Source organism: Sorex fumeus, unplaced genomic scaffold (assembly GCF_029834395.1).
Source record: "Sorex fumeus unplaced genomic scaffold, SorFum_2.1 ptg000022l, whole genome shotgun sequence".
Lineage (NCBI taxonomy): Eukaryota > Metazoa > Chordata > Mammalia > Eulipotyphla > Soricidae > Sorex > Sorex fumeus.
Window position 1 is genome coordinate 3598589 of NW_026606079.1, and position 144179 is coordinate 3742767.

The 144179-nt window shown below is 46.4% G+C and overlaps 1 gene segment (V, D, J or C); it reads right to left on the reverse strand.

Moving 5' to 3' along the window:
* Positions 1 to 49473: 49473 nt before the first annotated feature.
* On the reverse strand, positions 49474 to 95750 carry LOC130023261 (immunoglobulin heavy variable 1-3-like; the record flags this gene model as incomplete). The annotated part of the segment is given in 2 exon segments: positions 49474 to 49769; positions 95691 to 95750. Coding segments are annotated over 2 exon segments (342 nt in total), but the record flags the coding sequence as incomplete, so codon positions are not given.
* Between the last annotated feature and the right edge of the window lie 48429 nt (positions 95751 to 144179).

The following is a 144179-nucleotide window of genomic DNA, read 5'->3' on the forward strand; positions in this document are numbered from 1 at the left end:
GTGAATTGAATTGAATTGAATTGATTCCAGAGGCCGCACGGGAGAGTGTCAGGCTCCCTCCGGGCTGCACGAAGTCTCCCCCAGACTCCACCAGCTGCACCTCACACTGGACCCCTGCAAACACAAAGACATCCTGGTCAGGAAACTCTCCTCACACAGAGGATCTGTCTCTCCCATCCCTCCCATGCTCCGTGTCCCTGTCGCCCATGAGTTACCTCCTAACACAGCCACCAGGAGAAGCCAGCTCAGCCCACACGCCATGTTGGTTCTGTGTGAGTCAGAATGGAGCTCCTGGGAACCCCTGAACTGACTCCTCCCTGGAGCTGAGGCTGGCCTGGCCTGTTTTCATCATAGCACGGAGAGGCTCATTTGCATATCCTCCTCCTACATAAAACGTTCTGTTTGAACCTAAAGAGTAAGTGAAGGACTCCAGAGCAAGTGTCTGGTTCTGGGGGTGACTTGTGACCCGGAAAAGATTCTGTCATGTGATTATTATATGACAACAAATTTAATTTGTGATATTTTGTCGTTAAGGTAAAGGTAAATGTAAAGGCCCTCCCGTTGTTCGTCGATTTGCTCGAGCGGGTTCAGTAACGTCTCCATTGGAGACTTTGTTGTTACTGTGTCTGGCATATCGAATACGTCACGGGGAGCTTGCCAGGCTCTGCCGTGTGGGCAAGATATTCTCGGTAGCTTGCCGGGATTTTGTCCTTATTTTTGATAAATATCATGTAATATCTATAGTCATACTTCTGTTTTGTGCATCATTTGTCACAGAAAAGCTTAAATACTTTATATAATATTCTCATAACACATTGTGTTAGTCCAATTATTGAGACAAAAGTAATCCATTGGATGACACCGAGTTATGAATGAGTTGGAAACCAAGAATTAAAACAGAATCAGGAGTAAGTCAGAATGGCCAGACAGCATAGCCCTGATATCTGGGAAACCTGAGGCAGGATCCTGTATCTGCTCTGTCTCTGATGTTTCTCCCAGAGGAAACATCTCTGAGATTAAAGATGTTTGTCCTGATATCAAAGGCCCTCGGATGTGTAAAAGCTTAGCTCAGATAGACTAAGTCAGACAGCTGACCCAAGAATGTTGTTCTTCTTATGATTCCTGGCTCTTAAGTGATAATTCTCACTGTGTTGGGCATGAGGAGCTCTCGGTCCACGAGTCTGTTCATCCCTTGACCCTCCACCCCTTCTCTCTTAGGCCATGCCCTACACATTAAAATACAGCATCCCATGGTTTGTCCCTGTCCACCAGGATTAGTCCCCAGTAACAACAGATGTAGAGGCAGCAGAGGTGGAAGCGTCTTACGTTGCACTGGGTGGTCAAGGTACATTCCTTGTACTTCGTATGGTTTCCCATCCCCCCACCGGGAGTGATTCCCTAGTACAGCGCCAGTGGTAAACCCAGAGTGGCACAACAACAAATCCAAACCGAGAGGCTGAAGGATAGTACAGTGGCAGGTCGCTTGCCTTGCACACGGCTGACCCAGATTTGAACCCTAGTATCCCATATGCTTCCCCCAGCAATTTCAAGAGTAATTGCTGAGTGCAGAGTCAGGAGTAATCCCTGAGAAATGCCAGGTATAGCCCCCAAACCAGACAAAAATTCACAAATAACCCCAAACAAAATATGGGCTAGCAGCTGTCAAGAACTTCTTCCCTGTAATGAGAACCAATTGTATTTATTTGGAATTTTGCCTTTACTTGCAGGATTTTGGAGACTAGTGTGCATGGAGGTGCATGGGGTGTGACTCTTCGCATCAGTCTAACCCCATGTATCCTTCTTACCTTGTCAATATTTGATTAGCAGTAAAAACCACAGGAGGTCATGCCCTAAACAGAATACTGACTTATAGATCATTAATGTTTCATGAGCACTGGCATGTATGGACACCTGTGCAGTGATCATGACACCCAAAACAGTGGATGAACCCCTCACCCGAGTTTTTCCCTTTGGCCCATGTTATTCCTCCTCCCACGCCTCACCCCTCCCTAATGCTCTTTGCAGTGCTTCCTGATTGTATAAGTGTATGTAGGGTGTGATGACGGAGACTCACTCTCATCGCCTTCAACTCTAGGGATATATTATGGGTTTTACTCATGACTAAAGGCGTCTTGGATTACTTTCAGTCCTGGACCTTTAAAATAGATCACAGGAGCTTTCTAGAAGGAGGGAGAAAAATGAGGAAAAGCTGTTCTACATCTTACATGAGTATCGAAGAGAAAGCTATAAAAATAATAACAAACCAGGAAAGCACCGATTAATACTCACCCTGCCAGGCGTTGGAGTCCTGGGGTGACTGTGGGGGACAGGGAGGACATCACCGGGAGGGGGTTGGGAGTGTGAGGGTGTCACTGAGAGTGGAGCTGCTCTTGGAGCGACGGGGAAGGGTCCTAGGAAAGACGCTGGAACTGGGCATGGATAGGAAAGGGTGGGGGTGATGGGGGCTGAGTGTCTCTGTTGTGACAGAATATTGGCCAGTGTGGGCTTCTAGCACATGGTGACCCCTTTACCAGGTGGCTCCCGAGTGCCCTCTGGTGGTCGGCAGTGCCCCTGCAGCCGCTCCAGTATCCCCGCAGGAGTCTGGGCTCCCCTGACTGACCCAGAGTCCCCTGCACAGTCACAGCCCTGGGGTCACCTGCTCTCAGGCTACTCCCCTGCGGGCAGGTCACAGGGTTCCTGGATCTCTGGAGATGGTGAATCAGCCCCTCCCAGAGAGTCGGGGTGATTGTCCTGCCACAGCCCTGCCCTTTCCTGGGGCCTGGTGACCAGGTCATCCAGGAGCTGCTGACCAGAGTCTGCAGGAGAGTATCTCTCTCTCTCCCTCTCCCTCTCTCTCTGCCTCTCTCTGTCTCTTTGTCTCTCTCTCCACATTAAGCCTTCAGTCATTATATCGTGTTAGTTGGGACCGGACGGCTTCTACATGGCATCCCATCCAATCTCCAACCTGTGAGCTACTCCTGTTTTATGAGTTGAACTGTTTGAGATGTCAGACCAGGAAATCCAGAATTTTTTTTCCATTCCTATGGAGTTCACATTCTTTTTTTTTTTTTTACAGTTGTAGATTTACAATTTTTTGTGCTTGGGTTTCAATTATACAATGATCAGATACCCATCCCTCCACCAGTGCCCATTTTCCACCACCATGGATAATATCCCCCCACCCCCATCCCCCATCCCCCCCTGTCTCGAAATCCAGAATTTTTAAAGGGGTAATATAGCTGAAGTTAAATTTTTAGCTGGTGGCGGCTTTGGGGCCGGTGCATGATTGAATGGACTTTCAGAACTACAGGAAGACAACGGGAATGTAAGGGAAATATAAATCTGAAGGAGAATGAGAGATATCAATGAAAAAGACATATCAAAAAAAGACTCAAAACAACAAGACTTGGAAATTCTGCCTTTCCCTCTTCACCGCTCACGCTGCGCTGATCTCCTCCCAAACCCAGGTTCTCGTGGGGGCGTGGTCTCTTTAGAAGTGGGCGTGGCTTATATAGGAGTGGTCGTGGCCAATTCTTCAGCGGGCCAATGCTCACGCAGCCGCAGGTAGTTTAACCATACTAAGGAACCTAGTCCCCAAGGAACCTAACCCCCAACCTACACAGCAACACGAAGAAACCACACAAATCCCCATCATATGGGGAGGACAACGAAAGAATGCAGAAGACTCTGTCGATACTACTCACCTAAGGGATCTCTCAGACAAAGAATTCAGATACGAAGTCATGAAGATGTTCAATCAACTCAATGAAACAATCAGACAGATATCCAGTAACATGACAGAAAAAATCAACAAATTACGCGAGGAAATGAGAGCAGAAATGTTACGAATAAAAGATTCCCTAGATGAAATGAAAAACTCAGTCTCATCTCTCAACAATAGAATGACCGCAGCTGAAGAGAGAATCAGTGAGCTGGAAGATCAGCTGCATCAAGCCAACAGGCAACAACACACAGTGGCAAGGGACCTCAAAATAGCTCTACAGAGAATCAGAGTCCTAGGAGATGATTCCAAGAGGACCAGCATTAGAATCATTGGACTACCAGAAGCTTCGGGAAACAATCCCAACGAAGAAAACACGGTTAAACAAATCATTTCTGAAGTATTCCCAGAGCTCCACAATGCAACCATTCAGGTTCAAGGAGCCCAAAGTGTACCAGCTAAAAGAGACTCTAATAAAAAAACTCCAAGACATATCATAGTTAGAATGATTGATGCTGCTGATAGAGATACAATACTGCAAGCAGCAAAGTCAAAGAAGGAAATCACATACAAAGGAGCACCCCTTAGATTTACAGCAGATCTATCAGAGGAAACCCTCCAAACCTGAAGGCAGTGGCGAGATATAGTGAAAAAACTCACTGAAATGAATGCTCTATATGGCTAAACTCTCACTCAAAATCGAAGGAACGGTACACTATTTTCTAGACAAACAGCAACTCAGGAACTTCATAGACTCAAAACCAAACCTAAAACAAGGGCTAAAGGGGCTACTATAAGACAAGACAAACCCTACAACCCCAACAGACCCTTAGAGAAAGATGACACAAAAACCCATAACAATAATCTCTCTCAATGTCAATGGTCTAAATTCACCAATTAAGAGACACAGAGTGGAAAAATGGATTCAGAGACAGAACCCAACATTCTGCTGCCTACAAGAAACTCATCTCAACAGCCAGAGCAAACACAGACTCAAAGTCAAAGGATGGAAAACAATCGTGCAAGCAAATAGCTCCCTCAAAAAAGATGGGGTGGCCGTACTAGTATCCGGCAGCATTAATTTCGCACTGAAAAAGATTAGAAGGGATAGCGAAGGCTATTTTCTCTTCATCAAGGGACATGTACAACAGGAAGAGATCACACTCTTAAATGTATACGCACCTAATGAGGGAACAGCTAAATCTTTAAAACAACTGCTAACAGATTTTAAGGAGGACATTGCTAGAAACACAATAGTAGCTGGAGATTTCAACATTTGCTTATCACCTCTGGATAGATCAACAAGAACAAAACTCAGCAAGGAAACATTGGATTTGAAAGAAGAAATAGGAGAGAAAGGGCTTATAGACCTATACAGGGCTTTACTCCCCCCAAAGAAAGAATACACGTTCTTCTCCAGTGTGCAAGGAACATTTTCCAAAATAGATCATGTGCTAGGCCACAAAACATACCTCAATAGAATCAGGGAGATAGAAATAGTATCAACAATCTTTTCAGACCACTATGCACTGAGAATAGAAGCTCAAGATCTTAGAAAAGGATCAACAGAAGGAGCCCAAATCGGGCAAAAGAAAAGAGATCATAAAACTTAGAGCAGAAATCAACGACATGGAAACCAAAGAAACAATCCGAAAGATCAATGAAACCAAGAGCTGGTTCTTCGAAAAAATAAATAAGATAGATAAACCACTAGCAACACTCACATAGAAACAGAGAGAGAGAGAGAGAGAGAGAGAGAGAGAGAGAGAGAGAACCCTAATAAATCGAATCAGAAATAAGAATAGGGGTATCACAACAGAAACCAAAGAAATTCAAAAGATCATCAGAGACTACTTTGAAAGTCTGTATGCCACGAAACAAGAGAACCTAGAAGAAGTGGATAAATTCCTGGATTCCTATCATATCCCAAAGCTGAATGAAGAAGATATAAAGTACCTGAATAGACCTATTCACATCAAGAAAATTGAAACTGTAATCAAAAGTATTCCCAAAAATAAAAGCCCAGTTCCAGACGGATTCACTAGCAAATTTTTCCAAACATTTAAAGAGGACCTATTGCCTGTTCTTCTCAAGCTTTTCCAGGAAATTGAAAAAACAGAAACTCTCCCAAACAGTTTCTATGAATCCCATATGTCTCTAATACCAAAAGGAAACAAAGACACCGCAAGAAAAGAAAACTACAGGACGATATCCCTGATGAACACAGATGCGAAGATTCTCAACAAACTAAGAAGCTTCTGCACCTCAAAAGAAATAGTGACCAAAATACAAAGACAGTTTACAGAATGGGAAAGGATTTTCACCCAATACACATTTGACAAAGGGTTGATATCAAGGATATACTAAGTACTGGTTGAACTCCACAAAAAAGAAAACTTCTAACCCCATCAAAAAATGGGGAGATGAAATGAATAGAAAATTTTACAAAGAAGAAATTCAAATGGCTAAAAGGCACATGAGAAAATGCTCCACATCATTAATCATCAGGGAGATGCAGATCAAAACCACAATGAGATATCATTTCACACCACAGAGACTGGCCCATATCCACAAGAACAAAAGCAGCCGATGCTGGCACGGATGTGACGAGAAAGGGACCCTCCTTCACTGTTGGTGGGAATGCTGACTGGTTCAGCTCTTTTGGAAAATAGTATGGACAATTCTCAAAAAATTAGAAATTGAACTCCCATTTGACTCAGCAATACCACTCCTGGGAATTTATCCCAGAGAGGCAAAAAAGTATAGTCGAAGTGACATCTGCAATTGTTTGTTCATTGCAGCACTCTTTACAATAGCCAGAATCTGGAAAAAACCTGAGTGCCTGAGAACAGATGACTGGTTAAAGAAACTTTGGTACATCTACACAATGGACTATTATGTAGCTGTTAGAAAAGATGAAGTCATGAAATTTACATACAAGTGGTACTACATGGAAAGTATCATTTTAAGCAAAACGACTCAGAAAGAAAGGCATAGACATAGAAATATTGCATTCATCTGGGGAACATAAAGTAACAAAATAGGAGACTAACACCCAAGAATGGCCGAGATTAGTACCAGGAATTTTACTCCATGGCTTGGAGGCCAACCACACATGCTAGGGGAAAAGGGAGCTCAGATAGAGAAGGGAACACCAAATGAAGGTATTGGGAGGATCCTCCCAGGATGGGAGAAGCATGCTGAAAGTAGACTATAGACCAAACATGATTGTCACCCATTGCCTCTTTTGCAAACCACAACACCCAATAAGAGAGAGAGAGAACAAAAGGGAATGCTCTGCCACAGAGGCAGGGTGGGATGGGGGGGATGGGGGGTGGGAGGGATACTGGGATCCGTGGTGGTGGGAAATGGGCACTGGTAGAGGGATTGGCATTTGATCATTGTATAATTGAAACCCAAGCACAAAAATTTGTAAGTCTACAACTGTACCTCATGATGTCTCACTAATAAAAAAGAGAGTAAAAAAAATACTAGCAAATAAAATCCAACAACTCATCAAAAAGATCATACACCATAATCAAGTGGGATTCATCCCGGGGATGCAAGGATGGATCAACATTTGGAAATCAATCAACATAATCCATCATATCAATAAAAGAAAAGATAAAAATCATATGATCATATAAATAGATGCAGAGAAAGCATTTGACAAGATCCAGCACCCATTTATGATGAAAACTCTCGCCAAAATGGGGATAGAGGGGACTTTCCTCAATATAGTTAAAGCCATCTACCAGAAACGTACAGCAAACATCATCCTCAATGGAGAAAAACTGAGAGCCTTCCCCCTAAGATCAGGGACGAACCAAGGATGCCCACTCTCTCCACTACTGTTCAATATAGTACTGGAAGTACTTGCAATAGCGATTAGGCAAGAAAAAGATATTAAGGGCATCCAGGTAGGGAAGGAAGAAATCAAGCTCTCACTATTCACAGATGATATGATACTATACTTAGAGAACCCTAAAACCTCTACCAAGAATCTCCTAGAAACAATAGACTTATAGTAAAGTGGCAGGCTATAAAATCAATACCCAAAAATCCATGGCTTTCCTATACACAAATAGTGAAAGAGAAGAAAGTGACATGAAGAAAACTATCCCATTCACAACTGTGCCCAAGAAAATCAAGTACCTGGGAATCAGCTTAACTAAGGAAGTAAAGGACCTGTACAAAGAAAACTACAAAATGCTACTTCAGGAAATAAAAATGGACACGAGGAAATGGAAAAATATCCCCTGCTCATGGATGGGGAGAATTAACATTGTCAAAATGACAATACTTTGCAAAGCGCTGTACAAATTCAATGTGATCCCTATCATGATACCCATGACATTCTTCAAAGAAATGGAGCAAACACTCCTGAAATTTATATGGAACAATAAGCCCTCATGAATAGCTAAAGCAATTCTTGGGAAAAAGAAAATGGGAGGAATCAACCTCCCTAACTTCAAACTATACTACAAAGCAGTAATAATTAAAACAGCGTGCTACTGGAACAAAGGCAGAACTGCAGACCAATGGAACAGGGTTGAATACACTGACATCTCCCCTCAATCATATGATCATCTAATCTTCGATAAGGGGGCAAGAAAAGTGAAGTGGAGCAGGGAAAGCCTCTTTAACAAATTGTGCTGGCAAAATTGGATGGCTACATGCAAAAATGTGGGCCCAGATCTCTGTCTAACGCCATGTACAAAAGTAAGATCAAAGGATTAATGACCTCATCATCAGACCGGAATCCATAAAGTTAACTGAAGACAAAGTTGGCAAAACACTCCATGATATTGAAGCGAATGGTATCTTCAAAGATGTCACGCCACTGCCCAAGCACGTGAAAACAGAGATAGACAAATGGGACTATCTTAAACTAAGAAGCTTCTGCACCTCCAAAGAAACAGTGACCAAAATACAAAGACAGTCTACAGAATGGGAAAGGATATTCACCGAATACACATCCGACAAGGGGTTGATATCAAGGATATACAAGGTACTGGTTGAACTCCATAAGAAGAAAACGCCCAACCCCATCAAAAAATGGGGCGAGGAAATGAACAGAAACTTTCACAAAGAAGAAATCCGAATGGCTAAAAAGGCACATGAGAAAATGCTCTACATAATTAATCATCAGGGAGATTCAGATCAAAACAACAATGAGATATCATTTCACACCACAGAGACTGGCCCACATCCACAAGAACAAAAGCAACCGGTACTGGCGTGGATGTGGCTAGAAAGGGACCCTCCTTCACTGCTGGTGGGAATGCCAACTGGTCCAACCCTTTTGGAAAACAGTATGGACAATTCTCAAAAAATTAGAATCTGAGCTCCCATTTGACCCAGCAATACCACTCCTGAGAATATATCTCAGAGAGGCAAAAAAGTATAGTCGAAGAGACATCTGCACTTGTTTGTTCATTGCAGCACTCTTTACAATAGCCAGACTCTGGAAAAAACCTGAGTGCCTGAGAACAGATGACTGGTTAAAGAAACATTGGTCCATTTAGACAATGGAGTACTATGTAGCTGTTAGAAAAGAAAGTTATCATATTAAGCGAAATGAGTCAGAAAGAGTGGAATAGACACAGAAAGATTGCATTCATCTGGGGAACATAAAGTAACATAATCGGAGACTAACACCCAGGAGGGGCCAAGACTAGTACCAGGAATTTTGCTCCATGACTTGGAGGCCAGCCACACGTGCTAGGGGAAAAGGAAGCTCAGATAGAGAAGGGAGCACCAAATAAAGGACGTTGGGAGGATCCTCCCAGGATGGGAGAAGCATGCTGAAAGTAGACTATAGACCAAACATGATTGCCACTCAATGCCTCTCTTGCAAACCACAGAACCCAAAAGGTGAGAGAGAACAGAAGGGAATACCCTGCCACAGAGGCAGGGTGGGATGGGAGGATGGGGGGTGGGAGGGATGCTGGGACCTGTGGTGGTGGAGGAGAGACGCTGGTGGAGGGATGGGTACTTGATCATTTTATAACTGAAACCCAAGCACAAAAATGTGTAAGTCTATAACTGTACCTCGTGGTGTTTCACTAATAAAAATAAGTACAAAAATAAAATAAAATATACTTCAATAAAAAAAACAAGACTTGAATGTTATCAAAAGAAAACCTGTTTCATCATTAATATGTTAAGTTGTCTGATTTAATGTCTGAAATATCTAGGAGATTTCTCTAAAAGGTGAAAATAGAGTTATAATATAACCCATGGATTAAAAAATCTAGATACCTTCACACAAAAGTAAAAATATCAAATTAAGAATTCATTAAAAAACATACTGGCCAGTACAAACAAAACAAAACAAAACAAAACAAAACAAAACAAAAACGACCCTAATGCTTGATGACAGTTCCATGAATAAGACGTGGGGTATATACACAACGGGATATTGGGCAGTTATAAGAAAAGACAAAATATCAGCGTTTTCTGCACAATGGATGGAACTAGGAAATAACAGATTAAGTGAAGTTTGTAGAGGGAGAAGGACAAATTCAGACAATCTCATTCATCCGTGGTATACAGAGAACAGAGTGTCAGGATGGACAGGTTCAATAATAACAGCCTCTGCATCCTAACACACTCTGGGGGTCCCGAGAGGAGTCGGGTGGGGGCTCAGATCATTGGGAAGCAGAGGCGGAGCACAGGTAACACAACAGAGTGTGGGGGTCTGTGGAGAGTTGGTGCTGGAAGAAGCACAGGGAGTTTGTGACCCACCAGCATCAACACACAGACTATTGTCATCGTATTTCCTCAGTGACAATAAAGAAGGTAACGGGAGAAATCTCTCCTTTATGTGAAAAGGAATGATCTTGACTGAAGAAAAATCGACTACACCTGACTAGCAGGACATCACAATCTCTAGTGGACTCTGAGACAGGAAGAGGAATGAGCACGTATGTAATAGGAGAGAAAGTAGGACTGTAGCATTGTCCTCCCATTGTTCATCGATTTTGCTCGAGCGGGCTCAGTAACGTCTCCATTGTGAGACTTGTTGTTATTGTGTTTGGCATAACAAATATGTCACGGGTAGAAACCGTGAAAGAAATAAATTAGAAAGGAAAGAAGCCAGGGACATTCATTTTGTATTTTCTTATTGTTAGACACTCCTGGCATGACAGAAACTTTAAAATTTTGTTTTTCACAGCAACTTGGGCAGGAGAAAATGAATTGGAGCCTTTTTGCACAAGTTAGTTTTTCTGCACCACTAGCTTGATACCGGAGCACTACAGGGAAGACCAGGACATAGACAGGAAGTAAACACAGAGAAATCCTAGGTATGACCCCCCAAATTAAAGAAAAAACAGATTACCCATATTTGAATAGTACAGTTTTTGAGCGATAGCACAGCGGTAGGGCATTCGCCTTACAAGCAGCCAACATGGCCGACCCGAGTTCGATTCCTCCGCCCCTCTCGGAGAGCCCGGCAAGCTACCGAGAGGATCTCGCCCGCACGGCAGAGCCTGGCAAGCTACCGAGAGTATTCGATATGCCAAACACAGTAACATCAAAGTCTCCAATGGAGACGTTACTGGGCCCGCTCGAGCAAATCGACGATCAACGGGAGGGCCTTTACCTTTACCTTTACCTTTATATATCCACTAGTTTTATTCTAAACTAGCCATTTGCAATCATGACTGATAGTGTTGTTTCTAATCAGAAATACACCTTCAATGTTACTCTTTATTATTGATATTGAACCTTTAAAACTCAGTTCCCTAAGTGAAGAATTAATGGTGCACTTGTGATTTTAAAGAAGTGACTTTGTAAGTTTCCCAGAACAAGAATGTTGCTTCAGGGGGTTCAGCATGCGAGGGGAGAGAGGAAAGTAGAATCTAATCCCCAAGTTTCTGTCTCGGGAGGACAGACCGCAAACTGAGGTTGATGCACAATGAGAAAGTCAGTAAGAGTCACATCTGTAATGGTCTCCATATGGGGCCTTAGCGTAAGGACGGTCCCTGGGCTCTGGGGTGTGTATATCTGGGGGTGCTGGGAGAGTGGGGGCTCAGGGAGAGCATCAATGTTCTGGGTCCTGCTTCTTGTCTCCCTTGTGAAGGGTCAGCACTGCCCGTGTCACAGGACCTGGTCTCTCCTCTACAAGGGGTGAGGGCTGGAGAGGGAATGGGGAAATCTGAATGTCCATTTAGTGAGTGGATGAGTGATGGGAGGTCAGCTCATCCCAGAGAGCAGGACTCCCAGGTGTGGGGTGACCAGGTAGAGGCTCTCTGGGTGCAGGTCAGAGGGTAGGGGTCAGTGGGCACAGAGTGTGTGTCTGAGAGCAGAAGGAAGGAGCCAGCGCACAGCTGAGTGGACGCCGGATTTCTCTTTCCGAATAAGTGACTCCTACCAGGAGACCATGATAATCACTACAGGTTGATTTTAATTTCTACAAGAGAATAATATATCCCACAGGACCTAAGGAAGTCATGGTTCCACTAGAGAAAACTTATAACATGATGCGAGAGTGAGACAAATTCCTTCCTGCCCACAGTCAGGATGGAGCACTCAAGAGCCACAACCTACAGGACAAGTTGCCCATGGGGCCATCTGAGAGCTGAGGGGCAGGTCAGTCCTGATCTCCACAGAAAGATGATTCATCTGGTCATGAGCAACGTTTCCTCAGGGAAGGATCCTCAGAGCCTCCTGGGGGCCTGTCCCACTCAAGCTCACCCTGCTTCCTCCTGCAGGTGGTTTGTGTCTGGGCCCATAAGGCCTTCCCCTCACTGTATCTCTGGAACAGTAGTACAGGGCCATGTCCTCCTCCCTCAGGTGGCTCATTTGCAGAGAGAGCGCGTGTTCTTGCTGTTGTCTCTGGAGATACTCAATCGACCCTTCTCAGAGTCAGCATAGTATGTACCACTAGCACTGATGAGTGAGACCCACTCTAGGTCCTTCCCTGGAGCCTGGCGGATCCAGCTCATCCAGAAATCACTAAAGGTGAATCCAGAGGCTGCACAGGAGAGTGTCAGGGACCACCTGGGCTGCATCAAGTCTCCCCCAGACTCCACCAGCTGTTCCTCACACTTGGACCCTGAAAACACAAAGACATCCTGGTCAGGAAACTCTCCTGACACAGAGGTTCTGCCTCTCCCATCTCTTCCATGCTCCGTGTCTCTGTCGTCCATGAGTTACCTCCTAACACAGCCACCAGGAGAAGCCAGCTCAGCCCATATTGGGTCTGTCTGAGTCAGGATGCAGCCCCTGTGGACCCCTGAACTGACTCCTCTCCAGGAGCGGAAGATGGGCCGGGCTGTTTTTATCATCACAGGGAGAGGCCCATTTGCATATCCTCCTTGTACATAAAACGTTCTGTTTGAACCTGAAGAACAAATGTAGGACTCCAGAGCAAGTGTGAGGTTCTGGGGGGTGCCTTTAACTCAGAAAAGATTCTGTCATGCAATTATTATATAACCACCAATTTAATTTGTGTTATTTTGTGCTTATTTTTGACAATAATCATGTAATATCTACATACTTCTATTTCATGCATCATTTGACACAGAATAGCTTAAATACTTTACACAATATTCTAATAACACATTGTAAAAGTTGATACCACTATCTAGACAAAAGTAACCCCTGGAGTCACTCCCAGGTATGAATGAGTTGGGAACCCAGAATTAAAACAGAATCGGGAGTAAGGCAGAATGACCAGACAGCACAATCCTGATACCTGGGAAACCTGAAGCAGGATCCTGTGTCTGCTCTGTCTCTGCTGTTTCTCCCAGAGGAAGATGAGGTTAAAGATGTTTGTCCTGATATCAAAGGCCCTCGGATGTGTAAAAGCTTAGCTCAGATAAACCAAGTGAGGCAGCTGACCTAAGAATGTTGTTCTTCTGGTGATTCCTGGTTATAAGTGAAAACTCTTACTGTGTTGGGCATTAGGAACTCTCAGTTCACAAGCATGTTAGTCCCCTGACCCTCCACGCCTTCTCTCTTAACCCTGTCTTTAAAATACTCACAGCATCCCATGGTTTGTCCCTGTTCACCAGGATTGGTCCCCAGTAACAAGAGATGTAGAGGCAGCAGAAGGGTAAGCTTTTTCCCCTGCATTGGGTGATCAAGGTTCATTCCTTGCACTTCATATGGTTTCCCATGCCACCGCCAGGAGGAACCCGTGAGTACAGAGCCAGCAGTATGCCCAGAGTGGCACAACAACAAAACCAAACCAACAGAGACTGAAGGACAGCACAATGGTGGGGTGATTGCCTTCCAATGCTTGATTTCCAATATCCCTTATGCTTCCCCCAGCAATTTCAAGAGTAATTCCTGAGTGCAGAGTCAGGAGTAATCCCTAAACAACGCCAGGTATAGCCCCCAAACCGACAAAAGTTCACAAATATCTAACAATAAAACCAAACAAAATATGGGCTAACAGCTGTAAATAACTTCTTCCCTGTAATGAGAACAAGTTGTTTTTATTCTGAATTTTGCGTTAATCTGGAGGTTGTTGGAGACTAGTGTGCATGGAGGTGCACGGGGTGTTGTAGGATAACACTGTTTTGTTCTTCCTGCATAGCCTCAGGTAGTTTAGGCTTATTGGGTTGCTCTCATAACAGTGCTCTCATGCCTCTGTGTTTATTTTAAACTTCTTTCTTTGTGCTCTGTTGACTTGTAAATATTGTTTTTCTCTTCTCCCTAAGTCTTCTGCATAGTTTATTCAGAGCAATGTCCTTTTTGTATGGACACAAGAAGACATGCTTTTGTAATGTGACTCTCAGTGATATTTCCCTTCTGGGCATCTGTTCTCTCACCTAAGCCTCAGCTGCCTTTACTTCCTTAGCGCCCACAAAAGCAGGTCCCTATGAGGGACTGGATGGAACCAGGGCAAGCGGCAAGCTATGTGCTACCCTGGCATCGAGATGGGCCTGGCCAAAGTGCCATAATGCTTAGCTATAAGTTTAGAGCGGCTTGGTCATGGACAAGTACTGTCATGACCCAAAAACTAATAACTAGATTTGGTCCCTGCTAGGGTTAGGAAAGATTAATAAGAGATATTTTGCCTGAGGCAGTCAGGAAGGGCTTTGGAATACCTTTTAGGTGGTGTTCCTTTTGAATTTGGTGGGCCCTCAGGAAGGGCTTTCTTATGTTGATTTTGCTACCTGACTGGGGGCAGGGTCATCCCAGAGTTCTGAGGAGAGAGCTGGAGAGAGGAGAGAGAGTGGCAAAATGGACTGTGGAGAGAATAGCAAGGGGAACAGAGAGAGAAGAATGTAGAAGAACACAGGAGCAGGCATGTGGAGAGAGAGAGAGAGAAAGAGAGAGAGAGGCTGGGAGATGGAGTGTGGAGAGATGAGCGGGAGAGATAGGAGGAAACGGGAATGAGAAGCAATGTGAAACTAGGATGGGACTCTCAGAGAGACTGGGGCTGATGCGTGGGGAGAATGGAATAAATGGCAACTGATCAATCAACTGGCTTGGCCTGCTTTTCGTCCACCGTCTGCCCCAGGGCCTGGGCCGCCCTGACTGGGGGTGTCGCCCGGGTTCCCCAGAACCTGGGCAGCCAGGGGAAGAGCCATCGGGGCCACTCTCTGACTGCCCTCAGAGTTTTATACAATGTGTGACTCTTTTTTTAAAAAAATTATTTATTGACTTTTTTGGTCACACTCGGCAATGCACAGTGGTTATTTCTGGCTTTGCACTCAGGAATTACTCCTGGCGGTGCTCAGGGGACCATATGGGATACTGGGAATTGAACCGGGATCGCCCGCATACCCTACCCGCTGTAGTATCACTCCAGCCCTGATGTGTGAGTCTTCACATCAGCCCTGGTCCCATCTCTTCTTTATACCCTGTAAATATGTAGTTAATAGTAAAAATCAAAGGAGGTCATGCCCTACACAGAATGCTGACTTATAGGTCATTAATGTTTTACAGTACTGACATTTATGGACACCTGTGCAGTGATCATCACACCCAAAACAGTGGATGAATCCCTCACCGCAGTGTTTCCCCTTGGCCCATGCTATTCCTCCCTCCATGCCCTGCCCCTCCCTCATGCTCTCTGCAGTGCCTCCTGTTTGTGTAAATGTGTGTAGGGTGTGATGACGGAGACTCACTCTCAATAGTCTTCCACTCTAGGGACATATTATGGGTTTTTAATCATGACTAAAAGCGTTGGATTACTCTAGGTCCTGAACCTTTAAGATAGGTTACACTAGTTTTCTAGAAGGAAGAAGTATAATGAGGAAAAGCTGTTCTACATCTTACATGAGTATCAAAGAGCTATACAAATAACAAACCAGGAAAGCACTGATTAATACTCAGCCTGCCAGGCGTTGGAGTCCTGGGGGCGTGGTGGGGTGAGTGTGGAGGGCAGGGAGGACAGATCACAGGGAGGGGGTTGGGAGTGTGAGGGTGTCACTGAGAGTGGAGCTGCTCTGGAAGCGACGGGGAAGGGTCCTAGGAAAGATTCTGGGACTGGGCGTGGATGGGAGTGGGTGGGGGCGATGGGGTCTGAGTGTCTCTGTGTTGTGACAGAATACTGGCCCGTGTGGGCTTCTAGCACATGGTGACCCTCTTTGCCCGCTGGTGGGGCTGAGACCCTTTTTGAGGTGGATCCCGAGTGCCCTCTAGTGGTCTGCAGCGCCCCTGCAGCCGCTCCTGTGTCCCTGCAGGAGTTGGTGTCTGGGCTCCCCTGACTGACCCACAGTCCCCTGCATAGTCACACACCTGGGGTCACCTGCTCTCAGGCTGCTCACCTGCAGGCAGGTCACAGGGTTCCTGGGTCTCTGGAGACGTTGAATCAACCCCTCCCAGAGAGTCAGGGGTTGATTGTCCTGCCACAGCCCTGCCCTTCCAGGGGCCTGGTGACCAGGTCACCCAGGAGCTGCTGACCAGTCTGCAGAAGAGTCTCTCCTCTCTCTCTCTCTCTCTCTCTCTCTCTCTCTCTCTCTCTCTCTCTCTCCTCTCTCTTTCTCTAGGTTAATCCTTCAGTGATTATATCTTGTTAATTGAGATTGAAGCCTTCCATGTTACATCCCATCCAATCTCCAATCTGGTGTGTTACTACTGTTTGATCAGAGTTGGAGCGTTCGAGATGTCACTTCAGGAAATCCAGAATTTATATACTGAAGTTAAATTTTTACCTGGCTGGTGGCTTTGGCTTTTTTTTATCTGGCCTGTGCGTGACTGCTTTGGCTTCCAGAAGTACAGAAAGTTAACAGGAATGTAAGGGAAATATAAATCAGAACAATGAGAGATATCACTGAGAAAGACCAGTTATCCCTCCCCCCCGCAAAAAAAAGTCTCAAAACAACAAGAGTTGGGATGTGGTCAAAAGCAAATCTGTTTTATCATTAATGTGGTTTGTTGTCTGATATAATGTCTATGAAAAACACTAGCAGAGTTCCTTAAAAAGTGTTAAAAAGTGAAAATAGAGTTTCCATATAACCCAGTAATTTCATCCAGACGCCTTCGCCCAATGGTGAACACATCAAATTTAGAAGTTATGAGGAAACATACACTGCAGCATTTGATACATTGACCAGGACATGAAAATGATCCTAACCTTTAATGAGAGTTTCATGGAGAAGAAGTTGGGCTGTTATACAGTTTGTACTATGCAACTAGAAGAAAAGACAGTATCACTGTTCGTTGCAACTTGTTTGGAACTGAAAATATCAGATTAAATGAAGTAAGTCCCAGGGAGAAGGATAAATTCAGAGGATCTCATTCATGTGTGGTACACAGAGAACAAAGCACCAGGATGGACAGGATCCAATGATATCAGCCTCTGCATTCTAACCACACTCTGGGGTTCCCGAGAGGAGTTGGGTGGGGGGCTCAGATCACTTGGAAGAAGAGGCCGAACACAGGGGCCACAGCAGAGTGTGGGGATCTGTGGGGATTTTGTGCTGGGAGAAGTGCAGGGAGTTTGTGACCACCAGCATCAACACTCAGACTACTGCCATCGTATTTTCTTTCTTTTTTTTATGGAGGAGTACTGTTATTTATTCAGTCACTGATTAGCTGATTGAATTGGGCATGAACTTCACCTCACTCTTTTCCCCTTTATTTTTAATAATTTTATTTATTGTATCACCGTGAGAGCAGTTACAAAGCTTTCGGGTTTAAGTCGGTCATATAATGAAACACTCGTACCTTCACCAGTGCCCATTTTTCACCCCCAAAACCCCCAGTATGCTCCCATCCCACACCCTCCCCCTACCTGTGGGGCAGATTATTTTCACATTACTCTCTCTCTAGTTTGATTACTTTCAATATTTTGTCACCAGACGCAACATTATTATTTGGGATTTTACCCCAACACTCAGATCTGCTGAAAAGGCAACAGTAGACAATTTGTTTTCTATTGCTGGTTAAGAATAACATATGATGTTGCATGGATGCAGTAGTGGACACACGATTTTGAAATTCTGAAATTTTAATAATTAAATCTGGATGAATTTCTGCCCAAACCTGCTGGGTTCCAAGATTTGTTATTGAGTTCCTGGGATCATGGCCGTTAAGGAGCTTGATCAGGATCCAGAAAGGCTGTTCATGGGCGGTGACTCAGGGTCTCATTGGGATGGGAAGGAAAGGGCTGGCTCCACCCCCATCCCATGAAGCCTCATGTGTCTCATCACTGAGGGCCCAAACCTGACTGTTCAATGGCCTCTGGAGGATGGCAGCCACTGAGCCGCCTAGGGGGAGCAGGAGGAGGGACAGCACCCTTCCCCCCTGGCGTGGCCCGGCAACAGTAACCTGCTGCGAGTCCGGATGCATTTCTGCCAAAAGCCGCTGGGTTCTGAGATTTGTTTCTGAGTCTCTGGGATCATGGCCATTAATCAGCTTGATCAGGACCCATAGAGGCTGTTCATGGGTGGCGACTTGGCATCTTGTTGGGAGGAAAGGGCCGGCTCCACCACCATCCTGTGTGGCCCCGTGTGTCTCGTCACTACGAGCCCAGACTGTCCAGTGGCCTCTGGAGGATCATGGCCACCGAGCTGCCAGGGGGAACAGGCCAAGGCATGAAACCTACTCTCACCAGGGTTGGCCCAGCACTGGTAACCTACTGCAGGGACCAGACGCATTTGCCAAAAGCCGTTGGGTTTTGAGATTTCTGAGTTTCTGAGATCATAGCCATTAAATGGCTTGATCAGGACCCAGAGAGGCTGTTCATGGTTGGCAGCTCGGGATCTCGTTGGGATGGGGAGGAAAGGGCCGACTCCACCCCCATCCCATGACACCCCCCATGTCTTGTCACTTTGAACCAAAACCTGACCAATGGCCTCTGGCAGATGGAGGTCACTGAGATGCCAAGGGGGAGCAGGCGGAGGGACAGCACCCTTTCCCCCCTGGGGTGGCCCAGTGACAGTAACCTACTGCAGGGTCCAGACACATTTCTGCCAAAAGCCACTGGGTTCGAGATTTGTTTCTGAGTCTCTGGGATCATGGCCATTAAGCAGCTTGATCAGGAGCCTGAGAGGCCATTCGTGGGCGATGACTTGGAGTCTCGTTGGGGTGAGGAGGAAAGGACCAGCTCCACCCCCATTTCGTGAGGCCCCATGAGTTTCATCACTGAGGGCCCAAACCTGACTGTCCAGTGGCCTCTAGAGTATGGCAGCGGCGGGCCGCCAGGAGGAACAGGCCAAGGCACGAAACCCATTACCCCCTGGGGTGGCCCAGCACCGGTAATCTACTGCAAGGACCGGACGCATTTCTGACAAAAGCCGTTGGGTTTTGAGATTTGTTTCTGAGTCTCTGGGATCATGGCCATTAAGCAGTCCAATCAGGAACCAGAGAGGCCATTTCTCCAATTATATAGCTGAGCCCGAGGTGGTTTGTTGGTGTGTCTCCCACATACCTAACTTTTGGCCGTTTCCTTTCTTGGTAAACTTTGCCCTAAGTTTTTGGGATCTGGTCAAAGGCACAGCAGCAATTTTGGGGTATCTGGAAGTCTGAAGGCGCCATCAGGCTTCTGATGCACTTGCCTCACAGGTACAGATTGACATGATGGCAGCACCATACCCCCTTGCCATTGTATTTTCTCACTGACAATACAAAATAGAACAGTGGTAAAGGCCTTAATATCTGTGGGGAAAAATATCTTGGTAGAAAGGAAAATCAGACATACCACATGAAAAGGGACACAACAGAACCTTTCTAGTAAATTATTGGAAAGAGGAATCAATTCAGAGTGGTAGAAGGAGTAATATCTTTATTATTTAATTTTTAAATCACATCACAGTGAGATAGACCCTTACAAAGCTGTTTATGATTAGATGTCAGTCATACAGTGTTCCAACACCCATCCTTCCATCAGTGTACATTTCCCAGAACCAGGGTCCCCACTTTCTCTCCAATCACCCCCCACTTCCCAGCTCCAGCGTTCCTCTATAGCAGATGCTTTACTTCTCTCTCTCTCTCTCAGTCTCTCGCATTCTCTCTTTTTCTCTCTTCCTTTGGGGCATTGTTGTTTGCATATAGGTACTGGAAAGCTATAAGGAATATCCCTTTACCTACCGTTAGTACTCCGTACTTGTCCAACATTTTCATTTTCATTTATTATTGTCATACTGTTTCCTTCTCTGTCTTAGCTACATCCACCCCACACACACTTTTGGTTGATTCCAACATTTGACCAGTATTCCTAGACCCTGTTTCCCCTGACCATGGATATAATTTTTCTATTATACATTTACATGCTCTATGATATGTAATATCATATAGTATCATATAGAGTCTCCTACCGCCATGCCTGGCTGTCTTCACCGGGGCCCCTCAGAGAGGGGCAGGTTGAGTTTCCCTCCCTGCCCCCAGCAGAGCCCTGGCAGCCAAAGACCTCCGGAACTCAAGGCCACTCTCCACAAGTTCGGATGAGCCTCATGCATGAAGGAACCCACAGAAGGACCCAGGTGTGTGGGACTCAGGGCTGAGATCTCCAAGCCTGCTCGGATCGGACTGGGCCTCCTCCACCCAGATCCCCCATTATCCAGTAGCGTCACAGCTACACCCACAAACTGCCCCCCGTGCCATGTAATCCCATCCATGGCCAAGATCCAGAGACTATAAAACCAAGCTCCCGGAAGTGACCTCTTATTACCTAGTTCTTCCTCTCGGAGAACCTAGCAAGGTACCAAGAGCATCCTGCCCACACTGCAGAGCCTGGCAAGCTCTCCGTGGCATATACGATATGCCAAATACAGTAACAATGATGGGTCTCATTCCCCTTATCCTGAAAGAGCCTCCAATACGACACCACTAAGGAGAGGCTGCTAAAATCTCAGGGTTTGGATGAATGGAGACGTTACTGGCAACCACTTGAGCAAATCGATGATCAACGGGATGACAGTGATACAGTGATATTATATTTACAGCATATATAATATAGTCCATAATATAACATGTTGCACTGTCGTCCCGTTGTTCATTGATTTGCTGGAGCAGGCACCAGTAACGTCTTCATTGTGAGACTTGTTTTTTCTGTTTTTGGCATATCGAATACACCACGGGGAGCTTGCCAGGCTCTGCCCTGCAGGCGGGACACTCTCAGTAGCTTGTTGGGCTCTCCGAGAGGGGTGGAGGAATCGAACCCAGGTCAGTTGCATGCAAGGCAAACACCCTACCTGCTGTGCTATGGCTCCAGCCCAGTATGTAATATACTATGTATTATATAATTCACTGTATATCACATCATATAACTTATTATATATAGCATATTTTATAGTTATAAATATAGCATATTTAAGAGAGGCTGATAAAGTCTCAGGGCTAGGATGAATGGAGACGTTACTGGGCCTGCTCAAGCAAATGGATGGTCAAAGGGATGACATTGATACAGTGATACAGTGATATATGTTTTATATAAAATATAAATATATAAAACATATATATTATATATTATTATATATTTATATATTATATATTATATTTATATATTATATAATATATAAAACATATATAAAACATAAAAGGGCTGGAACAATAGCACAGCGGTAGGACATTTGCCTTGCACGTGGCCAGCCCAGCCGAACTGGGTGGGTTCGATTCCTCCGCCCCTCTTAGAGAGCCCGGCAAGCTACCAAGAGTATTGTGCCCGCATGGCAAAGTCTGGCAAGCTACCTGTGATGTATTCGATATGCCAAACACAGTAACAAGTCTCACAATGGAGACGTTACTGGGCCAGCTTGAGCAAATCAATGAACAACGGGAGGACAGTGCTTATATGATATGCGTTATATAGTCTATATTATGTTAGATAGCACATATTATATACTATATTTATTATATATTATACACAGTAGATGGCGCCGTGTTATCCCATCAATGGCCAAGACCCAGAAACTATAAAACATAGCTCCCAGAAGAGAACAGCACAGAGTCGTCTGCCCTTGCATCTGGCTGTCCTCACCGGACCCCCTTGGAGGAGGGTGGGTTGAATTTCCCTCCCCGCCCCAAGCAGAGCCCCGGCAGCTGAAGACCTCTGGAACCAGCCACAGCCATGCTTAAGACCACTCTCCACACATTCGGACAAGCCTCACGCATGAAGGAACCGGCAGAGAAACACAGGCATGCCAGACCTGGGGCCGAGATCTCCAAGCCTGCTCAGTTCAGGACTGGGCCTCCTCCACCCAGATCTCCTGTCTTCCAGTAGGTAGGTGTTACACCCACCAACTGCCCCCAGTGCCATGTTATCTCATCAACAGCCAAGACCCAGTGACTATAAAACCCAGCTAAACTATAGAATAGTATCTAGTTCTTACTCCTGGAGAAGCCGGCAGGATACTGAGAGTATCCTGCCCGCACAGCAAAGTCTGGCAAACTCCCCGTGGCATATTCGATATGCCAAAAACCCAGTAACAATTGCAACCCCCATCCCACGAGGCCCCACGTGCTTCATCAATGCAGTCTCATACCTGGCTGTTCATTAGGCTCTAAAAGATGGAGGCCACCATGCCACTGCTGCAAGGGGGGTACAAGTGGAGGGGCAGACACCCTTCCCCTCCCACAACGGCATAGCACTGTAGTTAAATGCACAGTCCAGATGCATTTTGGTTGGGCATTATATTTTGCTCAGATTTTACCACCACCAGGGCTGGAGCGATAGCACAGCGGGTAGGGCGTTTGCCTTGCACGCAGCCAACATGGCCGACCCGAGTTCGATTCCTCCGTCCCTCTCGGAGAGCCTGGCAAGCTACCGAGAGTATTCGATATGCCAGACACAGTAACAACAAAGTCTCCAATGGAGACGTTACTGGGCCCGCTTGAGCAAATCGATGATCAACGGGAGGGCCTTTTACCACCACCATTCAAGCCTGTCTTTCAGGGACAAATGTTGGATTATATACTATCCATTGATCACATTGCATATAAGGAAATATCGCGCAGCCACATAGGCAGTTGAGCAGTTTGGAAAATAGTCCTGGTACCCGCATACCGAAGCCATGCTTGTAGAAGGTCATGGTCACCAGGATTCCATCTGGAGAAGGTTGGGAGACAGCACCTACCCCATCTGGGAATTCCCAGTAATACTGGCTCAATATGGGACCTGGAGAATTCTCCGGGAGTTGTGGAGCCTGCCGGTCAGTTTTCTTCACTGCTGTGTGCTGTAAGATGGCACTGGGAGTGGGTTGTGGGCGTGACTTCCGGGTTCAGAGGCTGCCTAGGATTTGGGACGGGATTGCCCGGCCCGGTGTCCCCATGTAGTTTGGAAAAGAGTCCTGGTACCCGTATACTGGAGCCATGCTTGTAGAAGCTCTTGGTTGCTGGGATTCCATCTGGAGAAGGCGGGGAGACAGCACCTACACCATCTGGGACCTCCTGGTGATACCGGTTCAGTATGGGTCTCGGAGAATTCTCCAGGAGTTGTGGAGCTCGAGAGCCAGTTTTCTTCACTGCTGTGTGCTGTAAGATGGCGCTGGGAGTGGATTGTGGGTGTGGCTTCCAGATTCAGAGGCTCCTGGGAACCAGGACAAAATTTCCCAGCCCGATGTCCCCATGCAGTTTGGAAAATAGTCCTGGTACCCGCAAACTGGAGCCATGCATATAGACGCTCATGTTCTCCGAGATTCTATCTGGAGAAGGCTGGGAGACGGCACCTACCCTATCTGGGACCTCCTGGTGATATCGGCTCTGTATGGGGCCCGGAGAATTCTCCTGGAGTTGTGAAGCCCGCTGGCCAGTTTTCTTCACTGCTGTGTGCTGTAAGATGACGCTGGGGGTGGGTTATAGGTGTGTCTTCCGGGTTCAGAGGCTGCCTGGGAACTGGGACAAAATTTCCCGGCCCTTTTTCTCCATGCGGTTTGGAAAACAGTCCTGGGACCCGCATGCTAGCGCCATGCTTGTAGATGCTCATGGTCGCCGGGATTCCATCTGGAGAAGGCGGGGAGACAGCACCTACCCCATCTGGGACCTCCCAGTGATGTTGGCTCAGTATCGGACCCAGAGAATTCTCCGGGAGTTGTGGAGCCCGCCAGCCAGTTTTCTTTGATGCTGTGTGCTGCAAGATGGCGCTGCAGGCAGGTTGTGGGTGTGACTTCCGGGTTTAGAGGCTGCCGGGGAACCTGGGTGGAATTGCCTGGCCTGGTGTCCCCATGTGGTTTGGAAAATGGTCCTGGTACCCGCATGCCCGAGTCATACTTGTATGACATGGTTGCCAGGATTACATCTAGAGAAAGCGTCATGCCATCTCTCTTTAGAGGATTTTGTTTGTCTTATCTTACAGTCACGCTTTGAGTTTTTCTTTCAAAATTACTTTTGAGTCCTTGAGGTTTCTGAGCTATTGTTTATCCATTAATTATGATATCTTTGTTTTGAAAATGAATGAGACTCTACTGGGTAAAAAAATCTTGGTGAAGGTCCATTTTGTAAGTTTTCAAACTATCCTAGCACAGATCTAGGAGCCAGAGTATTTATTTGATATGTCTGCTGTGAATCTGAGGACATTCCGTTGTATGTAATTTTCTTCTTTGATCTTGCTGTTCTCAGTATTGTTCTATATTTATAGTGCTGGTATTTATTTTTAGAATATCTCTCAGAGTCTTTTTATTAGGGTCTCTTTTAACTGGTACACTCTGGTTTTTTTGGACCTGGATGCTTGTGGTCTAGAGATCAAGGAAATTTTCAGCAATGATGTCCTTAAGTGTTAGTAACTCACTGCGGTTTGCTGTCTTATCCCTCTGTTTCTCTGAAGATTCTTATGTTGCTCCTCCTGAAATAATCCTTTCTCTATTTTGATCTTGAGTTATTTTGATGTCTTTTACCAACTATTGTTGTTTCCTGGAGGTTTTCTCCACATCATCCTTAATGTTCACTTGATCACTTGACATCCCGTTACTCATCGATTTGCTTGAGTGGGCACCAGTAAAGTCTCCATTCATCCCTGTCACGTGCTAGGTGTCTGCTCGTTCGAGGAACATGAAGAGCCTCAAACTGATCTTTCAAGGTCTTGACAAAGAAGTCTGACCATCTCGTAGGTGGGCGGCTACACGATCTTTTGACATCCTGTGGAATCCAGTCAAAAATGGCTCTAGTCCAGCGGTCATTTCCAAATCTCATTACGTGTCCAGCCCATCTGATTTTCAACACCTTGGCAAACAAGACAGCGTCCCTGATTCTTGATTGTGAGAAACAGTCTCATTCCTGATGTTCCATTCTCTCTCAATGGGACGAACATCTCCAAATGCAACATTTATGTGTACCTAGGTCAAGAAGTCAACATGACTAATGACCTGGCTCCTGAGTTGCGCAGGAGGAAGAGAGCAGCTTGGAATGCCTTCAAGAGCATTGCAGAAATAGCTAAGAGAATGAAGAACCTCTGGCTCCGGGCACATCTCTTTGATTCCACTGTTCTTCCTGCATTAATATATGCCTCAGAGACCTGGGCCCTATGAAAGCAGAATGAGAACACTATTCGCATTTCCCAAAGAGGAAACTAAAGAGTTATGCTTGGAGTATTACACATCACTCAAATGAGAGAAAGAATTCAAAGTTCTGACATCCAACAACGGTCAAGAATCAGGGACGCTGTCTCATTTGCCAAGGAGTTGAAGATCAAATGGGCTGGACACATAATGAGATTTGGAGAAGACCGCTGAACTAGAGCCATTACTGACTGGATTCCGTGGGACATTAAAAGATCACGTGGCCGCCCACCTATGAGATGGTCAGACTTCGTCAAGACTCTGAATGATCAGTTTGAGGCTGCTCATGTTCCTAGAACGAGCAGATGCCATTGGGCTACACTAGCACGCGGCAGGGATGAATGGAGACTTTACGGGCGCCCACTCGAGCAAATCGATAAGTAGCGGGATGTCATGTGATCAAGTGAACTGTCAGGGAAATGTCAATCAGTAGGACAATGGTGAGTCCTCTTAGCTCATTGAGAATGGCTGATATCAAGACTGAAAACACCCATGTGGGCTGGGATGTCCCCAGAGAGGAACACACTTTCAAGCTTGATTTGGAATGTCAATGTTTGGTTGTAATTTTATAAAAAATGCTAAGGAGATTTCTCAAAAGAAATGAAAATAAAATTTCAACAACCATGAATAGCTTTATAATTTTGTGATTATGATTAAATAATTTTTTATAAAACTATTTCAATAAAGCTATCAAAAACAGTTTCCATGTGACCAAATGGTTTCCATGGTTTCTATGTTTCCATTCCACCCAGATAATACAGCCAAGCTGGAAAAAATTAATTTGAGATGACTGTAAACATATGCTTTTTGTAGTGTTTAGTATAGTGACAAGGACATGGAAACTACCCTAATTCTTTTTTTAATTATTTTTAAAAATTTTTATTAGTGAAACACAATGAGGTACAGTTGTAGACTTACAAATTTTTGTGCTTGGGTTTCCATTGTACAATGATCGAGTGCCCATCCCTCCACCAGTGCCCATTCTCCACCTCTACTAATCCTAGTATCCCTCCCACCCCCCTCATCCCCCCATCTCACCCTGCCTCTGTTGCATGGCATTCCCTTTTGTTCTCTCTCTCCTTTTGGGTATTGTGGCCTGCAAAAGAGGCATCAACTGGCAATCATGTTCAGTCTAGAGTCTACTTTCAGCATGCTTCTCCCATCCTGGGGGGATCCTCCCAATACCCCCCATTTGGTGCTCCCTTCTACATCTGGGCTGCCTTTACCCCTAGAGTGCGAAGCTGGCCTCCAAGCCATAGAGTAAACCTCCTGGTATTTATCTCGGCTATTCTTGGGTGTTAGTCTCCCATTTTGTTACTTTGTGTTCCCCAGATGAATGCAATCTTGCTATGTCTATCCCTCTCTTTCTGACTCATTTCGCTTAGCATGATACTTTCCATGTAGTACCACTTGTATGTAAATTTCATGACTTCATCCTTTCTGAAAGCTACATAGTACTCCATTGTGTAGATGTACCAAAGTTTCTTTAACCAGTCATCTCTTCTCGGGCACTCGGGTTTTTTCCAGATTCTGGCTATTGTAAACAGTGCTGCAATGAACAAACAACTGCAAATGTCGCTTCGACTATACTTTTTTGCCTCTCCGGAGTATATTACCAGGAGTGGTAATGTTGGATGAAATGGTAGCTCAATTTCTAGTTTTTTGAGAATCGTTCATACTGTTTTTCCGAAGGGCTGAACCAGTCGGCATTCCTACCAGCAGTGAAAGAGGGTCCCTTTCTCGCCACATCCGCGCCAACACCTGTTCCTTTTGTTCTTTTGGATGTGGGCCAGTCTCTATGGTGTGAAATGATATCTCATTGTTGTTTTTATCTGCATCTCCCAGATGATTAATGATGTAGAGCATTTTCTCATGTGCCTTTTAGCCATTCGGATTTAATCTTTGAGGAAGTTTCTGTTCATTTCGTCGCCCCATTTTCTTGTGGGGTTGGATGTTTTCTTGTGGAGTTCAGCCAGTACTTTGTATATCCTTGATATCAACCTCTTGTCGGATATGTATTCGGCGAATATCCTTTCCCATTCTGTAGACTGTCTTTGTATTTTGGTCACTGTTTCTTTTGAGGCGCAGAAGCTTCTTAGTTTAAGATAGTCCCATTTGTCTATCTCTGTTTTCACTTTCTTAGCCAGTGGCATGACATCTTTGAAGACATCATTAGCTTCAATGTCATGGAGGGTTTAGTTGACTTGTCTTCAATGTACCTTATGGATTCAGGTTTGATGTTGAGGTCTTTAATCCATTTTGATCTTACTTTTGTACATGGTGTTAGGCACAGACCTGAGCCCATTTTTTTGCATGTAGACGTCCAATTTTGCCAGCACCATTTGTTTTTTTGTTTTTGTTTTAAATTTATTTATTGAATCACTGTGAGAAAAGTTACAAAGCTTTCAGGCTTAAGTCTCGATCATGCAAATATCAAACAAATTTCCCTTTACCAATACTTATTTTTCACCTGGAAGAACCACAATAAACCACCCCCCCTCCCAATCCTCCCAATGCCTGTGAGGCAGATGAATTCTAGTTAACCCTCTATCTACTTTGACTAGATTTATTGTTTCGACAAAAGATGCACCATATTATTCAGAGTTTAAACCCCCAAATCAGACATGCTGAAAAAGCATTGTTTAATAATTTGTTTTCTACAGCTGGTCACAAGAATTAAACGATGTTGTGCAGCCACTATCGGCCACGCGATTTTGGATTTCTGATATTTTACTTATTAACCTTGGAAGTATTTCTACTGAGACTCAGATAATTAAGAGATTGGTTTCTGTGCTCTGAAGCCATGGCTGTGCCAGGGAGCCACTCATGGGGGGCAACTGGTGACCTCAGTAGGGCGTGAAAGACGAGTCGGGAACAACCCCCTTTCCATGAGGTTTTAGTCGCCCCATCACGACCAGCTCATACCTGGCTTTCCACAAAGCTCCCAAGCAGCGGCCATCTTTCTTTCCAGAGGGAAAAAGGCAGAAGGGACCAACACTCTTTCCCCTCTGGGCAGGCATGGTGGCGTGGATTAAGGCATAGTCCATTCACTTTTCTGCGGCAAGCTGCTGGGCTCTGCATTAAGTCCTTGTGCTTCTGGAGCCATGGCCGTGCCAGAGAGCAGCTCATGGGGACCGCCAGCACCATTTGTTAAAAAGGCTTTCTTTACTCCACTTCACATATTTTTCTCCTTTATCAAAGATTAGAGGATCATATGTTTGGAGGGAGATGTCAGTGTATTCAACTCTGTTTCATTGGTCTGCTGTTCTGCTTTTGTTCCAGTACCATGCTGTTTTAATTATTACTGCTTTGTAATAGAGTTTGAAGTTAGGGAGGTTCATTCGTCCCATTTTCTTTTTCCCAAGAATTGCTTTTGCTATTCGTGGGGACTTATTGTTCCATATAAATTTCAGGAGTGCTTGCTCCATTTCTTTGAAGAATGTCATGGGTATTGTGATAGGGATCACATTGAATTTGTACAGTGCTTTGGGAACTATTGTCATTTAGACAATGTTAATTCTCCCGATCCATGAAAAGGAAATATTTTTCCTTTTCCTTGTGTCCTATTTACTTCCTGAAGCAGTGTCTTGTAGTTTTCTTTGTACAGGTCCTTTACTTCTTTAGTTAAGCTAATTCCTAGGTAGTTGAATTTCTGGGGCGCAGTTGTGAATGGAATTGTTTTCTTCGTGTCGTTTTCTTCTCTCTCACTATTTGCACATAGGAAAGCCATGGACTTTTGGGTATTGATTTTATAGCCTCCAACTTTACTGTACAGATTTATTGTTCTAGGAGTTTCTTGGTAGAGGTTTTAGGGTTCTCTAAATATAGTATTATATCATCTGCGAATAGCGAGAGCTTGATTTCTTCCTTTCCTACTTGGATGTCCTTGATATCTTTTTCTTGTCTAATTACTATTGCAAGTACTTCCAGTACTATATTGAACAGTAGTGGAGAGAGTGGGTATCCTTGTTTCGTTCCTGATCTTAAGGGGAAGGCTCTTAGTTTTTCCCCCACTGAGGATGATGCTTGCTGTAGGCTTATGATAGATGGCTTTAACTATATTGAGGAATGGTCCCTCTATCCCCAATTTGGCGAGGGTTTTCATCATAAAGGGGTGCTGGATCTTGTCAAATGCTTTCTCTGCATGTATTGATATGATCATATGATTTTAACTTTTCTTTTGTTGATATGACGGATTATGTTGATTGATTTCCGAATGTTAAACCATTCTTGCATCCCCAGAATGAATCCCACTTGGTCATGGTGTATAATCTTTTTGATGAGTTGTTAAATTCTATTTGCTAGTATTTTGTTGAGAATCTTTGCATCCGTGTTCATCAGGGATATAAGTCTCTAGTTTTCTTTTTTTGTGGTGTCTTTGTTTCCTTTTGGTGTTAGGGAGATATGGGCTTCATAGAAACTGTTTGGAGAATTTCTGTTTTTTCAATTTCCTGGAAAAGCTTGAGAAGAACTGGCAATAGGTCCTCTTTAAATGCTTGGTAAAATTCACTAGTGAATCCATCTGGACCTGGGCTTTTGTTTTTTGGAAGACTTTTGATTACAGTTTCAATTTTCTTGATGTGAATAGGTCTATTCAGGTACTCTATATCTTCTTGATTCAGCTTCAGGAGATTATAGAAATCCAGGAATTTATTCATTTCTTCTAGGTTCTCTTGTTTCGTGGCATACAGACTTTCAAAGTAGCCTCTGATGATCTTTTGAATTTCTTTGGTTTCTGTTGTGATATCCCCATTCTCATTTCTTATTCGGTTTATTAGGGTTCTTTCTCTCTGTTTCTTTGTGAGTGTTGCTAGTGGTTTATTTATTTTATTTATTTTCTTGAAGAACCAACTCTTTGTTTCATTGATCTTTCAGATTGTTTCTTTGGTTTCCATGCCGTTGATTTCTGCTCTAAGTTTTATGATCTCTTTCCTTCTGCCTACTTTGGGCTCCTTCTGTTTATCCTTTTCTAAGATCTTGAGCTGCGAAGTCAAGTTGTTTATGTTCATCCTTTCTTCTGTCCTGAGATATGCTTGCTGAGCTATAAATTTTCCCCTCAATACAGCTTTCGCTGCATCCTATAAGTTCTGGTAGCTTGTGTCTTCATTCTCATTTGTTTCCAGTTATCTTTTGATTTTGTCCTTGACTTCTTTCCTGACCCATTCATTACTCAGCATTGAGTTGTTTAATTTTCAGGTATTTGATTTGGTTCTCCGTGTTTGTGTGTGATTCACTTCTATTCTCAGTGCATAGTGGTCTGAAAAGATTGTTGATAGTATTTCTATCTTCCTGATTCTACTGAGGTATGTTTTGTGGCCTAGCACATGGTCTATTTTGGAAAATGTTCCATGCGCACTGGATAAGAATGTGTATTCTTTCTTTTTGGGGTGCAAAGCCCTGTATAGGTCGATAAGTCCTTTCTCTTCCATCTCTTCTTTCAAAGCCAATATTTCCTTGCTGAGTTTTGTTCTTGTTGGATCTATCCAGAGGTGATAGGGCGATGTTGAAGACTCCAGCTAGCAATGTCCTCCATAAAATCTGTTAGCAGTAGTTTTAAGTATATAGCTGTTCCCTCGTTAGGTGCGTACATTTAAGAGTGTAATTTCTTCCTGTTTTACGTATCCCTTGATGAAGAGAAAGTGGCCTTTGCTGTACCTTCTAATCTTTTTCAACGTGAAATTAATGTTGTCGGATACTAGTATGGCCACCCCAGCTTTTTTGAGGGAGCTGTTTGCTTGCACGATTGTTTTCCATCTTTTTATTTTAATTCTGTCTTTGCTCTGATTGTTCAGATGAGTTTCTTGTAGACAGCGGAATGTTGCTTTCTGTTTCTGGATCCATTTTGCCACTCTGTGTCTCTTGATTGGTGCATTTAGACCATTGACATTAAGAGAGATTTTTGTCATGGGATTTTGTGCCATGTTTCTGTAGGGGTTGATTGTGTTTCTAAGTGTTTTCCTTCTTATCCTACAGGAGCCCCCTTAACCCTTTTTTAGTTTTGGTTTTGAGTCTATGAAGTTTCTGAACTGTTGTTTATCTACAAATGGTCTAGATAGTTCCATCGAGTTTGAGTGAGAGTTTAGCTGGATAAAGTATTCTTGGTGAGGTGTTCATTTCATTGAGTTTTTTTTTTTTTCACTATATCCCACCCACGGGCTGGAGTGATAGCACAGCGATAGGGCGTTTGCCTTACAAGTGGCCAACATGGCCGACCTGAGTTCGATTCCTCCGCCCCTCTCGGAGAGCTGGGCAAGCTACCAAGAGTATCTCGCCCGCATGGCAGAGCCTGGCAAGCTCCCTGTGACGTATTCGATATGCCAAACACAGTAACAACAAAGTCTCCAATGGAGACGTTACTGGGCCCGCTCAAGCAAACCGATGAACAATGGGAGGACCGTGACCAGACCGTATATCCCACCACTGTCTTCGGGTTTGGAGGGTTTCCTCTGATAGGTCTGCTATAAATCTAAGGGGTGCTCCTTTAAATGTGATTTCCTTCTTTGACCTTGCTGCTTGTAGTATTGTGTGTCTGTCCACAGCATCCATCGTTATGACTATGATATGCCTTGGAGTGTTTTTATTAGGGTCTCTTTTTGCTGGCACCCTTCTGGCTCCTTGGATCTGTATATCTGCGTTCTTTAACTCTGGGAGCTTTTCAGTGATGATTTCTTTGACTGTGGCTTTTTCATTGGGGTTGCCTCCCTGCCCTTCTGGTACTCCAATGATTCTAATGTTGTTCCTCTTGTCGTCATTCCCTAGGTCTCTGATTCTCCTAAGAGCCATTTTGAGATCTTTTGCCCTTGCTTGTTTTATCCTATGGGATTTCTGTTGCTCATCTTCAAGCTCACTGATCCTCTCTTCAGCTGCACTTATCCTACTGCTAAGGGCACTTACTGAGTTTTTAATTCCATCTACGAGTCCTTTATCTGTGACACTTCTTTTTATAGCTTTTTTGTTTCTGCTCTCATTCTTCCTGTATTCTCTTGACTAACCTTTCTATTGTTTCTTTCATTTCTTCTTTTAGTTTTCTGGATATCTCTTCCATTGATTCTTTGAGTAGGCCCTTGAACATCCTCTGCATTTCATCTTGGAGTTCTTTGTTGGAGAGAGCATATTTGTAAGGTCACCCCGGCTGAGGATTCGGAGATCTTTTCTTCTTCTTCACCTTGTAGTGGAGATTTCCGTTGTTTCTTCATGCTGTTTTGTTTGTATAGTGGTAAAACCCTGGAATTCACTAGCACTGTTCACTCTTATCGTGGGAAAGGATTCTGAATAGGGCCGGTCGATGGTGGACACCCTTCTCTCTTTCTAGGGTCTGAGCATCTTCTCTGGCATTTTCTTTGGCTTATGACAGACATCTGTTGGCGGGGGGGGGGGGGGGGGGGGGGGTGGTGGTGACTACACGGACTGGCGCTCCCTGTGGAAGTGGCTGGAGTTGCTGGAGCTGCCCCTGCCTGGGGGCACGGCGGTGGCGGCTGGGTTCCTGGGTCCGGAGTTGGGGTGGGGAGTGCGTGCCAGCGGGTACCTGTTGGTGGGTGGTGGAGACTACATGGATTGGCGCTTCCTGCGGAAGTGGCTGGAGCTGCTGGAGCTGCCCCTGCCCGAGGGCCTGGTGGTGGCAGCTGGGTTTCTGGGTCCGGAGTTCTACCCTAATTCTTAATGACAATTCTACAGACAAAAAGTTGTAGTGAAAAATACACGATGCAACACTATGCAGCTGTAAGAAAAGGCAAAAAATCATTACATTTTCTGAAATATGGATGAAACTGACAAATATCAGATTCTATTAAGTCCAGGGAGAAGGATAAATGTGAATGATCTCATTCATCTGTGGTACACAGAGAACAGAGCCTCAGGATGGACAGGATTCAATGATAACAGCCCCTGCATCCTAACCACACGCTGGGGTTCCCGAGAGGAGTCGGGTGGGGGCTCAGATTAATGAGAGATTAGCAATTAAATACTTAAATACTTTAAATCTTTGATAAACACAATAAATTGAAATTATCTAGAAGCAGAGATAAATGTTCACTATCTGCAAACATGAAAATTCAACAATTTTAATAAAAGATTCATGTACGTTTTATTATAAAAAAAATAAGAGGCTGAGCACAGGGTTCATAGCAGAGTGTGGGAGTCTGCGGGGATCCACACTTAGCATCGACACTCAGACTACTGTTGTTGCGTTCCCTCAGTGAGAATAAAGAAGGTAACAGGAGCAATATCTCCTTTCTGTGAAAAGGAAAGATCTAAGTAGAAAGAAAAATTGCCACACATTACCTAATAGGATCGATAGCACAGCGGGTAGGGTGTCTGCCTTGCACGCAGCCAACATGGCCGACCCGAGTTCGATTCCTCCGCCCCTCTCGGAGAGCCCGGCAAGCTACCGAGAGTATTCGATATGCCAGACACAGTAACAACAAAGTCTCCAATGGAGACGTTACTGGGCCCGCTCGAGCAAATCGACGATCAACGGGAGGGCCTTTACCTTTTACCTTTACCTAATAGGATCAAACAATCTCTAGTGGACTGAGACAGGAGGAGGAATAAACAAATTTGTACTAAAACAGAAAATGATGGCTGAAATTTATATACTTGGATTATTAATTTTATCTTATATTTTTCAACAGTACGGTAAAGAAAGCGACCCCCTTGCAGGTCCCTCTCCCCCTGTTCATGGAACGAGCCCTGCAGTCCCAGAAGCAGAGTACCTCCTGGTGGTCACACCCCTCTGTCCAGGGGACACTCACATTCCATTCAGGTGCTGCCACCAAAAAGAGGAGGAACCAGCGCTGATGCACTTTTCTGCCCACGAGGTCCATGATCTCAGACACCATGTCAGGAGGAGAGGGAGCCCGAGTTGGGTTGAGTGTGAACGCGGTTTTAATCCTGGGTCCCCAGTGCAGATTTGCATGGGGGAGCCTCTGTAGAGAAAGGAGAGGACCCAGGGGAGGCTGGTGTTGGGCGACCTGGGACAAGGTGCTGATTGTGGCTCAGAGTACTCAGGCCTGTCCCTGGGGCCCTGTCAGAGCCGGGCCTCTTCCTCCAGCACAGGAAACGTGCTGAGGAGCTCTCAGGAAACAGGAATTGCTGAGGGGGAAATGGCAGCTGGGGAGGAGAGTCCCCGTTTTCTCAGGTCCCAGCCCCCTCTAGGGTCTCTACCCTATAGACAGGGCCTGCCCCTCCGTGTCCCTGTGTGGTGGCTCCTATTCTCCCACTGTGATTCCAAATCCTGGACCGAACAGACAATGTTGTTGTCCTGTGAGTTCTGAGTTGGCTGAATCCAATTCATGTCAATCAGATTTCAAAGTGTTTTTTTTTTTTTCACTCATTTACCTTTAATGAAAATCCCGTTTCCTTGAGAAGCTTCACTCTGAAAGATTCAAGGCAGTTCTTAGGGTGGATTTTTTCTTTCTCACTGGTGCTGAGTCTATTTAGGGACAAGGACCTTCCATATTGAGGGACCTTCCATATTTAGGGACAAGGCCTTACATAGTGACTTTCCTGGTGTCGTTGGCCTGGCCAGGAGCACCTCAACCCGCTCTGTCCTGTATATAACTCAGTATCCAGAAGATAATCATGAATCTCAGGACCCTGTTATTGGGATCATCACTGAGGTATTGAAGACCCATCAGGTGCCTGAAAAGAGCTCTCGGAGAGTCATCAACCCACAAACTATTGCACCTGGAACCTGGCCTTAGTGCTCAGACTCAAATTTTACAAGGGCGAAAGTGTGTTGGCTCTGAACAGTGCCAGGCATGACCCTCAACCCACTCCCAAATTCAAGGAACCTAGACACAGGCTGATCACATACACGTACCGCACCCCCCCCCCCCCAATTCCATGAGGCATGTGAGGTTTGAGTTCAATCCAAGGGGCCAGAAAACATGCTCTAAAATTTGATGTTTAAAAAGTTAACATAAGGATCAAAAGTAATCTACACACCCATCAGGGTCTACAAAATTATGCTAGGTTAGACACAGAGACACGCAAACACCAACTCAGGCAACGTGAGGATTGAGATGGATGATATCACACCACAGGTGGGCACAGGATTCATAAACACTTTCACTTATAACCACGTGCCTCACTGTGTCTGTCCCCAGGTGTCCTGTCCCAGAGCTCCTGCAGGCCAGGACAGTGAATCCTCACTGACCTGACCCCCTGAGGTGTCTCTGTATTTCCACAGTCAGCAGTTTCCAGGGGAGCTGGGCCCCCTGACCTCAGGAAGGATGCTGGAGTGCCTGTGGAACATTGGGAATACTTCCTAAAGCTGCTGCACCAAGAGCAACAAGACACTTAATGAAATTAACCAAAAATTTTCACACACCAGTATTATGAATATATCACACCAAAATTATGAAAGTTTTACACACCAGTATTAACTGTAGATTAACAATTTTTGTTTCATTTTCACCTATTAAATTAAACATATTTCTTTTCACTAACCTTCTTGACTCATGTTGTGGCTCTTTCACTTCTTCAGATGTAGAATAAATAAAATATTATGGTTTTTGGGGCTGGAGTGATGGCACAGTGGGTAGGGCATTTGCCTTGCACGTGGCCAACCTGGGTTCGGTTCCCAGCATCCCATATGCTCCCCTGAGCACTGCCAGGAGTAATTCCTGAGTGCAGAGCGAGGAGAAACACCTATACATTGCCAGATGTGATCCTCCCCCAAAATTATGGTTTATAATTAACAATTTATTAGAAAGAGTGAAAAGAAAACAAATTCGAAAGAAAACATACCTAGAACATTTATTTCATATTTTATCATTGTTAGACACTCATGTCATGAGAGAAACTTTAAAATTTTATTTTTCACAGTAACTTGAACAGGATCAAAGGAATTGGAGTATCTTTGCACAGGTTCATTTTCCTGCACCACTAGCTTGATCCCTGAGCACTACAGGGGAGACCAGAACACATAAAAAACTAACTGCAGAGCAGTCCTAGGCGTGGCCCCAAAACTAAAGAAACACATATTATCCACATTTGAATAGTACAATTTTTCACAATGATTATGTATCCATTAATTTTATTCTCTATTAGCCATTTGTAATCATGACTGATAGTGTAATTTCTAATAAGAAATATACCTTCAACATTAGTCTTTATTATTGATATTGAGATACTCATGTCTGGATTCTTGAGGTCGGCTGTTACCACCTGGGCTGCCTGTGATCTGTCAAGATCTCCAGCCCCATCGGAGCCCCTCTGGGACCCCCCACCTTTCCTCTGCACCCCCGGGGCACTCCTGCTGCTCTCTTCATCCTGTCTGGGGCTTATGTGTGAACCAGGGTCAGGGAAGGGTGAAGTCAGATTCAGCGGTGGGGGGGTGGGGCAGGGGAGGTGGGGGTTGAGACAGGAGTTGGGGAGATTTCCATCAGCATGCAAGAAATGCCCAGGCTATGGGGGCCAGCCCGCCGCGTGGACACACACACACACACCCCCAGGACCCTATGTTCAGAGTCATGGGTACACTGGGGTGGGGGTGGGGGTGGGGGTGGGGTTCTCACACACCAGTCCTTGCACTCTTAGGAGTTTAGGGACAGTTTCTTCCGTGCTGGGGACCTGAGCAGTTCCTGTCCCAGGCGCCTGCCTCGGCTCTCCGGATTGGGTACTCTGGACAGGCTCCCAGGATGGCTCAGGGTGAGCGGAGGGAGGGAGGTGAGGAGACATTGGGGGGCGGGGGGAGGGAATCAGGGCTGGGTTTGTAAGCAGTCTTCTGCCCCCGCGCCTGGGTGTTCCTTCCCGGAGCCCCTTGGAGGGGAGCAGGTTGAGCTTTCCTCCCCGCCCTGACCAGGGCTCCGGCAGCCGAAGACCTCCAGGACCAGCCACCACCATGCTGAGACCACTCTCCGCACACATGAAGGTACTGGCAGAGGGACAAAGCCACGCGGGTTCCGGGGTCGAGACCGGAAATTGAGTGGAAACACAATGAGAAAATCATTGAGTCACATCTGCAATGGTGTCTGTATGGAGCCTCAGTGTAAGGAGGGTCCCTGGGCTCTGGGCTGTGGTGTATCTGGGGGTACCGGGAGAGGGGGTCTCAGGGAGAGTATTGGTGCTCTGGGTCCTGCCCCTGTCTCAAGGTGAAGGGGTCAGCAAAGCTTGTGTCACAGGACCTGGTCCCTCCTCTACAATGGCTGAGGGGTGGAGAAGGATTGGGGAAATCTGAATGTCCACTTAGTGATTGGATGGAAGACAGAGGCCAGCCAGTCCAGGAGAACAGGACTCCCAGGTATAGGGTGACCAGGTAGAGGCTACCTGGGAGCAGGACAGAGTGTAAAGGTCAGTGGGCACAGAGTGTGTCTGAGAGCAGAAGGAAGGAGACAGCACACAGCTGAGTGGACACCAGAATTTCTCTTTCTGACCAAATGCCTATTCCAGGAGACAATGATAATCTCTACAGGGTTATTTTAATTTCTACGAGAGAATAATGTGCCCCTCAGGCCCCAGGGAAGTTATGATCCTGTCACTGGAAACTTTTTTTTTTTATGTAGGAGTACTGCTATTTATTCAGCCACTGATTAGCTGATTGAATTTGGCATGAGCTCCACCTTACTTTTTTTTCATAGTTTTGTTTATTTATTCATTTTTATTCTTATATTTATTTATTGAATCACTGTGGGAAAAGTCAAAAATCACTACGTCCACTTCCCAACCGCCACCACACTCCAGGACGCTTTCTGGACCTGCGCAGCCACTCCGGCCAAGACTCATGCATGACTGAAGGCCCACAGAACAAGATAAGTGGAACTCTGAGACCTTGGACTCCAGGCTCAACGGACCCAGGGACAGAGATTCTCTGCTTGCTCCCACCAACCACAGGTGACAAAGGGATTAAAATCAGGAGCCCACCCTACCCTGCCCTGTCTGCTTTCACCAACCATCAGAGACCCAGGGATTGGATTGCACACAGAAGACCCACCCTACCCCTACCAGGACCAGATAAATACCTCACTGGCAGACCTCCACTACCCAGCTGCCGCCACACTCCAGGACGCTTTCCGGACACATTATAAGACACTAAATACCCATCTTCCGGAATTGCCATACCATATTTGATAGGGTTCAAATATGGTAACACCTACAAGGGCTATTAGAGGTCACCCCAATAGCCTCTATCCCTCTCAGAAAGCCTGGCAAGCTACCAAGAGTATTCCGCCCGCACGGCAGAGCCTCACAAGCTATCTGTTGTGTATTCGATATGCCAAAACCAGTAATTACAATGGGTCTCATTCCACTGACCCTGAAGGCTTCACCAATATAGCAGCATTGAGAAGGATGAGGAAGGAGAGGCCGATAAAATCTCAAGGCCGACCTAGGCTGCCACAACGAAGGAAGCAAAAATGATCATCTGTACTTTCAATGCACGTACGCTAGCATCAGATGCATCCATCGAGGACCTGATGGCACAAGCGCGAAAGATCAAGTATGACATCATTGGTCTGACCGAGACAAGAAGGCACCAATCTCATCATGCCTTTTTCGACACTGGAGAAGAATTGTTCCTTGAAAAATGCTATAAAAGAGGTGTCAGAGGCGTCGGTGTCCTTGTCAACACAAATTTGGCCATGAGCATTGATTCATTCGAATGCCTAATAACCTGAATCGAACGTTTACATTTGAATAGATGTGGCTCACTGCCGGCAGTTTCTATCTTTGTTGTCTACGCACCAACATCCAATAATGATGAAGGAGAAATTGAGAAGTTTTACATGGACCTGGAGAAGTTCTATAAAGAAGACCACACCTTCTACAAGATCATTGTGGGTGATTTTAATGCCAAGATAGGACCGAGAAGATCAGCCAATGAACTTCACATCGGGACCCATGGCCTAGAATGGAACAAACAGGGTGAGAGACTGTCTGAGTTCGTCATGTCGACCAAGACCATCCATGGTAACTCACAATTCCAGAAGGCCGAATCTAAACGTTGGACATGGGAGTGTCCCGGTGGACGGTTCCACAATGAAATAGACCACATCATATTCAATAGATGGTTTTGCCTGACTGATGTCGCTGTTGTCCCAAAATTCCAAATGGGATCAGACCACCGTCTCCTTCGTGCAAAATTCTACTTCAGAGAGTGGGGAGAAAGGGCTGCAAAGTTTAAGAAGAGAACTCCCAGAATGACAAAAAAACGCCTGTCTTTGAAAACTCTTGCGCTTATTCGCCAACGAGGTTTGGCGCATGCCTTAGGCAACCACAAGTGAACGTCGTAAAGCAGTGCAGAGATGCAATCAAGGAAGACCTCAAAGAGAGAAGAGCAGAAGTGCTGGTAGATGCAGCAGAAGCCGGGGAAAGTATTCATAACGCCCGCCTGTCCTTCGCCAACTACAAGACCAAGATGACTGCTCTTCGACGTCCTGATGGATCTATCACATCTTCCAGAAGGGCAATGGAGAAGATTATTCATGACTTCTACTCAAATCTCACATGTCCACTTGCTGACATACAAAATTCCACAGGATGGACATGTCTTTCCCAATGTTCTCCCTTCCGAAATCCAACACGCCATTTAGTCAGTAAAGAAACGAACAGCACTTGGCCCAGACAAGGTCAGACCTGAACACCTGAAGAACCTGCTGTCAGTACTCATCTATACGCTGGCTCGGCTCTTCACACACTTCATGTCTGAATGCAAGATTCCGTCCCAATGGAAAACCAGCAGGACTGTACTACTGTACAAGAAGGGAGACATCCATGACATTGGCAACTATCGCCCGATCTGCCTATTGTCTGTCATCTACAAGTTGTTCACTCGAGTCATCCTAAATAGGATTGGCAGAATACTAGATGAAGGACAACCATGCGAGCAAGCCGGGTTCCGCAAAGGATTCAGCACCATCGACCATATCCACATGACAACCAAGCTCATTGAGGTTTCTCGGGAGTTCAAAATGCCGCTCTGTCTAACATTCATTGATTTAAAGAAGGCCTTTGATTCTGTTGAGACAGAAGCGGTCATTGAAGCCCTAGACAATCAGGGCATTCAAGCTCAATACATCAAGATCCTCTGTGAGCTGTATTACGGATTCACTACCAGGATATCACCATTCTACAGAGAAGTAATCATTGATGTCAAGAGAGGGGTTTGGCAGGGTGATACCATTGCACCGAAACTCTTCAGTGCCACCCTCGAGAACATCATGTGACAACTGGAATGGGAAGGAATGGGAGTGAAGATAGATGGTAGGGAACTACACCACCTCGACTTTGCTAATGACATTGTTTTAATAACACCAAACATTAGCCAAGCAGCACAAATGCTGGCTGACTTCGACCTTGAGTCTGGAAAGGTTGGACTATAGCTGAATCTTACCAGGACAATGTTTATGAGAAACAGCCTCGTTCCTGACACCCCATTCGCTCTCAACAGAACAACTGTCTCCGAATGCAACAGCTATGTGTACCTAGGTCAAGAAGTGAACATGACAAATGACCTGGCACCCGAGCTGCGCAGGAGGAAGAGAGCGGCTTGGAACGCCTTCAAGAGCGTTGAAGAAATAGCTAAGAGGAGGAAGAACCTCCGGCTCTGGGCACATCTCTTTGATTCCACTGTTCTTCCTGCATTAACATATGCCTCAGAGACCTGGGCCCTTCGCAAACCGGATGAGAATGCTATTCAGTTCTCCCAAAGAGGAATCGAAAGAGCTATTCTTGGAGTATCACGCTTCACTCAAATGAGAGAAAGAATTCGGAGTTCCGACCTCCGTCGACGATCCAGAATCAGGAACACTGTCTCGTTTGTCAAGGTGTCAAAAATCAGTTGGGCTGGTCACGTAATGAGATTTAAAGTTGACCGGTGGACTAGAGCTGTTACCGACCAGATTCCACGGGATGTCAAAAGACTGCGTGGCTGCCCACCTACCAGATAGTCAGACTTCTTCATCAAGATCATGAACAATCGGTTTGAGGCTCCTTGTATTCCTAGAGCGAACAGATGCCACTGGGCTACACTAGCACGCGACAGGGACAAATGGAGACGTTACTGGCGTCCGCTCGAGTAAATCGACGATTAATGGGAAGTCAAGTGATCAAGTGATCAAGTGTGGGAAAAGTTACTAAGCTTTCAGGTCTAAGTCTTGGTCATACAATGATGAAACACCTCTCCCTTCATTGATACTCATTTTTCACCACCAAGAACCCCAATATACTCCCCACCCCTCCCAATGACTGTGAGGCAGATGATTTTCACTTACCTCTTCTCTGCATTGATTGCATTCATTATTTCGACAAAAGATTCACCACTATTGTTTAGAATTTCCCTCCCAACAATCAGAATTGCTGAAATACATTATGAAATACTTTGTTTTCTATAGCTGTTTATGAGAATCATATAATGTCGTGCAGCCGTGAAAGTGGCCATGCGAATTTGAATTTCTGCAAAGAGCCAGATAATTACAAAATTGGTTTCTGTGCGTCTGGTGTTATGGCTGTGCTGGCGAGCCGCTCATGGGGGGCAACTTGTGACCGTGGTAGAGCATGAAGGAAGAGCCGGTACCATCCCCCATCCCATGAGACTGCAGTTGCCCTGTCACTGCCGGCTCATACTTGGCTTTCCAATAAGCTCTGAGGCAGTGGCCACCTTGCTGCTGGGGGGTGGGGGAAAGGCGGAAGGGAGCAACACCCTTTCCCTCCTGGGGAGGCGTGGAGCCGTAGTTTAACGCAGGTCCATTCACTTTTCTGCCGCAAGCTGACGGGTTCTGGATTAAATCCTTTTGCCTATGTAGCCATGGTCGTGCCGGAGAGCTGCTCGTGGGGGGCAACTCGTGACTTCGGTAGGGCATGAAGAACAAGATGGTACCATTCCCCTTCCCATAAGACTGCAGTTTCCCCGTCACCGCTGGCTCATACCTGTCTTTCCAATAAGCTCTGAAGTGGCTGTCACCTTGCTGCCCGGCGGGGAAAAAGGTGGAAGGGAGCAACACCCTTTCCTTCCGGGGAAGGCATGGCGCTGTAATTTAACACATGGTTCATTCACTTTTCTGCCCCAAGCTGCTGGGCTCTGAACTAAGTCCTTTTGCCTCTGGAGCCATGGCCGTGTATGCAGTCCAGATGCATTTCTTCCAAAAGTCGCTGGGTTTCGAGATTTGTTTCTGAGTCTCTGAGATCATGGCCATTAATCAGCCTGATCAGGAGCAGGAGAGGCCGTTTGTAGGCAGTGACTCAGGATCTCGCTGGGATGGGGAGGAAAGGGCTGGTTCCACCCCCATCTGGTGAGGCCCGGCGTGTCTCGTCACTGCAGGCTCAAACCTGTCTGTTCGTTGGCCTCTTGAGGATGACAGTCACTGGGCCGCCAAGGGGAACAGGTCAAGGCACAAAACCTATTCCCATCTGGAGTGGCCCAGCCCCAGTAACCTACTGCAGGAACAGGACGCATTTCTGCCAAAAGCCTTTGGGTTCCCAGGTTCGTTTCTGAATCTCTCGGATCATGGCCATTAAGCAGTTCAATCAGGAACCAGAGAGGCCATTCCTCCAATTATATAGCTGAGCCAGAGGTGATTTGTTGTTGTGTCTCCCACATATGTAACTTTTGGCCGTTTACTTTCTTGGTAAACTTTGCCCTAAGTTTTTGTGGTCTGGTCAAAGGCACAGCAGCAATTTTGTGGTATCTGAAAGTCTGATTGTGCCATCCGGCTGCTGATACACTCACCTCACAGGTACAAATTGACCTGCTGGCGGCACCATAGCCCCTGTCACTGGAAACTTTTAATCAGGAAAGAGAGAGTGTGATAAGTCATTACTGCCCACAGCGGGGATGGAGACTCAGGGCCACAACCCACAAGACAAGGTCCCATTGGGGTAATCTGAGAGCTGAGGGGCACGTCGACCTGATCTCCACAGAAACATGATTCATCTGCTCATGAGCAAAGTCTCCGCAGGGGATTGTCCTCAGAGCCTCCCGGGGGCCTGCACCACTGAAGCTCACCCTGCTTCCTCCTGCAGGTAGTTTGTGTCTGGGCCCACAAGGCCTTCCCCTCACTGTGTATCTCTCTCGCACAGTAGTACAGGGCCATGTCCTCCTCCCTCAGGCGGCTCATTTGCAGAGAGAGTGTGTTCTTGCTGTTATCTCTGGAGATGGTGAATCGGCCCTTCATAGAGTCAGCATACTCTGTATATGTACCACTAGTACTAATGCGTGAGACCCACTCTAGGCCCTTCTCTGGAGCGTGGCGGACCCAGTTCATCCAATAGTTGTAAAAATTGAATCCAGAGGCTGCACAGGAGAGTGTCAGGGACCCCCCGGGCTTCACCAAGTCTCCCCCAGACTCCACCAGCTGCACCTCACACTGGACCCCTGCAAACACAAAGACATCCTGGTCAGAAAAGTCTCCTCACACAGAGGATCTGCCTCTCCCATCTTTCCCATGCTCCATGTCCCTGTCGCCTACGAGTTACCTCCTAACACAGACACCAGGAGAAGCCAGCTCAGACCACACGCCATGTTGGTTCTGTGTGAGTCAGGATGGAGCCCCTGGGAACCCCTGAACTGACGCCTCTCCTGGAGCTGAGACTGGGCTCGGCCGTTTTCATCATAGCTGGGAGAGGCTCATTTGCATATCCTTCTCCTACATAAAATGTTCTATTTGAACATAAAGAGTAAGTGAAGGACTCCAGAGCAAACGTCTTCTTCTGGAGGTGACTTGTGACCTGGAAAAGATTCTGTCATGCAATTGTTATATGACAACAAATTTAATTTGTGATTTTTGTCTTTGGACACTACTTCCACTACCCAGCCGTCGCCACACTTCAGGACGCTTTCTGGACCCACGCGGCCGCAAAGCGGCTGCGCGACACATCATAAGACACTAAATACCCATCTTCCGGAATTGTCGTACCGTATTTGATAGGGTTCAAATATGATAACACCTACAAGGGTGATTAGAGGTCGCCCCAAAAGCCTCTCTCCCTCTCGGAAAGACTGGCAAGCTACCGAGAGTATTTCGCCCACACGGAAGAGCCTGGCAAGCTATCCGTTGTGTATTCGATATGCCAAAACCAGTAACTACAACTGGTCTCATTCACCTGACCCTGAAGGCTTCACCGACATGGCAGCACTGAGAAGGATGAGAAAGGAGAGGCCAACAAAATCTCAAGGCCGACCTAGGCTGCCACAACGAAGGAAGACAAAAATGATCGTTTGTACTTTCAATGCACGTACGCTAGCATCAGATGCATCCATCGAGGACCTGAGGGTACAAGCGCGAATGATCAAGTACGACATCATTGGTCTGACCGAGACAAGAAGGCACGAATCCTATTCCGCTGGTCCTTCGGCTCCAGTCACATCTCTTTGATTCCACTGTTTTTCCTGCATTTACATATGCCTCAGAGACCTGAGTCCTACGTAAACAGGATGAGAATGCTATTCGGGTCTCCCAAAGAGGAATTGAAAGAGCTATGCTTGGAATATCACGTTTCACTCAAATGAGAGAAAGAATCTGGAGTTCCGACATCCATGGACGATCAAGAATCAGGGACGCTGTCTCGTTTGCCAAGGTGTCAAAAATCAGATGGGCTGGTCACGTAATGAGATTTAAAGACGACCGCTGGACTAGAGCAGTTCCCGGCCGGATCCCATGGGATGTTCAAAGACCGGTGGCCGCCCACCTACCAGATGGTCAGACTTCTTCATCAATATCATGAACGATCAGTTAGAGGCTTTTCGTGTTCCCAGAACGAACAGATGCCATTGGGCTACACTAGCACGCGACAGGGACAAACGGAGACGTTACTGGCGCCCACTCGAGCAAATTGACGACTAACGGGAAGTTAAGTGATTAAGTGATTAGAAAAATAACTTTGTACTGCATTAAAGATACAGATAGCAAGAATAATCCCCCAAATTTAGACATAAATGGTCTCCTGAACCATCCTACATCAGAATTGTACTTGTGTACTTAAAGTTTGTAAAATGTCCTCTATTAAATCTAATGTGACATGATTTTTCTGAATCTGTTAACCTGTAAGTTGTTAGAAAAAAAATCAAGTTTTACTCATTTGCACTGAGATGATGCATACCATTTGACCTCTGTTACTGCTCCTCCTACTTGCCCATACATGCAGTTGTTTGTAAAAGAAATGTATATATGTATGTGGAGATTTCTATATTATACTGAGAAAAACATAGGCAGAACTTTTCAGAATCTGGGCATCAAGAGATCTTCACTGATCTATTTCCAGTGGCCAAAATAAGAGAAACAAAAATAAGCAGGTTGATTATAGGACACATGAAAATTTCTTTCATGGCATAAGAATCTTGGGCTAAAATGGAAAGTCACACCGCTGATTTGGAGTAGATATTCGCTCATAGTGCTTCAGATGACAGACTAGCATCCCAAATCTATTACCTAGCCACACAATAATAACCCCATCACAAAAGTGGGAAGAGGAGACGGACATACCATTCTGCAAAGAAGGCAAGTGGATGGCTAATTGGGCGGTGAAAAAGTAATAGTTTATCTCTTATTATCAGGGAAACACAAGCATCGAGTATCACCTAACATCTGTGAGAATGACATGTATCTCCCAAAACTGAAATCAACACATGTTAGTGTGAGTGTGGCATGTAGTTATGCTCAGTAGATTTCTATGCAACCAAATGGAAAATAAAGTCATGCTGTTTATTACACCTTGGATGGGGATGAAGGGCATGATGATGAGCTAAATAAGTCTGTGAAGAAAAGGACAAATAGAGGATAATTTCACTTATTTATGTTTATTTATGTAAATAAACAAATCTGCAGGGCAGAAGAGGGTTGGGCGTTTGCCTTGCTCTTGGCTGATCCGGGTTGGATTCCCAGCACCACAAATGGTTCCCTGACTCTATCCGGAGTGATCTCTCAGCCTAGAGAGCAGGAGGAAGCCTTCAGCGCTATTGTGTGTGGCCCTGAAAGCAAAACACAAATATATAAATAAATAATGGAAGAAACAAATGAAGGCAATGAACATTACCAATTATTAATGCACCTTCATAAGGAGATACAGTACTGAGAGTGCAGGTTTGGGGTGAGGGGAGCAAAGATGTTGAAGTGACCCACAGACAAGGACAGATGATCTGGATCACAGGGGTGGTGCTAAGGGAGGTTCAGTGTGCATGGAAACTGCAGCTGCCAATCAGGGACAAATAAGCGGATGGAGGGTGGGAAGAGAGTGCAGGTTGAAGATGAAATAGGGTTGGGCTTGAGGAGTATGGGAACTTGAAAACCGTTGTGTGCAGAAACTGTACACTGATACCGTAAACTGACATTTTTTATAAATTCTATCACCTATGTTACAAATAACAAAATCTGCACAGAGATCTTGTTTACAGCAGTGGCACTGTGCACCGGTTGCCACAGAGCAGGAGTGATCAACTGTATCAGCATATTGAGCTTGTTTCTCCACGCATGGATGTGCATCTGGAATTTTCTCAGTGCCTGACTGTTATAAAGATAATCAGTCTCACCCTGTAGATTTAGAAGAAGACAAGTTGACAACATTATAAAAAAATAAAATAATAATGTTAGGAAACATATAAGAAACAAGTATCTTCTCATGGAACTGAAGTGCCAAATTCAAAATAAAGGTGTGAAAATTCAGATGCTCTTTTTAATTTACCACTATAGAGCCAAAGACTATTGTGCCTTTGTTCTCTGTCTTTCAGGGTGAGTCTCTAAAGGTAAGACAGACTGTGTGGATGTCCTGGGTTTCAGGTTATCCTCAAAAGTTTGACCAAGGAAACAGCCTGAAAGTTTTTTAATTCGTTTTTAAAAATACGTGGCGGCGAGAGGGGTGGAGGTGGTGTGCCACAACTGATGGTGCTCAGGATTTATTCCTGAATCTGTGCTCAGAGAATCACTCTTGTGGGGCACAGGGTTTGTGTGTTGGAGGAGACAGAAATCATCTTCAGGTTGATTGGTCCAATTGTACGGGTAGGTCCTGCCCACTGTACCATGTCTCTTGCCCCACTGTGTCCATTATTGAACACAAAATCTGTTCCACTAACAAAGTACCTTGCCCCAGAAACATTAACCACCATTTGCCTTAATATGTGGAACATTTAGATTGCCTAAAAGCAGGGCTGGGATATTCACACAGCAATGGCCCTAGGGTGATCAGACAACCAGCAATTACACTTAAAGCATGACACAGTGATGGTAATTTTCCACTTATTCTTGCCTGGAGCACAGCCCTGAGAGTTTTCTAATCTTGCCTGTTTTAGAAACCCTTTAGATAGTCTCAGAACACTCTGTGGATCACCCCGACTTTGGGCTTATTATTAAGGGGACAGTATCCCACTGGATGCCTGGAGGTGTGGAGTTCTCCATGGCACAGCCCCTTGACCACTAGAGGACATTGGACCTGTAGAGAGTTCCCCAAGCCCCATCTTCTCGTACACTTCTAAGAAAAATGTAGATGAATTGACCTTGATTTCCTAGTGCCCAATGGCTCCAGACTTGGGACAGAGATATATCTGGTGTCAGCAATACTTCAACCTTGCCTCTGCCACAGAGCATCAAGGACAGTGGTCCAGCAGCTTCTTCCAGTCATAACAATCCCCTGCTTCTCTCTGCCACCTGATCCTTAGTGCACACAGGCATCCTCCTTCAGTCTCTATGGACCACTGCTCTCCTAATAAACTATCATATGATGAAGGGTCTATGGCTCATATGGGCGGCTATGTCTCAGTCATGCTGCACTCATAAACCTTTGAGCACCTACTTCCCAAGACAGATGGACCATCTCCTTGTTCTCAGAGTTCCTGTGGTTATGATATAACTACATGCAGGGACACGGGAGTCCAAGCATTTGATCAACGGCTTCTGCAAGGGGGACGTTTCCCCAGTCCCACGGAGAAGCTCCTCACTTCATGATGAAACCTCATCAGCGAAGACAGGGCATGGGTCCAAGTATCTGGGATTTTTAACTCAACACCTTTGAGAGGAGAGGATTTTCCTGAGACTCTAGAAAGGGCAGAAACTTGTCCCCACTGTCAGCCAAACTATTTCCTTTCTTCCTGTCATTTCAAATGTGAGCTGAGGGTCCCCTGCCTAGATGTTGAACACAGGAGCCTGTGTGCCTTGGGCCTCCCCAAAACAGGAAACTGAAAGTCTCCTCCAGGGACTGAGTGAGGGGAAATGAGGTTCCTGTTTGTCCCAGGACACAGAAAGATGGTTAGACCTTGGTCAGGCTAGGAGACTCCCCCACACTTCTGCTCACAAGGGAGCAATTCCTGTCCCAGTGCCCTGTCTGTGTGCAGGTGGGACAACCATTCTGAGATCCTGGAACTTGATGCAGGGCCTGAGAGATTGAAACAGGTTTAAGTCTTGGCGTTCAGGGAATTGGATGCTGTGAGGATTTAGAGATCGAAGTCAGGGTTAAAGCCCCTTTCCCCAAAACTCAACTGTGTGGATCAGTTCTCCTATTGGGCTGCTCTTAGCCATTTTTGCTACCTTACTGTGTATCCTTTAAGCCCATATTATGAGACATATGATTCTTTATCTCTCCCTTTTCTGCTGACTGGTTCACTCAGCATGATATCCTCTAGTTTTTTCTAGGTTCTTCCTGTATCATCTGGGGTGCTCCACACAAAATCCTAGAAGAAATTATGAATAACACCAGGTGTTCTAGAGAGAGGCCATCTTCTTCTTGGTTGTTGCTGAAGGACAGAGAGATCCTAAGCCTTTCCCTCAGACGAAGCTGGCCCTGTGAGCCCCATTCTGTGTCTCAGACCCTGACTCTCTGAGGAGAAAGTCAGGAGGATCAGCGTCCCTGTCATCTCCTCACCCGGCACAGCTGCCTCCCCTTCAGTTTTCTGACACGTTCAGGATGTGGTTGTCACACTGTGTGTTTCGCACAGTAATACACGGCCGTGTCCTCAGTGCTCAGCCTGCTCAGTTCCATGTAGGCTGTGTCCTTGGACTTGTCTGCGGTGATTGTGAGTCTTCCCTGGAACTTCTGTGCATACCTTGTATCACTATCACCAGGGTATATCATTCCCATCCACTCAAGCCCTTGTCCCGGGGCCTGCCGCACCCAGCTCATCCAGTAGCTGGTGAAGGTGTATCCAGACGCCTTGCAGGAGATCTTCACTGATGTCCCAGGTTTTCCCACCTCAGCCCCCGACTGCACCAGCTGTACCTGGGAGTTCACACCTGTGGACAGCAGACAGGAGTAGGTGGGCTCCACTTGACTGGCCCCATTCCCTCAGCCCATGGCATGGGGACACTTACCTGCAGCCACTGCCACCAGGAAGAGAATTCTCCATGTCCAGTCCATGGTGGGGACTGTGCACTCAGGGGTTTCTGAAGGTGTGGCTGTGTCTGCTGTTTGAGGTTGTCAGTACACAAACACATCTGTATTTAACTCATTGTCCCTCGCATAATTTGCATATTCATGAGGAGGGAGAACTCATAGCTGAAGGCGTGGTCCAACCTGAGAAGGGACTGGTGGAAGCCACTCGTTCCATACTCAAGGGGAGTGAAGAGGTCCACGTTCTGACCCTTGTTTGAGGAAATGAGACCCTGTCTTGTCCCAGGACTCTGTGCACACAGAGCTCCCCCTCTGGAGGAGCCAAGCCCTTTCAGGACCTTTCCCTCAGGGCCCCCACATCTATATGACCTGGACACATCTGGGCACACCAGGGCTCTGAGGTTATTTCTGGGATCCTGTAACTCCCCAAGGCATACTACAATGAAACTACAAAACCATTCTAATGCCCCAGAGATTTCCATTGGGGATATTAAGAAGTCCAGAAATGCCCCCTGCATACAGTTTTACTGCCTTATCAATATCATAAATGTTCCTCCCAAAACGGTTATGTATGCACAATTTAACCTTCTGTGTCCTATACTAATTTTTTTGTTTTGATTTTCTCTACAAAGCAAAATTTAGTTTTCTGGTTTTTAAAAAGGTTTTTATTATTTTTTTATTAAATCTCTGTGAGATAGACTCTTACAAAGCTGTTTGTGATTTGATTTCAGTCACACAGTATTTCTGTTTTTGAAGAGAAACCCTTTTCATCATTGCACCCCTTCAGGCCTGCAACTCTGGTCTTGGGTCTTGGCACCCTCTACAGCCCGGTCCCCACCCTGCAGGGAGAGTCTCTGCTCTCAGAGGCTTTAGCCTCTTGGTGTCTCTAACACAGGATTGAATCCTGGGACTTCAATTCCGAAGACTTGTTCATGAGTCATATTCTTTTCTGGGCAATTTGTTTTGGTTTTGAGCCACACCTGGCAGTTCTGAGGGCATACTTCTGGCTCTGTGCTCTGGAATTGCTCAGGTAGATGCATCCTAGGAAAATATTGGCAAATCAAGTAGTTATATATCTGACAATTGAAAGGTGACACTGAGTGTTCTTTGCTGAGATTATGTAAAAGTAATACAATAAACACTTAATTCACTCAAATAAAAATAGTAGAAACTATTAAAATAAAAGAGGATTTAAGTCTTTAAGAGTTTAATATAAACAAAAATATTAAACTGGTTAAATTTATGAAGACTTTTTCAAAATCTAGGCATAAGTCGAACACAGCAGCCAACAAGGTTATTTTATAACTGTATAGGACAGTCTCTCACCCTGTTCGTTCCATTCTTGGTCATGGGTCCCGATGTGAAGTTCTTCAGCTGATCTTCTCGGTCCTATCTTGGCATTAAAATCACCCACAATGATCTTGTAGAAGGTGTGGTCTTCTTTATAGAACTTCTCCAGCTCCATGTAGAACTTCTCAATTTCTCCATCATAATTGGATGTTGGTGTGTAGACAACGAAGACAGAAAGTGCCGGCAGTGAACCACATCTATTCAAATGTAAACATCCAATTCGGGTTGTTAGGCATTCGAATGAATCAATGCTCATGGCCAAGTTTGTGTTGACAAGGACACCGACGCCTCCGACACCTCTTTTATCGCATGTTCCGAGGAACAATTCTTCTCCAGCATCAAAAACGGCGTGATAAGATTGGTGCCTTCTTGTCTCGGTCAGACCAATGATGTCGTACTTGATTTTTCGCTCTTGTACCAATAGGTCCTCAATGGATGCATCTGATTATAGCGTACGAGCGTTGAAAATACAGATGATCATTTTTGTCTTCCTTCGTTGTGGCAGCCTAGTTTGGCCTTGAGATTTTATCGGCCTCTCCTTTCTCATTCTTCTCAATGCTGCCATATTGGTGAAGCCTTCAGGGTCAGGGGCATGAGACCCATTGTACTTACTGGTTTTGGTATATCGAATACACAATGGATAGCTTGCGAGGCTCTGCCGTGTGGGCGGAATACTCTTGGTAGCTTGCCAGGCTTTCCGAGAGGGAGAGAGGCTTTTGGGGCGGCCTCTAATCGCCCTTGTAGGTGTTACCATGGTTCAAACCGTATTTGAACACTATCAAATATGGTACGGCAATTCCTGAAGACGGGTATTTAGTGTCTTATAATGTGTCGCGTGGCCGCTTTGTGGGTCCGGAAAGCGTCCTGGAGTGTGGTGGCTGCTGGGTATTGGAGATAGTGGAGATCTGCTGGTGAGGTATTTATCTGGTACCGGTAGGGGTAGGGTGGGTCTTTTGTGCACAATCTATTCCCTGGGGCTCTGGTGGTTGGTGGAAGCAGACAGGGCAGGGTAGGGTGGGGCTCCTGATTTCAATCCTTTTGTCCTTTCAATCCTGTAGTTGGTGGGAGCAAGCAGAGAATCTCTGTCCCCGGGTCCGTTGAGCCTGGAGTCCAAGGTCTCAGAGTTCTGTTTATCCTGTTCTGTGGGGCTTCAGTTGTGCATGAATCTCGGCCAGAGGGTCCAGAAAGCATACTGGAGCATGGCGGCGGCTGGGTAGTGGAAGTAGAGACTGTATGAGTTCATCATGTCGACCAAGACCATCCGTGGTAACTCAAGATTCCAGAAGTCCAAATCTAAACGTTGGACATGGGAATCTCCCAGTGGACGGTTCTACAACGAAATAGACTGCATCATATTCAATCGACGGTTTTGCCTGAAAGATGTCACTCTTGCCCCAAAATTCCAAACCCGATCGGACCTCCGTCTTCTTTGTGTAAAATTCTACTTCACAGAGCAGGGAGAAAGAGCTGCAAAGTTTAAGAAAACTCCCAGAATGACCACCAACTGGGAGCTCTTTGGCACTATTGCGGCAACATGGGAAGATGCCATTGTTGAAAACATTGACGAGGAATATGATCTACTGGTTCAGCACCTGCATGATTGTGCGAGGAACACCGAGAAAGATAGTCACAAAATAATGCCTGTCTTAGAAAACTCTTGAGCTTATTCACCAATGTGGCTTGGAGCATGCCTAAGACAACCACAAGCGAATGTCCGAGCACACAAAGCAGTGCAGAGATGTGATCAAGGAAGACCTCAAAGAGAAAAGAGCAGAAGTTCTGGTAGATGCGACAGAAGCCAGGAAAAGTATTCGTAACGCCCGCCTGTCCTTCGCCAACTACAAGACCAAGATGAATGCCCTCAAACGTCCTGACGGATCTATCATATCTTCCAGAACGGCAATGGAGAAGATTATCCATGACTTCTACTCAAATCTCTTCGATAGCCATATCCACCTGCCGACATACCAAATTCCACAGAATGGATATGTCGTTCCCAATGTTCTCCCTTCTGAAATCTGACACGCCATTTCATCAATAAAGAAAGAACAGCACCTGGCCCAGACAAGGTCAGACCTGAATACCTGAAGAACCTGCCGTCATTACTCATCAATACACTGGCTCGGCTCTTCACACACTACCTGTCTGAATGCAAGGTTCCGTCCCAATGGAAAACCAGCAGGACTGTACTACTGTAAAAGAAGGGAGATATCCATGACATTGGCAACTATCACCCGATCTGCCTATTATCTGTCATCTACAAGTTGTTCACTCGAGTCATCCTGAATAGGATTGACAGAACACTAAATGAAGGACAACCATGTGAGCAAGCCGGGTTCTGCAAAGGATTCAGCACCATCGACCATATCCACACGATAACCAAGCTCATTGAGGTTTCTCAGGAGTTCAAGATGCCGCTCTGTTTAACGTTCATTGATTTAAAGAAGGCCTTTGATTCTGTTGAGACGGAAACAGTCATTGAAGACCTCGCCAATCAGGGCATTCAAACTCAATACATCAGGATCCTCCGTGAGCTGAATTACGGATTCACTACCAGGATCTCACCATTCTACAAAGAAGTAATCATCCATGTCAAGAGACATGTTTGGCAGGGTGATACCATTTCACCGAAACTCTTCAGTGTCACCCTCGATAACATCATGCGACTACTGGAATGGGAGTGAAGATAGACGGTAGGCAATTACACTACCTCTGCTTTGCTGATGACATTGTTTTCATAACACCAAACATTAGCCATATGCTGGCCGACTTCGACCATGAGTGTGGAAAGGCTGGACTCCAGCTGAATCTTACGAATGTTTATGAGAAACAGCCTCGTTCCTGATGCGCCATTCGCTCTCACTGGAACAATCATCTCCGAATGCAACATTTATGTATACCTAGGTCGAGAAGTCAACATGACAAACGACCTGGCACCCGAGGTGCGCAGGAGGAAAAGAGCGGCTTGGAACACCTTCAAGAGCATCGAAGAAATAGCTAAGAGGACGAAAAATCTCCGGCTCTGGGCACATCTCTTTGATTCCACTGTTTTTCCTGCATTAACATATGCCTCAGAGACCTGGGCCATACGCAAACAGGATGAGAACGCTATTAGGGTCTCCCAAAGAGGAATTGAAAGAGCTATGCTTGGAATATTATGTTTCACTCAAATGAGAGAAAGAATCTGGAGTTCTGACATTCATCAACGATCAAGAATCAGGGACGCTGTCTCGTTTGCCAAGGTGTCAAAAATCAGATGGGCTGGTCATGTAATGAGATTTAAAGATGACCACTGGACTAGAGCAGTTCCTGACTGGATTCCATGGGATTTCAAAAGACCCTGTGGCCGCCCACCTACCAGATGGTCAGACTTCTTCATCAAGACCATGAACGATCAGTTTGAGACTTTTCGTGTTCCCAGAACGAACCGACGCCATTGGGCTACACTAGCACATGATAGGGACTAATGGAGATGTTACTGGCACCCGCTCGAGCAAATCGACGATTAATGGGAAGTCAAGTGATCAAGTGATCAAGTGATTAACAGGACAAACATAAGTAAATAAATGAATAGCACTCTGGCATTCTCTTACCTTTGTTTATCTATTTGCTCAAGCGGGCCCAGTAACATCCCAATGTGAGACTCAGTTTTACTGTTTTGGCACATCAAATATGACATGGGTAGCTTGCCAGGCTTTGCCCTGTGGGTGAGATACTCTAGGTAGCTCGCCAGGCTCTCCTAGAGAAACAGAGCACGGTGGGCAGCGTGTAAGGCAAACGCCCTATTGCTGTGCTATTGCTCCAGTCAACTCTTGCCCGAGACCACCCACTCAGTTTTTTCCGGTAAAGTACATGATCTGAGGTCTTGGGGCAAAAAATAGATGTCAACCTATTCTCCCAAGTAAGAATGAAACTCATTGCAAAACCGCAGTTAGCGTCTGAAATCGTAGGGCAGGGTCAGCATGGACCTGCTTCCCCCCTAGCCCCTCCAGTATTTACTCACTGGCCAGGCAAGCTGCAGCGTCCATGGTTGACACCCACCGGGGGTCCAGCAGTATCTGTAGGTGCAGTACAAGTGTCCCCTCATATGATCTCTGGCCCTGGGCCCCCGAGATCAGGCGTAATATCCTCTGGCCCTGGCGAGGAGGCTGCACGCACCGGGAGGCCCAGCGGATGGTCCCCCTGCGACCCCAGCTGGGGGGCTCCCTCAGCTCTGCACAGGGGGGAGACTGACCTGGCACCAGCCGCTGCACCCTGGCCTCCGTGGGTGGTCGCGGTTGCTCTGGCTCACCAGGGACAGTGCATCCAGTGCAATCCCCAAGCCTGACCTCCATGTGCTCCTAGGGAGCCAGAGTGCGGAAAGGCACAGGCAGGACACGCGGCGCCCCACGAGCCCCACGCCCCCCCCGCGGACCAGCCACTGCCTGCTGTAGGCCAGCGCTGTGGCCTCGCTGCAGGTCCTTCCAGTGCAGCCCCACAGGCGGGAGGCCCAGGCCCAGCCGCCCGCCACCCCAGCCTCTGTCCCAGGCCTGGTCGCTGCGTGTCTCCCCTCCCGTGGCGGTTGGGCCCTGCTTGGCTGAGAGGTACTTGCAGCCCATCCAGCCCCGCATCGTCCTTCCCACCCGCACCAACCGCCTGGGCCTTTTGCGTAGTAATGAATACGATAAAATAGTTAAGTTTTATTGGACACATGATTTGAACTCTGACTTTTTCAGTGATGCACAAGAATATTCTTTAAAGAGATTTACTTAGAGAAATGCAAGGGGAGAGGGAAGAGAGAGAGAGAGAGAGAGAGAGAGAGAGATGAGGTGGAGGGTAGAAGGGCGGGAGCAGTCAGTACCTGACGCAGGAGCCTCGGAAGGTTCTGGAACCTCTGCTCCTGCTTCCGGCCCTCAGGAGCTGTTTCAGGGTCAGGGGGCAAAGGTCGGGCAGCCCCGCCCGGTCCCTCTCTCTCTTTCCTACCGACTTTCTCTGGGCCCCAGTGCTCCCGAAAGCCCGAGTCCGGTGCGGCCGCTGGAAGGGTCAGAGGGAGCCGGTGTCTGCTCGGGCCTGTCCCGGGGCTCTCTGTGTCAATGCGGGCCTGTGGGTCTGCTTGGGCATCGCTGCCCGTGGCCTCCCCCGTTTCCGGATGAGCAGGACTCGGACCCGCTTCTGAATTACGCTCATCCCCCAGGTGCTCCCCGGGGCCCCGACACTCTGGGTCCTTCTCCCTAATGGTCACCCGAGCCCGCGTCCCTCTGACCTGACATGACAGTCCTCAGGGGTGTCCAGCGGTCACTGTCCCGCCTCCCCCCAGGTGTCCCGCAAGTGGGGGTCCCCCTGGCCCGTCTGCAACCCTAGAGGCTCAGTTGAGATGTGTCCAGTCAGGGGGACCCTGCCCGGCCACTGCTGTGCTGGCCGGGTCTCCGTCAACAGGTGGGTCTGTCCCGTCCCAAGCCTGGTCTGAGCTGAGTCCACACGCACACAGAGACGCTGGCAGAGGGATCAGAATGCCTCAGAAACCCTCTCAGATGCCCAGATTCCCCCTCAGCCCACAGGGCACCTGCTGCGCCTGGGGGTGCTCCCTGTGAGGGGACATGGGATGTGGGCTTCCCCTGAGGGCCCTGGTCCCCTCAGGCCAGGCCAGGAGACCTTCACCGAGAGCCGTTCTCGGTGGGAGACGATAGCCTTTCCCAGGTGCGGGTTCGTGTAGGAGGTTTGTGGGGAGGGTCTCTGGGGAAGGTAGGAGGGTCGTACTTTTGAAACCTCTTCTCAGGGAACACATTTGTCTGTATTAACTCAGTGTATCTTGGTTGATGTTGATATTCATGAGGAGGAATGAGAACTGAAGACCTGTCCCAATCTGAGGGAGATCAGGTGGGTGACGCAGGGTCCAGTGCTCACCGAGTGAGGAGTGTCCAAGTCCATGACGGTGCTTATTTGTGAGCCTGACCCCTGCCCTCTTCCTGAACTCTGAGCAGACAGATCTCCTCCCCTGAGGGACAGTCCTGCCAGGCCACTCCCCTCAGGTGATCCACCTCTGAGGAGCACAGAAACCACAAGTCCTGACCAAGGGTTTATATCAGCGTTTGGATACCTCCATTCACCGCGTTTGAAAGTTAAATTTCCCCGCATTGGCAATAATTTTAATCAATAAATTAATCTCATCCTCAAGCTCTGTAAGTTTGTAGAGCCTCAAGCAGTACTTGAAATTGTCTTTGAATTATTGTCATTATCTTGTTTGCTGTTGTTGTTGTTTAATTCTCCCAATAATATCGGGTATTTATGAACAGTTAAGCCTGCCATGCACAAAGTCTTTCCCTGGGATTATGTCATTTGTTTTAATTGAATCAGGAAAACCCAGGACCTGAGGTTACACCCACTCACCCCACTGTGTTTACTGCTGGGCTGCAGCTTTTGTGGGGACCTAAGCGCCCCCTGCTGCTCAGTCTCCTTCCGTTATTTCAGTGACCAATTGCCTTGGAGTATTTGCATTTGTGGTGGCTCCTGAAGGGTTGCCACCAGGTCGCTCTCTCCACCTCATTCCTCTGTGGCCCCCGCAGCGCACCTCTGCTCTGAGCACCTGGAAATCATATCCCTCGCTGCTCCTGGGACTAAACCTGTGTGTAGTCCTGAGTTGGGTGACCCCTCCCCGGGACTCCCTGGGACCTGTAGGGCTGCACACACTCCCCACACTGCCTCCATCTGCTTCCATTGCACACTATCAGGGAAACAGGGTCCCGCTGTCCATCATCTGTCCATCAGAGAGCCTAGCTCGTCCAAGCCCTGAAACACACTCACCATGACCAGGGAGAATAATCACGATGTGAATATGATGCACTGCCAGTACCGAATCCAGGTCAGGCCCAGGCACAGTCTGTCTAAGGCTTGTGCAAGTCAGGCTCTGCGGGAAACCGTTCCTGCCCAGTCCTCACTCACGGTCCAGACAAGGGCTGTCCCAGAGGAAACTGTGCATCTAACACAGAAGTTGCATATCCACAAGAAGGACATCAGAAATTCATGAATAGTGGGTAAAAAGTAAAACCAAATAATTGATCTATGAAAGAATATCATGTGTTTTTTGATGTTTCTACTGGAATGGTACAATTTTCTCAGTCATCTCCCATTTGATTTTGAACCTGTAAAAATCCTGAATGTAGGTATCAAGCAGATACATTAGCTGATTACACACAAGTAAGTTTCTTCGATATATTATGCAGAGGAGAATTTAACTTTGATCCATGAATTTGATTACCACTATCAACATTGTCATTTGAGTAATTAAGGTGGGATAGTCCATTGTTAGCAACATGAAACCAGTGTACCAGGACAATAATAATTCCGTGATCTTTTCCCAACTTTGCAGAGACCTCTCCTAGCTGATGCCATCAGTATGAGAGAGATTCCCTTCACGGTAGTCAGCCCTGGGCATTCCTCTCTGCCAACGGCTGGGGGTCTTTTCTCTCTCCTGCCCTTACTGAGGTGGGTTTCCACTGTGTCATTATGGAAATTTCCACGCCGTCATCTAGTTGCTCCAGTCCAGCATTGTGTTATTGACATATGTCTCCCAGGGAAATGTATCCCATGATTAGGAATAAGTAAGAACTTTAAGATGACGAGGACAGTGGTTGTTGCCTTGAGAACTTGGGAAATTCCGGGTGACACCGGAGATTGGCACCACGTACAGAGAAAGAAATGAAGGTAGACTGAGACACTGCACCATAGTAAGCAGCAGCTTAATATCCAGGGACCCACATAGGTGTCTGTTTGGGGGCACATACAGGAAAAGTGCATCAGGAACCATCACAGAATCTTCATTTCTGGACTTGACCCTCTGTGAAAGTTCCTCTGCATGTCATAGATTTGTGTTGGCACACAAGTTCTCGAAGTTGGCCCTCAGTTAGGGCCTTTGTTTTCTTGATCTTCCTTGGTCTCTGTTGGAGCATATTTGAGCTTATATTTGGAACGAAATTCCAACAGGGTTGTCTAAGAATCAATAGGGCTGTGGGTGGGCAATGTTTCTCTTAGGGAGGGCACCAAGGGTGTCATTGTGGGGACTCTGAACTCAATCCCTGATTCATAAATTGTTAAATCACCACTACTAATGTAATTTGGGGATATATTAAAGGGGAAAATTGAGATGTTGGAACAGCATAATAAGTAAAACTAATACTACATTTTCTGCTGTCCCCAGATGTACAGGAAGACTGTGGGCAAACACACATGTGGCAGCCCGTCCCGTGGCCTTTATCATGTCTGCATGGAGTCTCCATAGACACTAATGGGAGATGTGCTTATCACTCCAGGTACCGATTCTCTGGTTTTTTATTTATTATTTATTTGCTTTTTGTGTCACACCCGGCTATACACAGGGGTTACTTCTGGATCATACACTCAGGAATTACTTCTGGTGGTGCTTGGGGGACCATATGGGATCCTGGGAATCGAACCCAGGTTGGCCGCATGCAAGGCAAATGCCATACCCGCTGTGCTATCACTCCAGCCCCCGAATATCTAGTTTTTATTTCTGGGTTTTGTCAAACACTTTTCTCTAGGTTCTTAGGCTCATTTTATTTTATTTTATTTTTATGTAGGAGTACTGCTATTTATTTAGCCATTGATTAGCTGATTGAATTGGGCATGAACTCCACCTTACTTTTTTTCATTTTTTATAATTTTATTTATTGACTCACTGTGAGAGCAGTTATAAAGCTTTCGGGTTTAAGTCTTGGTCATAGAATGAAACACCCGTACCTTCACCAGTGCCCATTCTCCACCACCAATAACCTCAGTATACAGCCATTCCAAACCCTCCCCCTACCTGTGGGGCAGATGATTTTCACATTACTCTCTACTTTGATTACATTCAATATTTTTACACCAGACCCACCGTTATTATTTGGGATTTTACCCCAACACTTGTTTTTAATTTGTTTTTGTTTTTTACCTGGTGATGCTCAGGGGTTAGTCCTGGCTCTGCATTCAAATTACTTGGGGGACCACAGGCAAGGCAAACACCCTCCTTGCTTTACTATATCACTTGGGCCCAAGATTTTACTTTTCCAATACAATACTCTTCAAATATAATACCTCAGGGCATAAAATAAATTAATTTTTAAAGTTCTGGCTTGTTGACTCTAACCTCCCTCTGGTAACAAAAAGGGGGGGGGAATATAAGCATGGAAATTAAGCGAATAAGTATTGTAGCAGTAATACTTAAAAAATGAAAAGCCATTAAACTGGCAAATAGTTATTATTGTCATATTAGATGCCATGTTTTCAATCTTTGAAAACAGTCATGCAATTATCTAATACCCCAACACACTTAGAATTATAATTTATTCTATTTATAATGTGATTTGGGCTGGAGTGATAGCACAATGGTAGGGCATTTGCCTTGCGTGCAGCCAGCGTGGCTGAGCCAGGTTCAATTCCTCTGCCCCTTTCGGAGAGCCTCCAAGCTACCGAGAGTATCTCACCCACACGGCAAAGACTAGCAAGCTATCCGTGACATATTTGATATGCCAAACACAGTAACAACAAGTCTCACAATGGAGACGTTACTGAGCCCGCTTGAGCAAATCGATGAACAACAGGAGGACCGTGACCCCAACACTCATATCTTCTGAAAAGGCAACAGTAGACAATTTGTTTTCTGTTGCTGGTTATGAATAACGTATGATGTCGCGTGGCTACAGTAGTGGCCATGCGATTTCGAAATTCTGAAATTTTAACAATTAAATCTGGAGGAATTTCTGCCAAAACCTGCTGGGTTCCAAGATTTGTTCCTGAGTCTCTGGGATCATGGCCATTAAGCATTTTGATCAGGAGCCAGAGAGGCCGTTCGTGGACGGTGACTTAGGGTCTCGTTGGGACGGGGTGGAAAAGGCCAGCACCAACCCCATCCCATGAGGTCCCACGTTTCTCGTCACTGTGGGCCCAAACCTGATTGTCCAGTGGCCTCTGGAAGATGACAGCCACCGGGTCGCCAGGCACGAAACCTATTCTCACCTGGGGTGGCCTGGTTCCAGTAACCTACTGCAGGGACCAGATGCATTTCTGCCAAAAGCCGTTGGGTTTCAAGATTTGTTTCTGAGTCTCTGGGATCATGGCCATTAATCAGTTCGATCAGGAACCAGAGAGGCCTTTGCCTCCAATTATATAGCTGAGCCGGAGGTGGTTTGTAGATGTGTCTCCCACATACCTAACTTTTGGCCGTTTACTTTCTTGGTAAACTTTGCCCCAAGTTTTTGGGGTCTGGGAAAAGGCACAGCAGCAATTTTGGGGTATATGGAAGTCTGAAGACGCCATCAGGCTGCTGATGCACTCGCCTCACAGGTACAAATTGACCTGCTGGTGGCACCATACCCCCCTAGGCTCATTTTAAATATTGAGTGTCCATGCATTTCTTCCTCGGTGTCTGTCCTCTCTGCCAACAGATACCAAGTGGAATTGCTTAGTTATTCATTTTGTATCTCAAAATACTTTCAAATGTGGATCAATAAATGGCATTTATTTCCTAGGAATTTTACGGCAGGTGAATTAAGGTGCCACCTCCCCTCAGCTGGAAGCGCTGAGTTCTGGCATTGCCAACAGGGTGCCTTGAACCTTGCTCAGAATCTGCTGCTGCTGTCACTCAGGGATCAGTCCCTCTGCACACATACCTCTGGTGTCTCTGCCCTCTCTGAGTGAAGCATCTCCTCAGCATGGACATGACGCCTCCAAGATCAGGGGTCACAGGGACAGAGGGAGAGGCACGCAGGGTTCACGCTACTGCATCATGATCACAGAGAAAAGTCACAGCGAGGCTGCGACAAGACAAGGACATGCTCTCATTACACAAAACCATGTGGTCCTGGACTTCTGACCTTGGCCACTATCCTAGTGTCACCTTCTCCACTCCCCATGTCTAGTGGAGAGATTCCAGCTTAGGGATATGGAGATGCAAATAGGGACATGGGGCGGGGCCTACAGACTCTCAGGAGGATTCTCCCAACACCTGGATTCCATCTCAGAAAAAATGATTGCCTGCTGGCCCACAGCAGGTGAATATCTGCATATTTAGATGCTGGAGTGTTTTCTACTTTTACACATTAGTCCCAGGAATGTCCGTTTCTTTTCAGGCACAAATCACAGAAAGGAGGTCAGGAAATGAGGGGTAGACAGGCACAGACACTGATGCACCGGGGTCACTCCTCCCCACAGCTGGTGTCCTGTGTCCACATGTCCTGCTGAGTGCCCTTTGTGTGATGCTGAGAAGAGAAAATGAAGTTCAGCTATGATTACAATCTATTGACATTTCCCAAAGACAAGACTTTTGCCCCAAAATGTAGAATAATAAAAGATTTTCCTGGAGCTGGAGCCATGGTCCTAAGCTTGCAATGGTCCCAGCACACACTGACATGTGTTAGCTCCTGTGGTAACTGTGAAACACAAGGACCTCAGTCATACAGGAAACAGGAGTGAATGACTCTTCTAGGGAAAACAGTCCAAGAATCTGCAAAGCCCCCAGCACATATTTAAAAGTGATTCTATCACTAGCGTCTGGGAGGCACCAGTGTACAATCTAACAAGAATATATGAGTGACTGCAGTTGTTCTAGAGATGTATTTGCCTCTTGGCTGTTACTGAATGAGAGTAATCCTGAGCCTTTCCCTCAGATGAAGCCAGGCCCTGTGAGCCCCGTTCTGTGTCTCAGACCCTGACTCCCTGAGGAGAAAGTCAGGAGGATCAGCATCCCTGTCATCTTCTCCCTGACACAGCTGCCTCCCCCTCGGTTTTCTGACACATTCAGGATGTGGTTGTCACACTGTCTCTCGCACAGTAATACACGGCTGTGTCCTCAGTACTGCCGCACCCAGTGAATCCAGTAGCTGGTGAAGGTATATCTGGACGCCTTGCAGGAGATCTTCACTGATGTCCCAGGTTTTCCCACCTCAGCCCCCGACTGCATCAGCTGCACCTGGGAGTTCACACCTGTGGACAGCAGACAGGAGTGGGTGGACTCCACTTGACTGGCCCCATTCCCTCAACCCATGGCATGGGGACACTTACCTGCAGCCACTGCCACCAGGAAGAGAATTCTCCAGGTCCAGTCCATGGTGAGGAACGTGCACTCAGGGGCTTCTGAAAGTGTGGGTGTGCCTGCTGAGTGAGGTAGTCAGGACACAGACACATCTCTATTTAACTCAGTATCCCTTACGTAATTTGCATATTCATGAGGAGGTAGAATTCATAGCTGAAGGCCTGGTCCAACCTTCGAAGAGACTGGTGGAAGCCACTGGGTCCATCGTCAAGGGGAGTGAAGAGGTTCGCGTTCTGATCCATGTTTGACGAGATGAGATCCAGCCCTGTCCAGGACTCTGTGCACTGTGCACACAGAGCTTCCCCTCCGGAGGACCAAGCCTTTTCAGGACCTTCCCCTCAGGGACCTCCACATCTGTATGGCCTGGACACATCTGGACACACCTGGGCATTGTGGTTATTTCTTGAATTTTGTAACTCCCCAAGGTATGCCACAATGAGACTACAAAACCATTCTAATGCTCCAGTGGTTTCCATTGAAGATATTAAGAAGTCCAGAAACACCCCCTTCATATAGGATTTACTGCCTTATCAATATGATATCAATATGACACTACTTCCACTACCCAGCCGTCGCCACACTCCAGGACGCTTTCCGGACCCGCGTGGCAGCTCCGGCCGAGACCCACGCACGACTGAAGACCCACAGAACAAGATAAGCGGAACTCTCTGAGACCTTGGACTCCAGGCTCGGCGGACCCAGGGACAGAGCTTCTCTGCTTGCTCCCACCACCACAGGTGACAAAGGGATTCTAATCAGGATCCCCACCCTACCCTGCCCTGTCTGCTTCCATCAACCACCCAGGGATCGAATTGCGCACAGGAGACCCACCCTACCCAGATAAATACCCCACTGGCAGACTTCCACTCTCGACACTACTTCCACTACCCAGCCGTGGCCACACTCCAGGACGCTTTCCAGACCCACGCTTCGCGGCCGCGCGACACATCATAAGACACTAAATACCCATCTTCCGGAATTGTCTTACCATATTTGATAGGGTTCAAATATGGTAACACCTACAAGGGTGATTAGAGGTCGCCCCAAAAGCCTCTATCCCTCTCGGAAAGACTGGCAAGCTACCGAGAGTATTCCGCCCGCACGGACGAGCCTGGCAAGCTATCCGCTGTGTATTCGATATGCCAAAACCAGTAACTACAACTGGTCTCATTCACCTGACCCTGAAGGCTTCACCGACATGGCAGCACTGAGAAGGATGAGAAAGGAGAGGCCGACAAAATCTCAAGGCCGACGTAGGCTGCCAAAATGAAGGAAGACAAAAATGATCATCTGTACTTTCAATACACGTACGCTAGCATCAGATGCATCCATCGAGGACCTGTGGGTACAAGCGCGAATGATCAAGTACGACATCATTGGTCTGACCGAGACAAGAAGGCACGAATCTCACCATGCCATTTTCGACACTGGAGAAGAATTTTTCCTCGGAACATGCGATAAAAGAGGTGTTGGAGGCATCGGTGTCCTTGTCAACACAAACTTGGCCAAGAGCATTGATTCATTCGAATGCCTAACAACCCGAATTGGACGTTTACATTTGAATAGATGTGACTCACTGCCTGCAGTTTCTATCTTCGTTGTCTATGCACGAACATCTCATTGTGATGAAAGAGAAATCGAGAAGTTCTACATGGAGCTAGAGAAGTTTTATAAAGAAGACCACACCTTCTACAAGATCATTGTGGATGATTTTTTTTCCCTTTATTTTATTTTATTTTATTTTATTTTATTTAAAGTTGTACATTTACAATTTTTTGTGCTTTGGTTTCAATTATACAATGATCAGATACCCATCCCTCCACCAGTGCCCATTTTCCACCACCATGGATAATATCCCTCCCACCCCCATCCCCCCATCCCCCCTGTCTCTGTGGCAGGGCAATCCCCTGTGTTCTCTCTCTCCTTTTGGGTGTTGTGGTCTGCAAAAGAGGCATTGAGTGGCAAACATGTTCAGTCCATAGTCTACTTTCGACATGCATCTCCCCTCCTGGGAGGATCCTCCAAACATCCTTTATTTGGTGCTCCCTTCTCTATCTGAGCTGCCCTTTCCTCTAGGATACCCGGCTGGCCTCTAAGTTATGGAGTAATCCTCCTGGTGCTGATCTCAGCTATTCTTGGGTATTAATCTCATACTTTGTTACTTTATGTGGATGATTTTAATGCCAAGATAGGATCGAGAAGATCAGCTGCACCAAGTCTCCCCCAGACTCCACCAGCTCCACCTCACAATGGACCCCTGTAACACAAAGACATCCTGGTCAGGAAACTCTCCTCACACAGAGGATCTGCCTATCCCATCTCTACCATGCTCTGTGTCTCTGTCACCCGTGAGTTACCTCCTATCACAGCCACCAGGAGAAGCCAGCTCAGCCCACACGCCATGTTTGTTCTGTGTGAGTCAGGATGGGGCGCCTGGGTACCCCTGAACTGACGCCTGTCCTGGAGCTGAGGCTGGGCTGGGCTGTTTTCATCATAGCAGGAAGAGGCTCATTTACATATCCTCCTCCTATATAAAACATTCTGTTTGAACCTAAAGAGTAAGTGAAGGACTCCAGAGCAAGTGTCAGGTTCTGGGGGTCACTTGTGACCCGGAAAAGATTCTGTCATGAAATTGTTATATGACAACAAATTTCATTTGTGATATTTTTTCCTTATTTTTGATGACTCTCATGTAATATCTACAGTCATACTTCTGTTTCATGCATCATTTGTCACAGAAAAGCTTAAATACTTTATACAATATTCTTATAACACATTGTAAGAGTTGGTCCCATTACTATTTTTTTTAAATGTAGGAGTATTGCTATGTATTCCGCCATTGATTAGGCTGATTGAATTGGGCATGAACTCTGCCTTACCTTTTTTTTCCTTTTTATAAATTTATTTATTGAATCACCATGAGAGCAGTTACAAAGCTTTCAGGTCTAAGTCTCCATCATGCAATGATGAAACACCTGTCCCTTCACCAGTGCCCATTTTCCACCACCAAAAACCCCAGAATACACCCCAACCCACACCCTCCCCCACCCTGAGGGGGGAAAAGATGATTTCCACATTACTCTCTATATACTTTGGTTACATTCAATATTTTGACACCAAGCCCACCATTATTACTTGGGATTTTACCCCAACACTCAGATCTGCCAAAAAGGCATTTGGAGACAATTTGATTTCTATTGCTTTTTATGAATAACAATGATGTTGCATGGCATCAGTAATGGCCACATGATATCGGAATTCTGAAATTTTGACAATTACATCTGGAGGAATTTCTGCTAAAACCTGCTAGGTTCCGAGTTTTGATCCTGAGTCTCTGGGATTATGGTTGTTAAGCAGCTTGATCAGGAGCCAGAGAGGCCGTCCATGGGCGCCGACCCAGGGTCTCGTTGGGACAGGGAGAAAAAGGCTGTTTCCACCCCCATTCCCTGAGGCCCCGTGTGTCCCATCACTGCAGGCCAAAACCTGACTGTCCAATGGTTTCTGGATGCTTGGCACCCAACAAGCCGCCAAGGGGGAACAGGTGGAGGGACAGCACCTTATCCCCTCGGGGTGACCAGGTGCCGGTAAACTACTGTGGGAACCAGACGCATTTCTGCCAAAAGCCGCTGGGTTCTGAGACCTGCCTCTGAGTCTCTGGGATCATGGCCGTTAAGCAACTAAATCAGGAACCAGAGAGGCCTTTGCCTCCAATTATATAGCTGAGCCGGAGGTGGTTTGTGGGTGTGTCTCCCCCATACCTAACTTCTGGTCGTTTACTTTCTTGGTAAACTTGGCCCTAAGTTGTTGGGGTCTGGCCAAAGACATAGCAGCAATTTTGGGGTATCTAGAAGTCTGAAGGCACCATCAGGCTGCTGCTGCACTCGCCTCACAGGTACAGATTGACCTATTGGCAGCACCATACCCCTGAGTTGGTCCCACTATTGAGACAAAAGTAATCTACTCAATCACACCGATTTATGTATGAGTTGGAAACCCAGAACTAAAACAGAATCAGGAGTAAAGCAGAATGGCCAGATAGCCTAGCCCTGATATCTGGGAAACCTGAGTGAGGATCCCGTGTCTGCTCTGTCTCTGCTGTTTCTCCCAGAGGAAACATCTCTGAGGTTAAAGATATTTGTCCTGATATCGAAGGCTCTTGGATGTGTAAGGCTCTTTTATAGACGAAGACAGGCAGCTAACCTAAGATGTCGTTCTTCTGATGATTTCTCGTTCTGAGTGAAAAATCTCATTGTGTTGGGCATTAGGAGCTCTCGATCCATGAGCATGTTAGTCGCCTCACCTTCTACTCCGTGTCTCTTAAGTCTGTCTTTAAAATACTCACAGCATCCCATGGTTTGTCCTTGTTCACCAGGATTGGTCCCCAGTAACAACAGATTAGAGGCAGCAGAGGTATAAGCTTCTTCCCTTGCATTGGGTGATCAAGGTTCATTCCTTGCACTTCGTATGGTTTCCCATGCCCCCACCAAGAGTCACCCCTGAGTACAAAGTCTGCAGTATACCCAGAGTGGAACAACAACAAATCCAAACCAACAGAGACTGAAGTATAGCACAGTAGTGGGGAGCTTGCCTTGCACATGGCTGACCCAGGATTGAACTCTAGTATCCCATATGCTTCTCCCAGCAATTTCAAGTGTAATTGATGAGAGAAGAGTCAGGATTAAACCCTGAGAAACACCAGATATAGCCCCCAAGCCTAAAAAAATCTCACAAATAGCACCAAACAAAATATGGGCTAGCAGCTGTCAAGAAATTCTTCCCTGTTATGAGGACAAATTATATTTATTCTGAATTTGGCCTTTACCCAGAGGATATTGGAGACTGGTGTGCATGGAGGAGCATGGGGTGTGACTCTTCACATCAGCCCAACCCCACGTTTCCTTCTTACCATTTCAATATTTGATTAGCAGTAAAAACCACAGGAGGCCATGCCCTACACAGAATACTGACTTGTAGATCATTGATGTTTCATGAGTGCTGGCATATATGGACACCTGTGCAGTGATCATGACACCCCAAACAGTGGATGAACCCCTCACCCCAGTGTTTCCCCTTGGCCCATGGTATTCCTCCCCACACACCTCACCCCTCCCTCATGCTCTTTGCAGTGAATCTGTTTATGTAAGTATCTTCTGATATAAGTGTATGTAGGGTGTGATGACGGAGATTCACTCTCAATAACCTTCCACTCTAGGGATATATTATGGGTTTTCATTCATGACTAAAGGGGTCTTGGATTATTCTCAGTCCTTGACCTTTAAAATAGGTCACACAAGCTTTCTAGAAGGAGGGAGAAAAATGAGGAAAAGCTGTTTTACATCTTACGTGAGTATCACAGAGAAAGCTATGAAAATAATAACAAACAGGAAAGTACCGATTAATACTCACCCTGCCAGGCGTTGGAGTCCTGGGGGCCTGGTGGGGGTGAGTGTGAGGGACAGAGAGGACAGATCACAGAGAAGGGACTGGGACTGTGAGGGTGTCACTGAGAGTGGAGCTGCTCTGGGAGAGATGGGAAAGGGTCCTAGGAAAGACGCTGGAACTGGGCATGGATGGGAGTGGTTGGGGTGATGGAGGCTGAGTGTCTCTGTGTTGTGACAGAATATTGGCATGGCCCATGTGGGGTTCTAGCACATGGTGACCCTTTGCCCCTGGTGGGGCTGAGGACTTTTCGAGGTGGCTCCCGAGTGCCCTCTGGCGGTCGGTCGCTCCCCTGCAACCCTTCCTGTGGTCTGAGTCCCCCAATTCCCAGTGTGAATAGAAGAGCATCCAGCGGAACAGGAAATCTGAGCACTGGGAAATGTGTCCAGCCTGATTCACACCAGTTTCCCCAGGGAGGTGTGTTCAGAGACAGCCCATGGAGAACGGAATCCTTTCCCCTGTTTGGGGACACACCCTGGGGGCCCTGGGTCTCAGAGTGCAGAATGAGAAGGAATTGATCACCTGATTTCCTGGTTCCCAGTACACACAGGGCACAGCATGTGAATAATTAATCATCGTTGATGCATGTTTTTCAGATGATATTTTTGTTGGAAATGATTGAGTATTCTAGCTACAGGATCAGTGTTTTAATTTGATCCAGATGTGGCGCCCACAGCATCTTCCTGAGTTTAGACACTAGTGAGTGACAGGGACCCTTCCAGAAGGTCCTGCAGGTGAGTGCCCAGGAGTGAGCTGAGGGGTGTGGGCTGGAGCTTCCCCCCCGAGTCCTCCTGCAGCCCCTCCCTTAGCCCCGCACAGAGGGACACAGCAGAGTGAGGAAGAAGAGGAGGCTGTGGGGTCACGGTAGTTCTTTGGTGACCAGGCACTCCCTGAAAGGAGACTTAGATGAGCCCATCTTGGGGCGTTCCTGAGCATGGGAGTGAGACTCTCCGGAGAGCAGACAGGAGGGGAGTGTGTGGGGTCACTGTGGGGAGGGTCAGAGACCTTCACCCCATATGCCTGGGCGGGAACAGGGGGTGAAGTAAGTGTGATATCCTGGAGGAAGCTGGTACAGAGATCCTTGTGGGAGATTTGAGATTGGACCCGTCCTAAGGGTGAGTGATGGCAGGTCTGGGACCCCTGTGTGACCACGCGGTCACTCTGAGTCCAGTGTGGGTTAGTTACTCTGCTGTTAGGATTCCCTTTTTGGGCCTGACCCCCTCCTGGTCCTTGTGCCCCTTTCACTCCTGCACGTCATCTGGTGGCCCTGGAGAGCCCTGCAGTCCAGCTTGTCTCAGCAGGTTTGTGTCTGGGCTCATCCTGACTTCCCTTCACTGTGCAGCTCGTCTTGCACAGTAATACACAGCTGTGTCCTCGGGGGTCACTGAGCTCAGCTGCAGGGAGAACTGGTTCTTGTCCGTGTCTTTGGCGATGGAGACACGGCTCTTGAGGGACGGGTTGTAGTGGGTGGTTCCTTCCCAACATATACGCCCCAACCAGAGCAGGTCCTTCCCTGGGGGCTGGCGGATCCAGTCCCAGCAGTAACCATAGGTTGTGATGGAGAATCCAGAGACAGAGCAGGTGAGCGAGAGGGTCTGGGAGGCCTTCACCAGGTCTGGGCCCGACTCCTGCAGGGTCAGAGCAGACACAGCACCTGGGGACAAGGGGAATCAGTCACTGTCAGTCCATGCAGTCACTCCCTCCCCTAAACCCTGTCACATCTGGGACACTCACCCAGGGGGGCTGTCACCAAGCAGAAGATAAGACCCCGCAGAATCATCTTTTTCTCGACCACAGCTCTTCCTTCCCTAGAGACTCAGCCCTGAGTGAGGAGACAACTGTGAGCTCCACAGCCCAGAGGGCATTTGACCCCGGAGCCTGAGAGGGATTTGCATGAGGCGACGCAGTCTGTTATAAGGGGAAACTTTCAGACCTTGGACCTCCTTGTCCCATTGGAGCCCTGAACTCACACACCCTGTCTGGTGGATTGAGCACTTGCAAATGAAGCACATTGAAACAGGTCACAGGAGGCTCCTCACTTAATTTAATAATCTGTCTTAGTCAAGTTAAAATAATCACAATCATTTCAATTTCAAGTTGCTAGTAAAAATCGTTTGCATTGTTTATTTTTAAAACCCTTTTTAATATAGGCACCATTTAGAAAGCTCATAATTATAATCATCCTTAAATTTGTTTCATATATGTTTCTCTCTAAAATAATATCCAAAAAAACTGCACTTCCCAGTTCTCATTTTTTTCTGTGAAGAAATTATGACATAGTTGTATCTGATAACTGTTTACAAAGTACATAGTTAATCGAAAATTTCTGTTTGAGGTTTATTTTTATTTTATTTTTAACCGGGAAGTGGGTACACTCAGTGATGTTTGGTGTGCTTTGCACTCAAGAATTACTCAGGGCAATGGCTGTTTCATTCTGGGCAACCCGGCGGGGGACTGGGTGAGGCCCCTTCAGCCCCAACTGAGGCAACCCCAGCAGCCGAAAACCTCCAGATCTCAACTGCCGCCATGCTCAAGGCAGCCCTTCACATGCTTGGACGGGCCTCACTCAAGAACCAATCTATCCTTGGACATGTCATACTTTACCCCACAAATATACCAAGAGTAGCACACCTCATTTTATGGGGTTTAAAATAGAAGGTAACCGATCTTGGTGTTATATATATTTTTACATACATATACATATATATGATTGTAAAAAAATGATTGTAAAAAAATATATATATATATGTAGTCTCCTGCCCCCGCCCCTGGCTGTTCTCACAGTGGCCTCTTGGAGGGGGCCGGGTTGAGTTTCCTTCCCCGCCCTGACCAGAGCTCCAGCAGCCAAAGCCCTCCAGAACCAGCCACCTCCATGCTGAGACCACTCTCCACATGCATGAAGGTACCAGCAGAGGAACAAAGGCACGTGGGTCCTGGGGCTGAGATCTCCAAGCCTGCTCGGATCGGGGCTGAACATCCTCTACCTAGATCCTCCATCTTCCAGTAGGCAGGGGTCACACCAACCAACTGGTCCCCTGGTGCCATGTAATCCCATCAACGGCCAAGACCCAGAGACTATAAAACCCAGCTCCCAACATCTTATTATCTCATTCTTACTTTCAACAAACTGGCAAGCTACATTCAGTAGTCTGCCCACACGGCAGAGTTTGGCAAACTCCCCGGGGCGTATCCAATATGCCAAATACTAGTAACAATGATGGGTCTCATTCTCCTAACCCTGAAAGAGCCTTGAATGTGGCAGTTTTTAAAAATTTTAGGGCTAGGACGAAGGAGATATTACTGGGGCCTACTCGAGGCAATCGACGAACAACAGGATGATTGTGATCATGATATATATATATATATATATATATATATATATATATATATATATAGGCAGTCTCTGCCCCCGTGCCTCGGTGTTCCTTCCCGGAGTCCCTTGGAGGGGAGCGGGTTGAGCTTTCCTCCCCGCCCCGGCCAGGGCTACGGCAGCCGGAGACCTCCAGGACCAGCCACCACCATGCTGAGACCACTCTCCGCACACCTGAAGGTACTGGCAGAGGGACAAAGCCACGCGGGTTCTGGGGCCGAGACCTCCAAGCCTACTCGAATTGGAGTCGAGCATCTTCCACCCAGATCCTCCAAATTCCAGTAGGCGGGGGTCACACCCACCACCTGGCCCCCTGGCGCCGTGTAATCCCATCAGCGGCCAAGACTCAGAGACTATAAAATCCAGATCCCGGACGAGAGCAGTGCAGTCTCTGCCCCCGCGCCTCGGTGTTCCTTCCCGGAGTCCCTTGGAGGGGAGCGGGTTGAGCTTTCCTCCCCGCCCCGGCCAGGGCTACCGCAGCCGGAGGCCTCCAGGACCAGCCACCACCATGCTGAGACCACTCTCCGCACACCTGAAGGTACTGGCAGAGGGACAAAGCCACGCGGGTTCCGGGGCCGAGACCTCCAAGCCTACTCGAATTGGAGTCGAGCATCTTCCACCCAGATCCTCCAAATTCCAGTAGGCGGGGGTCACACCCACCACCTGGCCCCCTGGCGCCGTGTAATCCCATCAGCGGCCAAGACTCAGAGACTATAAAATCCAGATCCCGGACGAGAGCAGTGCAGTCTCTGCCCCCGCGCCTCGGTGTTCCTTCCCGGAGTCCCTTGGAGGGGAGCGGGTTGAGCTTTCCTCCCCGCCCCGGCCAGGGCTACGGCAGCCGGAGACCTCCAGGACCAGCCACCACCATGCTGAGACCACTCTCCGCACACCTGAAGGTACTGGCAGAGGGACAAAGCCACGCGGGTTCCGGGGCCGAGACCTCCAAGCCTACTCGAATTGGAGTCGAGCATCTTCCACCCAGATCCTCCAAATTCCAGTAGGCGGGGGTCACACCCACCACCTGGCCCCCTGGCGCAGTGTAATCCCATCAGCGGCCAAGACTCAGAGACTATAAAATCCAGATCCCGGACGAGAGCAGTGCAGTCTCTGCCCCCGCGCCTCGGTGTTCCTTCCCGGAGTCCCTTGGAGGGGAGCGGGTTGAGCTTTCCTCCCCGCCCCGGCCAGGGCTACGGCAGCCGGAGACCTCCAGGACCAGCCACCACCATGCTGAGACCACTCTCCGCACACCTGAAGGTACTGGCAGAGGGACAAAGCCACGCGGGTTCCGGGGCCGAGACCTCCAAGCCTACTCGAATTGGAGTCGAGCATCTTCCACCCAGATCCTCCAAATTCCAGTAGGCGGGGGTCACACCCACCACCTGGCCCCCTGGCGCCGTGTAATCCCATCAGCGGCCAAGACTCAGAGACTATAAAATCCAGATCCCGGAACCGCGCGGCCGCATTTGCGGCCGCGCGACATCTTACTATCTCATTCCTACTTTGGACAAACTTGCAGGCTGTCGAATGTAGCCTGCCCACAGGGCAGAGTCTGGCAAACTCCCCGTGGCCTACCAAATATGCCAAATACCAGTAACAATGATGGGTCTCATTCTCCTAAAGAGCCCTGAATATAATCTCAGGGCTAGGATGAAAGAGACGTTACTGGGGCCTGCTCGAGGCAATCGACGATATATATATACATTTATACATACATGTGCAGACAAGACTTAACCTTTAACAACATGTAACTAACCTCTTATACAAGGGCTTAATGGCTCCTGGATGAAATACAGCAATCTTCACACACTTTCTTCTAGGAAACATTTTTGGTCTCATTTTTAGTTGGATTATTCAAAACAAGCAATACAAAATAAATTATTTTTGTTCCACTTTGAGGGCAGGGTTTGGGATTCGGGATGAAAATATGGTAGTGGGAAGGTGTAGTGGTGGTGGGATTGGTGTTAGAATATTAAATGTAATCAAATATTGTGAACAACTTTCTAAAAATAAAATAAAATTTTTAAAAAGAATTTCTTCTGGAAGTGCTCAAGTGGGCCATATGGGATGCTGGGAATGACCCCCATTGGTGAGAGCAAGAAAAGAAAATTACGAATTGTACTATCACTCTTGATCTCTAATTTTTGAATTTTGGATATATATATATATATATATATATATATCATGCATTCTCGAGGGGCAGACATTAGTTATAGGCTACATTTAAACTATTCCAAATGCTTCTTTTAAATATTTCGTAGAATATGTAGTTTTTCTAACTTTCAAAAATTTTTTCACAACTGTCCTGTCTCAAAGTGGAGAGGAACAGGTCAGTGTCACACTGGGGGCTTCTCTGCCTTCCATCTCACCCACAATGCCCAGGGGATATTACACCAACTCTGGGGGTTTCTCCATTGAAGTCACTCTACTTCTATCAATATCTGTGCATTCTTTCATCTCTATCAGAGCTTGGGTGTCCCTGCTCAGGGGCCCTGCTGTTCCCACCCTGTCACCTTCCAGCAGGGCCACAGTTGGTTCTGTTGCTCCATCAGGTGCCTCCGCCAGTGGGTAACATTCAATGACACTTAAGGGGAACGAGTGTCCCGGGGGGAGTGGATTTCTGGAGATGACTGAAGGGCGTCTGACAGACCCTTTCCCCAAATCCCCTTATCATTGCAGACCCCGGCACGAGCTTAGTCTGAACTGACCTATTCATATTCGGTCACTTATGAAAACTGTCTTCTCTCTCTCTTTCTCTCTCTCTGTCCCCCTCTCTCCTTTCTTACTTTAAACACTGTGATTTAGAAAGTTCTTCACAATACAGTTGTTTCAGGTATTCACCATGCCAACGACAGTCCCACCACCAATGTGCTCTTCCCTCCACATGTCCCCAGTTCCTTCCTCCCTCTCCCTAAGCCGGCACTGGGAAATGAGCCCAGCCTGATTCACACGGGTTTCCACAGGAAGGTGTATTCAGACACAGCTCATGGAGAATGGAATCCTTCCTGCCCCCACGTGGGGGTCACTCATGCCTGAGTCACATCACAGCTCACAGAAAACTTAGAGTAAGTCTGGGTTATAGAGAAAGGGCCGGAGAGGGGAAGTCCTGCAAAGGGAGAGCTAAGGGTCACAGTACAGATAGAAATACTAAGAAGGAAAAGATTAACTTGTGAAAATCAATGCCACTGTCAGTAGATTACTATGGGTGTTTGAATCATAGGCCAGTAAAATTTCCGAGTCCCACTAAGAATCAATATCCTTGAATATAGGCTGAGTATTTGACATCTTGTGAAAATTTGAATGATAAATGTCAGTGAACAAAAATGCAGCTTCTTGCAGTGTCTTTGAATTCAGAGACTTTGAATATTATCTGAACATTTTTTTCTCAAGAAAATAGTTTTTTTTCTTAAAAGTCTATCATATCAGGGCCAATCTTCCAAATGGACTAAAATCAAATGCAGGAGGAATGAAATGGTATTCCTGCCTCCTTCTGGGCACCTCAGCTCATCTGACTTCTGTCTGGGGGACACACCCTGGAGGCCCTGGGTCTCAGGGTGCAGAATGAGAAAGAATTGATCACCTGATTTCCTGGTTCCCAGCACGCACAGGGTACAGCACAAGAATCATTAATCATCATTGATGCATGTTTTTCAGATGATATTATTGTTGGCAATCACTGAGCATTCTAGCTACAGGATTAGTGTTTTAATTTGATCCAACTCAGTTGTGACACTCGCAGCATCTTCCTGACCTTAGACACTAGTGAGTGACAGGGAATCTTCCTGAAGGCCCTGAAGGCGAGTGCCCAGGAGTGAGCTGAGGGGTGTGGGCTGATTCTTCCCCCTGAGTCCTCCTGAAGCCCCGATATGGCAGCACTGAGAAGGAGGAGAAAGGAGAGGCCGATAAAATCTCAAGGCCGAACTAGGCTGCCACAACGAAGGAAGACAAAAATGATCGTCTGTAATTTCAATGCACGTACGCTAGCATCAGATGCATCCATCGAGGACCTGATGGTACAAGCGCGAATGATCAAGTACGACATCATTGGTCTGACCGAGACAAGAAGGCACGAATCTCACCATGCCGTTTCCACACTGGAGAAGAATTGTTCCTCGGAACATGTGATAAAAGAGGTGTCGGAGGCGTCGGTGTCCTTCTAAACACAAACTTGGCCATGAGCATTGATTCATTCGAATGCCTAACAACCCGAATCGAACGTTCACATTTGAATAGATGTGGCTCACTGCCAGCAGTTTCTATCTTCGTTGTCTACGCACCAACATCTAATTATGATGGAGAAATTGAGAAGTTCTACATGGAGCTGGAGAAGTTCTATAAAGAAGACCACACCTTCTACAAGATCATTGTGGGTGATTTTAATGCCAAGATAGGACCGAGAAGATCAGTTGAAGAACTTCACATCGGACCCATGGCCTAGAATGGAACGAACAGGTTGAGAGACTATCTGAGTTCATCATGTCGACCAAGACCATCCATGGTAACTCACAGTTCCAGAAGGCCAAATCTAAACGTTGGACATGGGAGTCTCCTGGTGGACGATTCCACAACGAAATAGACCACATCATATTCAATCGACGGTTTTGCCTGACTGATGTTGCTGTTGTCCCAAAATTCCAAACGGGATCGGACCACCGTCTCCTTCGTGCAAAATTCTACTTCACAGAGCGGGGAGAAAGGGCTGCAAAGTTTAAAAAGAGAACTCCCAGAACGACCACCAACTGGGAGCTCTTTGGCACTATTGCGGCAACATGAGAAGATGCCATTGTTGTCAACATTGACGAGGAATACGATCGACTGGTACAGCACCTCCATGAATCTGTGAGGAATGCCAAGAGAGAGATAGCCACAAAAAAACACCTGTCTTCGAAAACTCTTGAGCTTATTCGCCAGCGTGATTTGGCGCATGCCTCAGGCAACCGCAAACTAACGTCCAAGCTCGCAAAGCAGTGCAGAGATGCGATCAAGGAAGACCTCAAAGAGAGAACAGCAGAAGTGCGGGTAGATGCGGCAGAAGCTGGGAAAAGTATTCGTAAAGCTTCCCTGTCCTTTGCCAACTACAAGACCAAGATGACTGCCCTCTGACGTCCCGATGGATCCATCACATCCTCCAGAACAGCAATGGAGAAGATTTTCCATTACTTCTACTCAAATATTTTCGATAGCCATGTCCACTTGCCGACATACCAAATTCCACAGGATGGATATGTTGTTCCCAATGTTCTCCCTTCTGAAAACCAACACGTCATTTCCTTGGTAAAGAAACGAACAGCACCAGGCCCAGATAAGGTCAGACCTGAACACCTGAAGAACCTGCCGTCAGTACTCATCAATACACTGGCTCGGCTCTTCACACGCTACCTGTCTGAATGGAAGGTTCCGTTCCAATGGAAAACCAGCAGGACCGTACTACTGTTCAAGAAGGGAGACATCCATAACATTGGCAACTATCGCCCGATCTGCCTATTGTCTGTCATCTACAAGTTATTCACTCGAGTCATCCTAAATAGGATTGGCAGAACACTAGATGAAGGACAACCATGCGAGCAAGCCAGGTTCCGCAAAGAATTCAGCACCATTGACCATATCCACACGATAACCAAGCTCACTGAGGTTTCTCGGGAGTTCAAGATGCCGCTCTGTTTAACGTTCATTGATCTAAAGAAGGCCTTTGATTCTGTTGAGATGGAAGCGGTCATTGAAGCCCTAGCCAATCAGGGCATTCACGCCCAATACATCAAGATCCTCCGTGAGCTGCATTGCAGCTTCACTACCAGGATCTCACCATTCTACAAAGAAGTAATCATTTATGTCAAGAGAGGGGTTTGGCAGGGTGATACCATTTCACCGAAACTCTTCAGTGCCACCCTCGACCACCCTTGAGAACATCATGCGACGACTGGAGTGGGAAGGAATGGGAGTGAAGATAGATGGCCGGCAACTACACCACCTCCGTTTTGCTGATGACATAGTTTTCATAACACCAAACATCAGCCAAGCGGCACAAATGCTGGCCGACTTTGACAGTGAGTGTGGAAAGGTAGGACTACAGCTGAATCTTACGAAGACAATGTTTATGAGAAACAGCCTCGTTCCTGATGCCCCATTCACTCTCAACGGAACGACCATCTCCGAATGCAACAGCTATGAACAGCTATGTGTACCTAGGTCGAGAAGTCAACTTGACAAATGACCTGGCACCCAAGCTGCGGAGGAGGAAGAGAGCGGCTTGGAACGCCTTCAAGAACATCGAAGAAATAGCTAAGAGGACGAAGAACCTCCGGCTCCGGGCACATCTCTTTGATTCTACTGTTCTTCCTGCATTAACATATGCCTCAGAGACCTGGGCCCTATGCAAACAGGATGAGAATGCTCTTCAGGTCTCCCAAAGAAGAATTGAAAGAGCTATGCTTGGAGTATCACGTTTCACTCAAATGAAAGAAAGAATCTGGAGTTCCGACATCCGTCGACGATCAAGAATCAGGGACGCTGTCTCATTTGCCAAGGTGTCAAAAATCAGATGGGCTGGTCACGTAATGAGATTTAAAGACGACCGCTGGACTAGAGCTGTTACTGACTGGATTCCACGGGATGTCAAAAGACCGTGTGGCCACCCACCTTCCAGATGGTCACACTTCTTCATCAAGATCATGACTGATCGGTTTGACGCTCTTCATGTTCCCAGAGCAAACAGATGCCATTGGGTTACACTAGCAAGCGAAAGGGACAAATGGAGACGTTACTGGCGCCTGCTCGAGCAAATCGATGACTAACGGGAAATTAAGTGATTAAGTGATTTAAGTGAACTTTAGTGATTCAGCCCAAAGAAGACCATCACCACTCCCAACCTCCTTGGTAACCTCCTTAGCAATGGGGCTTTTACTTAGGAAGAAGCCCCATGTTAGGGAAGGTTGGAGAAATCCTATAAAGGCCACCTTGAACAAAGAAAGCGTGCGCAAACCCATGTGCTGCTTATGCCCACGTGGCGGAGTGCATGTGGTGCCCGAGCACATGTGTTGCCCGCATTTCCCCTCCTGAGATGTGTACTTTCACGGTTTTCTGTCTAATGCTAGTTTGTGTGTAGGGGCTCTCTCCTCCCTTGGAGAAGCCCATGTTCTCTCTCGAGTATGTTACTATCTCTCTCTCCCCCTCCAAATAAAATCTATTCATTTCACTGCTTGTCTACTTCTGAAATTCCTTTCTGCGAGGCAAGACAAGAACTCAGTAACCCTGGATCCCGAGTGGCTCCTCCCCGCTTCACATAAGTCACCCGTGGGGCTCACCGACATCACCACCTCCTAGTGACCTTCCTTCCTCAATGTCCCCATATCCTCAACCATCCCTGCTAGCCTGCCCTTTCAGTGGGCACACAGTAATTACTTCTATGTTACTTGTTACAATCAAATGACTAAAGGAATTACCAAAATTACTTCAGTAAAAGTAGCTGGAGCGATAGCACAGCGGGTAGGGCCTTTGCCTTGCATGCAGCCGACCCGGATTTGATACCTCCATCTCTCTCGGAAAGCCCGGCAAGCTACCAAGAGTATCCCGCACCCATGGTCGAGCCTGGCAAGCTCCACATGTTGTATTCGATATGCCAAAAACAGTAACAACAAATCTCACAATGGAGACGTTACTGGTGCCCACTCAAGCAAATTGGTGAACAATACTACGACAGTGCTGCAGTGCCACTTAAGTAAGAGAACAACTGTAAAATAGCTCCATCTCAACACAGGGTTGTGGAACACGTTGTTTGAGGATTTATAGCTATTGGTTGCTGATTGAGCCTGTGGTATCTTTCTTGTGTTTTCTTGAGTTTAGTTGGCTTCTATGCTACTTTCTCATCTACTTTGGTGAGCTCCAACTGGAACTTCAGTTCTGAGGAACAAGGAGGTGTAGAGCATTCCAGAAACTTTAGAAAAACTGTAGGACTTGGATGAGTCTGGGGAAACTCTCAGTGAAGCCATGGAGTTAGGCCTTGGGCAGTAGGTGTGGTGGGTTAGTGGGGGATGGGTGCAGCTACTGGGCCCACAGCAGGGTAGGGACAGGGCAGTGCCCCTCTAGAACGCCCTCTAGTGCTCAGCCGGGGCCCGTGTGTCAGTGAATTCCAGCTGCTGAGCTGCACCTCCTGTGAGATTTAGGTGGAATCTGAGGAGCAGGACTGGTGGGTGAGTGGACATGAGGCAGCTGTGAGGGTGGGCGCGGCTGCCCTAATATTCATCACTTGATCACTTGATCACTTGACTTCCCGTTAATCATTGATTTGCTCGAGCAGGCGCCAGTAACCTCTCCATTTGACCCTCTCGCATACTAGTGTAGCCCAATTGCGTCTGTTTGTTCTAGTAACTCGAAGAGCCTCAAACCAATCGTTCATGATCTTGATGAAGAAGTCTGACCATCTGGTAGGTGGGCCGCCACGCGGTCTTTTGACATCCTATGGAATCCAGATGGTAACGACTCTAGTCCAGCGGTCATCTCTAAATCTCATTACGTGACCTGCTCATCTGATTCTTGACGCCTTGGCAAACGAGACACCGTCTGTGATTCTTGATCGTCGACGGAGGTCAGAACCCCGGATTCTTTCTCTCATTTGAGTGAAACGTGATATTCCAAGCATAGCTCTTTCAATTCCTCTTTGGGAGACCCAAATAGCCTTCTCATCCTGTTTGTGTAGGGTCCAGGTCTCTGAGGCCTATGTTAATGCAGGAAGAATAGTGGAATCAAAGAGATGTGACTGGAGCCGGAAGTTCTTCGTCCTCTTAGCTATTTCTTTGACACTCTTTTTTTTTTTTTAAAGTGACTTTTCTTTATTGTCATTCGAAAATCAGTACAACAAAACAGAAGAATATGTGGACCAGGAGATAACTTAAAGGAGTGGAGCTCATTCCTGGCATGTTGGAACCCCAGAACAGCTTGACCCTCTATTGCTGGAAGTAATTCCCAAGCACTGCCAGGTCTGGCCCCGAAACAAAAACAAAAACTAAAAAGAAGGCAAGAAAAACACAATGCCATCATCTCCAGACAGCCATTGTTAATAGCTGTTGTTAATTCCTCCAGATATTTCCTGTACATATATTGTTTTCTCTTTTTTTTTAATTTATTTATTGAATCACTGTGGGAAAGGTTACAAAGCTCTCAGGTTTATGTCTCAGTCATGCAAATATCAAACACATTTCCCTTTACCAATACTTATTTTTTACCATGAAGAACCCCAATAAAACCCCACCCCCACCCCTCCCCGTCCCTGTGAGGCAGATGAATTCTAGTTAACACTCTATCTGCTTTGATTAGATTCATTGTTTCAATAAAAGATTCACCACTATTATTTAGAGTTTACCCCCCCCCCCCCCCCAAATCAGACGTGCTGAAAAAGCATTGTGAAGTGATTTGCTTTCTAAGGCTGGGTTCAAGAATTAAATGTTGGTTTTGGATTTCTGCTCTTTTACCTATTGACCCTGGAAGTATTTCTACTGAAAGTCAGATAGTTAAGAAATTGGTTTCTGTGTTCTGGAGTCCTGGCCGTGCTGGAGAGCCGCTCGCGGGGGGCAACCGGTGGCCTCGGTAGGGCGTGAAGGGCGGACCGAAACGCCCCCCTTCCCATGAGGTTTTAGTCGCCCCCACACTCCCGGCTCATACCTGCTGTCCACAAGGCTCCCAAGTGGCCGCCATCTTTCTTTCCAGAGAGGAGAGGGCGAATGGGGCAACACCCTTTCCCCTCCGGCAGACTTGATGGCCTGGATCAATGCATAGTCCGTTCACTTTTCTGCTCCAAGCTGCTGGGTTCTGCATTAAGTCCTTGTGCTTCTGGGGCCGTGGCCGTGCTGGAGAGCCGCTCGCGGGGGGCAACTGGTGACCTCGGTAGGGCGTGAAGGATGGACCAGAACGCCCCCCTTCCCATGAGGTTTTAGTCGCCCCCACACCCCCGGCTCATACCTGCTGTCCACAAGGCTCCCATGTGGCCGCCATCTTTCTTTCCAGAGGGAGGAGGGCGGAAGGGAGCAACACCCTTTCCCCTCTGGGCAGAAATGATTGCCTGGATTAACGCATAGTCCTTTCACTTTTCTGCTCCAAGCTGCTGGGTTCTGCATTAGGTCATTGTGCTTCTGGGGCTGTGGCCGTGCTGGAGAGCTGCTCGTGGGGGCAACTGGTGGCCTCGGTAGGGCATGAAGGGCGGACCGAAATGTCCCCCTTCCCATGAGGTTTTAGTTGCCCCCACACTCCCGGCTCATACCTGCTGTCCACAAGGCTCCCATGTGGCCGCCATCTTTCTTTCCAGAGAGGAGAGGGCGTTCTTTGACACTCTTGAAGGCATTCCAAGCCGCTCTCTTCCTCCTGCACAGCTCGGGTGCCAGGTCATTTGTCATGTTGACTTCTTGACCTAGGTACACATAAATGTTGCATTCGAAGATGGTCGTTCCATTGAGAGTGAATGGAGCATAAGGAATGAGGCTGTTTCTCATAAACATTGTCTTCATAAGACTCAGCTGTAGTCCGACCTTTCCACACTCACTGTCAAAGTCAGCCAGTATTTGTGCCGCTTGGCTAATGTTTGGTGTTATGAAAACTATGTCATCAGCAAAGCGGAGGTGGTGTAGTTGCCGACCATCTATCTTCACTCCCATTTCTTCCCATTCCAGTCGTCGCATGATGTTCTCGAGGGTGGCACTGAAGAGTTTCGGTGAAATGGTGTCATCCTGCCAAACCCCTCTCTTGACATCAATGATTACTTCTTTGTAGAATGGTGAGATCCTGGTAGTGAATCTGTAATACAACTCACGAAGGATCCTGATGTATTGAGTTTGAATGCCCTGATTCGTTAGGGCTTCAATGAGCGCTTCCGTCTCAACAGAATCAAAGGCCTTCTTTAAATCAATGAACATTAGACAGAACAGTATCTTGAACTCCTGAGAAACCTCAATGAGCTTGGTTATCGTGTGAATATAGTCGATGGTGCTGAATCCTTTGCAGAACCTGGCTTGGTCACATGGTTATCCTTCATCTAGTGTTCTGCTAATTCCATTCAGGATGACTCGAGTGAATAAATTGTAGATGACAGACAATAGGCAGATCGGACGATAGTTGCCAATGTCATGAATGTCTCCCTTCTTGAACAGTATTGCAGTCCTGCTGGTTTTCCATTGGGACAGAACCTTGCATTCAGACAGGTAGAGTGTGAACAGCCGAGCCAGCATATTGATGAGTACTGACGGCAGGTTCTTCAGGTGTTCATTTCTGACCTTGTCTGGACCGGGTGCTATTCGTTTCTTTACTGACGAAATGGCGTGTTAGATTTTGGAAGGGAGAATATTGGGAATGACATATCTGTCCTGTGGTATTTGGAATGTCGGCTGGTGGACATAGCTATTGCTTCGGCAGCACATATACAAAAATTGGAGCGATAGAGAAGATTAGCATGGCCCCTAATATTCATATCTAAAATTTGTTATTTAAATTCTCATCCTATCTAAGGATCTCCAAGCCTGCTCGGATCGGGACTGGGCCTTCACCCAGATCTCCCATCTTCCAGTAGGTAGGCGTTACACCCACTACCTGCCACCGGTGCCAGGTGCATCAACGGCTATCAATGGTGCCATCAACAGGGCATCACTGGTGCCATCAATGGCCAAGACCCAGAGACTATAAAACCCAGCTCCCAGAAGCATCTGGCTGCATTTGTGGTGGTGTGACATATTAATATCTTGTTTTTACTTTGGAGAACCTGGCAAGCTACCGAAAGTATCCTGCCCGCATGGCAGAGTCTGGCAAACTTCTCGTGTAGTACTCAATATGACAAAAACCAGTAACAACGATAGGTCTCATTATTCTAGCCCTGAAAGAGAATTGAATATGGCTCTTTTAAAATCTTAGGGCTAGGAAGAAGAATTAATTGCTGGTACCTGCTCGAGACAATCAACGAACAACAGGATGATCGTGATCGTGATCCTATCTAAGGTGCAAGGACAAACCCAAAGGACATACGTGTTCTTCTTAGCTCCTCTGCATTCTAGGACAGAACTAGGGCAACTTCTTCTTAATTTGGCTCTAGTTCTGATCCCCCAAACCACTGTTATCACCTGATCACTTGATCACTTGTCTTCCCTTTAATCATTGATTTGCTCAAGCGGGTGCCAGTAGCGTCTCCATCTGTCCCTTTCGCGTGCTAGTATATCCCAACAGCGTCTGTTTGTTCTAGGAACACGAAGAGCCTCAAACCGATCATTCAGGGTCTTGACGAAGAAGTCTGACCATCTGGTAGGTGGGCGGCCACGCATTCTTTTGATGTCCCGTGGAATCCAGTCGGTAATGGCTCTAGTTCAGCGGTCATCTCTAAATCTCATTACATGTCCAACCCATCTTATTTTAGATGCCTTGGCAAAAGAGACAGCACCCCTGATTCTTGAACATTGACGGAAGTCAGAACTCCGGATTCATTCTCTCATTTGAGTGAAACGTGATACTCCAAGCATAGCTCTTTCAATTCATTTTTGGGATATCCAAATAGCGTTCTCATCCTGTTTGCGTAGGACCCAGGCCTCTGAGGCATATATTAATGCAGGAAGAACAGTGGAATCAAAAAGATGTGCCTGGGGTCGGAGGTTCTTCGTCTGCTTAGCTATTTCTTCGACGCTCTTGAAGGCGTTCCAAGCTGCTCTCTTCCTCCTACGCAACACAGGTGCAAGGTCATTGGTCATGTTGACTTCTCGACCTAGGTGCACATAACTGTTGCATTCGGACATGGTCATTCCATTAAGAAGGAATGGAACATCAGGAATGAGGCTGTTCTCATAAAACATTGTCTTCGTGAGATTCAGCTAGAGTCTGACCTTTCCACATTCACAGTCAAAGTCGGCCAGCATTTGTGCTGCTTGGATAATGTTTGGTGTTATTAGAACAATGTCATTAGCAAAGCGGAGGTGGTGTAGTTGCCGACCATCTATCTTCACTCCCATTCCTTCCCATTCCAGTCCTCGCATGATGTTCTCGAGGGAGGCACTGAAGATTTTAGGTGAAATGGTATCATCCTGATGAACCCCTCTTGACTTCGATGATCACTTCTTTGTAGAATGGTGAGATCCTGGGAGTGAATCCGTAATAGAGCTCATGGAGGATCCTTATGTATTGAGTTTTAATGCCTTGATTGGCTATGGCTTCAATGACCACTCCCGTCTCAACAGAAACAAAGGCCTTCTTTAAATCAATGACCGTTAGACAGAGCGGCATCTTGAACTCCTGAGAAACCTCAATGAGCTTGGTTATCCTATGGATATGATCTATGGTGCTGAATCCTTCTCAGAACCCGGCGTGCTCGCATGGTTGTCCTTCATCTAGTGTTCTACCAATTCTGTTCAGGATGACTCAAGTGAACAGCTTGTAGATGACAGACAATACACAGATTGGGCGACAGTCGCCAATGTCGTGGATGTCTCACTTCTTGTACAATAGTACAGTCCTGCTGGTTTTCCACTGGGATGGAACCTTGCATTCAGTCAGGTAGTGTGTGAAGAGCCGAGCCAGTGTATTGATGAGTACTGATGGCAGGTTCTTCAGGTGTTCAGTTCTGACCTTGTCTGGGCCAGGTGCTATTCGTTTTTTTACCGACGATATGGCATGTCGGATTTCGGAAGGGAGGACATTGGGAACAACATATCCATCCTGTGGAATTTGGTATGTGAGCTGGTGGACCTGGCTATTGAAGAGATCTGAGTAGAAGCCATGGATAATCTTCTCCATTGCCTTTCCGGAAGATGTGATATATTCATTAGGATGTCGGAGGGCAGTCATCTATGTCATGTAGTTGGCGAAAGACAGGGGGCCATAACGAATGCTTGTCCCAGCTACTGCCGCATCTACCAGCACTTCTGTTCTCTCTTTGAGGTCTTCCTTTGTCACTTCTCTGCACTGCTTTGCGAGCTCCGACATTCGCTTGCAGTTGCCTGAGGCATGCACCAAACCACGTTGAAAAATAAGCTCAAGAGTTTTCGAAGACAGGCGTTTCTTGTGGCTCTATCTCTCTTGGCATTCCTCGCACAATCATGGAAGTGCTGAACCAGTTGATCATAATCCTAGTCAATGTTTTCAACAACGGCATCTTCCCACGTTGCAGAAAAAGTGCCAAAAAGCTCCCACTTGGTGGTCGTTCTCTTCTTAAACTTTTCAGCTCTTTCTCCCCGCTCTGTGAAGTAGAATTTTTCACGAAGGAGATGGTGGTCCGATCCCATTTGGAATTTTGAGACAACAGCGACATCGGTTAGGCAAAACCGTGGATTGAATATGATGTGGTCTCTTTCATTGTGGATCTGTCCACCGGGAGACTCCCATGTCTAGCGTTGAGCACAACTGAAGCCCCACAGAACAAGATAAGTGGAACTTTGAGACCTTGGACTCCAGGCTCATCAGACCATGGGACAGAGATTCTCTGCTTGCTCCCACCAAGCACAGGTGATGAAGTGATTAAAACCAGGAGCCCCACCCTACACCGCCCTGTCTGCTTCCCCCAACCACCAAAGATCCAGAGATTAGATTGCACACAGAAGACCCACCCTACCAGATATATACCTCACTGGAAGACCTCAAATACCTCCACTACCTCCACTACTCAGCCACCACCACCCTCCAGAATGTTTTCCAGACACATCATAAGACACTTATTACCCATCTTCCAGAACGGCTGCACCATATTTGATCACTTATCACTTAAGTGATCACTTAACTTCCCGTTAGTCGACGATTTGCTCGAGCGGGCACCAGTAACGTCTCCATTTGTCCCTGTCGCGTGCTAGTGTAGCCCAATGGCATCTCTTTGCTACGGGAACATGAAGGGCCTCAAACCGATCGTTCATGATCTTGACGAAGAAGTCTGACCATCTGGTAGGTGGGCGGCCACACTGTCTCTTGACATCCCGTGGAATCCAATCAGTAACAGCTCTAGTCCAACGGTCGTCTTTAAATCTCATTACGTGACCAGCCCATCTGATTTTCGACACCATGGCAAATGAGACAGCGTCCCTGATCCTTGATCGTCGACAGAACGATCAACATCCTTGATCCGGATGTCAGAACTCCGGATTCGTTCTCTCATTTGAGTGAAACGTGATATTCCAAGCATAGCTCTTTCTATTCTTCTTTGGGAGACCTGAATGGCGTTCTCATCTTGTTTGCGTAGGGCCCAGGTCTCTGAGGCATATGTTAATGCAGGAAGAACAGTGGAATCAAAGAGATGTGCCCGGAGCCGGAGGTTCTTCGTCCTCTTAGCTATTTCTTCGACGTTCTTGAAGGCGTTCCAAGCCGCTCTCTTCCTCCTGCGCAGCTCGGGTGCCAGGTCATTTGTCATGTTGACCTCTCGACCTAGGTACATATAGCTGTTGCATTCAGAGATGGTCGTTCCATTGAGAGCGAATGGGGCGTCAGGAACAAGGCTGTTTCTCATAAACATTGTCTTCGTAAGATTCAGCTGTAGTCCTACCTTTCCACACTCACTGTCAAAGTCGGCCAGCATTTGTGTCGCTTGGCTGATGTTTGGTGTTATTAAAACAATGTCATCAGCAAAGCGGAGGTGGTGTAGTTGCCGACCATCTATCTTCACTCCCATTCTTTCCCATTCCAGTCGTCCCAAGATGTTCTCGAGGGTGGCACTGAAGAGTTTCGGTGAAATGCTATCACCCTGCCGCACCCCTCTCTTGACATCAACGATCACTTCTTTGTAGAATGGTGAGATCCTGGTAGTGAATCCGCAATACAGCTCACGGAGGATCCTGATGTATTGGGCTTGAATGCCCTGATTGGCTAGGGCTTCAATGACTGCTTCTGTCTCAACAGAATCAAAGGCCTTCTTTAAATCAATGAATGTTAAACAGAGCGGCATCTTGAACTCCCGAGAAACCTCAATGAGCTTGGTTATCGTGTGGATATGGTCGATGGTGCTGAATCCTTTGCGGAACCCTGCTTGCTCGCATGGTTGTCTTTCATCTAGTGTTCTGCCAATCCTATTTAGTATGACTCGAGTGAACAACTTGTAGATGACAGACAATAGGCAGATCGGGCGATAGTTGCCAATGTCATGGATGTCTCCCTTCTTGAACAGTAGTACGGTCCTGCTGGTTTTCCATTGGGACGGAACCTTGCATTCAGACAGGTAGCGAGTGAAGACCCGAGCCAGTGTATTGATGAGTACTGACGGCAGGTTCTTCAGGTGTTCAGGTCTGACCTTGTCTGGGCCAGGTGCTGTTTGTTTCTTTACCGACGAAATGGCGTGTCGGATTTCGGAAGGGAGAACGTTGGGAACGACATACCCATCCTGTGGAATTTGGTATGTCGGCAAGTGGACATGGCTATCGAAGAGATTTGAGTAGAAGTCATGGATAAGGTTTGATAAGGTGCAAATATGGTTTAAACCATGGGAACACTTACAAGGCCAATTAGAGGCTGCCCAAAAAGCCTCTATACTTCTCGTAGAACCTGGCAAGCTACCGAGAATATTTCGCCCACACAGCAGAGGCTAGCAAGCTGTCCATTGTGTATTCGATATGCTAAACCAGTAATTACAATGGGTCTCATTCCCCTGACCCTGAAGGTGTCACCAATATGGCATTATTGAGAAGGATGATGAAGGAGAGGCTGATAAAATCTCAAGGCTGAAGTAGGCTGCCAAAACGAAGAAAGACAAAAATTATTGTATTTTCAATGCATGTACGCTAGCATCAGATGCATCCACCGAGGACCTGATGGTACAAGCACGACAGATCAAGTACGACCTCATTGGTCTGACCGAGATAAGAAGGCATCAACCTCATCACACCATTTTCGACAATGAACTTTTCCTTGGAACATGTGATAAAAGAGGTGTTGGAGGCGTAGGTGTCCTTGTCAAAACAAACTTGGTCAAAAACATTGATTCATTCGAATGCCTAACAACCCGAATCAGACGACTACACTTGAAGAGATGTGGCTCACTGCCGGCAGTTTCCTTCTTCGTTGTCTATGCACCAACATTCAATTATGATGAAGGAGACATTGAGAAGTTCTACATGGAGCTGGAGAAGTTGTATAAAGAAGACCACACCTTCTACAAGATCATTGTGGGTGATTTTAATACCAAGATAGGACAGAGAAGATCAGCCTGATGTAGGCAGGTAGATAGGGAAAGGCCCTTTGCAATGAAACAAAGTTTCATGGAAGAATTCTAGGAATGACCCGCCTTGTGGATACAGAAAACAAATGCCTGATAAGACCATCCAAGACCATCAACAGACCCTGAGGATATAGGCCTCCTCCCCATGAAATTCCTCTTTTTGGACCTCCCCTTTAATCTGATTAACTTCAGTGATTCAGCCCAAAGAAGATCATCACCACTCCCAACCTCTCTGGTAACCTCCTTAGCAACGGACTTTTACCTAGGAAGAAGCCCCATGTGGGGGAAGGTTGGAGAAATCCTATAATGGCCACCTTGAACAAAGGAAGGGCGCACATATGCTGCCCAAACCCATGTGCTGCTTGTGCCCACGTGGCCGAGCACATGTGGTGCCCAGCACATGTGTAGCCCAGCACATGTGTAGCCCGCATCTCTCCTCTTGAGATGTGTACTTTCATGCTTTCGTGTAATGCTTGGATGTGTGTAGGGGCTCTCTCCGCTTTTGGAGAAGCCCGTGTTCTCTCTTGAGTACGTTACTCTCACTCTCTCTCCCTCCATACCTAAAAATCCTCCAAATAAAATCTATTTACTTTACTGCTTGTCTACTCCTGAAATTCCTTTTTGCGAGACGAGACAAGAACCCAGTAACCCTGGGTCCCGGGTGGCAGAGGCGGGTGGGGAGAAAGTGACCATCTTCCTCCTCCCTACTTCATGTAAGTCACCCGTGGGGCCCACCGACATCAAACCAAGAACTCCAAATAGGGACCCATGGCCTAGAAAGGAACGAACAGGCTGAGAGACAGTCTGAGTTCATCATGTCGACCAAGACCATCCATGGTAACTCACAGTTACAGAAGGCCCACTCTTATAGTCTAGTTAAATCCCAAAACCATGAGGGGCTGGGTTTACTTATAAGTGTGTTCACAATCGATAGGGTTAAAGTTCTCTCCCTTAGGGGATGCTGCTTCTAGGACAGATTCTCTTTCAGCAGGAATCCCATGGTGTTTCTCCTCTCCTTGCCCAAGAAACATACAAACATTCATAATATTAATCATTTTGTATGGACACATGTGTAAACACAAGAAAGAAAAGGCAGCAGCGGTCTATCTCTCCTGCCGCCCGCATTCGGTAGTCTCAGGCCATTTCCCCACTCCAGGGAGGTCAATGGCGATGGCAGGCTAAGGAAGGAAACAAGAGCCAGGCTGGGTGGTCTTACTTGCAGTTTACTCCAATCCTCTCTTCGTTCTCTCCTCTTCCCCCTCTGCCTCTCCCAGCCCATTCTTACAGTCTCATTATATCCCATAAAAGAAATTTATGTCATGGAGGGCCCAGGTTCTCTCAAGCACGTGTTCTCTAGAATCTCTCAGCCTGTGTCCCCATTCTCTCAGACCTTCTCCCAAATTTTCTCAGACCATCCCCCTCCAGGTTCTCTCATGTACGTGTTCCCCAGATTCAGCCCTGTGTCCTCCAGATTCTCTCAGCCTGTGTTCCACCTAAAGAGCCCATTATATTGATAGTGGTACCTCTAAAGGGCACAATACAGTGATGTCATCAAAAGGAGTTACAGAAAGAACATTGAGGCAGCAAAACATACATTGTTTCTTTACATCTGCACGCCAGTAATTTTGCCCTCAGAAAGAAGATACAAAACCATAACTGAAACCTTTCACAAGCACTTTCACAAGCTACAAGGACTTGGATTTTCATCCTAAAGGCCAGTCTGCTAGAGCTTGGAATCTACATCCCAAAGACAAGTGTCAGAGCTCTGCATCCCAAAGACTACTCTGGCTAGAGCCTGGAATCTACATCCCAATGATCAGACCTGGCTAGCACCTGAGATCTGCATATCTAAGACCAGCTAGGTTTCTGTGAGAAAAGGGAAAGTGCCTCTTAAGATATACTGTAATTATTTACTGAAGGCAGTTTGAAGGGGAGAAATGTTCAGCCTCATCCAAACTAGTCAGGACACACTGGAAAGCCGATTCTAAGGACAGATTCTCATATAGTAGATCAACCCACGTTAGAACGGAATCCTCTGGGTGTGTTTCTCCTCACCTTGTCCAACAAACATATAAGCATACATAATACAAATAATTTTGTATGGAAACAGTAAGAAATACTTTAAGCTTATAGAATTGCTCTCCTAGGGCCACCTTGATCTCAGACTACAGTGCTCAGGCCAGATAGTCTTTCCTAGCGCTAGCAGGGACCTAGTATTATCATTACTTTTGGATCATGACAGCATTTGTCTATGATAAGACTCCTAACTTATAATTAAGAATCTTGGCACTTTGGCCTGGCCCATCTTGATGCCAGGGTAACACATAGCTTGCCTGCTTGCCCTGGTTCCATCCAGTCACTCGTCAGGACCCTGCCTTTGGGGATTCTAGTAAGTGAGAGAGCGACCGAGGCTTAATTTGAGAAAGCAGATGCCCGAGAGTGAATAATATTCAAAGCTAATTAAATTCTAAGTTACAAAGCATAATATTAACGGTCTTCTGTATCTATACAAAAAGGAAATTGCTTTAAAGTAAACTATTCAAAAGACATAAGGAAAGGAGAAAGGCAATATTAACTTACAATACAAGTTCAGTGTCCTAGAAGGATCTGACCTTACAAATTAACAGATTCTGATTAGGGGAAAAGCTGATTAACTGGTTTGGGAAGAGAGCATAAAGAAGTAGTTACAGATAAACAAAGGAATAGGAGTGACTCGGGAGCACTGTGATGGTGCAACCTGATAAACCCTTGTATTCCAACACACACAGTAAGAGATGCGTTAAGCTTATAGAATTGCTCTCCTGGGGTCATCCCGATCTCAGACTACAGTGCTCAGGCCACACTACTCTTTTCTATCCCTAGCAGGGTCCTATTCTCGTCGTTACTTTTGGATCATGACAGCATTTGTCCATAACAAAACTCTTAACTTATAGTTAAGAATTGTGGCACTTTTGCCAGGCCCATCTCCATGCCAGGGTAGCACATAGCTAACTGCTTGCCCTGGTTCCACCCAATCCCTTGTTGGGACTGTGCTTTGGGCAGGGCGCTAGGAAGTGAGGGTAAAAGAGGCTTAAGTTGAGAAAGCATATGCCCGGGAATAAATAATATTCGAAGCCAATTACATACCATGTTACAAAAGCATAATATTAATTGTCTTCTTGTGTCTATACAAAAGGACATTGCTTTAAAGTAAACTATTCAAAAGACATAGGAGAGGAGAAAGGTAATATTAACTTACAATGCAAGTTCAGTGTTCTAGAAAGATCTGACCTTACAAATGAACAGAAACTGGTTAGGGGAATAAGATGAATAACTGGTTGGGGAAGAGAGCATAGAGAAGTTGTTGCAGATAAACAAAAAAATGGGAGTATCTCCGGAGCACTGTCATGGGTATGGCCCGATAAACGTTAAGAACCTTGTGGCAAGGGAGAAAGGACAAAGCAATGTTATCGTACAGAGAGTGGTTGTTGATTTGAGAACATGGCATTTCCAGGTGCCACTTGGAGTTGTCTCTACACAGAGAGAAACAGTGGGAGACTGAGGACAGTCTGACAATCCAGAACTGTAGGTAGCAGTTCAGTCACCAAGGAGGCCCGTCTAGGTGCCTGCTCTGTGCAGAAGCAGGAAGGGTGCATTGAGAAAAATCCTCGAGGTCTGATTTCTGGACTTCCCTCTCCCCAAAATCTGTCTGCACCTTTCTGCTCTACCACACTGACAATCCAGGCTGGCCTTCAGATTGTGCCCCTTGTTCTGTTCTCTGCATTGACCTCGGTTGGAACTTTCACCCATATTATGCTCTTTGTGCCTTCAAGAATTGAAGGTTGTCACTGATTTGTATATGTTCAGTGTTCTTCTAGGGGCGGAAATGAAAATACTCTCACATCAGATATGAACATTTTTCCTGCCATTGGGAAGAGTTTTGCTCATTTTTTTTGTAAATTTACCATTTTGATAAGTTTGCAACAGTTTTCAAAGTACAGGTATGAATCTTGGATTCTGCATAAGAAGTAAAGGTCATAGTCCAACTATGGAAGCAGGTATATTCCCAATAATACCGTGGTCTGCGTTACTGATAGCCCCTTACGTTGTCAAGCTGTCTGAGGCTTCCTCGTGGGCACTGATAGAATATATATATATATATATATATATTATATATATATTTCTGTTTTCCACTCATATAGTATACACATTTGTGCATGGATATATGATCATGTATATTTTCTCGATATCAAATGAGAAACTGATACATTGTGATTATTTTTTCCAAGACTGCAAGGCATGCAAAAAATTAATGTCTCACTCAATCACTCACGGTATCACCGTTATCCCATTGTTCATAGATTTTCTTGAGCGGAGGCCAGTAACATCTACATTTGTCCCAGCCCTGAGATTTTAGCAGTCTTTCCTTATGCATCCTTCCCAACGGTACCATATTGGAGGCTCTTTCAGGGTCAGGGGAATAAAACCCGTTATTGTTACTATTTTTGGCATATTGAATACACCACAGGGAGCTTGCCAGACTCTGCCATATGATATCTCACTCAATACCATATATTTCTCAGGAATATTGGTCATTTGGTGAGGTCATGCCCCAGTAAAGCTGAGCTGGGATGCATGACACTGGGTGGAAGGAGGAGATTCTGAGGCCTTGCGCTAGATCCTGTCTGCTGGTCCATGCTACTGCCAGCCCTCCTGGGCACACCCTAAACCGTTTGTCTGTGCTTCGGTCACTTTCCCTAAGCTGGGCTGAGATGCCCCCAACGTCAGGACTTCACAGACCCTGAACCTGACCATTTCCTTATCACCACGTGATAGAAGAAATGGGGCCCTGATCCCTTTCATAGAGGGTCCTCTCCTCCACTGTCTCTTGTCCAATGTCACGATTCCAGATCAGAAATACAGACATATGAAGATGTACAGAGGGGCAGGACTGCACAAAAACTCCAGAATGAGGTCTGGCCACCACAAGAAATTCATCTCAGAGAAAAGGATTTCTTACAGAGACAGAATTTCAAACAAAATGTGGAACATTGGGATTCTGCCATGGGTAGACCTAAAGTTCAGGATCGTGCAATGACACCAGCCCAAACTTCCCTGTGGTACTTTCAGTACCATCCTGGATGCTCCACTACACATTTCATTTTTCATTTCATCATCCTGTTATTCGTCGATTGCCTCGAGCAGGCCCCAGTAACGTCTCTTTCATCCTAGCCCTGAGATTATATTCAAGGCTCTTTAGGAGAATGAGATCCATCATTGTTACTGGTATTTGGCATATTTGGTACGCCACGGGGAGTTTGCCAGACTCTGCCCTGTGGGCAGGCTACATTCGATAGCCTGCAAGTTTGTCCAAAGTAGGAATGAGATAATAAGATGTCATAAAAAAGATGTCCTGATAAGATGTGGCGTGGCTGCGAATGCGGCCGCGCGGTTCCGGGAGCTGGATTTTATAGTCTCTGAGTCTTGGCCGCTGATGGGATTACACTGCGCCAGGGGGCCAGGTGGTGGGTGTGACCCCCGCCTACTGGAATTTGGAGGATCTGGGTGGAGGATGCTCGACTCCAATCCAAGTAGGCTTGGAGATCTCGGCCCCGGAACCTGCGTGGTTTTGACCCTCTGCCAGTACCTTCATGTGTGCGGAGAGTGGTCTCAGCATGGTGGTGACTGGTCCTGGAGGTCTTCGGCTGCCGGAGCCCTGGTCGGGGCGGGGAGGAAAGCTCAACCCGCTCCCCTCCAAGGGGCCCCGGCAAGGAACAGCCAGGCGCGGGGGCAGGAGACTGCACTGTTCTCGTCCGGGAGCTGGATTTTATAGTCCACTACACAATCCTAGAAGAAAATATGAATAACACCAGGTGTACTAGAGAGAAGCCAGTTTCCTCTTGGCTGATTATGACAGACAAAGAAAGATCCTAAGCCGTTTCCTCAAATGAAGCCTGGCCCTGTGAGCCCCATGCTGTGTCTCAGACCCTGACTCTCTGAGGAGGAAGTCAGGAGGATCAGTGTCCCTGTCATCTCCTCACCCAGCACAGCTGCCTACCTCTCAGGTTTCTGACAGACTCAGGTTGTGGTTGTCACACTGTGTTTCTCACACAGTAATACATGACATGTCCTCAGTGCTCAGCCTGCTCAGTTCAATGTAGGCTGTGTTCTTGGACTTGTCTGCAGTAAGTGTGAGTCTGCCCTGGAACTTTCGTGCATAGTTTGTGCTATCATAGTAAGGATTTATGTATCCCATCCACTCTAGCCCTTGTCCCTGGGCCTTCCGCACCCAGCTCATCACATATTCGGTGAAGGTGAATTCGGACGCCTTGCAGGAGATCTTCACTGATGTCCCAGATTTTCCACCTCAGGCCCCGACTGCACCAGCTATACCTGGGAGTTCACACCTGTGGACAGAAGACAGGAGTGGGTGGACTCCACTTGACTGGCCCCATTGCCCAAGGCACGGGGACACTTACCTGCAGCCACTGCCACCAGGAAGAGAATTCTCCAGGTCCAGTCCATGGTGGGTTGTGTAAACTCACACAAAACGGGAGGCACGCGGCACTCGCAGTGGCGATGGCTCTATCTCTCCCGCCGCCCGCATTCGGTAGTCTCACCCTTCAACCCCGGGGGAGGTCGATGGCGATGGTCAGGTGGAGGAAGGAACGAGGGCCAGACTGGTAGGTATTAGTCGTAGTTTATTCTGATTCTCTCTTCATCTGTCTCTGCTCTTGTCTCTCTCTGTCTCTCTTCTTGTCTCTCTCCCCCATGCCACTTCATTCTCCTTCTCCTCTCCCATTCATCCTCCTTCTGCTCCTTCTCATCCTCTCTCTGACCTCTGCTTCTTCCTTCTGCCTCCCCGCCCCCCCCCCCCCCCCCCGCCCAATCTACAGTCTCCTTATATCTCTCTCCAAGAGAATGGGGGAAACAATTACATAGGTGCGGTCACAATCAATAGGGGTGGAAATCAATAGGGGTAGAAATCTTAGCCTCAGGGAAGGCTGCTCCTAGGACATATCCTTCCTCAGCAGGAGGACCCACCCTAGAGCGGAATCCCAAGGGTGTGTCTCTCCTCTCCTTGTCCGACAAGCATATAAGAATATAATATAAATCATTTTATATGGATACAATAAGAAATATCTTAAACTTGTAGAATTGCTCTCCTAGGGCCATCTCGATCTCAGACTCCGGTGCTCAGGCAAGATAGTCTTTCCCACCCCTAGCAGGATCCTAGTCTTGTCGTTACCTTTGGATCACGATAGCATTTGTCTATGATCAAACTCTTAACTTATAGTTAAGAATCGTGGCACTTTGGCCTGGCCCATTTCGCTGCCAGGGTAGCTCACCGCTTGCCCTGGGTCCATTCAGTCCCTCGTCGGGACCCTGCTTTTGGGGTGTTAGGAACTAAGGGCAACTGAGGCTAAGTTGAGAAAGCAGATGCCCTGGAGTGAATAATATTCAAGGCCAATCAAATCCTAAGTTACAAAGCATAATGTTAACGGTCTTCCTGTATCTATACAAAAAGGATATTACTTTAAGGTAAACCATTCATAAGGCATAAGGAGAGGAGAAAGGCAATATTTCACTCATATATATAAAATCATAGATTTCTGGGAAACTGATCTTGCAAATTAACAAAGTCTGATTAAGGGGAAAGCTGATTAACTGGGTGGGAAGGAGAGCATAGGGAAGACTGTTTACAGATAAACACAATGGAAGTGGAAGTGCTTCAGGAGCACTGTGATGGGTGTAACCAGATTGATGGGTGTAACCAGATAAACCTAAGTTTCTTGTAGAAGGACAAAGCAATGTTACCCAACAGTGGGTACCGTGCACTCAGGGGTTTCTGAAGGTTTGGGTGTGCCTGCTGTGTGAGGTTGTCAGGACACAGAGACATCTGTACTTAACTCGGTGTCCCTAGTGAAATTTCATATTCATGAGGAGGGAGAATTCATAGCAGAAGGCCAGGTCCAACCTGAGAAGGGGCTGGTGGAAGCCCCCAGGTCCATCCTCACCGGGAGTGAAGAGGTCCAAATTCTGATCCTTGTTTAAGGAGATGAGACCCTGCCCTGTCCCAGGACTCTGTGCATACAGAGTTCCTCCTCCGGAGGGCCAAGCCCTTTCAGGATCTTCCCCTTAGGGCCCCCACATCTGTATGCCCTGAAGATATCTGGACACACCTGGGCTCTGAGTTTATTTTTGTGACCCTGTAACTCCCCAAGGGATGCCATAGTGAGACTACAAAACCATCCTAATTCCTCAGAGGTTTCCATTGGGAGTATTAAGAAGTCCAGAAACACCCCCTGCATACAGGTTTTACTGCCTTATCAGTATGATAAATTTTCCTCCCAAAACGATTAAGTATGCACAATTTAACCTTATGTGTCCTATACTTATTTTTGTTTTGGTTTTCTCAATAAAGCAAAATTTAGTTTTCTGGGTTTATTTTTATTTTTTAATGAAATCTTTGTGAGATAGACCCTTACAAAGTTGTTTGTGATTTGATTTCAGTAGCATAGTATTTCTGTTTTTGAAGAGAAACCCTTTTCCTCTCTGGACCCCTTCTAGCCTGCAACTAGGTGCTCTTGGGATTTGGCGTCCCCTGCAGCCCAGTCCCCACCCTACAGGGAGAGTCTCTGCACTCTCAGGGGCATAAGACTCTTGGTGTCTCTAACACAGGATTGAAACCTGAGACTTCACTTCAGAAGCCTTGTTCAGGAGTCATATTCTTTTCTGGGCCTTTTGTTTTTGTTTTGAGCCACACCAGGCAGTTCTGAGGGCTTACTCTTGGCACTGTGCTCTAAAATTGCTCAGGTAGATGCATCCTAGGCAAATATTGGCAAATAAAGTATTTCATTTCATTTCATCATCCTGTTATTCGTCGATTGCCTCGAGCAGGCCCCAGTAACGTCTCTTTCATCCTAGCCCTGAGATTATATTCAAGGCTCTTTAGGAGAATGGAGAATGAGACCCATCATTGTTACTGGTATTTGGCATATTTGGTACGCCACGGGGAGTTTGCCAGACTCTGCCCTGTGGGCAGGCTACATTCGATAGCCTGCAAGTTTGTCCAAAGTAGGAATGAGATAATAAGATGTCATTAAAAAAAAAAGTTCTGATAAGATGTAGCGTGGATGCAAACGCGGCCGCGCGGTTCCGGGATCTGGATTTTATAGTCTCTGAGTCTTGGCCGCTGATGGGATTACACTGCGCCAGGGGGCCAGGTGGTGGGTGTGACCCCCGCCTACTGGAATTTGGAGGATCTGGGTGGAAGATGCTCGACTCCAATCCGAGTAGGCTTGGAGGTCTCGGCCCCGGAACCCGCGTGGCTTTGTCCCTCTGCCAGTACCTTCATGTGTGCGGAGAGTGGTCTCAGCATGGTGGTGGCTGGTCCTGGAGGTCTTCGGCTGCCGGAGCCCTGGTCAGGGCGGGGAGGAAAGTTCAACCCGCTCCCCTCCAAGGGGCCCCGGGAAGGAACACCCAGGCGCGGGGACAGAAGACTGCACTGTTCTCGTCCGGGATCTGGATTTTATAGTCTCTGAGTCTTGGCCGCTGATGGGATTACACGGCGCCAGGGGGCCAGGTGGTGGGTGTGACCCCCGCCTACTGGAATTTGGAGGATCTGGGTGGAAGATGCTCGACTCCAATTTGAGTAGGCTTGGAGGTCTCGGCCCCGGAACCCGCGTGGCTTTGTCCCTCTGCCAGTACCTTCATGTGTGCGGAGAGTGGTCTCAGCATGGTGGTGGCTGGTCCTGGAGGTCTTCGGCTGCCGGAGCCCTGGTCGGGGCGGGGAGGAAAGCTCAACCCGCTCCCCTCCAAGGCTCCGGGGAGGAACACCCAACGCAGGGGCAGAAGACTGGATACATAAAGTATTTATGTATCTAAAAATTGAAAGGTGACATCGAGTGTTCTTTGCTGAGATTATGTATAAGTAATACAAAGGTAAAGGTAAAGGCCCTCCCGTTGATCGTCGATTTGCTCGAGCGGGCCCAGTAACGTCTCCATTGGAGACTTTGTTGTTACTGTGTCTGGCATATCGAATACTCTCGGTAGCTTGCCGGGCTCTCCGAGAGGGGCGGAGGAATCGAACTCGAGTCGGCCATGTTGGCTGCCTGCAAGGCAGACGCCCTACCCGCTGTGCTATCGCTCCAGCCCTAATTCACTCAAATAAAAATAATAAAACTATTAAAATTAAAGAGGATTTAAGTAAAGACTTTAATATAAACAAAAGTATATTAAACTGGTTAAATTTATGAAGACTTTTTCAAAACCCAGGCAGAAGTCAAACACAGCTGCCAACAAGTTTATTTTGTAACTGAATTAATAGGACAAGGGCTGCAGTGATAGCACAGCGGGTAGGGCATTTGCCTTGCATGCAGCCAACATGGCCAACCCGAGTTCGATTCCTCCGCCCCTCTTGGAGAGCCCGGCAAGCTACCGAGAGTATCTTGCCCGCACGGCAAAGCCTGGCAAGCTACCTGTGACGTATTCAATATGCCAAACACAGTAACAAGTATCACAATGGAGACGTTACAGGGCCCACTTGAGCAAATTGATGAACAACGGGAGGACCGTGACCGCCTTCATTAATAGGACAAATATAAGTAAATAAATGAATAGCACTGTGGCACTGTCTTCCCGTTGTTCATCTATTTGCTCAAGCGGGCCCAGAAATGTCCCATTGCGAGACTTATTGTTACTGTTTTTGGCGTATCAAATATGACACGGGAAGCTTACCAGGCTTTGCGTGCGGGCAAGATACTCTAGGTAGCTTGCCGGGCTCTCTGAGAGGGACGGAAGAATCAAACCCGGGTCAGCCAGTGGGCCACATGCAAGGTAAATGCCCTATGTTCTGTCACTCCGGCCAACTCTCACCCAACCACCCACGCAGTTTTATCAGGTAAAGTGCATGATCCAAGGTCTTGGGGTGAAACAATGTCAACCTATTAGCCCAAGTAAGAATGAAACTCATTGTCGATGTATATTGGGTGAATAGCCGAGATAAGTACCAGGAGGTTTACTCCATGGCTTGGAGGCCAGCCACACATGCTAGGGGAAAAGGCAGCTTAGATAGAGAAGGGAGCACCAAATAAAGGGTGTTGGGAGGATCCTCCCAGGATGCAAGATGCATGCTGAGAGTAGACTATAGACCAAATATGATTGCCACTCAATGCCTCTTTTGCAAACCACAGCACCCAAAAGGAGAGAGAGAACAAAGGGGAATGCCCTGCCACAGAGGCAGGGTGGGATGGGGGAAATGGGGGTGGGCGGGATACTGGGATCAGTGGTGGTGGAGAATGGGCACTGGTGGAGGGATGGTTACCTGATCATTGTATAACTGAAACCCAAGTACAAATATTTGTAAATCTATAACTGTACCTCATGGTGTTTCACTAATAAAAATTAAAAAACAACAACAACAAAAGAATGAAACTCATCGCAAAGCCACACTTAGGACCTGAAATCTTAGGGCTGGGTCAGCATGGCTGCAGCTTCCCCCTCTGGCCTGTCCAGTATTTACTCACTGGTGGAGGTGTAGCAGTGCACAGGGCTGACGCCCACCAGGGTCAGGCGGTATCTGCCGGGTGCTGGCAAGTGTCCCCCAGTCTGATCCCTGGCCCTGGGACCCGGGTTCCGGCGTCGTGTCCTCTGGAAGTGCTGGGGCGGCTGTACATGCAGCGAGGCCCTGCGGGTTGTCCCCGTGCGACCCCAGGCTGGGGGGCTCCTTCAGGCTGTGCTCAGAGGGGAGACTGGACTGGAGTGGGACGCTGCCCCCGGCCTCTGCCATGGTCATGGTCGCTCTGGCTCCCCGGGGACAGCGCGTCCCACACTAGCCCTGAGCCTGGCCCCCACGCACTCCGGGCGAGCCGAGTGTGGAAGGGCTCAGGCAAGACACTCAGTGCCCCACGTGCCCCACACGGCCTGTGGTCCCGCGGCCTGGCAGCGGCCTGCTGTCGGCCAGCGCTGTGGCTGCACTGCAGGTCTTGCCCATGCGACCCCACGGGCAGGAGGCCCAGGCCCAGTTGCCGGCCACCCCCGCCTCCGTCCCAGACATGGCCACGGCGTGTCTCCTGATCAATTTCACTGCTATTCCCACCTGCATTTTCATGATTGCATTTTCCTCATATCTGTGCTAACACAGAATGTTTTGATTCTTTGAGATTTGTGACCTTCTCCCTTGGTATGAGGTGATATCTCATAATCATTTTCATTTACATTTCTCTGAATAGTGTTAAGGAGAACTTATTTATTCAGTTCTCTGCATCAAAGTCTACATTAAGGATGTATTTCTTTAAAATCCCCATTTTAGATGGGGTTTATTTTTGGTGTAAGATCTACAAGTGCTTGGTATGTGTTTTATTTATCCTACATCAAATGAGGTGAGCAGATATTTTTCTCAATTTTTTCTGTTGTCTTTTGATTCTGGCCATATTTTCATTTACAATAATTGAGCCATTAAAAACAGATAGACTAAAAACTAAAAGCATGAAATGGGTGAAAACTTTAGCTTCATATTGATCTGAAAATAATTAGGTTACAGGAGGAAATTGAATCAAGAAGACGTAGACCATGTGTTTGAACTCATTTGAGAGTAACTGCGTGTTGTTGAAATGAAACGTGTCACAGGCTGACCATAATCACAAAAAAAAGTCTTCTTCAATGTTGGGTGCAAAAAAAGTCGAGAGAGTCGGTGAGTCCTCAGGTGGAATTGTGATCAATGTGGCTGAAGCACTGCAGGTTCAGAGTCGGTCACACCTCACGTGTCTTCACAGCTCAGGGCTTCACTCAGCCTCTGTACACACAGCAAGGTCCTAGAATGTGGTTCCTCCTTCCACAAGCACAAGGTGAAACAAAATAGACTCTGTACTCACTCCCCACTGCCTTCTCAGAGAGCCACCAGGGCTCAGCACTTCCTCCTCAGACTAAGATGAGCCTCGGGTACTTTATGTGTATCCTGGAAACCCCAAAGCATCAAGTATTGGAGATTATCATAGCGGTGTTCATCACAGCATCTAGTACAGTAGCCAAGATGCACACACCACACACAATCGCAGCGTTCTTTTCTGTCTGTTTTCTCATTCAGCCGTGGAGTCCGTTCTTTCTCTCCTTCAGCTCTGTTTGAAGGACAGTGATCATTTTTTCCTTACTTCTCTCCCTGATTCTCCTGAGTCTCCCTGACAGTGTTTTCTTCAAGTCAGAGAGCACTGAGAGGATTGTTGCTCTCCGAACACCCATAGAGCATTGGATGTTGTGATGTTCTTACATGGATTCACTACACATCCATTAAATAATAGAATCATATTTTCATTGTTCCTGGTGCTCTGTGGGAACTAAGGGTATAATTGCCCGGTGGTCTGGGCATGAATTTGGTGAAGTTCCTCACTCTATTCAGCTAGGGCTGTGACTCTAGTAACTTCTGGCAGCCACAAAGTCTGTGGTGTTTTCTCAGTGGGACTGGGAGCGCCAGAAGCCGGTCGGCAGGAATAACTGTGGGTTCTGGTGCTGACAGGGACTCACTGACACCTGTAGCATTCCCTTGGGAACAGGCTTTCAATAATATCATGAAGCAAGAGAAATTAACCCATGAGTTTCAGGAGTATAAACTCTCAGTCCAATAATATCAAATTAGAGCCCAGAATAAATCTTTAGATTTTTACAGTGAATGTTTGGGAAATGATTTCATCCAATGGAGTGATGCAAGGAAAATCTCTTCAACAACTGGTTTTAGGAAAACATCACCACATACAAAAAAATAGAAGATAGACTTGAATCCATATCTCACATCAGATACAGAATTTAATGAAGTGTAGGCTTATGGTCCAGCTTTGACAGCAGAATCCTTAAAACACACAGAGGAAAAGCTTGGCCAGTCTTTCCATGACACTAACCTTAGAGGCCTCATCTATAGTTGCGCTCCATTGGAAAAGAGGTGGCAAACAAAAATCAATAGATTGGACTAAATCAATTAAAAGATTTTACTGGCAATGTAATTTGAAATTAAAATAACGTTACCCACCACCTTTTCCCCCCTGGACAGCAAGATGGTGGTGGCCGCCTCAGAGCTTTTTGGAAAACCAAGTATGAGCTGGTGGTGATGGGGCAACTGAAACCTCATGGGAAGGGGGCCATTCCCGGCACGTCCTTCACGCCCTACCGAGGCCACGAGTTGCCCCCAACGAGTGTCTCTCCGGCACGGCCATGGCTCCAGAGTCACAGAAACCAATCTCATAATTAGCTGGCTCTCGCCAGAAATACTTCCAGGCTTAATAAGTAAAATATCTAAAATCCAAATTCGCACGGCCGCACGACATCATTTGTTTCTTGTAACCAGCTGTAGATAACAAATTATTTCACAATGGCTTTTCAGCAGGTCTGATTTGGTGGTGTAAACTCTAAACAATAATGGTGCATCTTTTTTCAAAACAATGAATTTAATCAAAGTTGATAGAATGTTAATTAGAATTCATCTGCCTCACAGGCATTGGGAGGGGCGAGAGGGGGGTATATTGGGGTTTCTGGTGGTGAAAATAAGTACTGGTTAATGGAAATCTGTTTGATCATTGCATGACCGAGACTTAAACTTGAAAGCTTTGCAACTTTTCCCACAGAGATTCAATAAATAAATAAATTTACCCCACTGAATGATAGAAAACATGTACCACCAAACATCATATTTAACCTAATATCTAAGAAATTCATAGCACTCACAAATTTCAACATCAGAACTAATCACCCATCAGAAAATGGTGTGGTAAATAAACAGATGCTTTCCTAAAGCAACATTCCTATGGCCTGTCGGCATATGAAACATTGTTTATTAACACTAACTATGCGAGATATGTTGATATACAGTACACTAAGACTGTATCTCCCCAGTGAGTATGGCTTATATAAAAAATACTGGAAACAACCAATATTGGAAGGTTTCCAAAGAGAACAATGTTTCTATTTTTGTGGGAACATATCTATGGGAAAAACTATGAGATTTCTCTAAAGAGTGAAAACAGCATTTTCAAGTTACAAGTGATTCTATATTTGGTAACTTCACCCAAGCGTGAAAACAGTCATTGGCGAAAATACATGTAAACATATGTCAGTTGTAGAATTTAGAATAGTTGTCAGGGCTTAGAAACAATCCAAATGCTTAATGAGTTTCATGGATAAGAATTTTTGAAGTATACACACAATAGAATACTGTGCAACTATAAGAAATGAGAAAATACCAGTGTTTTCTGAACCATTAATGGAACTAGACAATATCAGATTAAGTGAAGTTTGTCAGAGGGAGAAGGAGAAATTCAGACAATCTCATTCATCAGTGGTACACAGAGAACAGACCATCAGCATGGGCAGGATCCAATGATAATGGCCCCTGCATCAAAACCACACTCTGGGGTTCCCAAGAGGAGTCACGTGGGGGAAAAAGAGGCCAAGCACAGGGGCCACAGCAGAGTGGGGGGGTCTGTGTGGATTTGATGCTTGGAGAAGCGCAAGGAGTTTGTCACCCACAGGCATCAACTCTCAGACTGTTATCAACCTAATTCCTCAATGACAATAAAATAGATAATTGCGAAAATCCTCCTTCTGTGAAGCAAATGATTTTTATAGGAAGGAAAATTAACTGCATCTTACCTAACAGGAAATAAGTCTCTAGTGGACCATGTGGTATGAAGAGGAATAAACAAATTTGTACTAAAATAAATTGTAGTAATAAAATGTGTATACTTGATTATGAAATTTGTCTTTCTGTGGCACGATACGGTCCTTCCATTGTTCATCGATTTGTTTGAGCAGGCCCAGTAATGTCTCCATCGTGAGACTTGTTGTTACTGTGTTTGGCATATTGAATACTTCACGGGTAGCTTGCCAGGCTCTGTCATGCGGGCGAGATACTCTATCTCGAGTAACTTGCCAGGCTCTCCGAGAGGGGCGGAGGAATCAAACTCGGGTCGGCCATGTTGGCCTTGACAATCTGACAGCCCCTCACCCCCCTGCTCCTGGAGAGCAGCCCTGGAGTCCTGGGAGCAGAGCACTTCCTGGTGGTCACATGCACCCTTGCAACTCTCCAGTTTCCCTCAGGTTTATGTCTGGGCTCACAGGGACTTGCCCTCACTGTGTCTTGCGCAATAATATACGACTGTGTCCTCAGTAACTGAGTTGCTCAGTTTCAGGTAAATTTGATTCTTGGAGGTGTCCCTGGAAACACTTAGTCAGGACTGAAGACGTATAGTGTGTACTTCCACCACCCCATATACTCAGTGATGACCCCAATTCCATGAAGCACCCTTTCCAGGGCGATGGAGGACCCAATCTACAGAATAGCTTGTTAGAGTGAATCCAGAGACCAAGCAGGTGAGGGAGAGTGTCTGCGAGGGTGTCACCAGGCTTGGTCCCAATTCCTGCAGCTGTACCTGGGAGAGGACACTTGGGAAAAGAGACCCACCATGAGTCACGGGCTCAGAAGCTCCATGACCACCTTGGAGCCTCTGTTCATGGATATTCACATCCGGGAGCTGCCACCAGAAAGAGGAGGAACCAGCACTGATACACGTTCCTGCCCACAAGGTCCATAATCTCAGACACTGTGTCAGGGGGACAGGGAGCCTGAGTTGCTGTGAGTGTGAACGTGGTTTTAATCCTGGGTCCTGAGTTCATATTTGCATAGGGGAGCCTCTGTAGAGAAAGGAGGGAACCTGAGGGGATGCTGCTGTGTGGGCTCCCTGGGAGGAGGGCTGACTGTGGCTCAGAGCACTCAGGCCTGTCCCTGGGGCCCTGTGAGAGTGGGGCCTCTTCCTCCAGCACAGGAAACATGCTGAGGAGCTCTCAGGAAACAGGAATTGTTGAGGGGGAAGTGGCAGCTGTGGAGGAGATTCCCTGTGTCTCAGATCCTGATGACGAAACCCAGACCCCCCAGGGCCTCTACCCTTTAGACAGACCCCTGCCCATCCGTGTCCCTGGGTGTTGGTTCCTGTTCTCCAAATGTGAATGAAAATCCTGGGGTATAACAGACAGTGCATTTTTCCAGTGAATACTTACTTGTCCTGGTCCAATCCATATCAATCAAATTTCATACTATTTATTCACTCACTGACCTTGGATGAAAATCCCCTTTCGTTGAGCAGCTTTGTTCATTTATATTCAATGTAGTTACTAGGGTGGATTTGTTTTTTCTCACTGGTGCTCAGTCTATTTAGGGATAAGGGAGATGCCTCGCCTAGTGACCTTCCTGGTGTGGTTGGCCAGGCTAGGAGCACCTCAACCCACTCTGTCCTGTATGTAACTCAGCACCCAGAAGATGACTGTGAACCTCAGGAACCTGTTACTGGGGTCATCACTGAGGAATCCCAGCCCCAGCAGGTGCCTGAAAAGAGCTTGTGCAGAGTCCTCAGCCAAAAAATATTGGGCCTGGAAACTGGTCTCAGCGCTGACACTCACACATTTCACAAGGGCACAAGTGTGCTGGCCCTGAACAGAACCAGGCATGACCCTCCACCCCACTTCCAAATGCATGAAACCTATGTCACACAAGTGTACCCCCTAATTCCATGAAGCACCCAAGGGTTGAGTTCAATCTAAGGAGCCAGAAAATATCCTCTAAAATTTGATGTTTAAAAAGTCAACATTAAGGATCAAAAGTAATCTTACACACTCAGCAGGGCCTACAAGATTCTGCTAGGTTAGACACAGAGATACAAAAACACCAACTCAGGCAACGTGAGAATTGAGATGAATGATGTCACACCTCATGGACCAGGTGGCTACAGAATTCATAACCACTCTTGTGTATAAAAACGTGACTCACTGTGTCTGTCCCCAGAGCTCCAGCAGGACCAGGACAGTGAATCCTCACAGATATGCCCACCTGCGCTGTTCTCCAAAGTCAGCAGTTTCCAGGGGAGCTGGGACCCCAGACCTCAGAAAGGAAACTGGAGTTCCTGAGGAATGTTGGGAATATTTTCTAAAGCTGCTGAAACAAGAGCAACAGGACAATTCCTTAAACGTAGGAAAGCTTGTTTTCACACAATAATAATAACTGTAGATCAAGAATTTGTGTTTTACTATAATCTTTATAGAAGAAAAGAGAGAAAGAAATTTAGAAGTTCTACGTGGAGCTGGAGAAGTTCTATAAAGAAGACCACACATTCTACAAGATCATTGTGGGTGATTTTAATGCCAAGATAGGACAGAGAAGATCAGCTGAAGAACTTCACATCGGGACCCATGGCCTAGAATGGAACGAACAGGGTGAGAGACTGTCTGAGTTCATCATGTCGACCAAGACCATCCATGGTAACTCACAGTTCCAGAAGGCCAAATCTAAACGTTGGACATAGGAGTCTCCCGGTGGACGATTCCACAACAAAATAGACCACGTCATTTTTAATGCATGGTTTTGCCTGACCGATGTTGCTGTTGTCCCAAAATTCCGAACGGGATCAGACCACCGTCTCCTTCATGCAAAACTCTACTTCACAGAGCGGGGAGAAAGGGCTGCAAAGTTTAAAAAGAGAACTCCCAGAACGACCACCAACTGGGAGCTCTTTGGCACTATTGCGGCAACATGGGAAGATGCCATTGTTGACAACATTGATGAGGAATACGATCGACTGGTACAGCACCTCCATGAATGTGCGAGGAATGCCAAGAGAGAGATAGACACAAAAAAACGCTTATCTTCGAAAACTCTTGAGCTTATTTGCAGCGTGGTTTGGACCATGCCTCAGGCAACCGCAAGCTAACATCCGAGCTCGCAAAGCAGTGCAAACATACGAACAAGGAAGAAAGAAGAGCAGAAGTGCTGGTAGATGCGGCAGAAGCCGGGAAAAGTATTCGTAATGCCCGCCTGTCTTTTGCCAACTACAAGACCAAGATGACTGCCCTCTGACGTCCTGATGGATCCTTCACATCCTCCAGAACGGCAATGGAGAAGATTATCCATGACTTCTACTCAAATCTCTTCGATAGCCATGTCCACTTGCCGACATACCAAATTCCACAGGATGTATACGTCGTTCCCAACATTCTCCCTTCCGAAATCTGACACACCATTTCGTTGGTAAAGAAAAGAACAGCACCTGGCCCAGACAAGGTCAGACCTGAACACCTGAAGAACTGCCGTCAGTACTCATCAATACACTGGCTCGGCTCTTCACACGCTACCTGTCTGAATGCAAGGTTCCGTCCCAATGGAAAACCAGCAGGACCGTACTACTGTTCAAGAAGGGAGAAATCCATGACATTGGCAACTATCGCCCGACCTGCCTATTGTCTGTCATCTACAAGTTGTTCACTCGAGTCATACTAAATAGGATTGGCAGAACACTAGATGAAGGACAACCATGCGAGCAAACCGGGTTCCGCAAAGGATTCAGCACCATCGACCATATCCACCCGATAACCAAGCTCATTGAGTTTTCTTGGGAGTTCAAGATGCTGCTCTGTTTAACATTCATTGATTTAAAGAAGGCCTTTGATTCTGTTGAGACTGAAGCGGTCATTGAAGCCCTAGCCAATCAGGGCATTCAAGCCCAATACATCAAGATCCTCCGTGAGCTGTATTGCGGATTCACTACCAATATCTCACCATTCTACAAAGAAGTAATCATTGATGTCAAGAGAGGGGTTTGGCAGGGTGATACCATTTCACCGAAACTCGTCAGTGCCACCCTCGAGAACATCATGCGATGACTGGAATGGGAAGGAATGGGAGTGAAGATAGATGGTCGGCAACTACACCACCTCCGCTTTACTGATGACATTGTTTTAATAACAACAAACAGCAGCCAAGCGGCACAAATGCTGGCCGACTTTGACCGTGATTGTGAAAAAGTAGGACTACAGCTGAATCTTACGAAGACAATGTTTATGAGAAACAGCCTAGTTCCTGATGCCCCATTCACTCTCAATGGAACGACCATCTCCGAATGCAACAGCTATGTGTACCTATTTCAAGAAGTCAACATGACAAATGACCTGGCACCAGAGCTGCACAGGAGAAGAGAGCGGCTTGGAACGCCTTCAAGATCGTTGAAGAAATATCAAAGAGGACGAAAAATCTCCGGCTCCGGGCACATCTCTTTGATTCCACTGTTCTTCCTGCATTAACATATGCCTCAGAGACCTGGGCCCTACACAAACAGGATGAGAACGCTATTCAGGTCTCCCAAAGAAGAATTGAAAGAGCTATGCTTGGAATATTACGTTTCACTCAAATGAGAGACAGAATTCGGAGTTCCGACATCCGTTGACAATCAAGAATCAGGGACGCTGTTTCATTTGCTAAGTTGTCAAAAATCAGATGGGCTGGTCACGTACTGAGATTTAAAGACGACCGCTGGACTATAGCCGTTACTGACTGGATTCCACGGGATGTCAAAAGACCGCGTGGCCGCCCACCTACCAGATGGTCAGACTTCTTTATCAAGATCATGAACGATCGGTTTGAGGCTCTTCATTTTCCCAGAGCGAACAGATGCCATTGGGCTACACTAGCATGCGACAGGGACACATTGAGACGTTACTGGCGCCCGCTCGAGCAAATCGACGACTAACCGGAAGTTAAGTGATTAAGTGACTATAATCTTATTAAACGAGATATATTTCTTTGCCCTAACATTCTTGACTCAACCTGTGGCTGTTTCTCTTCTTCAGATGTAGAATAAATAAAATATTCTGGTTTATATTTAGCAATGTATTAGAAAGAGTGAAAGAACCCGTTTAGATTGGAAAGAAAACCTAGAATATTCATTTCATATTTTATTGTTGTTATTTCTGTCATCCTGGCATGACAGAAACTAAGAAGTTTTTCTTTTTCACAACAACTTGGGCAGGATCAATGGAATTGGAGCATCTTTGCACATTTCATTTTCATGCACCAGCAAAGCCTAATCCTTGAGCTTTACAGGGGAGCCAGGACACAGACAGGAAGCAAACACAGAGTACTCCCAGGCATGATCCCAAACATAAAGGAAACACAGATTGTCCATATTTGAATAGTACAGTTCTTTCATAATAATGATGTATCTATCAGTTTTATTCTAAATAAGCCATTTGCAATCATGACTGATAGTGTAATTTCTAATCAGAAATATACCTTCAACATTAGTCTTTATTATTGATATTGAACCTTTAAAACTCTATGAGTTCCTTAAGTGAAGAACTAATATAGAACTTGTGATTTTAAAGAGGAGACTGTGGAAGGCCCCCAGAACAGGACAGCTGCCCAGTAATGTCATAATGTGAGGGGAGGGAGGAACGTAGATTCTAATCTCCAGGTTTCTCTGTTTCGAGAGGGCAGACCGGATATTGAGGTTGATGCACAATGAGTTACACCTGCAATGGTCTCCGTATGGGACCTCAGAGTAAGGAGGGTCCTTGGCTCTTGGGTGTGGTGTATCTGGGGGTGCCGGGAGAGTGAGGGCTCAGGGAGGGCATCAGTGCTCAGGGTCCTGCCTCTTGCACTGCCCATGTCACAGGATCTTTATTCTCCTCTACAAGGTAGAGGGGTGGAGAGGAAATGGGAAAACCTGAATGTCCATTTAGTGAGTGGATAAGGGATGGGAGGTCAGCCCACCACAGAGAGCAGGACTCCCATGTGTAGGTTGACCAGGTGGAGGCTACCTGGGTGCAGGTCAGAGCGTAGAGGCCAGTGGGCACTGAGTGTGTGTCTGAGAGCTGAAGGAAGGAGTCAGCACACAGCTGAGTGAATGCCAGTATTTCTCTTTCTGACGAAGAGAGTCCCACCAGGAGACCAAAATAATCTCTAAAGGGTCATTTTAATTTCTACAAGAGAATAATGTGCCCCTCAGGCCCCAGGGAAGTCATGGTTCCATTAGTGAAAACTTCCATCATGAGACAGAGAGTGAGAGAAACTCCTTCCCGCCCACAGTGGGGATGGAGGACTCAGAGCCACAACCCACAGGACAAGGTGCCCATCGGGTCATCTGAGAGCTGAGGGGCAGGTCAGGCCTAATCTCCACAGAAATATGATTCATCTGGTCATGAGCAACGTTTCCTCAGGGGAGAGTCCTCCGAGCCTCCTGGAGACCTGCACCCTGAAGCTCAGCCTGCTTCCTCCTGCAGGCGGTTTGTGTCTGGGCCCACGGGGTCTTCCCCTCACTGTGTGTCTATATCACACAGTAGTACAGGGCTCTGTCCTCCTCCCTCAGGTGGCTCATTTGCAGAGAGAGCGTGTTCTTGCTGTTGTCTCTGGAAATGCTGAATCGGTGCTCCACAGAGTCGGCATAGCTTATATAACTACTATCAGAACTAATTATTAAGACCCGCTCTAGGCCCTTCCCTGGAGTCTGACAGACCAAGGCCATTGCATAGCCACCAAAATTGAATCCAGAGGCAGCAAAAGAGAGTGTCAGGGAACCCCCAGGCTGCACCAAGTCTCCCCCAGATTCCATCAGCTGCACCTCACTCTGGACCCTGGCAAACACAAAGACATCCTGATCAGGACACTCTCCTCACAGAGGATCTTCCTCTCCCATCTCTCCCATGCCCCATGTCTCTGTCGCCAATGAGTTACCTCCTAACTCAGCCACCAGGAGAAGCCAACTCAGCCCACACACCATGCTGGTTCTGTGTGAGTCAGGATGGAGCCCCTGGGAACCCCTGAGCTGATGCCTCTCCCAGAGCTGAGGCTGGCTGAATGTTACCATTGCAAGGAGAGGCTCATTTGCATGTCATCATTCTTTATATAGTAGTTCTCATGTACACACACATAGAGAGAGAGAGTAGGACTCCAAAGCAGGTCTGGTCTGGGGTGCATTGTAACCAGGAAAATGTTCAGAAAACTATGGTGTTACAGCAAGCAACTTTTATGTGGAAATAAGTTCAAATAATATGAATTCTCATTTATATTTTTGGGTAGATCATGAAACGTACTAAATTGCACTACTATTATTCAGTTGGGCTGGAGCGATAGCACAGTGGGTAGGGTGTTTGCCTTGCATGCAGCCAACATGGCCGACCCAAGTTGGATTCCTCTGCCCCTCTCGGAGAGCCTGGCAAGTTACTGAGAGTATCTCGCCTGGCAAGCTACTGAGAGTATCAAAGCCTGGCAAGCTACCCGTGACATATGCGATATGCCAAACACAGTAACAATTATCACAAGGGAGACGTTACTGGGCTTGCTCGAGCAAATCGATGAACAACGGGAGGACAGTTACAGTGACATTATTCAGTTATAAAGCGACACAGAGAAACTTAAATGGTTTGTTCAGTGTTCCAATAGCACGTGTATGGTCAGAATAGGCCCTAGCATCTAGACAGGATGACACCTATCTACTGACACCTCTGTTGGGATATAGAGGCAATACAGGATTCAGGTACTGACCTGCACGTAATTGACTGGGTTCCATCCCCAACTCTGAGTATTATCTGCCTGCCAACACCCAGGAGGCTATCTCTGAGCATAGCTCCAGGAGTAACCCTGATCACAGCTGGTGTCACCCTTAAACCAAACCCAAACAAAACAAAACACAAAACAATGGGTTATTGAGATGTGAAGGACTTCTTCTCTATAGTGAGGACAAACCATCTTTGTTGTGAATTTTGGTTTAACCTGGAGAATGTTGGAGAACAGATTTCATGGAAGTACATGGAGTTTAAAAATTCACATACACCTTAACTTGTCTCTCCTTCCTACAATGTGAGAGTTTGAGTAGTAGTAAAGATCATATCAGGCCATGCCCCACACAGAATACTAACACACAGAGCTTTTGTATGTCATGAGCACTGACATAAATGGACACCTGTGTAATGACCATCACACCCTAAACAGTGGATGAACCCCTCTTCCCCGTTTTTCCTCTTGGCCCCTGTTATTTCTCCATTCAGACCTCAACCCCACCTCATGCTCCCAGCAGTGCCTCCTACTTGTATGAGCCAGACACAGATTAACCCTTCTCCACTCTTTGGGTAGATTCTGTTTGTTTGTTACACCCAGAGGAGCCCTGCATGACTCTGTCCCGGGCACTACCAAGTCAAGTCACATTAACTTTGTAGAGACAGAAGCGAGAAAAGCGTGTTCTGTACCTTATATAAAACTCAATAATACAAAATATAGAGAAATAGCTGAGTATTATTCTTCAACCCATCAGGGAATTGGAGTCCTGGGGTTCTCTGAAAACAGAAATATGGCAAGTCAGGGCCTGGGGGAGTTTTCAGGCTCCTGGCTGTGTGGTAAGGACTGGCTGTGGCTGAATCTTCACTGTCTGTCCTCCCTGATCCTCTGGCAGCTGTTTCAGGGCGTCACACCCAACGTGCTGAGAAACTTCTACAGTGCAGAGGTCAGTGACAGGGGTTGTGTGTAAGAACTGAGCTGACAGCTAGGGGAGCCTGAGCTGTGAAGGTCTCAGGTGACTTTGCCTCAGGGACTCCATCCTCCCAGTGGGATGAGGGGAGATTACTTCCAACTGCACATTTCTGAGCAGGATGTGTTTTAAAGACTCTGTTTTCTGTGAGTTTACATGCAGGGCTAAGGATCGACTATTTCAGGTATTTTTTTCATTTTCATTTCATCATCCTGTTATTCGTCGATTGCCTCGAGCAGGCCCCAGTAACGTCTCTTTCATCCTAACCCTGAGATTATATTCAAGGCTCTTTAGGAGAATGAGATCCATCATTATTACTGGTATTTGGCATATTTGGTACGCCACGGGGGGGGGGGGGGGGAGTTTGCCAGACTCTGCCCTGTGGGCAGGCTACATTCGATAGCCTGCAAGTTTGTCCAAAGTAGGAATGAGATAATAAGATGTCATAAAAAGATGTCCTGATAAGATGTCAGTGGTGGGTGTGACTCCCGCCTACTGGAATTTGGAGGATCTGGGTGGAGGATGCTTGACTCCATCCGAGTAGGCTGGGAGATCTCGGCCCCGGAACCCACGTGGATTTGTCCCTCTGCCAGTACCTTCAGGTGTGCAGAGAGTGGTCTCAGCATGGTGGTGGCTGGTTCTGGAGGTCTTCGGCTGCCGGAGCCCTGGTCGGGGTGGGGAGGAAAGCTCAACCCGCTCCCCTCCAACGGGCTCCGGCGAGGAACAGCCAGGCGCGGGGGCAGAAGACTGCACTGTTCTCGTCCGGGAGCTGGATTTTATAGTCTCTGAGTCTTGGCCGCTGATGGGATTACACGGCGCCAGGGGGCCAGGTGGTGGGTGTGACCCCCGCCTGCTGGAATTTGGAGGATCTGGATGGAAGATGCTCGACTCCAATCCGAGTAGGCTGGGAGATCTTGGCCCCGGAACCCGCGTGGATTTGTCCCTCTGCCAGTACCTTCATGTGTGTGGAGAGTGGTCTCAGCATGGTGGTGGCTGGTTCTGGAGGTCTTAGGCTGCCGGAGCCCTGGTTGGGGTGGGGAGGAAAGCTCAACCTGCTTCCCTCCAACGGGCTCCGGCGAGGAACAGCGGGGGCAGAAGACTGCCATTTCAGGTATAACCAACTAAATATCGGACACATAAAGAATGACCGGCCAGCTCAGAAGTAATGTTGTTACATACCCCTGAACCATCAGAGACACACTCCGGGCAACACGGCAGTTATAGCAAACAGGAAGTGACCTGACTCGGGAGCGAGTATCATCCCAGCAGAGTCTCATCCGGGATGCAAGGGATGGCCTGTCCTACTGTTCAGGGCACAGTTTGGAAACCCCAATGAGATCCCCTGAGCCCCTCAGAGTGTGGCCCTTGCGGGAGGCACTTCCTGTGTCTCCCAGAGGGGGAGGGAAAGAGCTGGTTCCTGGAGGGGCTGCAAAGACTTTCCCTCTGCACCACTTCTTCCTCAGGCCACAGCCGTCATCCCTGACAGGGAAGCGATGGACGCGCTTGGGCAGTGCAGAGGCCTGTCCAGGCCCAGCCACACTATGATATTACTCAGGAAAGAGCAACCAGTTTTTCTATGAGTCTAACATATACGGTTTGTTGAGGGCAAATGTTCCAGTAGGGCCCCACAATCTGCCTGAGAAGAGAAGACTCTGTCGAGTTCTTAGAGTTCCCTTCTCTCAGACCTGGATGGATTCAGGGTGGGCAGGTGCGCTGGTGTGCGCTGAGCAAAGCTTTGTAATTTCAAGATCAGGGTATCAAGACCACGGGAATGTGACCCTGTGTCAGATTCAGGGATCTTGAAAAGTGCAAATAGATCAGGATCCTGAGTTTGAAAGTTGCAGCCAATACTTATGGGCCAATTAAATGGAGCCCCGTGTCTCCCCTCTTGAGATGTGTACTTTCACACTTTCGTGTCTAATGCTAGGATGTGTGCAGTGGCTCTCTCTGCCCTTGGAGAAGCCCGTGTTCTCTTGAGCACGTTTCTCTCTCTCTCTCTCTCTCTCTCTCTCTCTCTCTCTCATTCTCCCTCACTCTCTTCCCCTCCATACCTTCAAAAAACCTCCAAATAAAATCGGTTATATTTCACTGTTGTCTACTCCTGAAATTCCTTTCTGCAAGCGAGACAAGAACCCAGTAACCCTGGGTCCGGGGGTTAGAGGGTAATTGGGAGAAAGTGACTGTTTTTCTGCTCCCCATTCACATGAGCCACCCGTGGGGTCCACCGACATCAGTTTTAATCCTAGATCTCGAATGTGGATTTAAATGGGGGGGACTCTGTAGAGAAAGGAGCGGACCCAGGGGAGGTTGGTGTGTGGGCTCCCTGGGAGGAGGTGCTGACTGCGGCTCAGAGCACTCAGGCCTGTCCCTGGGACCCTGTCAGAGCCGGGTCTCTTCCCCCAGCACAGGAAACATGCTGAGGAGCTCTCAGGAAACAGGAATTGCTGAGGGGTAAACGGCAGCTGGGGAGGAGAGGCCCAGTGTCTCAGGTCCCTGATGACCAAACCCAGTCCCCCCCCCCCACAGGGCCTCTACACTGTAGACAGGCCCCTGCCCCCTCCGTGTCCCTGTGTGTTCACATCTATTGTCCCTCTGTAGGCTCTAACTTTGTGGTAAACAGTCATTGTCATTTGTTCAGGCAATTCAGACAGAGCTAGGTCCAATTCATGGTCAATAAAATTCTCAGTAGTTTATTCACATGGGCTGGAGCGATAGCACAGCGGGTAGGGCATTCGCCTTACAAGCGGCCAACATGGCCGACCCGAGTTCAATTCCTCCGCCCCTCTCGGAGAGCCTGGCAAGCTACCGAGAGTATTCGATATGCCAGACACAGTAACAACAAAGTCTCCAATGGAGACGTTACTGGGCCTGCTTGAGCAAATCGACGATTAACGGGAGGGCCTTTTTTTTTTATTCACATATCAACTTTGATGAAAATTCTTTCACTTGTAGCTGCTTCTCCCTGAAACATACAAGGTACCTATGGGCTGCATTTGTGAATTCTCTCCTGGCGATAAGTCTGTTTGGAAAAGGAAGAGCTTGTTCCTAGATGACCTTTTTCTGTTGTTCTTGGTCTCTCGAGGACACCTAAACCTGCTCTGCCCTGTTTATAACTTCCCACCCAGAAGAGAAGCCATCTTCCTCTGGGCGGTTGCTGAAGGTCAGAGAGAGGTCCTGAGCCTTTCCCTCAGATGAAGCCTGGACTTGTGAACCCCACACTGTGTCTCAGACCCTGACTCTCTGGGGAGAAATTCAGGAGGATCAGCATCCCTGTCATCTCCTCAACCGGCACAGCTGCTTCCCCCTTGGTTTTCTGATACACTCAGGATGAGGTTGTCACACTGTGTCACTCGCACAGTAATACACAGCCGTGTCCTCAGTGCTCAGCCATTGCTGTGCGGCCAGGGGGGAAACTAGCCTGGCGTGAGCTGCTGCATCTTGGTCTCCGGGGGAGGTCACGATCGCTCTGGCTCCCCAGGTACAGCACGTCCCACGTGAGTCCCGGGCCTGGCCCCCATGCGCTGCTGGCAGCCCAAGGGCGGAAGAGCGTGGGGATGACACACGGCACCCCACTTGCTCCACACACCCTGCGACCCCAGCCACCCCATGGCCTGGCCACTGCCTTGCTGTTGGCCAGCGCTGTGGCCGCACTTCGGATCCTGCCCTTGCGACCCGGCAGGCAGGAGGCCCAGGCCCAGGCCACTGGCCACTCCCACCACCGTCCCCAGCCCTGGCCGCTGCGCACCTGCCCACCCCACGGTGGTGCAGGCCCTGCTTGGTCCAGAGGTACCAGCGGCCCATCCAGCCCCACCCTGTCCCTCCCAGCTCACCCACAACAACGGCCTGGGCCTGGGGCACATATGAATGAGTAGAATAAAATCAGTGAAGTTTTATTGGACACATGACTTGAACTATGATTTTTTTCAGTGATGCACAAGTTGTATTCTTTAAAGAAATTTAGGCGCAATAGCACAGGAGGTAGGGCATTTGTCTTGCATGCAGCCAACATGGCCAATGTGAGTCCAATTCCTCTGCCCCTCTTGGAGAGCCCGGCAAGCTACCAACAGTATCTCACCCGCACGGCAAAGCCTGGTAAGCTACCCATGACATATTTGATATGCCAAACCCAGTAACAACAGGTCTCACAATGGAGAAGTTACTGGGCCCGATGGAGCAAATCGATGAACAATGGGAGAACAGTGACAGTGACTTAGAGAAATGTAAGAAGAGAGAGAGGGAGAGAGGGAGGAAGAGAGGGGGACAGAGGGTGAGAGAGAGGGGGAGAGAGATGTAGGGGGAGGGAGGGTAGTAGCGGGGGAGCAGTCAGTACCTGGTATAGGAGCCCTGGAAGGTTCTGGAACCTCTGCTCCCACTGCCAGCCCTCAGGAGCTGTTTCTGGGTCAGGGGGCAAAGGTCAGGCAGCCCTGCTCCCGCTCCTCCGGCCCCTTCTGACCGACCCTCTCTGGGCCAGGTGACCCTGGACAGCCCGAGTTGGGCAGGGCTACTGGATGGGTCAGTGGGAGCTGGTGTCCACTCGGGCCTGTCCAAGGGCTCCCTGTGTTCATGTGAGGCCACGGGGCTGCATGGGCAGCGCTGCCCGTGGCCTTCCCCCACCAAGCCCTGTGCCCCTCCCCATGTCCCCGTGGAGGGAGGTCAGCGCTGAGGGCCTCGGGAACCCCCGGAGGGGCAGGGCCGACCCCAGGTATGAGAGGAAGGGCGCCTGTGGCCCCGTCCGTTGGGTCCCGCAGACTGATAGATGGCGAGCCCCACACCCACGGTCCTGGGTCTGGGGCCCTCGAGGGACTCGGACCCCACGATCTCCCAGGAGAAGGTGTTCCCAACACACACAGCTTCGAGGGGACCAGGCAGAGGAAGGGAAGGTCTGTGCTGACGTTAGTTCCTCCCATCAATAGTGCAATTGATACTCATCAATTGGGAAGTTCTGATGTTTCCCGAAAATGACTCAGAGTCCAGGAAATTGCGTTTGTGCCAAACCCACAGTCCTGGGCTGCCGGGCCTGTGTCAGGGCCTGGGGACAGGGCAGGGCTGGTGCACAGGGTCAGAGGGAGCATGAGAGGGTCCCATGAGGGGGTGTGCATGAGAGAGGAGAGGAGGCAGCTGGTGTCTGACCCCACAAAAATGCCCATCTGGGGAGTTTCATGATGTTAGTTGGTGAATTTTCTGAACAATGCTGAGATGCATTAGATCCTTATGGCTGACACCTTGATGACACACATTTTCACTTTGTTACAGAAATAATCTTGAACACCAAGTTATTTAGAAATAGCAACATTACTGGAGGATTTATCATGGTGCTTATTTTTAATTTAATTTTATTTTTATAAAGTTGTCCACAATATCTTCTCAAACACAAAAGCTTTTATCCATTCTGTAACCTGCTGTGTAACGTCTATTGGGCCTCCATAGCTCATATTCACAGAAGAGTCACTATTGCAATGTTTTTTCCTCTTGGAGACAAAATGGTGACATGGGCATTACTGACAAGGTCCTGTTAAGATTCTGAGGAGACCATGGGAGAGAAAACACACACACAAAATAACAACAACCTGCATTCTTTATGGTACCATCTGCTCAAGAACACCAAGGTGATTCTCATCTGAATGTACCGTTAACAATCCATGAGATCCTAATTCACATGAAGCATTTCCAAGTATCTGCTTTCCGAATTAACTTTAACCAGGAAGTGGCCTTTCAGTATGCCCGTGAGTGTTCAGAGGCTAAGTTTTATTCTCAAGAAAATTTGGCAATATAACATTGCAAGATTACTTGATCACTTGTCAAGTGATCAAGTGAATTTTGAAAACAGTACTTAAATGTAATTTTCAAAAATATACATGATTATTGATATTTTGAATTAATTCCTACCATAAACTATGGTTTTATTCATATTCCTTCCTCTTTCTCCCAATTTTGTCTTACACTGTTTTTCTATAGTTGTAATTTGAATAAAGTCACTTGATCACTTGACATCCTGTTACTCATCTATTTGCTTGAGCGGGCACTAATAACGTCTCCATTCATCCCTGTCACGTGCTAGTGTAGCCCAATGCTGTCTGCTTGCTCCAGGAACATGAAGAGCCTCAAACTATTCATTCAGGGTCTTGACAAAGAAGGCTGACCATCATGTAGGTGGGCGCCCACGTGATCTTTTGAAGTCTGTAATGGCTCCATTCCAGCAATTGTCTCCAAATCGCATTAAGTGTCCAACCCATCTGATCTGATTTTCAGCGCCTTGGCAAATGAGACAGCATCCCTGATTCTCGATCATCGACGGAGGTTGGAACTCAGGATTCCTTCTCTCACTTAAGTGAAGCATGATACTCTAAGCATAGCTTTTTTGATTCCTCTTTGGGAAACCTGAATAGCTTTCTCATGCTGTTTTCATAGGGTCCAGGTCTCTGAGGCGTACGTTAACGCAGGAACAGTGGAATTGAAGAGATGTGCCGGGAGCCAGAGGTTCTTTGTCCTCTTAGCTATTTCTTCAACTCTCTTGAAGGCATTCTAAGCTGCTCTCTTCCTCGTGCAGAACTCAGGTACCAGGTCGTTCGTCATGTTGAGTTCTCGACCTATGTACACATAACTGCTGCATTCGGAGATGTTCATTCCATTAAGAACAAATGGAACATCAGGAACGAGTCCGTTTGTCATGAACATTGTCTTCTAAGATTCAGCTGTAGTTTGACCTTTCCACAATCACAGTGGAAGTTGGCCAGCATTCATGCTCTTGACTAATGTTTGGTGTTATTAGAACGATGTCATCAGTGAAGCAGAGGTGGTATAGTTGCCAACTTTCTATCTTCACTCCCATTCTTTCCCATTCCAGTCTTCACATGACATTCTCGAGGGGGGCACTGAAGAGTTTTGGTGAAATGGTATCATCCTGCCAAACCCCTCTCTGGATGTCGATGATCACTTCCTTGTAGAATGGTGAGATCCTTGTAGTGAATTCATAAAACAGCTCACAGAGCATCCTGATGTATGTTGGAATGCCCTGTTGGGCTAGGGTTTTGATGATCACTTCAGTCATAACTATAACTATAGATGTACCATGGGAACACCTATAATGGCGATTAGAGGCCACCCTAAAAGCCCCCTTCCCTCTCGGAGAGCCCTGCAAGCTACTGAGAATATCCCTCCCGCACAGCAAACCCTGGCAAGCTACCCATCGTGTATTGGATATGCCCCAAACAGTAAAAACAATGGGCCTTATTCATAACTATAGATAACTAAAGGCAAAATAAGGTCATGCTATTCATAACACCTTGGACGGGAATGAGAACATGATAATGAGTTAAATAAGCCTGTGGATAAAAGAATAAAGGATAATTTCACTTGTTTATGTAAAGAAACAGATAAGCGGTGAAGACATAGGTTAGGGCACTTGCCTTGCACGTGCCTGACCCGGGCTGGATCCCCAGCGCCACACATGGTTCTGCGAGTCTACCCGGAGTGATCTCTGAGCCTGGAGAGCAGGAGAAAGCCCTGACAACTGTTGTGTGTGGCCCCAAAACAAAAAAAACACTTAAATATAAAAATAAATAATAAAAGAAATCAAGAGAATGGACACTATCAATTGATAATTCATTTTCATATGGAGATACAGGCCTGAGAGTGGAGGTTTGGGGTGAGGGGAGCAAAGAAACTGACTGGAAGTGACCCAAGGATGAGGACAGAGGATCTGGAGCACATGGGTGATGCTAAGAGAGGTGACAGTGTGCACGGAAACTACAGCTGCCAATCAGGGAAGAATGAGGGGATGGTGGGAGGGAAGAAAGTACAAGTCACAGATGAAATAGGCTAGGGCTTGCGGGGTATGGGCACTATGGTGTGCAGTAAATGTACACTGATACCATAAACTCACATTTAAAAAATTCTATTAGCTATGTTAAAGCTAACTTAAATTTTTTTGTCAGAAATGCCATAAAGTCTGCACATAGATCTTGTTTACAGCACTGGCGCTGTGCACCCATTGCCACAGAACAGTGTACTGATCACTACCCCAAATGCTTTCTGTTGTCCCAATGATTTTTCTTTCCTACCCTACCCAACCTCCCAAATGCTACTAGATCATGTATGCAGGTTAGATGGGTCAGAAAGGCATTGATTTATTGCTCAGGAGTGATCCACTATATCAACATATTGAGCTTGTTTCTCCACACGTGGATGTGCATCTGGAATTTTCTCAGTGCCTGGATGTTATAAAGATACTCAGTGTCACTATGTAGTTTTGGAGAGGAGAAGACAATTTGATAGCATTATGGTAAAAACATAACAGAAGAATGTTTAGAAGCAGCTAAGGAACAAGTATCTCTCACTTCTCAGAGAACTGAAAGCATGGTGCCAAACTCAAAGTAGAGATGGGAAAACTCAAATGCTGTTTTAATTTACCACTCTAGAGCCAAAGACTTTGGTGACTTTGTCCTCTGTCCCTCAGGATCAGTCTCAAAAGGTGAGACAGACTCTGTAGTATGTCCTGGTTGCAACCTAGCCTCAACAGCCTTGATCAAGAAAATAGCCTGGAAAGTTTTCAAATTGATTTTTAAAAAATATGGCCAGGGAGAAGAATGAGTGGAGATGGTAGACCACACTTGGTGGTGATCAGGATTTATTCCTGACTCTATGCTCAGAGAATCACTCTTGTGGGGTTCAGAGTTGGAGGAGACAGAAATCACTTCAGGTGGATCAGGCCAAATGCAAGACAAGACCCTACCCACTGTCCCATGCCTCTGGTCCCAGTTTGACCATTTATTGAACACAAAATCTGCTCCCCTACCCCAGTATCTAGGCTCCACCATGTGAACCATTGTTTCTATTAACATGTAGAAGAGTTAGATATCTTAAGAGCAGGACTGGGGTATTCACACAGATAAGGCCATGCGGTGATTACACAACCAGAATTCACATTTAAAGCATGACACATTGATGGTAATTTCCTACTCTATTCTTGCCTGGAGCACAGCCCTGAGAGTATTCTAATCATTCCTGCTTTAAAATACATTTAGATAGACTCAGAATACTCAGGGGACCACCCTAACTTTGTTAAGGGACACCCATTTTTAAGGGAACAGTGTCCCACTAGATGCCTGAAGGTGTGTCGTTTTCCCTCGCACAGCCCCTTGACCACTAGAGGATATTGGACCTGTAGAGAGTTCCCCAGGCCCCAACTTCTCTGATATTTCTAAGAATAATGTAGATTAATTGGCTTGATTTGCTGGTTCCCAATGGCTCGGGAGTTGGGAGAGAGACATCTTTGATGTCAGCAATAATTCAAACTTGCCTCTGCCTCAGATCATCAAGGCCAGTGCTCCAGCAGCTTCTTCCAGGCATAACAATCCCCTGCTTCTCTCTGCCACCTGCTCCTTAGTGCACACAGGCATACCCCTAAGCCTCCGTGGACCATTGATCTCCCAATAAACTCTGTCATTTACTAAAGGTTCTAGGGCCCATGTGGGTGGCTATATTTCGGCCACACTACACTCACAAACCGTTGAACATCTACTGCCCAAGATAGAAGGACCAGATCCATGTTTCCAGAGTCCCTATAGTTACGAGATAACTACATGCAGGGAGACGGGGTCCAATCATTTGATCAATGGCCTCTGCAAGGGGGACGTTTCCCCAATCCCACGGAGATACTCCTCACTTCATGCTGAGACCTTATCAGGGAAGACAGGGCATGGATCAAACTATCTGGGATTTTTGAACTCAACACCTTTGAGAGGAGAGGATTTTCCTGAGAATCTAGAAAGGGCAGAAAACATGCCCCCAGTGTCAGCCAAACCATTTTCTTTCTTCCTGTCATTTTGAATGTGACCTAAGAGTCCCCTATAGAGATGTTAAACACAGGAACGTGTGTGCCTTGGGTCTCCCCAGAACAAGAAACTGAAAGTCTCCTTCAGGCACTGAGTGAGGAGAACTGAGGTTCCTGTCTGGCCCTTGAGAGTGGATGGTTTGATCTGGGTCTGGGCTAGAAGATTCCCCCATACTTCTGCTCACAGGGGAGCAATTCTTGTCCCAGTGCCCTGTCTGTGTGCAGCTGGGACAGCCTTTCTGTGCCATTGGCACTTGGTGCAGGGCCTGGGCGATTGAAACAGGTTCAAGTCTTGGATTTCAGGGAATAGGACGCTGTGAAGATTCAGAGGTTGGAGTCAGGCTTAAAGCCTGTGCACACCAAAACACTCAATTGTGAGGATCAGTTCTACTGCGTTGCTCTTAGCCCTTGTTGCTACCTTGCTGTGTATCCTTTAAGCCTCATATTATGAGACAGATCATTCTGTATCTCTCCCTTTCCTTCAAATTGATTCACTCAGCATTATATATCCTATTTTTTTCTATATTTCAGAAAGATCTTGAACTCCTGAGGAATCAAAAGAGCTATTCTTTGAGTATCACGCTTCACTCAAATGAGAGAAAGCATCTGGAATTCTGGCCTCCATCGATGATAAAGAATCAGGGACACTGTCTCGTTTGCCAAGGCGTCGAAAATCAGATGGGCTGGACATGTAATGAGATTTGAAGATGACCACTGGACTATAGCCTTTCTCGACTGGATTCCACAGGACATCAAAAGACTGCGTGGCCGCCCACCTACGAGATGGTAAGTCTTCTTCCTCAAGAACCTGAGTAATTGGTTTGAGGCTGTTCCTGTTCCTAGAATGAGCAGACGCCATTGGGCTACACTAGCACGCGACAGGGATGAATGGAGACATTACTGGTGCCCACTTGAGCAAGTTGATGAGTAACTGGATGTCAAGTGATCGAGTGATTTCAGAAAGTTGAGTGATTTTCAACTCAGTAAGCACAGTAAGTAACTCAGAGGGTATACAGGATTAGAACTCTTTCCAGGTGTTCCTCACGTATGTGAAATTTTTGGGTAAAATGTATTCAGGGCAATGTCCAAGACTTTCTGGATTCAGTTGGAAGTGTGTAGCCCTAGGAGAGTGATTGGTGATTTAAGAATGTGGTCTTCCCAGGTGTCACTTGGAGTTGTCACTAGAGAGGACAGTTGGGAGACAGAGAACACTCTGACCACTCTAGGACAGTAGGTAGCAGTTAAGACACCAAGAAGCCCCGTCTAGACGTCTGCTCTGTGCAGAGGCAGAAAGGGTGCATTGAGAACAATCCTTGAGCTCTGATTTCTGGACTTCCCTGTCCCAGGAACCTGTCTGTGCTTTTCTGCTCTACCACATCGACAATACAGGCTGGCCTTCAGATCGGGCCCCTGCTGCTGTGCTCCTCATTGACCTTGGTTCGAAGTCTTGCTCATATTGTGCTTCTGTGCCCTCAGGAATTAAAGGACCATCCTGATTCATGTATGTTCAATGTTCTCCTAGGGAAGGGAATGAAAATACTCTCACATCAGATATGAGAATTTTCCCTGTCATTGGAAAGGTTTTTGCTCACTTTTTATAAATTGAAATTTTGATAAATTCATAACATTATTGAAAGTGCAGATATGGACCTTGGATTCTGCGTAAGAAATAAAGGTCATAATCCAACTACTGAAGCACAAAAAATACTGTGGTCTGTATGACTGATAGTTCATCAAAGAGTCATGTTTTCTGAGGCTTCCCAGTGGACACTAATAGGAGACATATATATTATAAACATATACATATATATGCTTATATATGTATATGTTGCTGCTTTCCACTCATCTAGTCTATGCATTTGTGCAGAGATATATGTTCATGGATATATGACCTTGATATCAATTGAGAGAAAGTGATTAATTTTGAATATTTGTTCCCATATTGCATGGCTGAACGAACTTAATGTCTCACTCAATACCATATATTTCCCAGGATTATTGGTCAGTTGGTGAGATCAGACACAAGTAAACTCAGTTCAGGTGCATGAATCCTGAGGTGGAGGAAGCAGCACGTGACACCTCGCTCTAGATCCTGTCTGCTGGTGTATGCTACCGCCAGCCTTCCTGGGAACATTCCAGATTGTGTGTCTGTTCTTGGGTAATGACCTTCCCCTGAACTGGGCTGAGATGCCCTCAAAATCGGGACTTTACAGACCCTCCACCTGACCATTTCCTTACCTTCAAGTGATGGGAGAAATGTGACCATGGTCCCTTTAATAGAGGATCATTTCCTCCACTGTCCCTTGTCCAGTGTCAGGATTTAAGCTCAGTAGTATAGAGATATGAAGATGTACAAAGGGGCAGAACTCCACAAAACCTCAGGAAGAGGGTCTGGCCAGCACCATGATTTCTTCTAAGAGGAAAGGATTTCTTGCAGAGACACAGAATTTCAAACAAAATGTGTAACATTGGGAGTCATCACGGGTAGACCTACAGTTCAGGAACCTGAAATTATACCAGCACAAACATCCATGTGTTTCTTCCTGTACCATCTGGGGCGATCCACACAAACTCCTAGAAGAAAATATGAATAACTCCAGGTGTTATGGAAAAAAGTCATCTTCCTCTTGGCCGTTGTTGAAGGACAGAGAGAGAGATCCTGATCCTTTCCCTCAGATGAAGCCTGGCCCTGTGAGCCCCATTCTATGTCTCAAACCCTGATTCTCTGAGGAGGATTTCAGGAGGATTGGCGTCCCTGTCATCTCCTCACCCAGCACAGTTGCCTCTCCTCAGGTTTCTGACACTCTGAGGATGTGGTTGTCACACTGTCTCTCGCACAGTAATATATGGCCGTGTCCTCAGTGTTCAGCCTGATCAGTTCCATGTAGGCTGTGTTCATGGACTTGTCTGCAGTGAGTGTGAGTCTGCCCTGGAAATCTGGTGTGTAATTTGTACCACCAGTGTTTGTGTTTTTTTAAAAATTTTTATTAGTGAAACATTATGAGGTACAGTTGTAGACTTACAATTTTTTTTTGCTTGGGTTCACACCGCACCTGCCTCTGTGGTAGGGCATTCCCTTTTGTTCTCTCTCTCCTTTTGGGTGCTATGATTTACAAAAGAGGCATTGAGTGGTGGTCATTTTCAGTCTATAGTCTACTTTCAGCATGCATCTCCCATTCTGGGAGGATCCTCCCAACATTCTTTAGTTGCTGCTCTCTTTTCTATCTGAGCTGCCTTTTCCCCTAGCATGTGCGGCTGGCCTCTAAGCCATTGCGTAAACCTCCTGGTACTTATCTCGGCAAATCTCCTATTCTATTACTTTATGTTCCCCAGATAAATGCAATCTTTCTATGTCTGTCCATCTCTGTCTGACTCATTTCGCTTAACATGATACTTTCCATGTAGTACCACTTGTACGTAAATTTCATGACTTTATCTTTTCTAACAGCTACATAGAACTCCATTGTGTAGATGGACCAAAGTTTCTTTAACCAGTCATCTGTTCTCGGGCACTCAGGTTTTTCCAGATTCTGAATATTGTAAACAGTGCTACAATGAAAAAACAAGTGCAGATTTCAGTTTGACTATACTTTTTTGCCTCTCTAGGAGTGGTATTGCTGGGTCAAATGGGAGCTCAATTTCTAATTTTTTGAGAATCGTCCATGCTGTTTTCCAAAAGGGCTGAATCAGTTGGCATTCCCACCAACAGTGAAGGAGGGTCCCTTTCTCGCCACATCCACGCCAGCACAGGTTGCTTTTGTTCTTTTGGATGTGGGCCAGTGTCTGTGGTGTTAGATGATATCTCATTGTTGTTTTGTCTGCGTCTCCCTGATGATTAATGATGTAGAGCATTTTCTCATGTGCCTTTTTGCCATTCAGATTTCTTCTTTGAGAAAGTTTCTGTTCATTTCCTCACCCCATTTTTTGATGGGGTTGGATGTACCACAGCAATTGTTGGAAAGAATTTGTTTGAACATTAGAGCAGAGCAAGTAAAGTGCATGAATAAAGAATAAACAATAACTGAATCCATGTCTCAGATCATTTCCAGATTATTATTTTAGGTTCAATAATGGCCTAGAGATTGGGTCAAACTCCGTAGGAACATTTAGGAAAAAGTAGGCTGAACTGTCAATACTGATCTTAGAGGTATAATCAATCATTTGAGTTTGATTGGAAATCACATAGAAAATCACTTAATCACTTAACTTCCCGTTAGTCGGTGATTTGCTCGAGCGGGCGCCAGTAACATCTCCATTTGTCCCTGTCGAGTGCTAGTGTAGCCCAATGGCATCTGTCGCTCCGGGAACATGAAGGGCCTCAAACCGATCGATCATGATCTTGACGAAGAAGTCTGACCATCTGGTAGGGTGGGCGGCCACACAGTCTTTTGACATCCCGTGGAATCCAGTCGGTAACAGCTCTAGTCCAGCGGTCGCCTTTAAATCTCATTACGTGACCAGCCCATCTGATTTTCGACACCTTGGCAAATGAGACAGCATCCCTGATTCTTGATCGACGGATGTCAGAACTCCGGATTCTTTCTCTCATTGGAGTGAAACGTGATATTCCAAGCATAGCTCTTTCTATTCTTTGGGAGATCTGAATAGAGTTCTCATCTTGTTTGCATAGGGCCCAGGTCTCTGAGGCATATGTTAATGCAGGAAGAACAGTGGAATCAAAGAGATGTGTCCGGAGCCGGAGGTTCTTCGACCTATTAGCTATTTCTTCGACGTTCTTGAAGATGTTTCAAGCCGCTATCTTCCTCCTGCGTAGCTCGGGTGCCAGGTCATTTGTCATGTTGACCTCTCGACCTAGGTTCACACATAGAAAAAGTAAAATCAAATTAACAAACCAAAAAAAATCAATTATAAAGATTTTAACTGGCAAGGCAAACTACACTAAATAAAAGATAACAGATGAAAAGGGAGGAAAAGATTACCAATCAAACATCATAATTGATGATTATTGACATCCCATTACTGATTGATTAGCTCAAGAGGGTGAGAGCAATGTCTTCATTCATCCCTGTCCCGTGCTAGTGTAGCCCAATGGTGTCTGCTCATTCTAGGAACAAGAACAGCCTCAAACTGATCACTCAGGATCTTGAGGAAGAAGACTTACCATCTCATAGGTGGGCGGCCACGCGGACTTTTGATGTCCTGTAGAATCCAGTCGAGAAAGGCTATAGTCAAGTGGTCATCTCCAAATCTCATTATATGTCCAGCCCATCTGATTTTCGACGCCTTGAAAAACAAGAGAGTGTCCCTGATTCTTGACCATTGACAGAGATCAGAACTTCAGATTCGTTCTCTCATTTGAGTGAGGCATGATACTCCAAGCATAGCTCTTTTGATTCCTCTTTGGGATACCTGAATAGTGTACTCATTCTGTTTTTGTAGGGCCCAGGTCTCTGAGGTGTATGTTAATGCAGGAAGAACAGTGGAATCAAAGAGATGTGCCCCAAACTGGAGTTTGTTCATCCTCTTAGCTGTTTCTTCTACTCTCTTGAAGGCGTTTCAAGCCGGTCTCTTCCTCCTGTGCAACTCAGGTGCCAGGTCATTCATCATGTTGACTTCTCGACCTAGGTACATATAAATATTGCATTTGGAGATGTTCGTTCCGTTTACAGTGAATGGAACATCAGGAACGAGACTGTATCTCTTAAACATGTTCTTCATGAGATTCCTCTGTAGTCAAATCTTTCCACACTCATGGTCGAAGTTGGCCAGCATTTGTGCTGCTTGGCTGATATTTGGTGTTATTAGAACAATATAATCAGTGGAGGTAGTGTATTTGCCAACCGTCTATCTTCACTCCCATTTCTTCCCATTTCAGTCGTCGCATGGTGTTCTCGAGGGTGGCACTGAAGAGTTTCGGTGAAATGGTATCACCCTGCTGAACCCCTCTCTTGACATCGATGATTACCTGTTTGTAGAATGGTGAGATCCTGGTAGTGAATTCGCAAAACAGTTCACGGAGGATCCTGGTGTATTGAGCTTGAATGTCCTGATTGGCTAGAGCTTCAATGACCGCTTCCATCTCAACAGAATCAAAGTCATTCTTTAAATCAATGAAAGTTAGAGGGATATCTTGAACTCCCAAGAAACCTCAATGAGCTGGTTATCATGTGGATATGGTCGATGGTGCTGAATCCTTTGCGGAACCCGGCTTGCTCGCATGGTTGTCCTTCATCTAGTGTTCTGCCAATCCTATTTAGGATGACTCGAGTGAACAACTTGTAGATGACAGACAATAGGCAGATCGGGTGATAGTTGCCAATGTTATGGATATCTCCCTTCTTTTACAGTAGTACAGTCCTGCTGGTTTTCCATTGTGACGGAACCTTGCATTCAGACAGGTAGCGTGTGAAGAGCCGAGCCAGTGTATTGATGAGTACTGATGGCAGGTTATTCAGGTGTTCAGGTCTGACCTTGTCTGGGCCAGGTGCTGTTTGTTTCTTTACTGATGAAATGGCGTGTCGGATTTTGGAAGGGAGAACATTGGGAACGACATATCCATCCTGTGGAATTTGGTATGTTGACAAGTGGACATGGCTATCAAAGAGATTTGAGTAGAAGTCATGGATAATCTTCTCCATTGACGTTCTGGAGGATGTGATGTATCCATCAGGACGTTGGAGGGCAGTCATCTTGGTCTTGTAGTTGGCGAAGGACAGATGGGCGTTACGAATAATTTTCCTGGCTTCTGCCGCTTCTACCAGTACTTCTGCTCTTCTCTCTTTGAGGTCTTCTTTGATAGCATCTCTGCACTGCTTTGCGAGCTCGGATGTTCGCTTGCAGTTGACTGAGGCATGCGCCAAACCACGTTGGCGAATAAGCTCAAGAGTTTTCTAAGACAGGCGGTTTTTTTGTGGCTATATCTCTCTTGGCGTTTCTCGCACAATCATGGAGGTGCTGAACCAGTCGATTGTATTCCTCGTCAATGTTGTCAACAATGGCATCTTCCCATGTTGCTGCAATAGTGCCAAAGAGCTCCCAGTTGGTGGTCGTTCTGGGAGTTCTCTTTTTAAACTTTGCAGCCCTTTCTCCTCCCTCTGTGAAGTAGAATTTTGCACGAAGGAGACGGTGGTCCGATCCCGTTCGGAATTTTGGGACAACAGAGACATCGGTCAGGCAAAACTGTCAATTGAATATGATGTGGTCTATTTCGTTGTGGATCTGTCCACCGGGAGACTCCCATGTCCAATGTTCAGATTCTGCCTTCTGGAACTGTGAGTTACCATGGATGGTCTTGGTTGACATGTTGAACTCAGACAATCTCTCACCCTGTTCGTTGCATTCAGAGCCATGGGTCCCGATGTGAAGTTCTTCAGCTGATCTTCTTGGTTCTGTCTTGGCATTAAAATCACCCACAATGATCTTGTAGAAGGTGTGGTCTTCTTTACAGAACTTCTCCAGCTCCATGTAGAACTTCTCAATTTCTCCTTCATCATAATTAGATGTTGGTGCGTAGACAACGAAGATAGAAACTGCCAGCAGTGAGCCACATCTATTCAAATGTAAACGTTCGATTCGGGTTGTTACGTATTCTAATGAATCAATGTTCATGGCCAAGTTTGTGTTGACAAGGACATCGGCACCTCCAACACCTCTTTTATCGCATGTTCCAAGGATCAATTCTTCTCCAGTGTCGAAAACTGCATGATGAGATTGGTGCCTTCTTGTCTTGGTCAGACCAATGATGTCGTACTTGATCATTCGCGCTTGTACCATCAGGTCCTTGATGGATGCGTCTGATGCTAGCATACGTGCATTGAAAGTACAGACGATCATTTTTGTCTTCCTTTGTTGTGGCAGCCTAGTTCGGCCTTGAGAGTTTATCGGCCTCTCCTTTCTCATCCTTCTCAGTGCTTCTATGTTGGTGAAGCCTTCAGGGTCAGGTGAATGAGACCTATTTTAATCACTTAATCAGTTAACTTCCCGTTAGTCGTCAATTTGCTCAAGCGGGCGCCAGTAACTTCATTTTTCCCTCTCGCATGCTAGTGTAGCCCAGTGGCATCTGTTCACTCTGGGAACATGAAAAGTCTCAAACCGATCGTTCATGATCTTGATGAAGAAGTCTGACCAGCTGTTAGGTGGGCGGCCACGCGGTCTTTTGTCATCCCATGGAATCCAGTCACTAACAGCTGTAGTCCAGCGGTTGTCTTTAAATCTCATTACGTGACCAGCCCATCTGATTTTTGACACCTTAGCAAATGAGACAGCTTCCCTGATTCTTGATCGTCGACGGATATTGGAACTCTGGATTCTTTCTCTCATTTGAGTGAAACGTGATATTCCAAGCATAGCTCTTTCAATTCTTCTTTGGGAGACCTGAATAGCGTTCTCATCCTGTTTGTGTAGGGCCTAGGTCTCTGAGACATATGTTAATGCAGGAAGAACAGTGGAATCAAAGAGATGTGCCCGGAGCCGGAGGTTCTTCGTCCTCTTAGCTATTTCTTTGACGTTCTTGAAGGCGTTCCAAGTCGCTCTCTTCCTCCTGCGCAGCTCGGGTGCCAGGTCATTTGTCATGTTGACTTCTCGACCTAGGTACACATAGCTGTTGCATTCAGTCGTTCCGTTGAGAGCGAATGGGGCATCAGGAACGCGGCTGTTTCTCATAAACATTGCCTTTGTAAGATTCAGCTGCAGTCCTACATTTCCACACTCACGGTCAAAGTCGGTCAGCATTTGTGCCGCTTGGCTGATGTTTGGTGTTATTAGAACAATGTCATCAGCAAAGCGGAGGTGGTGTAGTTGCCGACCATCTATCTTCACTCCCATTCCTTCCCATTCCAGTAGTCGCATGATGTTCTCGAGGGTGGCACTGAAGAGTTTTGGTGAAATGGTATCACCCTGCCGAACCCCTCTCTTGACATCAATGATTACTTCTTTGTAGAATGATGAGATCCTGGTAGTGAATCGGCAATACAGCTCGCGGAGGATCTTGATGTATTGGGCTTGAATGCCCTGATTGGCTAGGGCTTCAATGACCGCTTCCGTCTCAACAGAATCAAAGGCCTTCTTTAAATCAATGAATGTTAAACAGAGCGGCATCTTGAATTCCCAAGAAACCTCAATGAGCTTGGTTGTCATGTGGATATGGTCGATGGAGCTGAATCCTTTGCGAAACCCAGCTTGCTCGCACCTCTTCAATGAGACCTATTTTAGTTACTGGTTTTGGGATATCGAATACACAATGGAACTGTTAGGCTGGGTATTCTATTTGGAATCCTGGGTCGCTGGTGGTTAGTGATAGCATACAGGGTGGGGATCCTGGTTTTAATCCCTTGGTCACCTTTGGTTGGTGGGAGCTGGCAGAGGATCTCTGTTCGTGGGTCCATTGAGCCTGGTGTCCAAGTTCTCAGAGTTCTGCTTACATGGTTCTCTGTGGCTTCACTCATGCATGAGTCTTGGCCTGAGCATCCAGAAGGCATCATGAGTGTGGGGCTGGATAGTGGGTACTGATAGCACCAGGAAATCCCTGACTGTAAATCTCCCATCATAAAATGATGTGGGGACATGCACAGAGACTTCCCTAGATATGACATTCCTATTGGCTGTAGGAATAGAAAGTGTTTATCAGCACTGTCTGGGAAATGTTAATCAGAAGGACAGTGGTGGGTCCTCTCAGCCCCTCGAAAATGTGGTGTAAACTGGTGGAAAACCCTCTCAGCTGGTTTCCAAAAACAATTCAGCAGTATCGACCACACGATAGCCAAGCTCTTTGAGGTTTCTTGGGAGTTAAAGGTGCCACTCTGTCTAATGTTCATTTATTTAAAGATGGCCTTTGTGTTGAGACTGAAGCGGTCATCAAAGCCCTAACCAAACAGGGTGTTCAAACTCAATACATCAGGATCCTCTGTGAGCTGTGTTACAGATTCACTACTAGGATCTCACCATTCTCTAAAGAAGTGATCATCCATGTCAAGAGAAGGGTTCAACAGGGTGATACCTTTTCACCGAAACTCTTCAGTGCCACCCTCGAGAACATCATGTGATGACTGGAATGGGAAGGAATGGGAGTGAAGATAGACAGTCGGAAACTACACCACCGCTGTTTCACTGATGACATTGTTCTAATAACATCAAGCATTAGTCAAGCAGCACAGATGCTGGCCAACTTTGACTGTGAGTGTGGAAAGATTGGACTCCAGCTGAATCTCACAAAGACAATGTTTATGAGAAACAATCTCACTCCTGGTGTTCCATTCTCTCTCAATGGGACGAACTTCTCCAAATGCAACATTTATGTGTACTTAGGTCAAGAAGTCAACATGACGAATGACCTGGATCCTGAGTTGCGCAGGAGGAAGAGAGCAGCTTGGAATGCCTTCAAGAGTGTTGAAGAAATAGCTAAGAGGATGAAGAACCTCCGACTCTGGGCACATCTCTTCAATTCCGGTGTTCTTCTTGTATTAACATATGCCTCAGAGACCTGGGCCCTACGAAAACAGAATGAGAACACTATTGCGGTCACCCAAAGAGGAATCAAAAGAACTATGCTTGGAATATCATGCATCACTCAAATGAGAGAAAGAATTCAAAATTCTGACATCCGACAATGGTCAAGAATCAGGGACACTGTCTCGTTTGCCAAGGAGTCGAAGATCAGATGGGCTGGACACATAATGACACTGAACTAGAGCCATTACTGACTGGATTCTGTGGGACGTTAAAAGACCACATGGCCGCCCACCTACTAGATGGTCAGACTTCTTCATCAAGAACCTGAATGATCAGTTTGAGGCTGCTCGTGTTCCTAGAACGAGCAGATGCCGTTGGGCTACACTAGCACACGACAGGGACGAATGGAGATGTTATGGGTGCCCGCTTGAGCAAATCGATAAGTAACGGGATGTCAAGTGATCAAGTGAACTCTCAGGGAAATGTCAATCAGTAGGACAGTGGTGGGTCCTCTCAGCCCATCGAGAATGACTGATATCAAGACTGAATACACCCTTGTGGGCTGGGACGTCCCCAGAGAGGAACGCACTTTCAAGGTTGATTTGGAATATCAATGTTTGTTTCTATTTCTATAAAAATGCTAAGGAGGTTCCTCAAAAGAAACGAAAATAAAATTTCAATAACCATGAATTTCTTTGTGATTATGATTAAATAAATTTTTTATAAAACTATTTTTTAGTAAAGCTATCAAAAACTGTTTCCATGTGACCAAATGGTTTCCATGGTTTCTATGCTTCCATTCCACCCAGATAAGTACAGCCAAACTGGAAAACATTAATTTGAGAAGACTGTAAACATATGTTTTTTGTAGTGTTTAGTATAGTGACAAGGACATGGAAACTACCCTAATTCTTTTTTTAAAATTTTTATTAGTGAAACACCATGAGGTACAGTTGTAGACTTATAAATTTTTTTGCTTGGGTTTTTGTTGTAAAATGATCGAGTGCCCATCTCTCCACCAGTGCCCATTCTCCACCTCCCTCCCACCCCCCTCATCCCCCCCCATCTCACCACGCCTCTGTGGCATTGCATTCCCTTTTGTTCTCTCCTTCCTTTTGGGTGCTGTGGCCGGCAAAAGAGCCATCAAGTGGCAATCATGTTTGGTCTAAAGTCTACTTTCAGCATGCTTCTCCCATCCTGGGGGGATCCTCCCAATACCCCCCATTTGGTGCTCCCTTCTACATCTGGCTGCCTTTACCCCTAGAGTGTGAAGCTGGCCTCCAAGGCATGGAGTAAACCTCCAGGTTTTTATCTCGGTTATTCTTGGGTGTTAATCTCCTATTTTGTTACTTTATGTTCCCCAGATGAATGCAATCTTTCTAAGTCTATCCCTCTCTTTCTGACTCATTTCGCTTAGCATGATACTTTCCATGTAGTACCACTTGTATGTAAATTTCATGACTTCATCCTTTCTGACAGCTACATAGTACTCCATTGTGTAGATGTACCAAAGTTTCTTTAACCAGTTATCTCTTCTCAGGCACTCAGGTTTTTTCCAGATTCTGGCTATTGTAAAGAGTGCTGCAATGAACAAACAGCTGCAGATGTTGCTTCGACTATACTTTTTTGCCTCTTCAGGGTATATTACCAGGAGTGGTAATGCTAGGTCAAATGGGAGCTCAATTTCTAGCCTTTTGAGATTCGTCCATACTGCTTTTCAGAAGGGCTGAACCAGTCAGCATTTCCAACAGCAGTGAAGGAGGGTCAATTTCTCGCCACATTCGCGCCAACACCTGTTGCTTTTGTTCTTTTGGATGTGGTCCAGTGTCTGTGGTGTTAGATAATATCTCATTGTGGTTTTGATCTGCATCTCCCTGATGATTAATGATGTAGAGAATTTTCTCATGTGCCTTTTAGCCATTCGGATTTCATCTTTGAGGAAGCTTCTGTTCATTTTGTTGCCCCATTTTCTGATGGGGTTGGGTGTTTTCTTCTTGTGGAGTTCAACTTGTATATCCTTGTTATCAACCCCATGTTGAATGTGTATTTGACGAATATCCTTTCCCATTGTGTAGACTGTCTTTGGCCCACTTTTTGATGGGGTTGGATGATTTCTTCTTGTGGACTTCAACCAGTACTTTGTATATCCTTGATATCAACCCCTTGTTGAATGTGTATTTGGCGAATATCCTTTCCCATTGTGTAGACTGTCTTTGTATTTTGGTCACTGTTTCTTTTGAGATCAGAAGCTTCTTAGTTTAAGATAGTCCATTTGTCTATCTCTGTTTTCACTTGCTTAGCCAGTGGCATGACATCTTCGAAGACACCATTAGCTTCAATGTCATGGAGGGTTTTGCCGACTTGTCTTCAATGTACCTTATGGATTCCGGTCTGATGTTGATGTCTTTAATCCATTTTGATCTTACATTTGTACATGTTGTTAGGCACAGATCTGAGCCCATTTTTTTGCATGTAGCCATCCAGTTTTGCCAGCCCCATTTGTTAAGAAGGCTTTCCTTATTCCACTTCACATTTCTTGCTCCTTTATCAAAGATTAAAGGATCATATGTTTGGGGGGAGATGTCAGTATATTCAACTCTGTTCCATTGGTCTGCTGTTCTGCTTTTGTTCCAGTACCATGCTGTTTTAATTATTACTGCTTTGTAGTAGAGTTTGAAGTTAGGGAGGTTGATTCGTGTCATATTCTTTTTCCCATTAATTGCTTTAGCTATTCGTGGGAGCTTATTGTTCCATATAAATTTCAGGAGTGTTTGCTCAATCTCTTTGAAGAATGTCATGAGTATCCAATTAGGGATCACGTTGAATTTTTACAGTGCTTTGGGAAGTATTGCCATTTTGACAATGTTAATTCTCCTGATCTGTGAACGGGATATCTTTTCATTTCCTCGCTTCTTCTTTTATTTCCTGAAGTAGCATTTTGCAGTTTTCTTTGTACAGGTCCTTTACTTCCTTAGTTAAACTGATTCCTAGGTACTTGATTTTCTGGGGCACAATTGTAAATGGAATTGTTTTCTTCATGTCACTTTCTTCTATTTCACTATTTGCATATAGGAAAGCCATGGACTTTTGGGTGTTAATTTTATAGCCTGCAACTTTACTATACAAGCCTATTGTTTCTAGGAGTTTCTTGGTAGAGGTTTTAGGGTTCTCTAAATATAGTATCATGTCATCTGTGAATAGTGAGAGCTTGATTTCTTCCTTTCCTACCTGGATGCCCTTGAAGGCATCTTTTTCTTGCCTAATTACTATTGCAAGTACTTCCAGTACTATATTGAACAGTAGTGGAGAGAGTGGGCATCCTTCTCTCGTTCCTGATCTTAAGGGGAAAGCTCTTAGTTTTTCCCCATTGAGGATGATCATTGCTGTAGGCTTATGATAGATGGCTTTAAGCATATTGAGGAAAGTCTCCTCTATCCCCAATTTGGCGAGGGTTTTCATCAGAAACGGGTGCTGGATCTTGTCAAATGTTTTCTCTGCTACTATTGATATAACCATATGATTTTTAACTTTTCTTTTGTTGATGTGATGGATTATGTTGAATGATTTCTGTATGTTAAACCATCCTTGCATCCCCGGGATGAATCCCACTTGGTCATGGTGTATGATCTTTTTGATGAGTTGTTGAATTCTTTTTGCTAGTATTTTGTTGAGAATCTTTGCATCCGTGTTCATCAGGGATATAAGCCTGTAGTTTTCTTTTTTTGTGGTGTCTTTGTTTCCTTTTGGTATTAGGGAGATATGGTCTTCATAGAAACTGTTTGGGAGAATTTCTGTTTTTTTCAGTTTTCTGGAAAAGCTTGAGAAGAACTGGCAATAGGTCCTTTTTAAATGTTTGGAAAAATTCGCTAGTGAATCCATCTGGACCTGGGATTTTGTTTTGGGGAACACTTTTGATTACAGTTTCAATTTCCCTGATGTTAATAGGTCTATTCAGGTATCTATATCTTCTTGATTCAGCTTCAGGAGATTATAGAAATCCAGGAATTTATCCATTTCTTCCAGGTTTTCTTGTTTTGTGGCATACAGACTTTAAAAGTAGCCTCTGATGATCTTTTGAATTTCTTTGGTTTCTGTTGTGATATCCCCATTCTCATTTCTTATTAGTTTTATAAGGGTTCTCTCTCTCTCTCTGTTTCTTTTTGAGTGTTGCTAGTGGTTTATCTATCTTATTTATTTTCTCGAAGAAACAACTGTTAGTTTCATTGATCTTTCAGATTGTTTCTTTGGTTTCCATGTTGTTTATTTCTGCTCTAAGTTTTATGATCTCTTTCTTTCTGCCTACTTTGGGCTCCTTTTATTGATCCTTTTCTAAGATCTTGAGCTGTGAAGTCAAGTTGTTTATGTGCATCCTTTCTTCTGTCCTGAGATATGCTGGCTGAGCTATAAATTTTCCCCTCAATAAAGCTTTTGCTGCATCCCATAAGTTCTGGTAGCTTGTGTCTTCATTCTCATTTGTTTCCAGGTATCTTTTGATTTTTGTCCTTGACTTTCTTCCTCACCCATTCATTTCTCAGCATTGAGTTGTTTAATTTTCAGGTGTTTGATTTGGTTTTCCGTGTTTGTGTGTGATTCACTTCTATTCTCAGTGCATAGTGGTCTGAAAAGTTTGTTGATAGTATTTCTATCTTCCTGATTCTACTTATGTATGTTTTGTGGCCTAGCACATGGTCTATTTTGGAAAATGTTCCATGAGCACTGGAGAAGAATGTGTATTCTTTCTTTTGGGGGTATAAAGCTCTGTACAGGTCTATAAGTCCTTTCTCTTCTATCTCTTCTTTCAAAGCCAATGTTTCCTTGCTGAGTTTTGTTCTTGTTGGATCTATCCAGAGGTGATAGGGCGATGTTGAAAACTCCAGCTAGCAATGTCCTTAAAATCTGTTAGCAGTTGTTTTAAGTATTTAGCTGTTCCCTCGTTATGTGCATATGCATTTTAGAGTGTAATTTCTTCCTGTTGTACGTATCCCTTGATGAAGAGAAAGTGGCCTACACTGTACCTTCTAATCTTTTTCAACGTGAAATTAATGTTGTCGGAGAATAGTATGGCCAATCGAGCTTTTTTGAGGGAGCTGTTTCCTTGCACGATTGTTTTCCATCTTTTTACTTTGAGTCTGTGTTTGCTCTGATTGTTTAGATGAGTTTCTTGTAGACAGCAGAATGTTGCTTTCTGTTTCTGGATCCATTTTGCCACTCTGTGTCTCTCGATTGGTGCGTTTAGACCATTGATATTAAGAGAGATTATTGTTGTGGGATTTTGTGTCATGCTTCTGTAGGGGTTGGTTGTGTTTCTAAGTGTTTTTCTTCTTATCCTACAGGAGCCCCTTTAACCCTTTTTTAGTTTTGGTTTTGAGTCTATGAAGTTCCTGAGCTGTTGTTTATCTACAAGTGGTCTAGATAGTTCCATTGAGTTTGAGTGAGAGTTTAGTTCGATAAAGTATTCTTGGTGAGGCGTTCATTTCATTGAGTTTTTTCACTATATCCCACCATTCCCTTTGGGCTTGAGGGTTTCCTCTAATAGGTCTGCTGTAAATCTAAGGGGTGCTCCTTTGAATGTGAATGTGATTTCCTTCTTTGACCTTGCTGCTTGTAGTATTGTGTCTCTGTCCACAGCATCCATCGTTCTGACTATGATATGCTTTGGAGTGTTTTTATTAGGGTCTCTTTTTGCTGGAACCCTTCTGGCTCCTTTGATCTGTATATCTACATTCTTTAACTCTGGGAACTTTTCAGCGATGATTTCTTTGACTGTGGCTTTTTCATTGGGGTTGCCTCCCTGCCCTTCTGGTACTCCAATGATTTTAATGTTGTTCCTCTTGGCGTCATCCCCTAGGTCTCTGATTCTCCTAAGAGCCATTTTGAAATCTTTTGCCATTGCTTGTTTTTTCCTATGGGATTTCTATTGCTCATCTTCAAGATCACTGATCCTCTCTTCAGCTGCACTTATCCTATTGCTAAGGGCACTTATTGAGTTTTTAATTCCATCTACCAAGTCCTTTATCTGTGACTTCTTTTTGTAGCTTTTTTGTTTCTGCTCTCATTCTTCCTGTATTTTCTTGACTAACCTTTCTATTGTTTCTTTAATTTCTTCTTTTAGTTTTCTGGATATCTCTTCCATTGAATCTTTGAGTAGGTCCTTGAACATCCTCTGCATTTTGTCTCGGAGTTCTTTATCGGAGAGAGCATATTTGTATGTCACCCCAGTTGAGGATTCGGGGATCTTTTCTTTGTCTTCACCTTGTAGTGGATATTTGCATTGTTTCTTCATGTTGTTTTGTTTGTCTAGTGGTAAAACGCTGGAATTCACTAGAACTGTTCACTCTTATCGTGGGAAAGGATTCTGGATAGGGCCTATTGATGGTGGACATCCTTCTCTCTTTCTAGGGTCTGAGCATCTTCTCTGGCATTTTTCTTTGGCTTATGACAGGCATCTTTTGGCGGGGGGCGGCGACTCCATGGACCGGCACTCCCTGCGGAAGTGGCTGGAGCTGCTTGAGTTGCCCCTGCCCCGGGGGCCTGGTGGTGGCGGCTGGGTTTCTGGGTCAGGAGTTCTATCCTAATTCTTAATGACAATTCTACGGACAAAAAGTTGTAGTGAAAAATACACAATACAACACTATGCAGCTGTAAGAAAAGGCAAAAAATTATTACATTTTCTGAAATATGGATGAAACTGAAAAATATCAGATTCTTTTAAGTCCAGGGAGAAGGATAAATGTGAATGATCTCATTCATCTGTGGTACACAGAGAACAGAGCGTCAGGATGGACAGGATCCAATGATAACAGTCCCTGCATCCTAACCACATGCTGAGGTTCCCGAGAGGAGTTGGGTGGGGGCTCAGATTAATAAGAAATTAGCAATTAAGTACTTAAATACTTTATATCTTTGATAAACACAATACATTGAAATTATCTAACAGCAGAGATAAATGTTCACTATCTGCAAACATGAAAATTCAACAATTTTAATAAAAGATTCTTGTAAGTTTTATTATAAAAAAAAAGGCTGAGCACAGGGGTCATGGCAGAGTGTGGAGGTCTGCGGGGATCCACACTCAGCATCGACACTCAGACTACTGTTGTTTTGTTCCCTCAGTGAGAATAAAGAAGGCAACAGGAGTAATCAGTCCTTTCTGTGAAAAGGAAAGATCTAAGTAGAAAGAAAAATTGCCCACACATTACCTAATAGGATCAAACAATTTCTAGTGCACTGTGAGACAGGAGGAGGAATGAACAAATTTGTACTAAAACAGGAAATGATGGCTGAAATTTATATACTTGGTTTATTGATTTTGTTTTATATTTTTCAACAATAGAGTAAAGAAAGCGAACCCCTTGCAGGCCACTTTTCCCCTGTTCATGGAACCAGCCCTGCAGTCCTGGAAGCAGAGAACCTCCTGGTGGTCACACCCCTCTGTCCAGGGGACACTCACATTCCATTCAGGTGCTGCCACCAGAAAGAGGAGGAACCGGTGCTGATGCACGTTCCTGCCCACGAGGTCCATGATCTCAGACACTGTGTCAAGGGGCGAGGGAACACGAGTTGGGTTGAGTGTGAACATGGTTTTAATCCTGGGTCCCCAGTGCAGATCTGCATGGGGGAGCCTCTGTAGAGAAAGGAGAGGACCCAGGGGAGGCTGGTGTTGAGCGACCTGGGAGGAGGTGCTGACTGTGGCTCAGAGTACTCAGGTCTGTCCCTGGGGGCCCGGTGGGAGCCGGGCCTCTTTCTCCAGCACAGAAAACGTGATAAGGAGCTGTCAGGAAACAGGAATTGCTGAGGGGGAAACGGCAGCTGGGGAGGAGAGTCCCCATGTCTCAGGTTCCTGATGACCAACCCAGCTCCCCAGGGCCTCTACCCTGTAGACAGGCCCTACCCCTCCCTGTCCCTGTGTGGTGGCTCCTGTTCTCCCACTGTGAATGCAAATCTTGGACCCAACAGACAATGTTATTGTCCCTGTGAGTTCTGAGTTGGCTGAATCCAATCCATGTCAATCGGTTTTCACAGTGTTTTTTTTTTTTTCACTCATATACCTTTAATGAAAATCCCTTTTTGTAGAGAAGCTTCACTCTGAAAGGTTCAAGGCAGTGCTTAGGGTGGATCTTTTCTTTCTCACTGGTGCTGAGTCTATTTAGGGACAAGGACCTTCCATATTTAGGGACCCTCCATATTTAGTGACAAGGCCTTACACAGTGACCTTTCTGGTGTTGTTGGCCTGGCCAGGAGCTCCTCAACCTGTTCTGTCCTGTATATAACTCAGTATCCAGAAGATAACCGTGAATCTAAGGACCCTGTTATTGGGGTCATCACTGAGGAATTGAAGACCCATCAGGTGCCTGAAAAGAGCTCTTGGGGAGTCATCAACCCACAAACTATTGTGCCTGGAACCTGGTCTTAGTGCTCAAACTCACACATTTTACAAGGGCACACGTGTGTTGGCTCTGAACAGTGCCAGGCAGAGCCCTCCACCCCCTCCCTAATTCATGGAACCTAGACACAGGTTGGTAACACACAGGTACCCCGTAATTCCGTGGAACATGCAAGGTTTGAATTCAATCTAAGGGGTCAGAAAATATGCTCTAAAATTTGTTGTTTAAAAAGTCAACATTAAGGATCAAAAGTAATCTACACACCCAGCAGGGTCTACAAAATTCTGCTAGGTTAGACACAGATACACAAAAACACCAACTCGGGCAACGTGAGGATTGAGATGGATGATATCACGCCACAGGTGGCTACAGGATTCATAAACACTTTCGTGTACAACCAAGTGACTCACTGTGTCTCTCCCCAGGTGTCCTGTCCCAGAGCTCCTGCAGGCCAGGACAGTGAATCGTCACAGATCTGACCCACATGCACTGTCTCTGTACTCTCCACAGTCAGCAATGTCCAGGGGAGCTGGGCCCCCTGACCTCAGGAAGGACCCTGGAGTGCCTGTGGAATATTGGGAATATTTCCTAAAGCTGCTGCACCAAGACCAACAGGACATTAATTAAATTAATAAAAAAATTTCACACACCAATACTATGAATATATCACACACCAAAATTATTAAAGTTTTACAAACTAGTATTAACTCTAAATTAACAATTTTTGTTTCATTTTCACCTTTGTCACCTGTGGTTGTTGGGAGGAAGCAGAGAAGCTCTGTCCCTGGGTCCGCCGAGCCTGGAGTCCAAGGTCTCAGAGAGTTCCGCTTATCTTGTTCTGTGGGTCTTCAGTCGTGCGTGGGTCTCGGCCGGAGCTGCCATGCGGGTCCAGAAAGCGTCCTGAAGTGTGGCGACGGCTGGGTAGTGGAAGTAGTGTTGATTCTAATCAGGAGCCCCACCCTACCCTGCCCTGTCTGCTTCCATCAACCACCCAGGAATCGAATTGCGCACAGGAGACCCACCCTACCGAGATAAATACCCCACTGGCAGACTTCCACTATCGACACTACTTCCACTACCCAGCCGTCACCACACTTCAGGACGCTTTCCAGACCCGCGCGGCCGCAAAGTGGCTGTGCGACACTTCATAAGACACTAAATACCCATCTTCTGGAATTGTCGTACCGTATTTGATAGGGTTCAAATATGGTAACACCTACAAGGGTGATTAGAGGTCGCCCCAAAAGCCTCCATCCCTCTCGGAAAGACTGGCAAGCTACCGAGAGTTTTCCGCCCGCACGGAAGAGCCTGGCAAGATATCCGCTGTGTATTCGATATGCCAAAACCAGTAACTACAACTGGTCTCATTCACCTGACCCTGAAGGCTTCACCGACATGGCAGCACTGAGAAGGATGAGAAAGGAGAGGCTGACAAAATCTCAAGGCCGACCTAGGCTGCCACAACGAAGGAAGACAAAAATGATCGTCTGTACTTTCAATGCACGTATGCTAGCATCAGATGCATCCATCGAGGACCTGATGGTACAAGCGTGAATGATCAAGTACGACATCATTGGTCTGACCGAGACAAGAAGGCATGAATCTCACCATGCCGTTTTCGACACTGGAGAAGAACTGTTCCTCGGAACATGCGATAAAAGAGGTGTCGGAGGCTTCGGTGTCCTTGTCAACACAAACTTGGCCATGAGCATTGATTCATTCGAATGCCTAACAACCCGAATCGGATGTTTACATTTGAATAGATGAGGCTCACTGACTGCAGTTTCTATCTTCGTTGTCTACGCACCAACATCTCATTATGATGAAAGAGAAATTGAGAAGTTCTACATGGAGCTAGAGAAGTTCTATAAAGAAGACCACACCTTCTACAAGATCATTGTGGGTGATTTTAATGCCAAGATAGGACCGAGAAGATCAGCTGAAGAACTTCACATTGGGCCCCATGGCCTAGAATGGAACGAACAGGGTGAGAGACTATCTGAGTTCATCATGTTGACC